This window comes from Vitis riparia, chromosome 3 (genome assembly GCF_004353265.1).
Source record: "Vitis riparia cultivar Riparia Gloire de Montpellier isolate 1030 chromosome 3, EGFV_Vit.rip_1.0, whole genome shotgun sequence".
Lineage (NCBI taxonomy): Eukaryota > Viridiplantae > Streptophyta > Magnoliopsida > Vitales > Vitaceae > Vitis > Vitis riparia.
This window is the reverse complement of record NC_048433.1, coordinates 11186465-11330643: the sequence shown is the minus strand read 5'-3', so window position 1 is coordinate 11330643 and position 144179 is coordinate 11186465. Positions and strand designations below refer to the sequence as shown.

At 32.4% G+C, this 144179-nt stretch overlaps 3 protein-coding genes, 1 long non-coding RNA gene and 3 pseudogenes across 6 annotated transcripts in view; 1 reads left to right on the top strand and 6 right to left on the bottom strand.

Annotated features, from left to right (window-relative positions):
• The window catches only part of LOC117909799 (wall-associated receptor kinase-like 1), a 6840-nt gene extending 5752 nt beyond the window's left edge, over window positions 1-1088 (bottom strand). For both annotated transcript variants that reach the window (XM_034823857.1, XM_034823860.1), the window contains exon 1: window positions 1-1088. This exon is cut by the window's left edge and continues 119 nt beyond it. In XM_034823857.1, coding sequence (XP_034679748.1) covers window positions 1-749 — 749 coding nt within the window. In that variant the 5' untranslated portion in view covers window positions 750-1088.
• Window positions 1089-44262: 43174 nt separating this feature from the next.
• On the bottom strand, window positions 44263-50535 carry LOC117910947 (wall-associated receptor kinase-like 1). Its single transcript, XM_034825124.1, has 2 exons — window positions 49722-50535; window positions 44263-45368 (listed from the first exon to the last, which is right to left on the bottom strand). Exons 1-2 carry the CDS (start codon window positions 50533-50535, stop codon window positions 44263-44265), a joined length of 1920 nt encoding a protein of 639 aa, XP_034681015.1.
• A 1328-nt stretch (window positions 50536-51863) lies between these two features.
• LOC117910945 lies at window positions 51864-69437 on the bottom strand (annotated as a pseudogene).
• Window positions 69438-69470: 33 nt separating this feature from the next.
• LOC117910944 lies at window positions 69471-95161 on the bottom strand (annotated as a pseudogene).
• A 14377-nt stretch (window positions 95162-109538) lies between these two features.
• On the bottom strand, window positions 109539-120411 carry LOC117910943 (wall-associated receptor kinase-like 1). Its single transcript, XM_034825121.1, has 3 exons — window positions 119559-120411; window positions 118627-118734; window positions 109539-110656 (listed from the first exon to the last, which is right to left on the bottom strand). The coding sequence occupies exons 1-3, from the start codon at window positions 120409-120411 to the stop codon at window positions 109539-109541; spliced, it is 2079 nt and encodes a 692-aa protein (XP_034681012.1).
• LOC117911690 lies at window positions 112317-114620 on the top strand. Of its 2 annotated transcripts, XR_004650894.1 has the most exons (4): window positions 112317-112389; window positions 113389-113490; window positions 113607-113660; window positions 114140-114620. It is a non-coding gene; the product is annotated as an uncharacterized LOC117911690 (long non-coding RNA). The 2 variants fall into 2 exon arrangements; XR_004650893.1 differs by lacking the exon at window positions 114140-114620 and having other exon boundaries at window positions 113607-113762.
• Window positions 120412-121716: 1305 nt separating the features above from the next.
• Window positions 121717-124979, bottom strand: LOC117910941 (annotated as a pseudogene).
• Window positions 124980-144179: the final 19200 nt, after the last annotated feature.

Here is a 144179-nt window from a genome sequence, read left to right as displayed (position 1 = left end):
GTGTTTGAGGTGGAGGTATTATTCCATCCGACTGACATGCATGTTGCGTTGTATATCCGCCAGTCCAGCACTGCTGGAGCATGTCCCACATCTTTCACCTTATCTGGATCTTGTTCCATTGAGATGAACCATTCTTGGTCCACCATGAACGCGTATTTGCATTCGTCCTGATCATCACTATTACTAGGAAAGTCGCCTAACATTGTAGTGAAGTACTGGAGGCCCGGAGGGAATTGGGTTTGGCAACACTCCAAGCCATAGCAGCTGCCATTTTTTGCCGCAGTTGTGCCCTGTTTGCAGTAGGACATGCATCCCCCGATTACTGAATCATTCTGCGTGATGTAGGCCAGGGCGCTGCAACCCACAGCAGTGAATCTAGTGTAGGTGTCGGAGAATGAAAAGGGGCCTCCCTCCCACGACTGTGTGCGGTTTGATGGTTTGCCGGGGCAATCCTTATAAAGGAGTACTGGGTTGTTTACCCGGATGGTGCTACGATCTAATGAAACATTCAGCACCTCCAGATTCAGTCTTTTCAGGAAAGGCTTGGGAATGTGAGGGTGGATAGAGTTGTTGCAAGTTACTTCGAACCATTCATCAAAGTAGCAACTAGCAGATCCAATTCCGAAGGGGTATGGAATGTCAACGTCTCCACACGTCTCTTTACAACCAGGCTTCCCTTGAGTTGCTGCTAATCCTCTGCTTAGCCATAGTAATAAGGAGATCTGAAGCAGCCATCGAACAGTACTCATCCTTCTCCAGTATGCTATCTTAGGTTGTTTGTTGAATTGAGATTCATATGCAGCAAAATAAACTATCCTAAAAAATAAATATACTCCAAGTATCTCATACTAGTCAACTGAGGAAGTCAAGCTTGGCTCTTTCCTATGCTTTTCTTCTAGTGCCTCATCACCCTAATTGAGCACCCAACTGGGACCACACGACGAATAGTGAGTTCGATACATGCCCTTGTAACTTTCTGTGTAGGGAGTCCCTTGCAAGGAAGTGGCGATGATATTTCCTTGGTTCATACCGATGATTTTGACGTACGCCTTATCTTTTGATTGACCAACTATTTGGTTGAAGTCTTCAGAAAGTAATTGGAAATTGCGCGCAACAATAGGAGTTAATAACAGATGAGAGCAATGATGCTCACTACTCAAATAATTGAATGAAAATTTGTTTTATATTGACTTTACTCAACCGAATATTACTGAGAATCTCAAATAATCAAATATAAGCGCCTACCAAAGAGAATATTGCATGTGATCCACGAGGAAGAAGCCAATTCAAATTTTGGTTTGGAAGTTCTTCTGGCCCACAAGAAGATGTTTCTTTCTTTGCAACTTCATTATATGGTCGTGAAGTCTTCTCTCATCCTCTACATGTGCATACTAATTTTTTTCTTTTCTTCGAATATAAAATTGAAAAGTACAAAACACGTGGTCAAAGACTCTCGGAACCATGACTTAATGAAAGGAAATGATTCGACGGTTGGTGACTAATTGGCAAAACTAAATCACACTCAACTCTCAAATAATTTTGTTGAAGCTTTATTTAATTTTAAGATAAATTTCATTCATCTATCCTAACATATGAGCTAATTGTACAATTAGTCATCATTAATTTGTAATTTTTTCAAATATTTCTCTCATTTTAAATCAAATGAGAGGTGGATGAAAATAACAAATAGAAAAGGGAAGAAAGTTTTTTATAAGATTTCAAACTAATGATAATTAATTGTATTTAACCTAAAGCTTAAGAGAAATGAATGAAATTAACCCTTTAATTTTATTACTATAAAATAGTAATACTTTATACAATCATAATTATGGCATTTTCTTAATTTTCTCTTGTGAGCTTAAGCTAATTTCATTTTTATTTTTTTTCATGTATAAAGTAACGATCTTTCGTGAATATTAATTTGTTATTTGATGGTGAAAGTAAATCTCAAGTATGGACTACACCTAGAGGGAAGGTGAATAGGTGTTGTTGAACAAGTTTCAAAGGTCTTCCAACACAATTTATTTAAGTTTATAAATTTTTACAATTCTCTACTTTTCTTTCCAAACACTATGCAACATAAAGTAAAGATCACATACAAATATGAATACAACAACACTCCCACAACAAATTTCAAATGCAAGTCACATGAAAATGCAACAACATTACCCAAATAGTTCATAAGTGCAATTTCTCAGTGATTCAAGTTTCCACTTCTACTGAATAACACTGTCCAAAATAAACATAGCCACTATCCATGATATCCAAATGAAATCACACCTATATTATCTCACTGTTCTTCCAATCAACTATATCCATAAGTATCAAATGTAAAGCTAAACTAAAAATTAATCAAGCATTAGAGCAAGACAAAGAGAGACAGGTCACTAGGATTTATATGGAAAACCTTTGAAGAGGTAAAAAACCATGTGCCTACAACCAATAAAAAATTCCACGATGAAGAACAAGCAATATGTACAAGGATTTACCTAGCTCAAGTCCTCTAATCCTTCACGGACTACTTGACCAACACCTTCACACTTCAGCTGCAAACCTTCATCTTTGGGAACATACTTGACATCCTCACTAAGCTTGATCTTGGCATTTTCACCAAGCTTGACCTCAACCTCCTCTTGAAGCTCACTCAAGAAGAAATGAGTTTTCACCCTAACCCAAATATTATAGAAGTTGAGAGATGAATGAAGTAGACAATCAACCCATTTGTTTTACAAAAAAAAATAAAAATAAAACAACTGTTGAAAACAATATGGAAAATAGGAAGAAGGTTGTATTTTCTCAATAACCAAACCACCCAAATTAGGAAAGGAATGAGATAACCCAAGGGGAAACAATTGCAGTGTCTCTTTAAACTTTTGGAAGCAGATTTTGCCTTTTAAAGGTAGGAGAAACCCTTGGTGTTCAATCAACTGGTGTGCTTTGATTTCAGTCCTTAGGCAGGAGTAATCAATAAAATTTATAAACCTATTTCACCATATACTAGGGTAGCATTAGCTAGCATAACATAATGGCTCTAGGATCGTTCATTGGGATGAGTTTTCACTTCACAATTGATATTAGTTAAAGAGCTGAATTGGTGCTTTTTCTTTTCAGGGTTAGCTTTAAAAGAAAACATAAATTTGTATGAAAAAAGGTTGGTTTTAAATGAAACCAAAAATAGAGTAACTGAAATTACTTATAAAGAAAAGTGGTTCTTGGAGTTTTAGGTCACTAGGTTTAGGTGCCTTATACAAAAAGGGAGATTCCGGTCACTTGAATCTTTTCCTTGCATTGGGGATTTAACATATAGTTATTTCCCAAACCGGTGTGGTACAAATGCTTCCCCTTAATGGGTTCAAACACTAATTCCCTATCACTGAATCATCTTGCAATGGTTCATACCTCTCACCTAGTATTGGCCATTCAAGGTGATCCTTAACCCTGGATTACCCGTCAAAAGCTCGCAAGAGATAACTAATGGATGTCTCTTGGGAGTCCAAAAGCTTACTAAGTATTGGCTATTCTATATAATCCTACCTTTAAACCACCTCCTAGAGGCTCGCAAGAGATAAAATAGTGTATCTCAATGGACGGAGACCACTTGCCTTACCAAGTGTTGGCCTAGGTGATTTTAAGGAATTTTAAGTTAACTAAAAAGATAAAAACCATTAACGGATCACACTTTCTCTTCATTAAAAACTGAAACAACAAAACTTCCAATTTTGCATTTGGAACCTTACCTAGCTTCCTTCACTCCAAGAACCAAAAAGCCTATCCACTCATCCTTTGGGAAAATATCCTTAGAGTTTAATTTGCTAGAAATAAAAATAAAAGAGAAAACAAAATGAGTAGGTAAGGCAGAGCAAAGCTCTGTGTATTACTTTCTTCAAACTATACAAAAGTGTTCGTCTCTAAGAAAACTCTTGAGTCATCTTTTAAAAGAAGATTACAATAGATTATATAGAAAGGCTATTCACCCTCCTTCTTACTTCCTAACTAAGGAATCCTATGATTGGTGGATTACAAGTAGAAAATAGGGATTTATACAAAAATATTTGAAGAAAAAATCTAACGGAGTTGGTGCAAATATCTGGGATTACACAGGTGGACTTCGCAAGTTGAAACATGACTTGCGAAAATTTCGCAAGTTGAAATTGTCCATTTCGCAAGTTGAAATTTGATTTCGCAAGTTGAATTTCTGATTTCGCAACTTGTGAACTTGTCTTTCAACTTGGTGCAGTTGTCTTCCAATGGCCATAACTTCTTTATTTCAGCTCCGATTTGCATACAGTTTGAAGCATTGGACTCCTGAATTCCCAAGCTTCGAAACGATATATAGTATGTATAAAATGGACTCCAAGAAGGGCTCGAAATATGTCCTAGAGCTGCTCTCCTCTTGAATTTCTTCATGTTAGATTCCTCTTTCTATTTTTCCTCCTTGCATTCTTGATTGGCTTTGGCAAAGGACTACGAAGCTCCAAAGCTTGGATTCTTCATGTAAATGAGCTTCCATTTGCTTTGCCATGGACTATACAGAGCTCTCCCTCATTCTTGGATTGCTTTGGTGATCAAAAAGCTATCAAAAACACCAAAACTTGCCACAATTTGATTAGAAACACTTGTAAGGGTCCTTAACGTGTCAATTGAGTTAAAAGGTAATAACTACTACTCAAAAGTGTTTAAAAGAGTTAATTACAAGCTATAAAATAACATTTTTTGAGTAGTAATCAACTTGCTTCTTTCTCAATGTCATTACATTAGGGATCGTTTAGCTCGTATATGACTGATTGATGCAAAGCCAATTACTACCCCACTTGCTACTGCTCCAACTCTTGATCTTTACTCTAGCATTGCTCTTTCAGATCCATCTAAATACCGAACCATAGTTGGCAGTTTGCAATACTTGTTGCTCATAGGGCCTGACATTGCATATCTGATAAATAAACTATCTCAGTTTATGCATCGTCCCACCCATGACCACCGGAATGTTGTGAAGTGATTATTGCAGTATCTCTATGGGACCCGTACTGATGGCCTTCTCTTCCATCGATAATCTCCTTATCACTTCATGTTTTTTCTAATACTGATTAGGCAGGTAATAAAGATGACTATACTTCTACCAAGGCTTATGTTGTTTACTTGGGTCACAATCTTATCTCTTGGAGTTCGAAGAAACAATCGACGATTGCCCATTCCTCAATAGAAGCCGAATACAAATCAATTGCTACCAGTACTGCTGAAATCAATTGGATTTGCTCACTTCTCACTAAACTTAGAGTTCTTTTGTTTGTTCCTCTTATAATCAACTGCGATAATGTTGGTGCTACAAATCTTTATGCAAATCCAGTATTCCATTCATGAATGAAACATATTGCTTTGGATTATCTCTTTATTCATGAACAAGTTTAACATGGTGCCCTTCATGCTGCCCATGTCTCCTCAGAGGACCAATTAGTAGATGCTCTAAAAAAGCCTCTTCTGCAAGCTCGATTCCTTTATCTTAAGACCAAGATTAGACTTTTCTCTTGGAGCTCCATCTTGCAGGGCATAATAGAGAAAATAAATAATTTAAATGTTTATCCTTAATTTAACTATTAGTATTTATCTATTTATTACTAATTTGAATTAGAGTAAAATATAAAGTTTGAATTAGAGTGGGAGATAGAGTTTGGTTGCTTTATTTGATTTAAAGTTGGAGCAACTTGATGTCAAAATTTTTTTTCTACATTGTGAGTCAGAAGAACAAATTTATATGCATCAACCCAAGGGATTCATTATTTTGGGAAAGAAAGACCACATTTATTTATTGAAGAAATCTCTTTATGGTTTGAAGAAATCTTATAAAAGGTTTGATACTTTTATGATTGGTAATGGATACCATATGAGTGAGTATGATAATTGTATTTATCACAAGGAATTGTTTGGTGGTTATTTTATTTATTTATTATTATATGTTGATGACATGTTAATTGCCTGTAAGAATATGTTTGAGATCAATAGATTGAAAACTCAACTTCAAGGAGAGTTTGAAATGAAAGATCTTGGAGCTACGAAGAAAATATTGGGTATGGAGATTCATAGAGACAAAAGCAGTGAAATTGTACTTATCACAAAAAAGTACCTTGAGAAAGTATTAGAACACTTTGGAATACAAGGGTCAAAACTAGTGAGTACTCCATTAGCAACTCACTTCAAACTTTCTAGTGCTTTATCACCATAGCTCGAAGAAGAGATGAAGTACATGTCACATGTTCCTTATGCTAGTGCAATTGGGAGCATTATATATGCCATGGTCTGCACTAGGCCAAACATTTCACATAAAGTTAGTGTGGTGAGTAGATATATGGATCGCCTTAGAAAGATCTATTGGTTAGCAATGAAATGGATACTTAATACTTGAGAAGAACATCACATGTTGACTTAATATATGATAAAAGTATTGATATCTTTGGGGAAATTGTTGGTTATGTTGATTCTGATTATGTTGGAGATTTGGACAAAAGAAGATCTTTAATAGGGTATGTATTTACTTTATGTGGTAGTGTTATTAATTGGAAAGCAACTTTGTAATCTACAGTTGCTTTGTCAACCACTGAAGCAGAATATGTGGCAACCACATAAATAGTGAAAGAAGCTATTTGGATTAAGGTTTTGGTTGGCGATTTAGGCTTATAATAGGAGTGGACTGTTGTATATTGTGATAGCCAAAGTGCCTTACATTTGACTAAAAATTGGATGTTCCATGAGATGATCAAACATATTGATATTAGAATGCATTTTATTAGGGATGTGATTGCACATGGTGCTATTTTAGTGAAAAAATCCCTACGTTGGACAATCTTGTAGATATGATGACTAAGTCCATTCTTACGGTTAAGTTCAAGCATTGCTTGGACTTAATTGATGTTAGTAGTATTTGAAGGCCCTTGTAGGGTGTGGAAGCAAAGTAACTTGAAAGACATTCGAGTTTGTTTGAATCTTGGGAATATGAGTCAAGGTGGAGATTGTTGGAAAGTGTCTTAAGTTGTATTATGAGTCAATTTGGAAAGTTATTGATAGTTTCCTAATAGAAAATATTATTAAAAGTGGGTTTCTTATTATTATAGGAAATATCCTATTATGAGATCTTTTTTTTAGGAAAAAGGTATCTTTGATAATTATACATTTAGTTTCCTATATAGAAACTTCCTTTGCAATTAGAAAAAAATATAGGAAGAGATTTTGACCAAAATAGTAATTCATTTTTTGGGTATAAATTGAGGCTTTAGGATTTGAGAACTTTAAGAGTTGTAATATCCTTTAACAATAGTGAATGTTCTTCTTCGTCTTCACCCGTGGATGTAGGCTTAAGGTCGAACCACGTAAATCGTTGTGTATTTTGTTTTCATTTTTCATATTATTTTCTCCTTATTATTATTCTTTATTGTGATTTGCACAACACAAGTTTTGTTGCCATGTATTTTTTTTCCATGTCAAGCCACAGAGATCATTTAACACATCACCTTTTTGACTTACGCACATCCAGTCCTCTATTGTTTTGTCTAGATTTTTCATGTTGAGAAAGACATAAAGATTCAAATTTGGAAACTTTTTTGTAGAATATTAATGTAACACTCTTAGGCTTCCATTTATTCCATCATGTCAAGTGATTGTAATGGATTTCATTTTTTATGTTGCTCTGCTTTCATGCATTAGGACTTCATGCATTATATTACAATGCAGCATCTTTGCATAATGGTTTATCCCATTTGATAGTAGAGTCAACCTAATTATCAATTGCTATGTAGTCAATTTGATTTTAGAATTTTTGATTCACTTGGAGGAAGGTCTCAACTATGAAAAGAATGTTATACTTTTGATTTTTGATTCAGTTGGAAGGACAAGTAGTGATTACTACTCAAAAAGTACTCTTTTATAGTTTGAAACTAACTGTTTTAAACTCTTTTGAGTAGTAGTTAATACCTTTTAACTCAATTGACACATTAAGGAACCTAGCAAGGGTTACTAATCAAATTTTGGCAAGTTTTGGTGTTTTTGGTAGCTTTTTTATCATTAAAACAAGCCAAGAATGAGGGAGAATTGGGTAAAGTCCATGGCAATGCAAGTTAAAGCTCAAATACATGAAGAATCCAAGCTTTGGAGCACTTCATAACCCTTTGCCAAGCCAATCAGAGATGCAAGGAAGAAAGACAAAGGAAGAAATCCAACAACAAGCAATTTTGCATGGCTGTGCGAAATTTTGCACACCATGCGAAACCACTTGAGGCAGACAAGGATTTCTCACACCATGCCAAATTTTGCATGGTATGCAAAATCTTCCTGAGCATCGACTCCGTTAGATTTTTATCTTCGAATATTTTGTGTAATTTCCTAGTTTCTCCTTGTAACCAGCCTAGATATTTTCTTATATATCTTTTAAGTAGCTTATATATAAAGAGAGAGAGAGAGAAGATGATTATTATGTATGCTTTTCATAAAACACTTGCAAAATTTTTGTAGTAAGAAATATACAGAGCTTTTGCTCTACTTTACCTTCTCATTTTGTTTTCACTTTTCTTTCTAGCCAAGCAACCTCTGAGGATGATTTCTCAGGGGATGAGTGGCTAGGTTTTACGTTTCTTGGAGTGATGGAAGTTAGGTGAAGGACCTGAATGCAAAGGTGGGAGTTGTCCTTGCTATAAATGACAGTAGTTGTTAACCATCAATGGTTTGTATTTCAAGGTTTAGCTTTAAATCCCTTAAAATCACCTTGAATGGCCAATACTTGGTAAGCTTTTCGGATTCCATGGATGCTTATTGCTAGATTCGTGGATGTCTATTAGTTATCATTTATGAGCCATTAGAAGGTGGTTCAAGGTGAAATCACCTTGAATGGCCAATACTTGGTATGCTTTTCGGATTCCATAGATGCTTATTGCTATATCCATGGATCTCTATTAGTTATCATTTACGAGCCATTGGAAGGTGGTTTAAGGTGAAAGTCTTTAGTGTTTGAAGCCATTAATGGGAAGCAATTACCATTTCTCATGAAACCTTTGGATCAAATCTTAATTGCTAAATATAAAACTGGTTCGGGAGATAACCATCCTTTATGTTATTATCCCTAATGCGAGGAGAAGATCCGAAATCTCCCCCTTTGCCTAAGGAACTCGATCCTAGTGACCTAAAGCTCTAAGAGACCTTTTCTTTATAGTTAATTTCACTTATTGTTTTTGCTTAACTTAAAATCAATCTTTGCAACCACAATTCCATTTTCTTTAAAAGCTAATTTTCATAAGGAAAAACACCTTTGATTTCCTTCACTAATATCAACTGTATGATGAAAACCCATCCCTGTGGATGATCCTAGAGCCACTATACTATGTTAGCTATGCTATCCTAGTGTGAGGTGATTTAGGTTATAAATTTTGTTGATAACACCCGTCTGAGCCAGAATCAAATGGCATGACTGAAGTAGGAACTGAGATTTTGGATTCCAAATTCTTTAGCAACATGCATATTATATTCCACTAGTCAAAAGAAAAGACATCATTGGAAATACCAAATACCAATATTTTTATTTTTCACATGCAATGGATTAAATGGAACTCTAGGCAAGTCAGGACCCTTCTTTATTCAAAAGAGAGTATAAATGACTTATCTTCCACATCATTGTACCCCAAAAGTAATTGCAAAGTGGAGTGAGATGAAATTTTTTTGTGATAAAAGTAAATAAAAGCATAAAAATTCTCCTCCACTCTTTGTCAGTGTATTTAATCTACATTGGTTTCAATTTTATTAAAAAAAAAAACTATCAATTTTGTTCATGAAAGTGGAAAGTGAAGAGATGATATTCATGTTTTAAGATTAAGTATTTGCTTGTTAATGGAGATGATGCTTGTCATTCAGGTGTCTTAATAGTCGTAAACTTCTGGTTGATGTTTAGTTGGTTCCAAAATTAACACTTTACTTAATACTTGATTTAGATTTTACTATTATTGATTTTTCTATTTTTGAGTTTTCCAATCAATACAAATTTGAATGCACTTGCATTTTGCTATTCTAAATGCTTGGGATCAAGGCTTATGCCTCTTCTACTCATATCTAATACCAAAAATAATGTGGCCTTATAGTTGTTTACAACAATGCTTGAATAACACTTCAAGTAGGCTCTTATACATTGTCGTTCTAACTACTTGCATTTTCAAAAATGAACTTAATCCCAATGTTTTACATTGTTCATGATGGTTAACATTATACTAGTTGTGTTTCTAAATAGTTTGCACTTGTGAACTCTTTTGTAAATTTACCTTTGCCACTTGTCCAATATCAACTAATTGGATGGAGAAAATTTACATTTATACTTTCTTATTTTTAAGAAAAAAAATTCTTAATTTTCTACATTTTATTTGGATATTAAAAAATAATAATTTTCTTAATCAAGATGAAAGAAATATAACTAGGCTTAACCAAAGAAAAAAAAAATCCTACTTGACAACATTTATAAAAGTTATGAACACTTGCTTGTAATATGAATTGTGAAAAAGAAAAGCCAAACCACAATTTTATTGAAGTCAAAAGGCAAGATGAAGTGGTATTATTTCTTCTAATTAAATAAGAAGCATCATACAACAACATTATGTTCAACTAAAAATCATTCCCATATAATAAGAAAAAGTATGCTTACCATCTTAAAATGACCTTTGAAACAATAGACATTAAACATTTAATGAAGAAGATGCATTAGTATTCAAGCAAGACCCCGTTGAAGCGGAGGCAACATCCCAAGGCCCAATCAATTCAGTGGATCCGTATTCAATCTCCTCAGAATTCTCTTGATCTCTAAAATCTCCTTGACACTTTCTAATTCTTTCCAACTCCATTGCAACTTCCATCATTGTAGGTTTTTTCTTCCCATTCAAGTTTATGCATCGTCTTGAAAGAAAAGCTACCGCATTGATCTCTTATTTCCTACCCTCTTTTACAACTCAAGCATCAAGAAAATCTGATAAACGATCTTCTTTCATGGATAATATGAAATATGAGGCTAAACTTTTCCATTCTTTTGATCTAGTTGACAAGATTGGCTTTTCCTAGTTAAAAGCTCAATAAGAACTATTTCAAAACGATAGACATCACTCTTTTTAGTGAATTGACTTGATTGGAAGTACTCTGGGTCTAAGTTTTGATCAATGAAAACAAATTTTGAAGTTCTAAAGTCCGCCACTTTTGCTCAATATTTATCATCTAAAAGTATGTTAGTTGATTTGATATCTTGGTGATAGATTGGTACAGAAGCTATTGAATGCAAGTAAGAAAGAGCTCCCACAACTTCAGTAGCAATTCGAAGATGCATTTTCCAAGTAATTGGGAACTTTTCATTTTGGCCATGGATATATTTAGAAAGGGTTCCATTAGGAATGAACTCATAGACTAACAAAGGTACTTCTATCTCCAAAAAAATCCTAATAGCTTAACCACATTTCTATGATTAATTTGGGATAGAATGACAAACTCCTTAATGAATTGTTCAAGTTTTCTATCACCCACTATCTTCAACTTTTTAACTATAACAATTCTTCCATCCATCAACATTCCTTTGTAAACAATACATCTATGAACCCTAGATTTGCAAGTTGAGAAATGTGGTCTTACTATAGGTTAATTAAAATTTATAGAATAAATTCTTCTTTCCATAGAATATAGTAAACCAATATTCTTATATAAATAGGTTAAGTTTGACTAAACTATGCAAAGTTGGGTCAGTTTTCTTTTCTCTTAATTATTTCCTTTTCTTTTGCTTTTGCCAATATTAATCCAAAATTGCAAAAACATTTTATCTTAGTTGTATTGGTATTTCACTTGTTCATTTTGTAAAAGAAACATCAATGTTGAAACTGCAATTGTCATTTTTGCTTCTATATTCTTATGGGAATATCTATAATTCTATTTAGGCTCTCTTTCAAACTGGGTTATTGGATTCTATGTGCAATCATTTATAGAACATAGGGTTAGTGCAAACTGGTTAGTCTGAGTTCAAACTTGACTTGAAAATCATAGGTTGATCTAGCCTTTTGACCCAGCTCAAGCTCACATACCCAAGGAATATTGAAAATATTTGGTTTGTCAAAATTAGAAACTTGCCAAAAGGATAATAAAAGGTTATGGTTTAGATTTTTCCAACCTTGGGGTTAAGGTTTAAACTTTGGTTGTGCCGAATTGAACTTGTGAGCCAAAAGATTGCATGGCATGGTGAATTTGTTAGACATGACTAAAGTTTCAAATCTTTGACTCAACTTATATAAGGAATTTTAAAATAGAGCTTTTGTATCGAGAAACTACAAAAATTTTGTCCAGAGCTTTAAGTTGTGTCTCTTTCCTAGAAATTTTGAGGAAAAGAAAATATATATTTTTTTTCTTCTTGTATAAAAAATGCTGAGACAAAAAATTTAATTGTAGAGGATTGCAATTTGTTTGAACTTTTCTCATTTTTATAAAAATAAGAAGGAAATCATTTTTAGTACTTTTTCTCTATCAATCATTTTTATTTATTTATTTATTTTTTGCATAAGATATGAAAAAAAAATTTTCCTTTCTTTACTACTTCATGAATGAAATATGTCCTTACCAAAAAAAAAATCTTCTTAATAATTTTTTAATAAAATTTATGAAAATAATAATTTTATTTATGTTGAGAAGTGTTTTTGAAAGCGTTCAGAAAAGATAGTTTTGAAAAACTATCTTTGAAAATTGTTTTTTTTAGAATAAAAGTTTTTGAAATGTTTTTAACCTATTTTCTATATTTTTAAGTAGTTTTTAAAATAACTTTCCTCCGTAGTACTTATTTTTAATCATTCTTCATATTTTATATAATTATTTGTTTAAACAACCTTAAAAAAAAGTAAGAATAATTGAAAGTAATTAAAATATATTTTAAAAAATATTCTGTTTTATTTTCAGTTTTATGGTTCTCGAAAACGTTTTTCTATTTTTTTATTATTAAAAGTAGCAAACTATTTTTAAAATAGCTTCCAAACCTACCCTTTATTTAAAAATAATAATAATGAGAAAGCATCCTATTTTGTATATATTAAATAGCTCATTAAATAATAATACTTGTCTTTTAATTTTCACTTAGATAGTCAAAGTATTTTAATTTTTTTTCCCTTTAAAACTTGTAGACCCATTGTTAAGTTAATCTTAATTTAATTCTCTTTTCGATACATTTCCTAAAACAAAATAAATGATAACTTCTATATAAAATACATAGAAACTCTAATAAAAAAAAGTATGAAATTTAGTTTATGTTTTTAAATAATTATTTAAAATTTTGAATTAATGCATAGCGTCCTATTATGAAATAGCTTAAAATTTGTACCTTCATGTTCAAATAAGAAATGATTCGAGAATCTTAGCTCTTACTCTATCAAGTGATTTAAAAAAAAAGTAAATACAAAGAATTAATTAATAAAAATAGGAAAATTATGTTTAAGAGAGCATGGGAGGACTATTTGAAAAGAAAAAACTTACTTTTACAAATTTATCAAAATAATATTCTCTAAGCCTTAATAGAAGAAAGTAGACTCTCTCCCATCTTTTATTAAATGTCATAATTACCCTTGATGAAAATATCTTCCTTTTTTTTTGTTTTTTATTTTTCAAAAATAAAATTTTATATTTTGAAAACTTCTCGGAAGCTCTTTCGGTGAAGAGTAGAGGATGCAAGTCTCAACCTCAATAATAACATGAGAAGAAACACTTTTTATAACTTCTATTATAAAGAATATTATAAAGTTTAAATATTTCTTATTGATGTCATAAACTTTGAATATTCTTTATTATTACAATTTTAGAATACATTGTTGGGAGATTTATTTAGTTGACTGTCTCCACTAGGAAAACGGGTACAAAAAAATTATGAAAATTTGATTATTTTTTTTTTAAAATTTTTTTTATAGAAAAGAATAATGTCAATTAGGGGAAAGATGAATGAAGATTGGGTCTTTGACCAACTCATTTATCCCCCATTTTTTATTTTATTTCTAAATTAGTGTAAGGATAATTTTACCGACTTTTTTATTATTATTATTATTATTATTTTTTTTTAAATTTACTATTTTTAATTTTATATTTTTTAAAAAAAATAATTTAACTGTGAAAGTTTTCAAAGTATGAAATTTTATTTAGAAAAGAAATAAAAAATATTTTCATTGAGGGTAATTTTAGTTTTTTTTTTTAAATTTATTTATAAAGAATCATATTTTTTAAAGTTTGTAAAACTGAGGCTTCAAAAAAAAAAAAATAAATAAAATAAAACTCTCTTGTTCTCCTAATTTTCCCAAAAAGAAAAATTTTCCTCCTCTCAATAATAGAATAGATATAGCATCTTGTTAAGTATCTCCATATACATAAAATCAAATAAATTAGCAGTAGTAAGTAGATTGTGTACCTTGACATCCTTGGGGAAGATAAGGGTTGCCTTCACATCCCCGGGGACAACGGCAGGTGAGACGTGAGGTTTGGTAGATAGTTGAACAGAGGGCATTCGGGCCACAAAAACTTGTGGATATGTTGAGGTTTGAGGTGGAGGCATTGCATGTTGCGTTGTATATCCGCCAGTCCAGCACTGCTGGAACATATCCCATATCTTTCAACGCATGTGGAACTTGATGTATGCCTAGTCTTTTGATTGACCAACTATTTGGTTGAATCTTCAGAGAGTGATTGGAAGAAGCCAGTGCAAATTTTGGTTTGCAAGTTCTTCTGGCCCAGAAGAAGACATGTCTTTCTCTGCAGCTTCATTGTATGGTTGAGAAGTCCTTATCTCATCCCCCACTTGTGATTTGCTAATTTTTTCTTTTCGTTGGAATATAAAACTGAAAAGTCAAAAGGTCTTTGTCAGAAACTCTGGAAACCATGACTTAATGAAAGGAAATGATTTGATCGTTTGTGACTAATTGGGTAAACTGAACAACACTCGGAATCACAAATAATTTAGTTTAAGATTTATTTAATATTAGCGTAGATTTCATTCACATTCCTGAGTTTGAGCTAACATATTTAGTTGTCGTAAGTTTGAAAATAAAAATTTCATCAAATACTTTTCGAATTTCAAATCAAATGAAAGGTGAATACATAAAAATAACAAATGAGAATATGATAGAAAATATTTAATAAAATTTCAAATTAATGATAACTAAGTGTATTTAGCTTCAATTTTAAGGAAAGTGAATGAAATTAACCCTTCAATTTTATTATTATAAAATAATGATACTAGTTACCGGAAGACTAGGAGCCTTGTGGTATGTATTCTTCTAGAAGAATGTCTTTTGGGTTATGTAAATACTCCAACCACTTTCTAAGGTGTATGATGGGTATCTTTTCAGAATTAGTGGAAATTAAAAGGAATTGGAGATTTTCATGGATGATATTCTGTAAATGGAGCTAATTATGAGGAATATTTGAAAATTTTAGAAGCAGTTTTGTTGAGATGTATAGAGAAAGGACTTGTTCTTGATTGGTAAAAGTGTCGACACTAATTTATGGTGAGCAAAGAAATTGTCCTTGGGTACATTATCTTTGCAAGAGGAGATAAGGTCAATCAAGCTAAAGTTGATATCTCAAAGTGGAGCTTCCTAAGCCATCTACACTAAAGGAGGTTCTCCCATTTTATGGGGCAATGTTGGTTTTTATAGAAGATTTATCAAAGAATTTTTAAAAATTGCTCATCCACATGCACTTTGTTTCTTGTTAAGGAATTGAGAGATTTGTTGAAATGATGATTGGCAAAAAGTTTTCCACGTTTTGAAGGAGAGGCTTTCTTCAACACCAAGTGTTAGGCCAGTACCTAATCAAAGACTTTTCAAAAATTGCTCAACCACCACTACAAGAAATAAGAGAAACAATGACGTTTTTTAAGTGTCAAGGAAGAGAAAAGATGACACTTCTATAAAGCATCATCTTTTCATTGTATATATTAATGAACAATGACGCTTTTGGGAAGCATCATCTTTGATTAATACTTTCAACAACACCTAAAATGTGCCATCTCTGAATAATATTAACAATGACACCCATAGAAGTGTCATAGTTGAATATTTTTTATTGAAATATTTTTTACAAAATTATCAATCTTGATAGTTTTAAAGCATCATCTTTGATTAGTATTATCAATGACACTTTTAGTAGCTTCATCTTTGAACATTTGATATAAAAAATAATATTTATATCCTCTTACTAAAATAATAAATTTCATGTGTAATTAAATAAAAAACAATTTACAAGTCATAAATTGAATTCAAATTTTACTAATTAAAGTATCTTCAAATATTGGTGTGAAATAACTTAGTTCGAACAATTCAATTAAAGTAACTACTTACATACAATAGTTACATCCAAAGTTATTAATTATATCAAAATATTTCAACAACAATTTCTAAGTCTTTCAATAAAAGAACAAACATGAATGCAAAGACCATTAAGATAAACCATAATCTATAAAAACCTAATTTAACCTCCTAATGAGTTCAATGATCAATGTAATCTTCATGGTTTTTGGCACGCACCTCCATCAATATAATGATTTTTCTTCTTTTAGCAAAATAGTTTGCTTTGCAACCTGTAAAAAAGATAGAAAGGATAGAAAATATCTAAATTATACATGCAATAACCAATAAGTATAATTGAAATGATAACCTTTTACAAATGTTTGAGAAAAAAATTATAACAATTAGAATTAATATAAAATGAAATATAGAAAACAATTGAGACTACCATCTTGACATTGAATTTTAGTTGAAAGCCAAGAACCCATCTTCAATAATGCAGTCAAGGGAAGAGCAACAATTGAACCTAGGGAATCAATCATGATATATGCATCAATACAAATCTAATTAACAATCAATCAAATAGCCCAAAATTGAGAACCTAAGGAAATAGATAAGATAAAACATCCCATACTATCCAAGTCAACATACCTTTCAGCCCATTGTATACATTGAAAACAATAGAAGGATCTAAATACATTTATAATATACCTTAGGATAAGCAATAGAAGGATTTAAATACATTTATAATATACCTTAGTATGAACAATAAAAGTAGACCCAAGAATTTGACACCATATAAAGCTATCTATTACCATCAACACTATTGTTTGAACATCTACAGAGCAAAAGCATCTTAACTTCAATTTGTTTAAGATACATGGAAGAATTCTTTCAAACATTCAGTAACTAGTCAATTCAATAATCAATTATTTTGGACTTACAAATTGATAATTAGCTTGAAATTTATGTATCTACTAATTCCAACCTGCACAATTTCATATCGGACATAGATACAAATCAATGATAGGCTAGATGCTTAATGGTCTTATAAACAGATGCTAATAATATCAGAAAATTCATCTCCAAGCTAATCAAATTACTTCAAGTTAAAATGAGAGGCACAAGTTTCAATTTTTTTTTTTTTTTTTTTTTTAAATTTCCAAACAATGAAACATAAAGGAGAACTTAAAGTTTCATAGAAAACCATAGATTCTACAACTAGATATATATATAAACTCATGAAACTGATGAAGAATTGAACAATAGTGTCATAGTGTATAGTGATTTTAATCATTTTACGTGTCTCGTGATCTGAAATATATTTCAGATCTCAATTGTTGGATGGTTTGATGAGAAGGGATTTTTCATTACTATTAACTAAATGTTTATATCCTATTAAAAATAAAAAATATATAAAAAAAAAAGCAAGTGAGGCTTTAGGTGGAAAAATCCAACTTTTTTGCATCTTCTTTTCTAGTGACCCAAAATGACAAGCACAAACATCCCACTCACCATATGTACAGATTGAAACCTCAACCCACCCAAACCACATCCTACCTAGTCACTAATTGATCTTTGGATCCAAGGTCCATTTGTTATATTTGTTATTGTATAAATCCATTAGCTAAACAAATCAAATCATGGTTGTTATACAAGATTAAAATGAGACAAATTAAAAAAGGACTCACATTGATCAAATAGACCCTAAATAGTAAATTTCAAATGAATGGATTTCATTCAAATCTTAAAAATCCAAATCCATCTGTCTAAACACATATATAAAAAAGAAAAAAAGAAAATGAAATGAAAAACAAATATCTTAATACACAAAATATTGATGTGAAAATGAAGAGATGATTAGAGCATAAAAAAAAAGTTCATTAAATATACAAAATGCTCAGAACAAATAGATGATGAAAAAGAAATGATCTAGATCTAACAATCAAATTATACAAATGATTTAGATCTAAATCATTTGTACAATTTGATTTTTAGATCTTACAACAACAACAAAACAAAGAAATGATACCTTGAAATTATAGTGACTTATGTCTATAAACCCTTAGAAAAACTACCTTGACAACTCCACCTAGTAGCAACATAGTTTCAAACTTTTGAAACAAAGGAGTGAATCAGATATTGAACTTGAAACAGATGAATACTTTGATCTAGATAAGAAGGTATCTTCTTGAAATAGAAAAGTACTTTGAAACAGAAAAGATGACCAATAAAGCTTTGGGAAGTACTGGGAGTTGTATTTTCACCAGACAAGCAATTTTTTCTATTCCTCAGACTCTTAAGGTGGATGCAAATAGTTCAAAGGTGGAGCCAAATTTTAATCAAAATGGTAATACAATTGTTAAGGGCAAATGGAATTTAGAGCTAATAGAACCTGATTCTAGAAGTCCTTATGCTACTATAAGGAGATAAGTGACACATTCTCTAACAAGAAAGAAAGCTCCAACCAAAGTGAAAGCAAACAAAGTTAAAAGTGGGCCATCATCTAGTTGTAAATGAAAACTTAAAGAAAAGAGCATCTTCTTTTTTGAAGTAGGACTATTTGGGGAATTACACAATGTTGTCGATGGTGTTGCAAAGGTCCATAATTAAATAAGGGTGGAAAAAAGAGTCACTACAACAAATATTGCTTTTTGCCACAATTTTTTTTCCATAAAAAAATTTTTGTGGCAAAATGTCACTTTTAGCGATAAATTTCCTTTTTGTCATTTAAAATAAGACTAGAATAATTCTTATGGAATATTTGATATTTTACCATGAACTCATCTTTTTGCCACAAAATTATTTGTGGTAAAATATTACTTGTTGCTACGAGGCTACTTTTGTTGCTAAAAATATAATGGGAAAATTCAAATTTTTGCCTCAAAATTATTTGTGGCAAAATATCACTTTTAGTCACAATTTTACATTTTGTCTATAAATCTATGGTAAAAATAATTCTCATATAGAATGTGATATTCTGCTACGAACTTTACTTTTTAGTATGAATGACTTACAAATTTCAATTTTTGTTCAAATTTTTTTCCATAATCTAATTTGTAGTAGAAAAATATCTTTTATTTTAATTATGTATGCATCACTTTTTATATAATAAATTAAATATTAAATAAAACTATTAAATAATTAATATTTTATATTCAATAATTTCTAAAAATGTTATACAAAATAGTCATTGATTATATAAAAAAAAAGTTTTTATTTTATTAAAGCATCAAAGGATTTAATGTTGATAAAAAGTTGGAAAAAATGGTCATTTGATATTTTTATGTGAGTTTAACAATAATAATTTTGAATATATAAATGAAATTTCTAAAAATTTAATAAAAGTATATAAATTTTGAAATCTAAATTTTATTTTAAAATTTTCATGGAAAAAATATTAATTAAAAATATAACGAATCAAAGAAAATAAGATTAAGAAGAAAAAAAAAATTCTTAGCCTTAATATAAACAATTTTTATTTTATTTTTTTATTTACATAATTATCATATATATATATATATATATATATATTTTAAGAATAATTATGCAAATAAATATTGATAATTTATAAAGTTTGTTTTGAAATCTTTAATTTTCGTTTTCAAATTTTTACTCGTTCATTGATAAAAGTACAAAAAATAATCATAATTTGAGATTACTATAAAGATAGAAATAATGTTGAACCCAATTAAAAGTTTATTATTTCCCTTTAAACATTAATTGATTTATAGAAGATACGGTCAAAGTCTTTTCAAAGAATAGTGATAAAGCGAAGGGTCATGAGTTCAAGTCCCAATTATATTACAATGTAATATAGTAATTATTAAGGGACTAAAATGTCCTTTGCTAGGCTTGAGATAGGTGTATGGGTTTCATCATGTTTCTAGAAATAAATAATCATGCTCAAAATCCCCACAAAAAATGTAACTTTTTGCTAGAAACATAAATTTGTCGCAAAAGATATTATATTGCCACAAAATAACATTTTTCGTTAAAAGAGACCTTTTGCCACAAAATTTTCCTTAAGATATAGATTTTTATTTTTATTTTTTTGGCCATGAATAGTTTATTTTTTTGCCATAAATATTATTTATCGCTAAAAGTTACTTTTAGCGACACAAATTTTTATTTGTTGGTAAAAAAATTTAGTGATAGACTTGTTGCGACAATCCTCCGACAAACATTTTTTTGTGGCAAAAACATATTTATCACAAAAATCTAACTTTTTACCACAAAAACATTTGTTGTAGTGAGTTTTCAAATTTACTTCGAATAAATTTTATAGTTGAAACTCTGGAATTGCTTAAATTCTTGAATTACATACAAACTATAATTTGGTAATCCTTTACCTCCCTATAGTGATGGATATAGTTACATAGTTGATTGAATAGACTTTTTTGCATTCTTATTCAGGATCATTGTTCATTGAGCTTCGGAAAGAGAATATAGGTTGTTTTGGTTGTGGACGATCTATTTCACTGCTTAGTATGAGAACTACAACAGACATGGTAGGCCTGTCTACAACATGATCTTGAACACACAACAGGCTGACATGTATGATTCTCATTACTTTCAATGAGAAAATGAATTAGCCTAACACTTGATCAATTAAATCTAATCCCCTACCTTTGGTCCATAATTGTCATGCCTAAGGTTGTATTTCATTATCAATTATGTACTTTGAAGGACCAAACCAAATAGTTAATAAAAACTACTAAAGTCTACTAAAGAGAATTTTTCTAACTTTTATTGTTATATTTGCATGTTTAACATACTTGCAGACCTAAGTTTTTTAATATGAAACTTAGCTTTAGAGTGGAAGTAGAGGACAAAACACAAAAACTAGCAATCTCATGCGCTATAGTCAAACATTATCCCAAAATTTCCATCAACTTCTCGTCAACAACTTCATGGTCCTCTAATGTATCTTGATGCATGGTAGCCATATCAGGTGACCTATTTCAAACAACAAATTAGAACTTGTAAATCGATCGATATACTTATTTTTATATATAATACACACTTTCTTCCTTTGGTATCAATGCACTAAACCTACCATATAATTCTATTATACTTTCTTTTCTAAGATCATAAAGGAACAAAATATAATCCAATAGATTACAAAGCATTCTTCAAAGTTAAAAATTGTTTTTAGACCTTAGTAAGTATGAAGTTCTGAGTTTTAAAAGCACATCCTCCCCAAATAGAGTTGTTTCCTTGGCCATCTTCAATGACTCTTCACACAATTTCTCCTAAATACATTCCTAAAATAAGCTTTTAAAAATTTTAAGATAAAGGAAGATTCAAAGATAAAATGTAACAAATGCAAATGTGTCAAATGAGAAACACTTGAGAAAATAAAGTTCCCATACTTGACTACCAGGATTTGAGATTTCAACATCTAAACAAGTGTCAAACTCGATAATTGGAAGATGGTAAGAATTGAAGTTTCCCCAGTCCATGTTAATAACCTACAAAAATAAGCATACATAAACTATTCTTTAATTGACTAGGCAAACCAACACCTAATGGTTAACTACCATATAATAGAATGTTGTTGACCTTCAAATCTTGATGAATAGTCCTTAAACAAGAATCACGATAGAGATAAAGAAGTCCTTTAGTAATACCTTGAATAATGTTGAAGTGTTTAACCCAATGAAGTTGCAATCTTTTTGTTGGATTTAGACAATGCAACCATAGGAAAAGAAATATTATAATCAATACAAAATGTTAATTCTAGGTCTGACATTTTCTTTTCAAAATATGCCTTTCAATTAGTTTGAAATTTAGAAAGAGTATTACATGTTCAGAAATATGTCCTTCCTTTCTATATTCAAGTTTAAATATAGGTAGATTGTTGAATTGTTGTAATGTGTCTTGGTTGTTGAGAGTTCTTATCAATAGCCTAAGTGCATCCCCATGGCAGAGAACATGCAGCTCCAAATCATATTGCTAGAGCCTCATTAGTATTGGTATATGTCACAATACTTAGATAAATGAATTTCTAAATGTGATCCAAATTTAGTAAGACATAGTAGCTCTTAATGAGAGTTATCGATCAAGACAATATAGGTTACTAAGTAGAAAATACAATGTAGAAGTGTGGGGTAAACCAACCAAACAAAAATGTATCCAAGCTCTTGTTGGGCATGTATTCATAAATCAACTTCTCTTCTCCTTCAATACAACAACCCAAGAGCCTAACAAGATTCCTATGTTGGAGCTTGGAAATTCATACATTTTCATTCTTGAACTTTTCTATTCCTCACTCTTAACTACTAGAAAGTCTTTTCACTACTATTTCATGTCCATCTTGTAGCTTTTCCTATACATGGCCAGTAAATTTAGTAATAAATACATGCGTACTCAAGTCATTTGCTCAAACAAGAATAAATTCACCTTAAAAATAGGACTAAATGCTCATTTTCTAAGTTTGTTTGTTAGGCTTAAGTTGTTGGTTGCAACTAGTTTCATCAAAGTAATATAAAGAATTGATTTATTTTAAATAAAAAGAAAAGTTATTGGATTTCATCAAAGTAGTATCAAAAGAAAGCAAATTTATCTATGAGCATTGTACTAAGCAAAGTGAAGCTTCTAATTTCAAGAATCAATCAGATATATGAAATTCCATTGTTGATGGGTCTTGATGTTACTGCTAATGATGATGTGAGCTAATAGAAAACCTAAACATTGGTCAATAATTGACAATGAGTAGTGAAGGCTTTAGGGTTTTCGATGCCCACCATTGGTGTGAGTGTAAACATATGTTTTTGTGGATGTGAAATCATTTGGAAGGAGTGGAAATTTAGGCATATATATTGTTATAGTTATTTATTTAGTAATATCTAGTGCCTTTATTTAGTTACTATTTAATTTTATTTAGTTACTATTTTTCTTTTTTATTTAGTTACTATATTAGGATTATTATATTTAGAATTATTCTCTTTCTTTTTTAGGTTTTACTAGGTCTATTTAAATCATAATAGTGTTCTATCTTTTTTTCAAAAGAATTCAAAAGGAGAAATCCTAGATTTTCTTTTCTCTATTTTTTTCTTTGATTTTTTTTTTCATTTTTATTTCAACATGGTATCAAAGTAAGATTGATCTTTTAATGAGACCTTTTTATTTGTATGTTTTTTTTTTCATGAAATTTGTTTTTATCATGTTTGATTGTGGGATATCATAGTAGGTGGTTATTGCATCGTTCAATTTGCATCTACTTTATTTTGTTTGTTGGTTATTTGTTATTCATTCACCATGGCTAGTGAACGAGATGAATCCTCTCCATCTATTAGTGTGAGATTGGATAGAAAAAAAATTATCTTATTGAAGTTATGTGATGAAAAGTTTTCTAAAAGGCAAAAAGATGTGGGGTTATATTATTGACACTCTACACAAACCTATGAATGAAAACAATGAAAAATATGCAGAACAGTTAGATGTTTGGGAAGTAAGAAATTCTAAAATTACTACTTAGATTAACAACTCTATTGAAACTTCGATAGGTATGCAGTTGACAAAATATGAAATTGTTAAGGAAATTTGGAACATTTGGAAAGATTGTATAAACAATCCAATTTTGCAAAAAAATATTAGTTAAAGATTGATATTTAAGCCCTTGAACAAAAAGAAAAGAGTATTTAGGAGTTTTATTTCATGATGACTAATTTCTAGGACCAATTGGATCTCACAAAATCAATAGAGCTTCGAGCCTTTGCACCTTATATTTCCCGTAGTGAGGAACAATGTCTCATTCAAATTTTTATGGCCTTTCGTAGTAATTTTGAAGCATTGTGTGGGACAATTGTGTATCGCAACCCATTTCTCTCTCTTGAATAAGTGGTTGGTGAATTTTTGGTTGAGAAGATATGTCTTAAGTTTCAAGCAAGAAAATGTATTCTCTCTACATCTCATACATTTGTTTTGACAATCCCTTCTAGGCCACCTTCTAACAATCAGAACAAGCCTTATTCAAGGGTTGCTATAGATGAATGTAGCTACTGTAAGCAAAAGAGTTACTGGAAGGCTTAATGTCCGATGATGCTTCTAAGAATAGTGCAACACCTGCCTTCTCAATAGTGTCATTAAAGTTAGTTCAATACTAGCTAATAACGTTTTTATAGGCCTTCACAGTCTAATACCATAGCAGTTGTTCCTTTATTTGACTTGTTTGGATCTAGACCCACATTATCCTCTAATCCCACAATAGCTTTCCTTGTTGAACAATTCCAAAAGCTCCTCGCCACATAACTACAGCTATATCCGCCTCTTTAGGTTTGCTAGCCACTAATTCTTCAAGTATGTCTTCCTCTACATGGGTCTTAAACTTTGAAGCTTCTCACCATGTCTCTTAATTCCTTATCTTTTGCTTCTTTATATCTTACATCTTTTATGTCTGTCATGACTGCTGATGACACTTCTTTACCCTTAACTAGTATTAGTTCTGTTATTACAACTTATTTGTCTCTTTCTCATGTCTATCATATTCCTAATCTTACATTGAATCTTGTCTCTGTTGCTAAATTATTTGACTTTGGTTACTTAGTTTCTTTTTCTACTTCTTGTTTTATGTAGGATCCTTAATCTCAAAAGCTAATTGGGAGAGGTTGTAGGAGAGAGGGGGTTATATATTTTAGATGAGCTAAAATTCCCAATAGTTATCGTTCCTAGTCTTGATTTGTTTTTATTTTTATTTTTATTTTTAGTCCTTCTTCATCTAGTTTTTATTTGTGACATTCTCATTTAGGTCATGTTTCAACTTCTGATTTAAAGTATTTAGTTTCCATAAGAGCTTTAGGAAATTTGTAAATACAAGATATTGTTGATTCCAGTGGTTGTAAATTGGCAAAATTTTATGCCTTACCTTTTAATAAAAGTGTTTCCTCTTCTCTTGCCCTATTTGATTTAGTTCATTCTAATGTGTGGAGACCTTATCTAATTTCTACAAAAGAAGGGCCTTAATATTATGTTTCCTTCATTGATGATTATACTCATTATTGTTGGGTTTATCTTATGAAATATCATTTTGATTTTTTGAATATTTATAAAGTATTTCAAGCTTATGTCAAAACTCAACATTCTAAAACTTAACATTCTATTGTTATTAAGTGCTTTAGGTGTGATTTTGGTGTGAAATATACTTCCAATGCATTTTGTGAATTACTTGCTTCGCATGGTCCCCTCTCCTAGTGTTTCTCATAACCTTGGAGAAGTTTATAGGCTCAATAAAACTTTATATGGTCTCAAACAAGCACCTTATGCTTGGTTTACGAAGTTCTCTGATGTGATTACTTCTCTTAGCTTTCACTCTAGTCATCACAATCCTATGCTTTTTCTAAAGTGCGCCTCTTTTGGTTGTATTCTTCTTTCTCTATATGTTAATGACATGTTTATTATGGGTGATGATATTGATAAGATTGTAGTGTTGAAATTTGATTTGGCTTCCCATTTTGAAATGAAGGGTTTAGGTGCTCTATGGTCATTTGTTAGTATTGAGGTAGCCTCTTCTTTGAAAGGTTATCTTCTCTTACGGTCTAAGTACATAGTTGATATACTCAATTGAGCTCACCTTATTAATACTAAGACTATCAATACTCCTCTTGAGGTTAATATTTGGTATTCTTCTTTTGATGGTAACCCCTTACCAAACCCTACTTTATATCATACTATTGTTGGTAGCTTGGTCTATCTCACTATTATATATTCAGATATTGCTTATGTTGTTCACATTGTTATTCAATTTGTTGTTTTTCCTACTTTAGTTCATTGGGTTGTTGTTCTTCGTATTCTACAATATCTCTAAGGTACTACATTTCAAAGTTTTTTATTTCCATCCACTTTCTATTTAGAGTTAGGTGCCTATTTTGATGTTGATTGGACCAATGATCCTAAAGATCGCAAGTCTACCACCGGATTTTGTTTATTTTTGGGAGATTATCTTATTTCTTAGAAAGTAAGAAAAAAACCATTGTTTTTTTATCTTCCATAAAAGCTAAGTATCGTGTTATGACGTCTACCACTAGTACGATAGTTTGGTTACATTAGTTACTTGTTGATATGGGTGTTTTCCTTTCTTGTCCCATTCTGATGTATTGTGACAACAAGAATGCTATTTAGATTTCTCACAACTCCCATTTTCATGTAAAGACCAATCATATTGAGATTGATTCTCACTTCACTTGTCATCACCTTCATCATAACACTCTTACTTTGTTCTTTGTCCCTTCTTCTCTATTTGTTTACCAAGTCACACTCGCTTCCTTGTTTTCGGTTTTTAGTTAGCAAACTCTCAATGCTTCGTGTAGCCGCATCATGAGTTTGTGGAGGGGGAAGGGTGTTAGAATTTTTTATTTAGTAATATCTAGTAACTTTATTAGTTACTATTTAGTTTTATTTAGTTACTATTTTTCTTTCTTATTTAATTACTATATTAGAATTATTGTATTTAGAGTTATTTTTATTTTTATTTTTGGTTTTATTAGGTCTATTTAAATCCTATAGTGTTGTATCTTTTTTTCAAGAGAATTCAATGAGAAATCCTAGATTTTTTTTTTAAATCTTTATTATTTTTTTATTATTTTATTTTATGGATTTTAACATATATAACATGTAAGAAGTGACACTTTTCAAAAGCATCAAGGATGCTTAAAAATACATGTAACAATGATGCTTAAAAAGAAGTGCTAATGTTTCCAAACCCATGTCGTTCAATGATGATTTTAAAAGTTCCATAGTAAATAAGCACCTATGTTTGATCAGATTAAACTAAATCATGACACTCTTTTGAAAGCACCAAGGAAGTGAGATGATTGGAGCCAAAATATGTGCTCTAATGACACATATTTGATATGATTTGTGCACCAAAGGACAGTCAAATCACCCAACTTGACCTAAATCGATGGTAAGGTCCTATCCATGAGTTTAACTTGTATTTTAGAGATTTATCTCAGGTTCAAGGGAAGAAAAGGGTGCAAGTTGAATCACTTTAGATTTTGAAAGATCAAGAAATGGTTAAATGAGGAAATAAGCAAATCAAGACTCATGGACTATGAAGAAAGGCAAGACAAGGATATCATGAGTTTGAAAGATGAGAAATGACCATTATGAAGTAAGAAAGAAGGTGAAAAGACTTGGAAAATGAGGCATGAAGCAAGATTCAACTACATGGAAATTTATAACTCAAAATCTGGTGGCAACATATACTCTGATTTTGAGGACAAATTTGGAGCATTTTACATAGTCCATTTTAGATATAATACATATTTTTTTGCAGCTTGGGAAGTTAAAAGTCCAATGCTTCAAATGATATGCAAATCAGAGTTGAAATGAAGAAGTTATGGTCATTTGCAGACAACTGTGTAAAGTTGAAGGACCATTTCTAAATTCAACTTATGAATTCAAAATCCAACTTATGAATTCAAAATCCAATTAGAAATTACCCCAATTTCGAATTCACCCATTGCCACTTTGATGTTTTGCCTCCTCTACCTAGGGAATTGCATAAAAGGCACTCAATCCGCCCTAAGTGGACTCCACACAACTAGAAATCACCATTTATTATTTTTAAATCATTTTTAGGTAATTATTTTGTAATAAGTAGCCAATGAGAGTGTGCTACATGTTAGGTAATTGATGATAATATATAAACTCAATTAGTTCTAGGGTTTAGATATCTTGGATCTTTTTTCGGAGAGTTTGACATTGGAGATGGAAGAAGACGAGAACTTTGATTTGTTTTCTTTTCTTCTTTATTAAATATATTGTTTTTAGTTTCTTTTGATTTAAATTATGGATTTTTAGCCTATTAAGGATTGTGAATATGACATCACCTCCATGAGAGGCTAAGAAGCCAACTTGGAGCTTGAAGCATGAAAACCTAAGGGCTAGGAAACATATAGGGACAATGGGTAAATTATTATAACGATGAGATTAATTATTGCTTGGGTGACAATTTATCAAAAAAAAATTTCCTATCCTTGTGAGTTAGTTTAGGGAATGATATGGTAGGTTATTACCCGATACTAGTGATTCTTGGTAACTCTTGATCATCGGTTATCCTTGCCTACCTTATCGTTATTTGCCCCAAAATAAAGCTATAAGGAGTAGGAAGTGTTAAAAAGCCAAATCTTAAACTGGTAATCAATTTCATTCATTTGATGGTTTTAGGAATCTGTTTTAAAAAGAAAAAATTAGGCTTTCAATGCAATTTTGAGTTACAAAATTCAAGTTGATCGCGAGCGGCCAAGGATCCCAAAACCTGAAGATCATATTACTTAAAAGACCCTTGTTTTCTATAATTTCTATACCTTAAGTTGGATTGTGGAAAGCCCCAAACTTCAATCAATCGAATTTAAAATCAATATTTATTCTGTTATTAATTTAATTTCTTTTACTTAGTTTCACATTATTCACATATCGTTTTCCACTTTAGGATTCAAACAAAAACAATTCATTTATCCTAGTATTGACAAATCCCATAAGCCAGTCTTTGAGGATGATACCCAAAATACTACAAAAGCCATAGTAGTTTTTTTTTTTTTTTTAATCTTTCTTGGTCAAGGATACTGTATATTAGGATTAAGTATTTTGGTACAATAGAGAAGTTCGGTCATAAGCGTCATTATTTTCATTTTTTGTAGTAGTGCATATTGTTCCTTGTTGTAAAAGAATGCAAAGATTTGTTGCAATGATGATTGCCAAAAGGCTTTCCATATTTGTTGCGAAAATATGACATCCGACATCATAGATCTTCTGCATACATGCCACAAACTAATGGGGTAGTAGAGGCCGCAAATTAGAACATTAAGAAGATTTTTGAGGAAGATGGTTGAAACCTCTCGAGATTGGTCAGAGAAACTCCTTTTTGCATTGTGGGCATATCGTACCTCTTTTCACACCTCTACAGGAGCTACATCTTACTCTCTGGTATATGATATGGAGGCTGTTTTGCCAATCGAGATAGAGATGGGTTCATTGAGAGTAGCTTTCAACCAACAGATTTCTAATACAGAGTGGGCTCAGGCTTGATTTGATCAGCTTAACCTTTTAGATGAGAGGAGATTGAGAGCAGCGGATCATATCCAGGCTTATTAGAGAAAGATGGCTCATGCTTTCAGGAAACAGGTTAAGCTTAGACCATTCCAGAAAGAGGATTTGGTTTTGAGGATTCTTAGAGGTTTGGTTGGAGACCCTAGAGGAAAGTTCAGACCTAGTTGGAGTGGAGTTGTTCGAGAGTTGACTCCAGAAGGGGCTACATGGTTGACTGACTTAGATGCAAACCAGTTTTCAAAGCCTACCAATGTGGGTCAGCTAAAGAAGTATTATGTTTGAGATTATGGTCGCAAGATGGGTGGCCATCATTTCGGTTAGCCTTACACCTTATCACCTTTATTGATGTATTAGACCATTGCTAGCCCATTGAGCCTCACGTGGTATTGATTCCTGCCCAGCTGGTGTATGTCCTGTTGATTGGTGTTGAATCAACTAGTGTACCTTGATTTCGGTCCTCAGACAAGAGTAATCAACAAAATTTATAAACCTGTTTCACCATGTACTAGGATAGCCTCAGCTAGCATAGCATAGTGGCTCTAGGATCGTTCACTAGGATGGGTTTTCAAATTACAACTGATATCAATTCAAAGCTGAATTGGTGCTTTTTCATTTCAAGGTTAGCTTTAAAAGAAAACATAAAGATGTTTGAAAAGGTTGGTTTTTAAGTGAAACCAATAATAAAGTAACATAAATTACTTACAAAGAAAAGTGTTTCTTGGAGTTTTTAGATCACTGGGCTTAGGTTCCTAATACAAAAAGAGAGTTCCAGTCACTTGAATCTTTTCCTCGCATTGGGGATTTAACATATAGTTATTTTTCGAACCGGTGTGGTACAAATGCTTCCCTTTTATGGATTCAAACACTAATTCTCTGTCACTAAATCATCTTGTAATGGTTCATACCTCTTACCTAGTATTGGCCATTCAAGGTGATTCTTAACCTTGGATTACCCGTCAAAAGCTTGGAAGAGATAACTAATGGATGTCTTCTTGGAGTTCAAAAGCTTACCAAGTGTTGGCTATTTGAGAAAATCCTACCTTTAAACCACCTCCCAAAGGCTCGCAAGAGATAAACTAGTGTATCTCAATGGACGGAGACCACTTGCCTTACCAAGTGTTGGCCCAGGTGATTTTAAGGCGTTTTAAGTTAACTAAAAACATAAAAACCATTAACGGGTCACACTTTCTCTTCATTAAAAGCTGAAACAACAAAACTTCCAATTTTTTGCATTTGGAGCCTTACCCAGCTTTCTTCACTCCAAGAAACAAAAAGCCTAGCCACTCATTCTTTGAGGAAACATTCTCAGACCTTGTTTGGCTAGTGAGAAAAATACAATCAAAATGAGTAGGTAAGGCAGAGCCAAGCTCTGTGTAATACTTTCTTCAAAACTATACAAAAAGTTGGTCTCTGAGAACAAACTCCTGAGATATCCTTTAAGAAAAATTACAATTGATATATATATAGGTTATTCACCCTTCCTTCTTACTTTCTAACTAAGAAATCCTATGATTGGTGGATTACAAGGAGCAAATAGGGATTTAAACAACAAATATCTGAAGAAAAAATCTAAAAGAGTCGGTTGCAAATATCTGGGAGCACATAGATGGATTTCGCAAGTTGGAACATGAATTGAGAAAATTTCGCAAGTTGAAAGTGTCCATTTCACAAGAAAAGGTTGATTTCGCAAGTTGAATTTCGTGATTTCACAGCTTGCGAAATTGTCTTTCAACTTGGTGCGGTTGTCTTCCAATGGCCATAACTTCTTCATTTCAGCTCTGATTTGCACACCGTTTAAAGTGTTGGACTCCTAACTTACCGAGCTTCAAAACGACATATAGTATACATAAAATGGACTCTAGGAAGTGATCTAAATGTGCCCTACAGCTGCTGTCCTCTTGGATTTCTTCATGTTAGATTCCTCTCTCTGTTTTTCCTCCTTGCATTCTTGATTTGCTTTTGGAAAAGGACTACAAAGCTCCAAAGCTTGGATTATTCATGTAAATGAGCTTCTATTTTCTTTGCCATGGATTATACAGAACTCTCCCTCAACTTAGGTTGCTTTAGTGATCAAAAAGCTATCAAAAACACCAAAACTTAACACAATTTGATTAGAAACGATTGTAAGGGTCCTTAACATGCCAATTGAGTTAAAAGGTAATAACTACTACTCAAAAGTGTTTAAAAGAGTTAATTACAAGCTATAAAATAACACTTTTTGAGTAGTAATCAGGTATGCTATAGCCTTTTCTTTTCTATTGCCCTACTTATCATTTCTACACCCATGTTGGGGCCCTTTGATGTATAGTTTTGCTTTGCTAGAAAAGTCTCATGAGCTTTGGACTTATAGGCTTATCTTTCTCATCCTTGCTATTATCGCCTCATCACTCTGTCTACTACATTATATTATTTTCACATTTTTCATCTCTATCTTGGCTTTCATTATTGGTCGCTACACTTCATATTTTCTTCACTTGGATTCTTCACATATTGATGCATAGAGTGTAGTCATATCACCCCTTTCATTCCATCATTTGACATTGATTCAAAGATTTTAGTTTAAGAGGTTGTTTCATGAGATGGGGTTCATGTATTCATTAGTGATTTGAGAGAGTTTATTTGTTCCTTGTAGTTTCTCATTGGAGTATAATTCATTGATGACGAGGGCATACGTATACGAAAAAAAAAAAAAACGCAGTGATATGTTTGTACTTGATATCCCACTCAATTGAGCATGTGTTTCTATTTGAGCGTTGTTTATTCGGTTTATCATTGAGGATTTGTGCGAGTTTTCCATGAGGACGTTTTTGCTCCTTGAGCCACTTTCATTATGCAGTTAGAGGGATGGAGTTTTTTCTTGAGAGTCTTGAGTTTTGTGAGATCCTTGTCCCTTGGATCAAAGTTATACTTCATAGGTATGATAGTTGAGTAACTTTTTCACTAAGATCTCTGAATCAGTGTTTTCTTTACTACTCCATTATAGGTGATATGACTTATCTTTTATTGTATTGACATGTATTACTCATCATTCCTTTTTTACTTTCTCACTACCTTCATTTGATTTTCCATCATTTCTTTCTTACTATTTATCCCATTTTTGTCCCATTCCGACACCTATGCACCTTCCCGATTCGAACCTTTCTTCATGATCCACTGATGGCTTGATCACTTCTCTCCCTTTCTCATTTCACCATCGACATTCCCATGGACGCCTCTTAAGTTCCATGGCTCATGAGATTTTTTCTATGCATTACGCTATACATGAGGGTATGGATTTGATCATTGGGTATTTGAGCCTAGTTTCCCTTCATTTCTTTCTCCCTATCACCCTGGCCTATGTTACGTTCTGCGTCTTAAAACCACCCTAAGGCAATGATATCAGACGTTATCTTTAATAGTTTTCATTTGGATGGGCTTTTGTAGATTGGTTGAAGTATAGTCGTTATTATGCTTTCTCTTATGGGAAATACTTTTGGAAACATTTAGTTTCTCTCTCTTGCTTAGCATATTGATGTTTGATGGATTTTTGAGTTTGGAAAGAATCCATTGATGATATCAGAGTCATCATTTTGTTGTGCATCTGATTCGCGGAAAACCCAGTCGGGTCATTTAATAAAAAACATTTATAAAACCTATGACCTCATACTAGTGTAGCAAAGCTACTATAGTGTAGTGGCTCTAGGGTCGAACTCTGGGATGGGTTTTCATTCTACCAGTGATATACTCATGATTAGAAATTAAATTTAATGATTTCCTTTATCAAAAACTTAAAGCTTAAAAAGAAAATAAAATTTGTTTTGAAAGTATTTGAACCTAAATTAACATAAACTAATTAAAAATGGAAGAAAGAAAGTTTCTCGGAGCTAAGGATTGCTAGGATCAAGTTTAGAATACAAAGTGGAAAATTCCGGATTTTTCTCCTCGCATTGGGGATTTAACCTATAGTTATTTCCCGAACCGGTGTAGGTTTAACAATGAAGATTTAATCCATAAAAATCAATAGAAATGGTAGTCAAGGTCCATTAATGGCTTTAGACACTATATAGGTCTTCACCTTGAACCACTTTCCAATGGCTCGTACATGATAACTAATGGACTAATATGGATCTAGCAATAAGCATCCATAAAGACCTGAAGCTTACCATGTATTGGCCATTCAAAGTGATTCTAAGGGATTTAAAGCAAAACTTTGGATTAAAAAGCCATTTATGAACTTCAACTACCTGAATTTAATGCACGAGCATTTTCCAACTTTTCATCTGGACTTTTCACCTAGCTTCCTTCACTCCAAGAAACCAAGAGTTTAGCCTCTCATCCTCTGAGAAAACATCCTCAGAGGTTGTTTGGCTTCCAAGAAAGAGAAAATAGTAACGAGAAAATAGAAAATAAGAGTGCTCTGTATATTGCTAAGTATTAAGCTTAACACTCGGGTTACATGTCTTCAAGAGGTGATTTCCACCCCTTATATAGTTTTTACAAAAGCAAAGTTTTTCATTGGCTTGCTACAAGGAGAAGAAAGGAAATTACATCAAAAGAAACTTAAGAAAATATCTAAAGTGGAGTCGGCAAAAACAGAGGAGATTTCGCACAGGTGTGCGAAATTCGCACACCATTCAGGAGGTGTGCGAAATTTTCGCACACCTGAAGCAGTTTTCTTCCGAAGGCCATAACTTCCTCGTTTCAGCTCCAAATCGTACACGGTTTGAAGCGTTGGATTCTTGACTTCCTGAGCTTTGAAACGGTATATAGCATGTAAAAAATTGACTTCGGTAAGTGCTCCAAAAGTGCCAAAGAACACTGCAGCTGCTGTCCTCAGATTTCCTCCTTGCTTCTCTTTTGATTTTCTTTGCTTCTCTTTGCTTTTCTTCTTTGGTTGGCTTGTCTTAATGATCCAAAAAGATGTCAAAACACTAAAACTAGCCACAAATATGATTAGAAGTCATTGCTAGGTCCTTAACATGCCAATTGGAATAAAGGTGAAGAATTACTACACAAAAGTGCTTAAAACATAATGACTTAAAGGTGTAAAATGGCACTTTTGGGTAGTAATCAGCATCAGATATCTATACTAAGGCATATTTCCCCTTTACTCTGACATCCTTAGTCGTGGTTATCTTTGATCTTGATTATTAAGATGTTTGATTGATGTTAACGGATGATTGATTGACGTTAACAAATGTTTAGTTGGCCATGTCATATTCTTCATTTTGTACCAGATATCCATACTGGGGCATATTCGCCCTCTCATCGATGATGTTTGATTAGGCAGTAGTAGGAGGATGGATGATAGGAGTTGGCTATTTACCTCATGACTTTGACATAAGATCTTGTACTGGGGCATATTTCCCCATTTTCTTTAAGTAGTTTTAGGATTGAGGCAGCTGCCAACTTGATTTTAATTGAGCATCAGTCTGGGACTTCCGATGATTTATGATATCAGGACCTTCCTACATGGTCTGGTTGTAATAGAGATGGACCGCATCAAGTTTCACTTGAGGAGCATTGATAGGTTCTTTAGTCGGGTGTTTATGTGATAGTTTGTCTCCATCATATTTACATTGCATATCAGGTTATCCAGATGAGGAGTATCTTGTGCACTTTTAGATTTGTTTTTAGATGGGTTGCGATGTACACACTTCGAGATTCAGTTTATGAAATTTTTTGACATATCATCTCTCACGACCTAGAGTCGTTTTTTCTCATTTATGACCTAGAGTAATTTTTTTCCATTTAAGGCCCAAAGCTCACGACCAAGAGTTGGTTTTTCTCATTTATGACCTAAAGTCATTTCTTTTCCATTTAGAACCCAAAGCTCACGACCCTGAGTCATTTTTCTCATTTATGACCTAGAGTCATTTCTTTTCGATTTAGAGCCCAAAGCTTGTGACCCAAAGTGGTTTTTCTCATTTATGACCCACAATCATTTTTTCCATTTAAAGCTCGAAGCTCAAGACCCAAAGTCGTTTTTCTCATTTATGACCCAAAGTCATTTCTTTTCCATTTAGAGCCCAAAGCTCGCGACCTAGAGTTGTTTTTCTCATTTATGACCTAGAGTAATTTCTTTTCCATTTATAGCCAAGAAGGCACGACCCAAAGTCGTTTTTCTCATTTATGACCCAAAGTCATTTTTTCCATTTAGAGCCTAGATTTCACGACCTAGAGTCGTTTTGTTCTCATTTATGACCTAGAGACATTTCTTTTCCATTTAGAGCCTAGAGCTCACGACCTAAAGTCGTTTTTCTCATTTATGACCCAAAGTCATTTCTTTTCCATTTAGAGCCCAGAGCTCACGACCCAGAGTCACTTTCTCTCATTTTTGACCCAAAGTCATTTATTTTCCATTTAGAGCCTAGAGCTCACGACCCAAAGTCATTTTTCTCATTTATGACCTAGAGTCATTTCTTTTCCATTTAGAGCCTAGAGTTCACAACCTAGAGTCGTTTTTCTCATTTGTGACCCAAAGTCATTGTTTTTCTATTTAAAGCCCAAAGCTCACGACCCAAAGTCTTTTTTCTCATTTATGAACTAGAGTCATTTCTTTTCCATTTATAGCTCGAAGGTCACGACCCAGAGTCGTTTTTTCTCATTTTTGACCTAGAGTCATTACTTTTCCATTTAGAGCCCAGAGCTCACAACCTAGAGTCGTTTTTCTCATTTATGACCCAGAGTCATTTCTTTTTCATTTAGACCCCAGAGCTCACAACTGAGAGCCGTTTTTCTCATTTATGACCCAAACTCATTTCTTTGCCATTTAGAGCCCAAAGCTCATGACCTAGAGTCATTTTTCTCATTTATGACCCAAACTCATTTCTTTTCCATTTAGAGGCCAAAGCTCACGACCTAGAGTCATTTTTCTCATTTATGACCCAGAGTCATTTTTTTTCCATTTAGAGCCCAGAGCTCACGACCTAAAGTCATTTTTGCTCATTTATAATGCAGAGTAATTTCTTTTCCATTTAGAGCCCAGAGCTCGCGACCTTGAGTCGTTTTTTCTCATTTATGACCTAGAGTCATTTCTTTTCAATTTAGAGCCCAGAGGGCACGACCCAGATTCGTTTTTCTCATTTATGACCCAAAGTCATTTTTGTTCCATTTAGAGCCCAGAGCTCACGGCCTAAGGTCATGTTTCTCATTTATGACCCAAAGTCTTTTTTTCCATTTAGAGCTCACAATCTAGAGTCATTTTTTCTCATTTATGATCCCAGAGACATTTCTTTTGCATTTAGAGCCAAAGCTCACGACCCAAAATTGTTTTTCTCATTTATGACCTAGAGTCATTTCTTTTCCATTTAGAGCCCAAAGCTCACAACCCAGAGTCATTTATTTTCCATTTAGAGCCCAAACCTCATGACCTAGAGTCGTTTTTCTCATTTATTACCTAGAGATATTTCTTTTCCATTTAGAGCCCAAAGCTCATGACCCAGAGTTGTTTTTCCCTTTTATGACCCATAGTCATTTCTTTTCCATTTAGAGCCCAAAGCTAATGACCTAGAGTCGTTTTTCTCATTTATGACACAAAGTCATTGCGCTTCCATTTAGAGCCCAGACCTTATGACCCATAGTTTTTTCTCTCATTTATGACCTAAAGTCATTTCTTTGCCATTTAGAGCCCGGAGCTCACAATCCAAAGTCGTTTTTCTCATTTATGACCCTGAGTCATTTCTTTTCCATTTTGAACCCGAAGCTCACAACCTAGATTTGTTTTTCTCATTTTTGACACAGTCATTTCTTTTCCATTTAGAGCCTTAAGCTCACGACCTAGAGTCGTTTTTCTCATTTATAACTCAAAATCATTTTTTTCCATTTGGAGCTTAAAGCTCACGACCTAGAGTCGTTTTTCTCATTTATGACCCAAAGTCCTTTTTTTTCCATTTGGAACCCAAAGCTCACGACTTGGAGTCGTTTTTCTCATTTATGACCTAGAGTTATTTTTTTTTCCATTTAGAGCCCTGAGCTCACGACCCAGAGTCGTTTTTCTCATTTATGACCTAGAGTCATTGTTTCCATTTATAGCCCAGAGCTGATGACCTAGAGTTGTTTTTTCTCATTTATGACCTAGAGTCGTTTTTTCCATTTGGAGCCGAGAGCTCATGACCTAGAGTCGTTTTTCTCATTTATGACTCAGAGTCATTTCTTTTCCATTTAGAGCCTAGAGCTCATGACCTAGAGTCGTTTTTCTCATTTATGATCCGGAGTCTTTTCTTTTCCATTTAGAGCCTAGACCTCACGACCCAAAGTCGTTTTTCTCATTTATGACCCAGAGTCATTTCTTTTCCATTTCAAAGCTCACGACCTAGAGTCGTTTTTCTCACATATGACCTGGAGTCGTTCTTTCCATGTAGAGCCTTAAGCTCATGACATAGAGTTGTTCTATTCTTGTAATTGTGACCCTGTGTTACGAACTTACTCTTGTCATGTGCTAAGACAAAATCTCTGGTCCTTTTCTTTTAGTTCTTCAGTATAGTTCACTTCATTCCACTCATTATTTGTATTTTTACTCACATTCCCTATACTTGTGATCTCTACCAAAGAGGGGCATATTTGTAGACCTTCTATTTTGTCCTACTAGCACACATCCTATTATGTGTTCATTTGGTACTTTATAGCAATTCTCTGGTGGCTTATTACTACTCGTGTAGCCTATATTTTCTAAGCCACATTGGGAACTTTAGTTAAGGGATTTATTTAACTCCATTGTGACTCTTGGCAACCCTAATTTAGACCTAGGCCCATTTAGGCACCCTCGGTCCATTTAGGTACACTTGGCCCATTAGGCACCACCTCAGACCCACTTAGGCCCTCTAGGCTCATTTAGATACACTTCGCCCATTAGGCACCACCTTAAGCCCACTTAGGCACCCTAGACCCATCTAGGTACACTTGGTCCACTAGGCACCACCTTAAGTCCACTTAGGCACCTTAGGCCCATTTAGGTACACTTAGCCCATTAGGCACCACCTTAGGCCCACTTAGGCACCCTAGGCCCATTTAGGTACACTTGGCCCATTAGGCACCACCTTAGGCCCACTTAGCACTTTAGACCCATTTAGACACACTTGGTCCATTAGGTACCACCTTAGGCCCATTTAGGTACACTTGGCCCATTAGGCACCACCTTAGGCCCACTTAGGCACTCTAGGCCCATTTAGATACATTTGACCCATTTTGGCTCGCCTTGGCCCACTTAGGTTTACCTAGTCTTACTTAGGTCACCTCTCAAGTAGGGTTTGCATGGCTTGTATGACTAGCACGTGCTTGATTTTTGTTTTATTTTATTTATTTATATTTATTTTTTTTGTTTTTATTATTTTATTATTATTTTTATTATTATTGCATGCATTTAATAATTATATTTATTTTGTTTACTTTTCTTTTATTTATTTAATTATTTAATAGAAAATTGTTTAAATTGCTTTGACTTTAAATATGTATTGGTTGCCTTATTAAATCATCGAATTATGTAATTTAGTTTTTCTTTTTTTTCTTTTTCTTTTCTTTTTAATCTTCTTTTATTTTATTTATCAATCTCATGATTTTCATTAGTTTTTATTTATTTATTTTGTTTTGCATGAGGAAACGATTACATATTTGGGAATGGGGAATCAAGGTCAGATTTTTTTAAGGAAAAAAAAGGTCAATGGGCTATATATATTTTTTTTGGAATGAAAAATCAGGATGGGAAGAAGAGTGTCTTTTAAAGGCATCTACTGATTTGGGAAAGCTGGAGGAAATCTACAAGGAAGGTCCACATGCAACCACCATTGGAAAGTGATGCGGGAGGACTTAAAAATGGATAGCACATATTCACCATGAGGGTAGAGGGTGATTCAGTTGCACATGGAAGAGGGATCTCCAGCGTTCTGGTGAATGAATCAAGCCAGTTTTTGGGAAAAGTATAAGGGACATTTGGGAGAACATCATGCACATGAATGAAGGGAATAGTGAGCGTTACATGAAAAAGAAGACTTACCATTCCAAAGAGGGGATCAACGGATGGAGGGATAAAACAGGAAGATGAAGCAAATAATAAGAGAAGAAATTTTTTTTTGGAGCAGGTGAAGTGGGTTCGAGTTCGGCCGCACCATTAGAAGAGGGAAAGGTAGCAGGTTAGCGAGTTTTCTTTGGGGAGGGGAGCACTTTCAGAGAGGACGTTGCGTTCTCAAATAGTGAACTCTTGAAGCCGATTTTTATCTTTGGGCTTCGGCTATGGGTCGTGATAGGAACCTTCGTCGGAGCCGTCATTGTGATTATTTTATTCTCGCTGTCCCTCTATATCACTTCTCGTCGTCGGCAATCTCCTAGTTCGGGCAAGCTTGGTGCAGGCGAGTTTACACTAGTGGTGTCAAAGGAGATTCAAGGGACCATTCACGAAGCTGCTCCTGACCACCAACTGGTGCTGTCTCCCATCCCGGAGATCCAGATCGACATTGGAAAATCAAAGCACCGCATGGTGTTCTTTGATGGGCTATCATTGCGGGCGAGCGCAGAGAGTCGGGCGACGAGCGTGACTGAAACAGCATCATTGGAAGTAAGCCATCGGAGGTGTCACGCCTCGGGAGAGTACGGTAGTACACGTTGAGAGAGCTTGAAGCGGCGACGAACAGTTTGGTTGATGAAAATGTGATAAGGGAAGGAGGTTATGGTATTATGTATAGAGGTGTGCTGGCTGATAACACGAGAGTGGTTGTGAAGAACTCGTCGAATAACAGAGACAACACGCTATCAAAAGGGGATTTTTCTCCACTAACGTGTATTGCTTTGGGGATTGTGCAAGCATCTGTAGCCATCATACCATACATCTTGGACCCATTATTGAAAAGCCTACTAGCACTTTTGGTGGAAAGTGACTCACGTGTTTTTGAAAAAGGTAAATTAATTCTTTCTATTTCAGTTTTGATTCATGAATATCCAGTCCAATTCATAATTGTTTTAGAATTTTAGTTATTTAATTTAATTATTTCCAATATCAAATATTGATGTTGTCAATTTGTTAAATTTAATTTTAAATTATTCTCATTTAGCCTATATATCTTAAAATTTTATTTTATTTATTTTTCTAGTTTAATTAATCTTATGTGGTTATATGCATGTTTGCAGTCACTAAATTTAGTTTTGATTGATTCTGTTTAGCTTAAAAGTTTTGAGGTTTTTTAGTTGTTAATTTTGAATACCTAGGTCAGTGTGTGCATTTCATAAAATCATTTACTATTAACTTTGAGTATCCATATTAATTTATATTGCTCCTTAAATTATTAGTTTTTAGTTTTGGCTGATTCATAAATTTGTGTTGTCCTTAAAATTATTAATTTTTATTTTGATCAATCCATGTTGATTTTCATTTTTCTCAGAATTCTTAATCGTTAATTTCAAAGATCCATGTTAATTTATATTCGTCTCTAAGTAGTAATTGATTCTTGAATATCTATGCCTTTATTATTGTCCTTTAAATTATTATATGTTGTTTTGGCAATCTAGATTTCGGTATCCATCTAATAGTGTAACGACATGATATACTTGAGAATTCTTGATTGATTAATTTGTTGGTTTCGAGTTTTGATTTTTATTGAGAACTTTAACTAAATAAATTAATTATTATCTACTCGATTCTAAGTTTCTATTTTTAATGGATTGAGTTTAAATTTCTGAATTATTTAATTGTACGGATTACCATTGTATGGATTCCAAGTTTTGATTTTTCTAGGTTACGTTTTTTAGGATTATAGGTTACTATTCTTATTAGACCATTTGATTAAATCCATGTTTTAATTTTTTTTTTAACTTCAATCTTGATTGATCCGTAACTTTAAGTGGTCTTTAAAATTGTTAATTTTTATTGATCCATGTTGATTTTTATTTTTCCTAGAATCCTTAGTCGTTAATTTTAAAATTCCATGTTAATTAATATTCATCTCTAAGTAATAAGTTATTGATTTTTTGATGATCCATGCCATTATATGTTGTTTTTGTGATCTCGACGATGTTTATTATTTATTTGAAACTAAGTTGACAATTTGTGATAATCCCGTATAATTAGTTTCATTTTAAAACTCATTTATAAGCTATTGATTGATTTATCTTAAGTTTAAATGCATTTAAAGTTCCAACGGTTAGGTCTTGATCGATATCTAATGATCTTGTTTAAGGCCATTGGAAAATCATGAAAATTAGCCTCTACCCTCACCTTTATCATTTCGTTGATTACTAAAAAAATTTTATTTTGTGATTTCGTTTTATTTTTGTTTTGTTTAGTATTTTGTTTCTTATGTTCTATTGTTTTTCAAATTAATTTATTTTATTTTTAAAACAAAATACTTTTCTCAAAAGATCCCTTTGAAAATTCTATTTTAAAAAATAATTCATTTAGAGTCTTTAGAATCAAAATCTCATTTTTTTAAATAACATGCAACCATGTCTTGATCGTTTCACATCTTTCTCGGTTTTCAATGAAAATTTTGGTTTTGATTAAGACATAAATCCAAGCTTATGATCCTAAATACATGGGATAATTCTAGGCTAGATTCGTGTATATCAATTAGGGGAATTGGTGAAACCCCTACATAAAAGAATCTTTTTAAAACTCATTTTTGCTACAACCTTTGATACTTGTTGTAATCATATCTATATATTTTTGGGAATTCTATACAAGATGTGTGTGATAATCGATGATTTCTTATACTTTGATCATTTTTGCTATGCTAATTAGATAACAAGCATGCTAGGATTTCTGTATTTTATTATACATTATTTGATCCTTGGTCTTGTGGAAGCGCATTACAAAGTTATCTATGCTATCCAGGTACGCCCCTCAACACCCACCTTTTAAATTCTGTGAATATGCTTGTCATTGTGAACTGCACCCATGTTTGATAGTGCTTAGGTGTCTTGACATAAATGTTTCATTTTTCGATTATTTTTTATAAAGTGCATGTTGGTTGATATACCATTTGAACTAACTTTAATGTCTTGTGATAGTGCTTCAGAAGCAGTCCGGGTATGCACCCTAAATCTTCTTTATGATTGTGATTGGTTTTATTATTAGTCATGCTATATTTTTTTGAAATCACCTAGCCTACCTAGGTATCAATAATCAATTGAATTAATTGCCACATTTCCTTCAACTTAGTTAGTAGAGACCTTTGTAGGGCTTAGAGGGGTGCTACCTTTTAGAGGTACCTTCCCAATAGGTAACCTGATCCCCGGACCTAGACTCGGATTTTTCAAAGACATGCTTTTCCAAAAATGATGGAGTCACTTCTTTAGGGTTTTCTTTCTTGTTTTATTTTCCCTTTTAAAATAAAATAAGTGGCAATTCCGACTTTTCCAAAACTAAATTTTCACCAAATAAAAGCGAGTCTTGCTGATCAAGTGGGGGCGCACGTGAAAAATGCGGGTCCAAAATGTGGTCGATTGGATTTTAGAATTATTGATTCACTTGGAGAAAGGTCTCAACTATATATGAAAAAAAAAATGTTCTACTTTTGATCTTTGATTCAATTTGAAGGACAAATAGGAATTGAGATTTTGGCTTCCAAGTTCTTTAACATTAACAGACATGTTATGCTCCAGTAGTAAAAAGGAAGGATGTCTATGGAAACGCTAGATACCAGTACTTTTATTTTTCACAGACAATGGATCAAATGGAACTCAAGGCAAGGTAAGACCCTTCTTTATTTGAGAGTGTAATCCACAACGTTGTACCCCAAAAGTAATTGCAAAGTGGAGTGAGATGAAAAAAATTATGTGATAAAAATAAATAAATGCAAAACAATTCTCCTCCACACTCTGCCAGTGTATTTAATATACAATGGTTTCAATTCTATATATAATAAAAATGACCTCTCAATTTTGTTTGTGAAAGTGGAAAGTGAAAATGTGGTATTCATGTTTTAAGATTAAGTATTTTCTTGTTAATGGAGATGATGCTTGTCATCTGGGTGTCTTGATAGTTGTCAACTTCTGGTTGATGTTTAGTTGCTCCTAAAATTAATACTTTACTTAATCTTTGATTTAGATTTAACTATTATTGATTTTTCTATTCTCGAGTTTTCCAATCAGTACAAATTTGAATGCACTTGCATTTTGCTATTCTAAATGCTTGGGATCAAGGTTTGGGCCTCTTCTACACATATCTAATACCAAAAATTATGTGGCCTTATAGTTGTTTACAACGATGCTTGCACTTCAAGTAGGCTCTTATACTTTGTCGTTCTAACTAGTTGCATTTTCAAAAAATGAACTTAATCCCAATGTTTTACGTTGTTCATGTTGGTTAACATTATACTAGTTGTATTTCTAAATAGTTTGTACTTATGAACTCTTTCATAAATTTACCTTTGTTGCTTATCCAATATCAACCAATTGGATGGAGAAAATTCACATTTATACTTTCTTATTTAGAAAAATTGCTTAATTTTTTGCATTTTAGTTGGATATTACAATAAAGAATTTTTTTTATCAAGGTGAAAGAAATATAACTAGGCTTGAACAAAGAAAAAGAAAAAAACAAAAGTCGCACTTGACAACATTTATAAAGGTTATAAACACTTGCCTACAAAATGAATTGCATGTGAAAAAGAAATGCCAAACCACAATTTTATTGAAGTTAGAAAGCAAGATGAAGTTGTACTATTTCTTCTAATTAAATAAGAAGCATCATACAACAACATTATGTTCAACTAAAAATCATTCCCATATAAAAAGTATCATCGTACAATACTGCATTAATGAAAAATGACACAAAGTAATCTCTTATTTCTACATGAATGCATATATAATATGGATAAGAAAAAGTATGCTTATAAACTTAAAATGACCTTTGAAACAATAAACGTTAAACATCCGATGAAGAAGATGCATTGGTATTCAAAGCAAGAATCTGTTGAAATGGAGGTAACATCCCAAGGTCCAATCAATTCAGTGGTGTGTATTCAATCTCCTCAGAATTCTCTTGAGCTCTGAAATCTCCTTGACACTTTCTAATTCTTTCCAACTCCATTGCAACTTCCATCATTGTAGGCCTTTTCTTCCCATTCAAGTTTATGCACCGTCTTGCAAGAAAAGCAATTGCATTAATCTCTTCTTTTTTACTTTCTTTTACAACTTGAGCGTCAAGAAGATCTAATAAACGATCTTCGTTCATGGATAATATGAAATATGAGGCTAAACTTTTCCCTTCTTCTGATGCAGTTGACAAGATTGGTTTTTTCCCAGTTAAAAGCTCAATAAGAACTATTCCAAAGCTGTAGACATCACTTTTTTCAGTAAATTGGCTTGATTGGAAGTACTCTGGATCCAAGTATCCAAAAGTACCTTGTACTTGAGTGGTCAAATGTGTTTGATCAATGGTAACAAATTTTGAAATTCCAAAGTCTGCCACTTTTGCTCGATATTTATCATCTAAAAGTATGTTAGTTGATTTGATATCTCGATGATAGATTGGTATAGAAGCTGCTGAATGCAAGTAAGAAAGAGCTCCAGCAACTTCAGTAGCAATTCGAAGACGCATTTCCCATGTAATTGGGAACTCTTCATTTTGGCCATGGATATGTTCAGAAAGGGTTCCATTAGGAATGAACTCATAGACCAACAAAGGCACTTCTGTCTCCAAACAACATCCTAATAGCTTAACCACATTTCTGTGATTAATTTGGCATAGAATGACAACCTCATTAATGAATAGTTCAAGTTTGCTATCACTCATTATCTTCAACTTTTTAACTGCAACAATTCTTCCATCCATCAACATTCCTTTGTAAACAGTACCTTGGCCTCCTTGTCCAATAACCCGATTTTCATTATAACGATCAGTGGCTTTCTCCAACTCTTTGGAAGTAAATAATTTGGTTTTATCAATATTTCCTTCACTTGAAGATAATTGTTGTTCCAAGAGTAAACCACCATTTCTATTGAAGCATTTCTCTTTGTACTTAATTTTCTTTCTCCTTTTTAGTACTATGTACAACCACCATGCACAGAGTACCAGAAGTAATGTTCCAAAAGCTCCTATTGCTATGACTGCACAACTCACAAAAAAGGAAAATTGTTACTGTCTAGCAAGCTAAAAATATACTAGTTGAATTCAAAATATGCTACTAATTAAACTTTATATCACCCCCTTACCACATCTATGAACCCTAGATTTCCAAGTTGAGAAATGTGGTCTTATTGTAGGTTAATTAAAATTTATAGAACAAATTCCTTTTTCCATAGAATATAGTAAACCTATATTCTTATAGAAATAGGTTAAGTTTGACTAAACTATCTAAAGTTGGGTAAGTTTTCTTTTCTCTTAATTATTTTCTCTTTTTTTTGCTTTTGCCAATATTAATCCTGTTATGAAGTGTCCAAAATTCCTAATTAGTATAGATTCCTTTTTTTTTTTTGTAAAGAATATTATATAGAATATTTCTAGGTTGATATATTATTATAATATTAGATTTTCTTCTAGAATAAAGAAGGTTGTTGGAAATATCTCCATAAATATTCTAGGTCATGAAGGAAAAAAGTTATGAGATAGATATGGGCTTTTGAAGACTATATGAGGTGGATAGAGATGTGAGGAAGAACGGGAGGTACTCGGTGGAGTGAGAGAGCTTGTAGTAGGGTAGGGATACGAAGAGTGGGGAAACATGGGATGTTTCGAGAACCCAACAATTGTATCTGGTTATGTCCTTTGTAATGTTTTGGTTCTATCCTTTATAATGTTCTCTATTGTACAGTGGAATGATCCTCTCTCATCCGTGGGCGTAGGCATGGTTGGTCGAACCATGTTAAAACCTCGTGTGCCATATGTGTTACTGTTTATCTTTGTGTTCTTGATTAACAATGTTTGCATGAAAGCTTCCGCCGTCGTAAAAAATCCAAAATTGATAAAATAGTTGATCTTAGGGTACTGGTATTTCACTTGTTCCTTTTGTAAAAGAAACACCACTATTGATACTACAATTGTCATTTTTGCTTCTATATCCTTATGGGAATACTACATCTATAATTCTGTGTAGGTTCTCTTTCAAACTTGGTTATTGGATTCTATGTGCTATCATTTATAGAACATAAGGTGAGTGCGAAATGGTTGGTCTAAGTTCAAACTTGACTTGAAAATCATAGGTTGATCCAGTCTTTTGGCCCAGCTCAAGCTAACCACTCAAGGATTGAAAATATTTGATTTGTCAAAATTAGAAACTTGCCAAAAGGAGGATAAAAGGTTATGGTTTAGATTTTGCCAACCTTGGGGTTAAGGTTTAAACTTTGGTTGTACTGAATTGAGCTTGTGAGCCAAAAGATTGCGGTTAACATGGTGAATTTGCACACATGACTAAAGTTTCAAATCTTTGACTCAACTTATATAAGGAATTTTACAATAGAGCTTTTGTATTGAGAAACTAAAAAACATTTGTCATAAGCTTTAAGCTATGTCTCATTCCTAGAAATTTTAAGGAAAAGAAAATATAACATTTTTTCTTTTATTCACGTTTCTTGTATAAAAAAAAGGCCCAAACAAAAAATTTAATTGTAGAGGATTGCACTTTGTTTGAACTTTTCTCATTTTTATAAAAATAAGAAGGCAATATTTTTTAGTACTTTTTCTCTATCAATCATTTCCTTTTTTCCTCACTTCTTTTGGGGTAGCATTAGATATGAAGAAAAAAAATTATTTTCCTTCCTTTACTACTTTCCATGAATGAAATATATCCTTATATCAAAAAAAATATTTTTAATATAATTTTTAACAAAATTTGTGAAAGTATAAAGTAATAATTTCATCTATGTTGGGAAGTATTTTTGAAAGCATTCATAAAAATTAGTTTTGAAAAACTATCCTTGAAAACTGCTTTTTGTAGAATAAAAGTTCTTGAAATGGTCTTCACCTATTTTTTTTTTTTAATGTTTTTAAGTACTCTTTTAAAATAACTTTTATACGTAGTACTTTATTTTCAATCATTCTCCATATTTTGTATAATTATTTGTTTAAACGGCCTTCAAAAAACAAGTAGGAATAATTAAAAGTAATTAAAATATATTTTTAAAAAACACTATGTTTTATGGTTGTCCAAAATGATTTCCTATTTTTTTTGTTATTAAAAGTAGCAAACTATTTTTTTAAATAGCTTCCAAACATAACCTTTAATTATTATTATTTTTTAAAAATAGAAAGCTTGCTATTTTGTGTATGTTAAATAACTCATTAAATAATAATACTTGTCTTCTTTTAATTTTCAATCAGTTAGTCAAAGTATTTTTATTTTTTTTCCCTTTCAATCTTGTAGACCCATGGTTAAGTTAATCTTAATTTAATTCTCTTTTTGATACATTTCCCCCTTTTTTTTTAACATAAAAAATAATGATATCTTCTATATAAGTTATATAGAAACTCTTATATAAAAAAAAGTATGAATTTGTTTTGCTACTTAATTTTAAATAGAACTTAAAACTAAATAGTATTTAATAGTGTTAAGTAGTAGGTTATTTATTTTTATAACATTTTATTTATATTAAGCATTAAAATATAAAGAAAAACTAATATGTTACTTTTTTCATTAAAAAAAAAAGTCAAATATTTTGACTTTTTTATTCAGTAAAAATTTTATAATAAGTCATCAAAAAGTAAATAAATCAAACAACTTAAAATCTAAAAGCAAATTTACTTTCAACAAAAAGCTAAAAAAATAAACACCCTCTTACTTTATGTTTTCAAATAATTATTTTAAATTTTAAAATTTTGAATCATTAATTTTTTTAATAAAATACTTCAATAACACCTTAATAATAAATAATGAAAAATATGGTTTAAAATTTAATTAATGATTCTAGTCGTACTTATGGCAAAATTTCAAAACTATGGCTCATAGATATCCTATGATATATTGTATGGACTCTAAAATTGGAAAAAAAATTTCTCTAATTTCTACTTGTAAGAATAGAGGAAAGAGAGAAAAAGATAGAAGATGGGAACATACCTGGTAACACCTTAGCTCTTACTAATATATATCTTGTATAAGTTGCATTCCGGGTTATGCCTTCATGTTCAAATTAAGAAATGATTCAACAACCTTAGCTCTTAATCTATCAAGTGATTAAAAAACAATTAAATAGAAAGAACTACTCAGATAAAAAAATAGGAAAGTTATGTTTAAGAGAGCATGGGAGGACTATTTGAAAACAAAAAGCTTACTTTTACAAATTTATCAAAATAATATTCTCTTCACTTCAATGGAAGAAAGTAGACTCTTTCCCATCTTTTATTAAATCTCATAATTACCCTTACTAAAAATATCTTATTTCTTTTAGAAATGAAATTTTATATTTCCAAGACCCCTCTTAGGCTCTTTCACTAAAGAATAAGAAGTAAGGTGGCGTTTGTTTTTTTACTTAATTTTAAATAGAAAATTAATGCTTAATAGTGTTAAATATTAAGTTGTTTGTTTTTATAGTATTTTATTTCTATTAAGTATTAAAAAGTAAAGAAAAACCAATATATTATTTTTTCTATTTAAAAAAAGCTACATATATTGACTTTTTCTATTTAGTAAAAAGTTTATAATAAGTTATGAAAAAGTAGAAAAACAAACAACCTAAATTCTGAAAACAAATTACTTTCAGTAAAAAGCCAAAAAAACAAACACCACCTAAGTCTCGACCTCGGTAATAACACGTACGAGAAGAAACACTTTTTATAAGATGTAATAAAAAAAAAAATGTTATACCCTTTAAATATTCCTTATTGATGTCATAACACTTTTAAAAATGTTACGATTTTGGAATACATTGGAAAAATGGGTATGAAAAAAATTATAAAAATTTGATTTTTATTTGTATAGAAATGAAGAACATTGTTTAAAATGAATGAGAATGTAAGTGAAAAAGAAATTAGATTTGAAGGGAGAAGAAAGAACATGAAGGAAAGATTGGCCTTTGACCAATTCCTTTATCCCTCATTTTTTTTTTCATAATATTTTAAATTATTTTTACAAATATTAATAATTTAAAAGGGTATTTGATGTATATATATATATATATATTTAGGATTTTTATTTTTATAATTTTTTTTAAAAAATAATTTAACTTTCAAAAATTTCAAAGTATGAAATTTTATTTATAAAAGAAATATAAAATATTTTCATTGAGGGAAATTTTGGTGTTTTATTTTTTAATTTATTTGTAAAGAATCTTATTTTAATAAGATTGCAAAAGTGAGACTTTAAAAAATAAAATAAAATAAAATAAAACTCTCTTGTTCTCCTAAACATAATTTTTCCAAAAAAATTACGGATTTCCTCCTCTCAATAATAGAATATACATAGCATCGTTCATAAATATATCCATATACATAAAATCAAATAAATTGGCACTCCTCTGTAGATTGTGTACCTTGACATCCTTGGGGAAGATAAGGGTTGCCTTCATATCCCTGGAAACAACCGCAGATGAGACTTGAGCCTTGATTGGTAGATGAACAGACAGTATTATGGCCACAATTGCATGTTGCGTTGTATATCCGCCAGTCCAGCACTGCTGGAACGTATTCCATATCTTTCACCGTATGTGGATCTGGTACATTTGAGATAAACCATTCTTGGTCCACCATGAACGCGTATTTGCATTGTTCTTGCTCATCAGCACTACCATCAGAAGAGGTTCCTAAATTTGCAGTGAAGGACAGGAGGCCTGGAGGGACCTGGGTTTGGCAACACTCCAAGCCATAGCAGCTGGCTTTCTTTGCCGCAGTTGCGTCCTTTTTGCAGAAGGTCTTGCATCCCCCGATTACTGTATCATCCTGCATAATGTAGACCAGGGCGCTGCAACCCACAGCAGTGAATCTAGTGTAGGTGTTGGAGAATGAAAAGGGGCCTCCCTCCCACCACTGCGTGTCATTTGATGGTTTGCCGGAACAATTCTGAGAAAGGAGTACTGGGTTGTTGACCCGGATGGTGCCATCTAATGAAACATTCAGCACCTCCAGATTTACTCCTTTCAGGAAAGGCTTAGGAGGGTCGGTAGAGTTGTTGCAAGTTACTTCGAACCATTCATCGAAGTAGCAACCAGCAGATCCAATTCCGAAGGGGTATGGAATGTCAACGTCTCCACACCTCTCTTGACAACCAGGCTTCGCTTGAGTTGCTGCTAATCCTTTGCTTAGCCATAGTAATAAGGAGATCTGAAGCAGCCATTGAGCGGTACTCATCATTCTTAGGTTGTTTGTTGAATTGAGATTCATACGCAGCAAAGTAAAATATATATCCTCCAAAAAATTTACTCCAAGTATCTCTTACTAGTCAACTGAGGAAATCAAATCTGGTCGTTCTTTCCTATGCTTTTTATTCTTGTACCACATCGCCCAAATAGAGCACCACATAGAATTTGCCGGAGAAAAATGATGAATTCGTCCCGGGACTACACGACGAACAGTGAGTTCGAACAATGTCCTTGTAATTGATGGATGCTTGGTAGCAACTTTCTATGTAGGGAGTCCTTTGCAAGGAAGTGGCGAAGATATTTCCTAGGTTAATACTATCATTAAGAATGCTGATAATTTGGATGCATGCCTAGTCTTTTGATTGACCGACTATTCGGTTGAGATCTTAGAAAGTGATTGGAAATTACGCCCTACAATAGGAATTAATAATAGATATTGGTGTTCATATTTGAATTTACTAATTAAAAAAAATATTAATAAAAATAAATAAAGGAAATAAATAATAAATTTATTAAATTATTATAAGGCTTGATTACAATTTTAAAATTTGCTAATTTGATACATTGTTATGATCGATCCCTTTACATTGTTTATAATGTATTTATATTGTCATTTTATAATTAGTTGAATAGAATGCATTCTATTTTATTTTCTTTTTATGATAGAAAATTTGAAGTATATAATTAAAACGTATATCATTCAATTACAATTATAAGTATTGGTCTTTTTCAAAGCAATGAAAGAAATTTGTATCTATATTTATCAAATATATATGATTGAGATATAAACTTTTTCTAATATAAAATTTTCTATATTTATGATAGAAAATTTGTACACACATTTACCCTTTCCTCCTTTTCTTGTTTCTTTTCTTTTTCCTTCTAAACAATATCACTATTCATATAAAATTTATATTGTTGAAATGATTGTATGAATTCCATTTTTTTATTTTTCTTTTAAATTTAAGACTTAATTATTTTGTAGTTATGACACATATCATAAAATTGGAGCCTACCCTTTTTTTTTCGGGTTTCTAAATGCCCCACTTGCATACTTAGCTTTAATACATTTTTATTAAAGATTGTGATCACATATAATTTCTTTTTATTTAAAATTTAAAAGAGTTAGAAATTTACAAGAGCTAGAAACCTCATTTGAATATGATTATTATTTTAGTTCCCTAAAATTTTAGAAATTTTAAAATTAATTTGGTAAGTTTATATTATATGGAAGATACTACTAGTTTCAGAAAACAGAAATCCATCCATACATGGTGACGAGCACTATACATTGCTTTCAGAAGTAAATTAAACACTTCAATGCATAGCAAATTGAAACCAGACAAACTTATGAAGAACTGAGCGATTGTGCAACAGAGATGCGGATGGAGAAGAAGTTGATGAAGATGTGAAGTTTAGATGAGTTTGTGCCAGCAGAAAAGCTTGGATACTGTGACTAACCTCTTTCAGAAATGGTAGCAGTGTAGCATGCTTGGAGTGAAAAGGCATATGTATTTGCTCGAGGAGCATAATACATTGGCACAGGCATGTTTGAAGGGAGAACAGGCAATGAAGCTTCATAATTAAGGACATTAACTGCTTGCCTTATTGTAGGGCGAAGATTGCAGTCTGGGTAAGCACACCAAAGCCCCACAATCATCAGGCATTCCATTTGTTTCTCATCAAAGTCTGCAAACAGTCTCGGGCCAGCTACTTCAAGAAGCTTTCCTACTCCATAAAGGGTCCAAACCCACTCCACCAATTTGATCTAATTTTCCTTGGCTTTTGGTTCCTGTTATGCCTAAAGATGTAATTAGTTAGGATATTCTTTTCCCTCTAGTCTTGTAGCTCCACATGTACAGTTGGTTAGGACCTGATTGTATATAATGCCTGCCTTGTTATTGTAGAAGACAACTGAGACAAATAATATTAACATTTCTTCTCTCATCTCTCTCTCTATTTCCCTCTGTTTTCATCTCCTTTCTCATCTTGGTATCAGAGCCTCCATGGCTTATTTCAAAGAAACCTCCGAATCACCTTCTGCTAGCACTCTTAATGTGCAAAACCCATTATCTCAGTCAAACAACCTTTCTTTACCAGTAGACACACCCTCTTTTTCTTTCCAGTCTATGAATCAACCTCTCACAATGAAGTTGGATAATGAGAACTACCTCATCTGGAAGAATCAGCTTCTGAATGCCATCATTGCTAACAGACTCGATGATTTCATTGACGGATCTTGACCCTGCCCTCCTCGATTTCTCGATTTGCAACAACAAACCCTCAATCCAGAGTACTCAGTCTGGCAGAGATACAATCGACTTCTGATGAGTTGGTTGTACACATCCTTGTCCGAAGATATAATGGCTCAGATTGTTGGGTATTCAACAGCTGTGGAGATTTGGAATGCCCTTAATCATATTTACTCTGCCTCTTCTATGGCATGGGTTACCGAGCTTCACACCAAGCTTCAAAAGCTCAAGAAAGATGGACTTTCAGCTGGTGAATATATTCAAAGGCTTAAATCCATTTGCAACAGTCTTGCAGCAATAGGAGAACCAAATTCTGAGAAAGACCATCTTATCTATTTGTTTAATGGATTAGATCGTGAGTATAATTCTTTTGTTACCTCCATTCAAAATTGATCTGACCAACCAACTATTGAGCAAATCCATAGCCTATTGCTTAGCTACAACTTCCGACTTGAACAACAGAACTCTGTTTCTCTCCATTCTGCCCAAGTCCATATGGCTCATCTGAATAAGAAACCTTATAAATCAACTCCTCAACCTACATTTAATCATATTCACATTCAACCTAGATACTCTTCTCCACCTTTTAAGCCAACCACTAGTCAATATCAACCTAGCATTTTGGGCAAACCACAACCACAACCACGACAGCCTCAATCTCAATGGAAACCACATTTTTCAATCCAGAATCGAAAGCCTCAGTGCCAAACTTGTGGTAAATTTGGACACATTGCTCTTATTTGCTTCCATCGCACAAATTTTAACTATTCACCTCAACCTTCTCCTAAATCTTTCAATACTATTCTCACCACAAATTCCCAGCTCCCTAATCCTCCAGAATTTTCTTACCCTGCAATGGCTCATCCTGCTGGTACGCATAACACGGTTCCTGATACAAATTGGTACATGGAATCAGGTGCTACACATCACTTTACTCCGAACATCAACATGCTTGACACTATGGCACCATTTAGTGGTTCAGATCGGGTGATAGTTGGGAATGGTAAGCAACTCTGTATCTCACATCTTGGTACTGAAAAACTACCATCCTCATATTCTCCTCTTGTTCTTACATCAGGTCTATCACACTTCAAAAATTTCAAATAATCTTATTAGTGTTAGAAAATTGTGTTATGATAATAAAGTTTTCGTTGAATTTTATGCCACTCATTTTCTTGTCAAGGATCAGGTTTCGAAGAGAGTTCTCCTTCAAGGTCAATTTGATAATGGCTTATACAAAGTTCAGTCATCATGCTCTCCTTCTGTTGTTTCTTTTCCTCCTCAAGTTTTCATAGCCAACACCAAGGATCCAAATCTATGGCACAAGAGAATAGGCCACCCAGCTTTATCTGTTGTTAATCAAATCTTGGATTCTTGTAACATTGCTCAAACACAGAAAATTCGTTTTAATTTTTGTAATTCTTGTCAATTAGCAAAGAGCCACAGGCTTCCTTTTTCTCTGTCTCCATCCATTACAGTAAAACCTTTTGAGTTAATTCATACAGACCTATGGGGTCCTTATCCCATTCGCTCTATTTCTGGTGCTCATTATTTTTTACTTTTCATTGATGATCATACTCGTTTTACTTGGTTTTATTTGCTCAAAACAAAAGATGAAGTATATCCTACTTTTCTCAAGTTTCAAGCTCTCATTGAAAATCAATTTAATACCAAGATTAAGGTTGTCCAATCTGATTGAGGAGGTGAGTTTCGATCTCTCTCCATACTATTTTCAAATTTGGGCATTGTCCATCGTTTATCGTGTCCATACACCTCACAACAAAATGGGCGGGTTGAGCGAAAAAATCGCCATGTGGTTGAAATGGGATTGTCCCTTCTTGCTCACTCAGGTATGCCCTTATCTTATTGGCCTTATGCCTTTCAAACTGCCACTTAACTTATTAATCGTCTCCCTACTCCTGTGCTGCATCGTCAATCCCTTACTTCGCACTCTATCACAAACTCCTAGCTTATACTTATCTTAAGGTCTTTGGTTCCTCTTGTTTTCCATATTTGCGCCCTTATAATACCCATAAACTCCAATACAGGTCACTGGAGTGTGCTTTTCTTGGTTACAGTTCATACCACAAAGGTTATCTATGTCTTGACATTCATTCCAGCAGGGTGTATATTTCTCGCCATGTGATTTTTAATAAAGGTTCTTTTCCATTCAAGAATTTGAAATCTTCTCTCTCTTAGTCTATTTCGTCTTCCTCTTCTTTATCAGTTCCTCTATCCATTCCCTTGCCTCCCCTCTCCCCATCTCCTCCTATGTCTCCATCTATTCCACCTCCTTCTCCACCTTCTCCAAGTGTGGACCTACATGTACCTTATGTGAATACAGATTTACTTACTTCTTCTCGCACTCACGATATTCATCCTATGGTGACCAGGTCTAAGGCTAGTATCTATAAACCTAAGTTGTTGTTGAGTGTCTCCACTGGTTCTCTCACTGAGCTTACTTCATTTCGTCAAGCTATTAAAGATCCTTCATGGAAGCAGGCCATGGAATTGGAATTTGCTGCCCTTCAACACAACAAGACCTGGCATCTGGTTCCTTCACCTTCCTTAGGCAAGGTAATCAGTTGTAAATGGGTCTATAAGCTAAAGCTTCAACCTGATGGCCAAATTGAGAGATACAAGGCCCGCTTAGTAGCTAAGGGTTATCATCAAACTGAAGGTATTGACTACTTCGAAACATTCAGCCCGGTTGTCAAGCCTCCTACTATTTGTATTGTGCTCGGTCTTGCTCTTTCCCAGAATTGGTGTATTAGACATCTGGATGTTCATAATGCCTTCTTACATGGCGACTTAGCTAAAGACTTTTTCAGGGAACAACCGCCTGGATTTTTTGATCCTCTCTATCCTACTCATGTCTGCAAGTTGGATAAGTCTCTCTACGGCCTTAAACAGTCACCTTGGGCTTAGTATACTAAGCTAAGTACTTCTCTGCTACACTTGGGATTTGTTACTTCTAAGAATGACACTTCCTTATTTATTTGTCATTCGTCTCATGGGTTACTTCTTGTTCTTGTCTATGTGGATGATATAATCGTCATTGGGAGCCACTCTCCACAGGTTACTCACCTTATCCAACAGTTGTATCATCAGTTTTCTTTAAAGGATCTTGGTCATTTACACCATTTTCTGGGCTTGGAGGTTCATCACACCCCTATTGGTATTCACCTCAACCAAGCAAAGTATATCACTAATCTCCTTACCCGGGCGGCTATGTTGGATGCCAAGCCATGTCCTACTCCTATGTCCTCCAACACAAATCTCTCTCTTCATGATGGAGTGGCTCTTGAAAATGGTTCAGATTATCGAAGTTTTGTTGGTGCCCTTTAGTATTGTGCTATGACACACCTAGATATAGCTTTTGTAGTAAATAAAGTGTGTCAATTCATGCATCATCCCTTTGATGTTCACTGGTAGGCTGTTAAGCGTATTCTCCGGTACTTAAAGGGCACATCTCATTTTGATCTCTTCCTACAGCCTTCCTATGACTTCAACATCACTTGCTATACATATGCCGACTGGGCTTCCTGCCCTAATGATAGGCGTAGCACCAGTGGCTACTGCCTCTTCCTTGGCTCTAATTTGGTTTCTTAGTCATCTTCCAAACAAAAAGTGGTCTCCCGCACCAGCGCCGAATCAGAGTACCGAGGGGTAGCAAATGGGGCTGCTGAAATTGCTTGGACTAAATCTCTTCTTCGTGAACTTTCCATTACTCCCACTCGACCTCCCCTCATTCTCTGTGACAATATCAGTGCCACATACTTAGCTACCAATCCTATTTTGCATGCTGGCACCAAACATGTGGAAATCGACTATCACTTTGTTCGGGAACGTGTTCTTCAACGCTCTCTCTCTGTGAAATTTACACCTTCTAATAATCAACTTGCTGATTGTATGACTAGGCCTCTTTCCACCCAACGTTTCCTCACTTTACACTCCAAGCTCACTGTTCTTACTAGACCAATGAGCTTGAGGGGGGATGTTAAGCCTAAAGATGTAATTAGTTAGGATATTCTTTTCCCTCTAGTCTTGTAGTTCCACGTGTATAGTTGGTTAGGACCTGATTGTATATAATGTCTGCTCTGTTATTGTAGAAGACAACTGAGACAAATAATATTAACATTTCTCCTCTAATCTCTCTCTCTGTTTCCCTCTGTTTTCATCTCCTTTCTCATCTGTTCCATAGAAAATTTCCAAAGCAACAACTCCAAAACTGTAGACATCAGATTCCTTGCTAGCATTGCCTTTCATAAGATATTCAGGAGCCATGTACCCTATAGTCCTTACCAAAACTGTAGTTTGTGACACTTTCCCATGATCAACAAGCTTAGATAGCCCAAAATCACCAAGCTTCGCGTTGAAATCTGCATCCAGCATCATGTTACTTGATTTTACATCTCTGTGCACACTATATTGTTCTCATTCTTCATGTAGGTAAAGCATCGTTGAGGCCAACCCCGTAGCAATTTTGTACCTCATTGCCCATGTCAATAAGGTTTTTCCTTCAAACAAACAAGAAGCCAAACTATCGTTTGGCATGAAGTCGTATACCAATAGAAGCTCTTTTTTTTTATGGCACCAGCCCATGAGCCGCATCAGGTTTTGAGGCCTCAATCTACTGATGATCTTTACTTTAGATGCATACTCTTTTATCCTTTATTCAAACCCTCTTGAGACCCTCTTATCAACAATGTAGGAGCTCGGATTCCGCAAAAAACCTTTATAAACCCCACCAAACCCTCCTTCTCCAAGCTTCTCTGCCTCTGCAAAGTACCTTTTCCAAAATCGTCAACCTTGGACAGGTCAAAATCATGATCTTCTACCCCTTTCTCATTTATCTTTTTATTCCACAAGCAAAAGTAGACCAATCCCAAACCGGCCAGCAAAGCACAAACACTAATACTCAATCCCACCACTACTAGTCCTGTCTTCTTTCCTTGGTTTTCCTCTGCACTATCAGAGATTTGTAAATCTAATGAACTGAAATTCCACGAGTAAATGATGTTTATCTCGTACAAATCTCCTATTGCACTTGAGAAGCTACTAGTAATGAATTCGGGCAAGTAATTGCTCAGATTAACTTTGTAATAGAGGCTTTGTGGAGTGGTGTTAACATACAACTCATTAGTACAAAAGATAACACTCAGATTTTTGGAACTAGAAGCATAATTGAGGAACATGATTTATTTTTCCTTCCAGAATATGACTCAACCATGTCATGTTTTCCACAGATTTCATGAAGTTAATATTGAAAGTGTAAATCTGAAAAAGTGTTTTAGCGAATTCGGCTAATTTTTTACAAAATTCAAAATAATTTTTATTTTTATTTTATTTTATTCTATTAGTCTTATATTTTTTGGGAAGAGTCTTATTGGGATTGTGCTAGTGGAGTCCCATTCCACTTATAAGTAGAATTTCGTTCCACTTTCAGTCCTATTCCACTTGCAAGTAGAGTCCTATTGGGACTGTGTTAGTGGCTTATAAAAGCAAGTCACCCCACACTCTCTATATACAAATACCAATTTCTCTGCAATTGATGTAGTAAACTTGGGACAAATTTTGTCTGACCCAAAACCAAAAGATGGTTCTCATTTGTTACCAACCTGGGAAATTAGAAATAAACAAGTTAGGCATACTATTCTGAGTACCCTTTCTAAAGAACTTTTTGATATTTATTGTCAATTTAAATTTTCAAAAGAAATTTGGGATGCAATGAATAAAAAATATATTTTGGAATAATGCAGTAACTTAGTAATACACCATTGGGAATTTTAGAAATTTTTAAAGGGGCTAGTTATTTAGTAGAGACTCTTCTAGAGTCTTGGAAAAACTACAAAAATAACATGAAATAGAAACGGATGTCCCTAGAGGATGTCATAATCCATATTAGGATTAAGGAACAAAACCGATATAGGGACAATGTTGAAAAAGCTAAGGAATTGTCTTCTAAGGCTAATGTAGTAGAAGAAAAACCTAAACCCAAAAACAATAGGTCCAGAAATAAAAAATCTAGGACCAAGCCCAATGCATCAAATAAGGTCCAGATCCCAACTATTAAATAACGGGGTAACTGCTTTGTTTGTGGCAAGTCTAGACACTATGCAGCTCAATGTCGCCATAGGAAAAGAACTAAAAAGTCCAATTCAAAGGAAAGTCTGGCAGAGACAGAGGTGATCATAGTAGTAATCTCCTCTGAAGTGAGCATGGTCACCAATATGAAGGACTAGGTGGTAGACTCTGAGGCTACCAAGCACATCTGTGGAAACATAAGTGCATTTACTTCCTATACCACTCTAAAGGAATGAGAAGAACAAGTATTCATGGGTGATTCTAGATTTACTCTGGTGATTCTAGATCTACTCTAGTGATTAGCAAAGGGAAAGTTTTCCTCAAGCTAACCTCTAGAAAAGTGCTTGCCCTCAGTGATGTTCTTCATGTGCCAAATATTCGTTGAAACTTGATGTCAGCATCTCTACTTGGAAAAGCAGGAGTGAGGATCTTGTTTGACTCTGATAAAATAGTTTTAACCAAGAAGGATGTGTTTGTGGGGAAGAGTTATTGTAATTAAGGTTTATTTATGTTGAATGTTTATGATATTATCAATAATATTGCATATTTCTTCTGCTTACATAGTTGATTCTTGTGATATTTGGCATGGTAAACTAAGATATGTGAATTTTTCATATATGAAGAAAATAGTTTAATTGAGTTTAATCCCTAAACTATCCTTAAAAAAAAACTATGGAAAATGTGAATCCTATGTAGAATCTAAAACCACAATGAATCTTGTAAATCAGTTGAAAGAGAATCAGATCTAGTAAGTTTAATACACAATGACTTAGGAGACCTAAAAAATACAATGATTAGAGGTGGTAAACTATTCTACATAACTTTCATAGATGACTACTCAAGGTATACAAGGGTATATCTTTTGAGAAAAAAAAGATGAAGTAAGAGATGTTTTCATCAAGTACAAAAATGAAGTGGAAAATCGTCTAAGTAAGAAAATTAAAAGTCTTAGAACTGATAGGAAAGGAGAGTATGAGTCCAACCCCTTTAATTCTTTTATTGAAGATCATGAGATCATTCACGAAACTCCCCCTTCTTATTCCCTTGAGTCTAATGGAGTAGCAGAAAGGAAAAATAGGACCCTAAAAGAAATGATGAATGCAATGTTGGTAAGTTCAAGAGCACCCTTAAACTTGTGGGGGAAGCTATCCTATCTGCATGTCATATTCAAAATAAAATACCTTATAAGAAAACTGGTAAAACTCTTTATGAGTTGTGGAAGGGTTATGCACCTAATATAGCATACCTGGAAGTGTGGGGGTGTTTAACTAAAGTTCTTCTCCCTGAACCTAAAAAACAAAAACTAGGTCCTAAAACCTTTAATGCAATGTTCATTAGCTATGTTGAGAATAGTACAACATATAGGTTTCTTATTACTAAGTCAGAAAATAGTCTTGTAGATGTCAATACTATAATAGAAACAAAAAATGCAAAGTTTTTTAAAAACAACTTTCCTATGAAACTAAATGGTGAACAATAAGTTCAGAAAACAAGTATAGACAAGTCTATTGAGCCTTCTGAATTTGAACCTAGAATGAGTAAAAGAGATAGGAAAGAAACAAACCTTGGAGATGGTTTCTACACCTTCCTAATAGATGAGGACCCTAGATCCTACAAAGAAGCTACAACTTCTCCTAATGCACCATTCTGAAATGAGGCCATTAACAGTGAAATAGAATCAATCATGAATAACCATACATGGGAGTTAGTAGATTTACCTCCTGGTGCAAAGACTATTGATTGTAAGTGGATCTTTAAAAGAAAGTTAAAACAAGATGGGTCCATAGAGAAGTATAAAGCTTGTTTAGTTGCCAAAGGCTTTAAACAAAATAAGGATGTAGATTACTTTGACACCTTTGCCCCTGTGACTAGAATAGCATCAATTAGAGTATTGATCGCTCTAGCTTCCATTCATAATTTGGTGATACACCAAATGGATGTCAAGACTGCATTCTTGAATGGGGATTTGGAAGAAGACATTTATATGGATCAACCTGAGGGTTGTGTAGTTTCAGGGAAGGAGAAAAAGGTGTGTAAGTTAATTAAATCACTGTATGGGTTAAAACAAGCTCCCAAATAGTGGCACAACAAGTTTGATCATGTGTTAGTAATTAATGGATATTCCATTAATGATGTTGATAAGTGTATCTACAGCAAGTATGAGGATAACACATGTGTAGTCATCTGCCTTTATGTTAATGACATGCTGATCTTTGGAACTAGCCTAGAGGTTGTGTGTGAGGCCAAGAAATTCCTAGGTTCTAAGTTTGATATGAAATACCTAGGAGAGGCAGAGGTGATTCTAGTAATTAAAATAACTAGAACACCTAATGGTCTTAAACTTTCTCAAGAGCACTATGTTGAAAAGATCCTAAGGAAGTTTGAACACTTTGATTGTAAACTAATGTCAACTCCTTATGGTCCCAGCTCACAGTTGAAGAAAAATGAGGAACATAGTGTTTCCTAAATGGAGTATGCTCAGATCATAGAGAGCCTAATGTATTTAATGAACTGTACTAGACCTGACATTGCTTATGCAGTAGGTAGATTGAGTCAGTACACCTAAAGTCCTAATCAGGACCATTGGACTATTGTTCGTAGAGTCCTTAAATATTTGAGAGGCACCATTAACTATGGTTTGTGCTTTAGTGGATTTCCAAGTGTCCTAAAAGGATTTAGTGATGCAAATTGGATCTCGGATTTAGATGAAATGAAATCTACTAGTGGATATGTTTTCATCCTTAGTGGAAGTGCAGTTTCTGGGAAGTCTGCTAAGCAAACTTGCATTACTCGGTCTACTATGGAGGCTAAGTTTATTGCCTTAGAAAATGCAAGTTCTAAGGCTGAGTGGTTTAGAAACCTCTTAGCAGATATCCTTTTATAGACGAGACCAGTCTCGTTTATGTCTATGTGTTATGATAGCCAAGCTACAATTGCCAAGGCTAAGAGTAAAATATGTAATGGGAAGAACAGACATATACGCTTAAAGCACAATATTGCGCGGCAGCTGCTTGAAACAGGGGTTATATCCTATAATTTGTGAGGTCAAAGATGAATTTGGACAATCCTTTGACTAAACCACTAAATAAGAAACTAGTGGAAGAAACATCGAGGGGGATAGGGCTTATGCCTACTACAGAAGTTAAGAGTGGTGGTAATCTAACCTATTAAAATGGAAATTCCATAAAGTAGGTTCATATGGGTAATAACAAATCACTTGTTGACTTGAGGTGCTCTATCAACTTTAATTGTATGAGAGTCTATCCCTATAGTGTAGATAGAGTGTATTCTGCATTGACTAAGGTTGAGTGTTTACTCTTAATGAATACCATATTCCTTATGGATGGTATGTTTAATGCAGAAGAAACTTGATGGACTCACCTATATGAGAGTGGAGGTGGGGCCGCTTCCTATGAGAACCTAGGCAAATTCTCTAGATCTCTCATGAATATCCAAGCAGGGTGCATGGCCTATTTGTGCCAACCCATTTTGTACAACTCGTAGTGAAGTTGAGAAAACCAATGTGGATAAAAGTCTCTTGAGTTACATCAAGAAACACTAGTTCATAGAAATTTATTTTCACCGTGTTTTGTGATTCAATACTTATTTGTCCTAAGACTGGTTCATAGCCTTTGGGCACCAATATTGATGCATTAGATTCTTTTTTCCTCTTTTTTTTCTTTTATTTTCTTTTCACATCTACACTCTATGGGGGATTGTAGGAAGAGTGTAAGTCTGAAAAAGTGTTTTAGCGAATTTGACTAATTTTAAAAAATTCAAAATAATTTTTATTTTTATTTTTATTTTTATTTTATTTTATTTTATTCTATTAGTTTTATATTTTTTGGGAAGAGTCCTATTAGGATTGTGCTAGTGGAGTCCCATTCCACTTGTAAGTAGAATTCCATTCCACTTTTAGTCCTATTCTGTTTACAAGAAGAGTCCTATTGGGACTATATTATTGGCCTATAAAAGCAGGTCACCCCTCACTCTTTATATACGAATACCAATTTTTCAGAGAGTCTTTCATACAAATTTTTGGAGGAATTTTTTCAAAATCAAGTTGTACACGTCTCACTTACAGAGTGCACTCAAGGCAAGATCTGGTTGTTGAATCCTGGAGGTAGAACACTGGTACCCTAGTGCACCGAGTTTGCCTTTGAGGAAGGTGGATCTATTTCAAGTACAACGCTTGTCACGCCTCAATCGATAAGCTTTTCTTTCTATCCATTCTATTCTTTGTTTGTGTATTTGGACTAGTCTTTTGTTTCCATACCCTTAAACCAACAAGATTTGTAAATCTGATGAACTGAAATTCCACGAGTAAATGATGTTTATCTTGTACAAATCTCATGTTGCACTTGAGAAGCCACTAGTAACGAATTTGGGCAAGTAATTACTCATATTAACTTTGTAATAGAGGCTTTGTGGAGTGGTGTTAACATACAAATCATCAGTGCAAAAGATAACACTTAGATTTTTGGAACTAGAAGCGTAATTGAGGAACATGATTTATTTTTCCTTCCAGAATATGACTCAACCATGTCATGTTTTCCACAAATTTCATGGAGTTAATATTGATACCAACATGATCATGTTTTGGATCCCAAGCATTTGGAAAAGTATCAAACTCCATTGCAAAAAAAAATGATTCCCTGTTGAGTTTAGTGTCTGCTGGTTGTTAGACAGAAGACCCAGGTCGCTGCCTCCTGTCACATCTTAGGGCAGTTGGGTACCGTTTGGAGCAAGAAAGAATGCGAGTCCATCACCATAAGAAAATTTTCTTTGGGAATCAATTCCAAAAGAGAGATTGGTAGAGAAATCAACCAATCTTTTCAAGGCCTTATTCCAAAGGTGAAACGGCTCATGATATGTAGCTCGACACCAACTATCATTCATCATTTTGTCCCACTGGTTTCTAGTGAGGTGGATGGCTTTATCACCAGAATGAGAAGTCTGCCCCTCAAAGTGAATTTAATGACCATTCAGATCAATTGTTAAAACTGAAAGATAATGATGAATTTGCAAAAGGGATCTTTAGAGACAAGAAAAAGGAGACCATGAAGATATGGAGTAAAAGAAGTGTATTTGAATGGAGTTGGGCAATACTAGTGTTGCAGACAGCCATGGTTGGAAGGATGGTTGAGTTTGAGAGTTACAAATTGCTAAATAATTTACAGTAGCAACAGGCTTCCAAAATTGTCTCAAGCCCTTAACAACTTATTTTTTCTAAAAGGGATAATTATATATGGTGTATTGCTTCAGATAATACTAGTAAGTGGCCATGTGCGTGTAAGCCAAGCATGATAGACAAATAATAATTATGAGAAATAAAATTACTAAAATCTATCATTGTGTTCAAAAAATCTGCTTGTACCTTCCCAAAAGTCAATCCAAATAGCAACCAAGTAAAAGTTTTAAAAAAATTCCTTTTAGTCTTCAAAAAGTTTAATAAATATTTTTAGTTTCCAAAAAGTGGATTCATTTTTTAAGATAAATAAAGACACGATTATTATTATTATTATTTTTAAAAAAAAAATCTAACAACAAAGGAGGATGCAAACAAACATCAGAAGGCCAAACTTTTAATCCTTCAATATCAAACAAAACTAGTGTTACAAGAGCCACTTATTATAAGAGAAACCAACTTTAGTTTTGGTTAATCTTGAGCCTTTTTTTATGGATTGCTTGAATTGACAATGCATATATCCTCTTCATAATAGACTACTTCTACAGTGAATTTTACTAACATTATAGAAGAAATCTAAAAAATCAACCCTCTATGGAGCATACCATTATTGCCTTCTTGAAATACAAAATCAATCAAGGTAAGAGAGTGTTTTTTTTCTTTTTCTGTGATCTTTTAGAAGTTTGAAACATTGCACCTATTATGGGACATGGCCTTTTAATTGATATCAATTAAGGTTAAAGTAGCATTGTGAGTTTTATTGACACTGGTAAGTCTTAACATATACATGTATTCATATGATATAATTATTAATACAATTGTGCCTTTGCCATCAATCGTGCCTTTTGCTTTAGTATACTGCCATCTGTTTTTTTTTTTTTTCACTTTAAACTCCCATTTTTCAAATAATTGCTTTTATGTTAGGTGGTAGAGGTACTAGTGACCAAGTCTTGTTCCTAACAAGTGCTGAATACTCCTCGACCATAGCAGCTTTCCAATGATATTTTTATAAAGCTTCTTGAATGGAAGTTGGTTCTTTAGAAGCCATAAAGACTTTAGGTTTGAATATTTCAACCTTGGACTTGGTTCTCATGGAATAAACATTTCTAGATGCATCTGAAATAGGGTAATTAAAGGATGTCATATGTGAAATAGTATTAGTCGAATCAGAAATGGATTGATTAGAACTGGATTGGTCAATAAATGTGTTTGTAATAGAAGAAGTGGAAGGTGATGGTATAAACAAAATGAGGAATGAATGGGAATAAGAGTAGAATAAGAAGTAGGTGTTGGATTAGGAATAAAGGAAGGAGAAGTAATTGACTTGGTTTTGGTGAAGGAAAATGAGTTCTCATTAAATTGAACATCTTTGGATATGTAGGTACAATCTTGAGGATCTAAACACTTGAAACCTTTATGTTTGATATCGTAGCTCAAGAAAGTACATTCTACAGACCGAAATTGGAACTTAAGATTGTTATAGGGTCAAAGGTTTGGAAAACGAGCAACCAAACACTTTTAACATGGAATAACATGGTTGTTGTTTGAATAGAACTTGGAGAGGAATTTGACCACAAAGTACTTATGAAAGCAACCTATTGATAAGAAAAATTGATGTCCTAATAGCTTCATCCCGATATCTTAAAGGTAAAAAGACATGAACTAATAGTGTTAAGGCTATTTCAATGATGTGCCTATGTTTGCATTCAGAAATACCATTTTGTTTATGGGTTCTAGGATAAGCAAATCGATGAATAATGCATTAGGCTCTAGATAATTTGTAAAATATTGGTACTCACCACCCCAATTAGTTTGGATTTTCTTGATAGAAATACCTAGTTGTAACTCTACCTAAGTTTTAAAGTTAATAAATGTTTGGAGGGCATCAGATTTATTTTTGAGTAGGTAAACCCAAATGAAATGAGAGAAGGAATCAATAAAGTGAACATAGTATTTATAGTCATTAGAAGTAAAAAATAGGGAAGATCCCCACAGGTCTGAATGTATGAGTTCTAAAGGTTTAGTGTATCCAATAGAAGAATTAGGAAAATTAAGGATGTTTATGATGCTTTCCTAGACAACAAGCATTATAAAAATTAGGTAAGTCTTTATTGATAGTTGGAATATTACAAAGAGACAAGACTTTTGAATCACTTTAGCATTAGGATGACCTAACCTATTGTGCCAAAGTTGAAAAATATGATCATTTAAAACAGGGAACATGATAAGCAGACGAGGACTTGAGTGACTGAAACTTGAGTTGTCAAAAACATACAGCCCATCAGCTACTTTACCCTGTAGTAAGATAGTTCTTGTGATTTGGTCCTTAACAAAACATTGATTAGAATGGAACTCAAAGAACACATTATTATCATGAGGAAATTTAGAGACACTCAAAAGATTTTTTGAAATGGTGGGACATGAAGAAGCTGTTTTAGAACTAGAAGTTTAGATGACAATTGAGAAGGAAAAGTTGATTGACCAATGTGTTGAATAGCAAGACTATGGAAGCATCTCCCATATGAATTTGGTCATTTCCTACATATGTGTCTCAAATAATGAGATTATTAGGATATGGTGTGCAATGGTTGGTTTCACTACAGTCAGGATACCAACTATTATTTATCACAACATTAGGAGTAGCTACCATAGCAGCCATTTGAGTAGACCTTTGTGGAACTACATTATGCTAAAATTGAACTAGAATAAAGGTTGGACCAAACCTATGGTAGCATTTTCTAGCTATGTGCCTCATTTTACCACACAATTGACATTGTGGCTTCCAATATTGCCTACCACTTCTTCCATCATTGAATACATTTGAACTTCTTCCATTTCCTCAATTTTATTTACTCAAAGGAGGATTGAAATTTGAGATTTATAATTACCCTATCCAATAAAATTGCCTTGAAAACCACATTGTCCTCCATTAAAATTTTTATGTGACTGCTGATTGTTAGAAATCTTCACCATATTCACTTGATTTATTGAATCAAGCCCCTTAGCATGTTTTCCAATCCTGCTTTCTTATACTAACAACAATGGTTCTATCTCTACGACTTTATATGGATCATTTCTTAAATTCATCAAAACAATAAATGTATCATAATCATAAAACAATCCATCAAAGATTGTACCTATATGATATTTGATTGTAAGAACATGTCCAACAGAAGCTAATTGATCAACTAGGGATTTAATCTTTAACAAATAATCATTCATCGATAGATCACTCTTTTTTTGTGTTTTAGAGCTTAGTCTTGAACTGAGATATCTTAGCTTTGGTTTGTGAGGCAAAGAACTCCTCAAGAGCTTTCTAGATTTGATGTGAAGTTTCGCACCTAATCATTCACATGAGCATCACTTTTGTCATTGAAGAGAGTGGCCATGAAAATAGAAGCTAATCTTATTGCTCCCAGTCAAGATACTCCAACTTGATATTTCCTTGAATAGGATCTCCAACCATAAGAAACCTCTCTGGTGGATCTTTATTTTCCATAATGAATTTTTGTAGTTTGTGACCTCGTATTGCAACTCTAACTTGTTGTTTCTAGAGAAGAAAATTGCTATCATCCAATTTGATTGACAACGAGTATGCGAAGACCATTGGAACAAATTTTTCCATGGAAGGAGGGCTTTCTAATGATGAAGAAAACAAATTCGCTCCAACCAATAGAAAGGCTTTAATACCATATCAAAATTGATAAAACAAGTATTTCTTATTAATGATGAAAATAAAGTTTACAACTTAAATAACCTTCTCTATATCTAACTACTCCTTATAGTGTGTAACCATTTGCATAATAGTCACTAAGTAGATAACAAAATTTGTTATCTCTTGACAAAGTCAAGACCCTTCTTTATTTAAAAGAGATTATAAATGAGTCATCTTCTACATCATTATACCCTAAAAGTAATTGCAAAGTGGAGTGTGATGAAAAAATTATGTGACAAAAATAAATAAAAGCAAAAAAATTCTCCTCCACTTTCTGTCAGTGTATTTAATATACAATGGTTTCAATTTTATAAAAAAAAAAAATAAAACTCTCAATTTGTTTATAAAAGTGAAAAGTGAAAAGTGAAAAGTGAAAAGATGATATTCATGATTTAGGATTAGATATTTTCTTGTTAATGGAGATGGATGCTTTTTCATCCAGGTGTCTCAATAGTTGTCAACTTCTGGTTGATGTTTAGTTGCTCCCAAAATTAATACTTTACTTAATACTTGATTTAGATTTAACTATTATTGATTTTGTTATTTTCAAGTTTTCCAATCAATACAAATTTGAATGCACTTGCATTTTGCCATTCTAAATGCTTGGGATCAAGGTTTATGCCTCTTCTACTCATATCTAACCCCAAAAATTATGTGGCCTTATAGTTGTTTATAATGATGCTTCAATAGCACTTTAAGTAGGCTCTTATACTTTGTCGTTCTAACTAGTTGCATTTAAAAAAATGAACTTAATCCCAATGTTTTACCTTTTTCATGACGGTTAACATTATACTAGTTGTATTTCTATATAGTTTGTACTCATGAACTCTTTTGTAAATTTACCTTTGTCACTTGTCCAATATCAATTAATTGGATGGAGAAAATTCACATTTATACTTCTTATTTAGCAAAAATGCTTAATTTTATACATTTTATTTGGATATTTAAAGAAAGAATTTACTTAATCAAGGTGAAAGAAATGTAACTAGGCTTGACCAAAGAAAAAAAAAATCCTACTTGACAACATTTATAAAATTTATGAACACTTGCTCGTAACATGAATTATGAAAAAGAAATGCCAAAGCACAATTTTGTTGAAGTCAGAAGACAAGATGAAATGATATTATTTCTTCTAATTAAATAAGAAGCATCATACAACAACATTATATTCAACTAAAAATCATTACCATTTAAAAAGTATCATTGTACAACACTGCTTTAACAAAAAAATTACACAAAGTAGTAGCTAGAGTAGTCTCATATTTCTACACGAATGCATATATAATATGATAAGAAAAAGTATGCTTATCAACTTAAAATGACCTTTAAAACAATATACGTTAAACATCTGATGAATAAGATGCATTAGTATTAAAGAAAGACCCTGTTGAAGCAAAGATAACATCCCAGGACCCAATCAATTCAATGGTGTCGTATTCAAACTCCTCAAAATTCTCTTGAGCTTTGAAATCTCCTTGAGACTTTCTAATTCTTTCCAACTCCATTGCAATTTCCATCATTGTAGGCCTTTTCTTCCCACTCAAGTTCATGCATCGTCTTGCAAGAAAAGCTATCTCATTGATCTCTTCTTTCCTACCCTCTTTTACAACTCGAGCATCAAGAAGATCAAATAAACGATCTTCTTTCATGGACAATATGAAATATGAGGCTAAACTTTTCCATTAGTCCAATCTAGTTGACAAGATTGGTTTTTTCCCAATTAAAAGCTCAATAAGAACTATTCCAAAATTGTAAACATCACTCTTTTCAGTAAATTGGCTTGATTGTAAGTACTCTGGGTTTAAGTATCCAAAAGTAGCTTGTACTTGGATGGTCAAATGTGTTTGATCAATGGCAACAAATTTTGAAGTTCCAAAGTTTGCCAATTTTGCTTGATATTTATCATCTAAAAGTATGTTAGTTGATTTGATATCTCGATGATAGATTGGTATGGAAGTGGCTGAATGCAAGTAAGAAAGAGCTCCCACAACTTCAGTAGCAATTCGAAGATGTATTTCCTATGTAATCGGGAACTCTTCATTTTGGCCATGGATATGCTCAAAAAGGGTCCATTAGAAATAAACTCATAGATCAACAAAGGTACTTCTATCTCCAAAGAACATCCTAAAAGCTTAACCACATTTCTATGATTAATTGGGATAGAATAACAACCCCATTAATGAATTGTTCAAGTTTCCCATCTACCACTATCTTTAGCTTTTTAACTGCAACAATTCTCCCATTCATCAACATTTCTTTATAAACAGTACCTTGGCCTCCTTGACCAATAACCCGATTTGCATTATAACGATCAATGTCTTTCTCCAACTCTTTGGAAGTGGACAATGTGGTTTTATCAACATTTCCTTCAGTTGAAGATAACTGTTATTCCAAGATTAAACAACCATTTCTTTTAAACATTTCTCTTTGTACTTAATTTTCTTTCTCATTTTCAGTACTTTGTACAACCACCATGCACAAATTACCAGAAGAAATGGTCCAACTCCTACTATTATGCCTACAAAAGTCACAACAACTTAAAATATTACTTTGTCTAGCAAGCTAAAAATATATTACTTGAACTCAAAATATGCTACTAATTGAACTTTATATTAACCCCTCACCACTTCTATGAACTCTATATTTCTAAGTTAAGAAATGTGGTCTTGCTATCGGTAAATTAAAATTTATAGAATAGAATCCTCTTTTCATATAATATAGTAAACATATATTCTTGTAGTAATACGTTAAATTTGATTAAACTATGCAAAGTTGGGTCATTTTTTTTCTTAATTAATTCCTTTTTCTTTTGCTTTTGTCAATATTAATCCATAATTGCAAAAACATTTGATCTTAGGAGTATTGGTATTTCACTTGTTCCTTTTGTAAAAGAAACATCAATGTTGATACTATAACTATCATTTTTTGCTTCTAATTCTATGAAGGTTCTCTTTCAAACTTGGTTATTGGATTCTATGTGCTATCATGAATGGGACATAGGTCAGTGCAAATGATTTGGTTTGAGTTCAAACTTGACGTGAAAATCATCAGTTGATCTGGCCTTTTGACCCAGCTCAAGCCAACCTAGGCAAGGATTGAAAGTATTTGATTTGTCAAAATTAGAAACTTGCCTAAAGGAGGATAAAAGGTTATGGTTTAGATTTTCCCAACCTTGGGGTTAAGGTTTAAACTTTGGTTGTGCTGAATTGAGCTTGTGAGCCAAAAGATTGCGGTTGACATGGTGAATTTGTTAGACATGGCTAAAGTTTCAAATCTTATACTCAACTTTTATAAGGAATTTTAAAATAGAGATTTTGTATTGAGAAACTACAAAATTTTTGTCTAGAGCTTTAACTCTATGTCTCTTCATGATATCTTAAGTTCTATGATATCATAATGTTCTTTGGATTTAAGAAAACCACTATGATTTAGTGAATATATCCAAAGATCAATGGGAGAAAACTTATTTTTATATTGATAATGTCTTGCTAGTTATTACTAGATTTCTATTTACTGCATTAAGTTATGAAATAAAATCTCAAAATTTTATGATAAAATATATAAAAGAGACAATATTATGTGATGGAATAACATATCATATGTGAAGTTATATGAATTGTTACATTGTCTCATAAAGTATATATTTAAAGTTTTTTAGATATTTGATGGATTGAAAGTGTTATGAAAGAGGAACCTTAATGTTGCATGCTTTCCATTTACTTTCAAATTCAATTATGTTGAATGATAGTTAAAAGTCCACTTTTGTTATTTGTTCCTATTAATTGAAGATTATGCAAAGGAACAATATTATGTACATGTATGACAATCTTCTATCAAAGTATGTATTGTGGCATAATATGTCACAAATTATGAATTATGGTTGCGGAATATTATTTTAGAACTTGTGTTTGTCAACTTTATTGCCAGGTTGCTAAAAATAATATATTATGTTGTCACCTCTCTTTCAACAATAAATATTTTATGATCATCAAGGACATAAGGTTAATTTTATTTTTATTTTTTTGGTATATGAGATAATTTAGAAACAAAAGTGTTAAATCAATTGATTATGTGTACAACTTATGATTGAAGACCTAATGATAAAAAAAAAAAGTGCTACAAAGACATTGAATACCACATAGAAATTACGAGTCTTAGGCACATTACGGTATTGGTCTCATGATGATGATTATTTATCAAACACTCTAGAGTTCGATTATATGTTTTTGAAATTTCCTTATATCTGTTTTGTATACATAATTGCATATGGATTAACATTGAAAGGAAAGTCTTTGGCAAAGACATTATAGTGGACTATTATTGTACTTCTCATTTACAGGTCATGTTAGGTGGGAGCTAATTGTGTAGTACATGGAAGTTATTGGAAACACCAGATACCAATGCTAGATCCTCATTTTCTAAGTTTGTTTGTTAGTACCAAGTTGTTGGTTGCAACTACTATTTCATCAAAGTAATATCAAGAATTGATTTACTTTGAATAAAAATCCAAGTAGTATCAAAAGAAAGAAAATTTATCTATGAGTGTTGTACTAAGCAAAGTGAAGCTTCATGAGTCCAAAATAGTTTTGCATGAAATAAGAACAACCAGAATCTAGAACCATGATGCCACCCAAAGTTTCCCAAAATTTCATCATGCATTCACACAAGTTAACAAACTCATACAACTCAAAACCTAAAACACATTAAGGGAAAAAAATATATAAAATTGAGACCTCCAGGTCATCCACAATTGGTTCAATTTCCTTTTCAATGTTAGTCAAGCAAAAAAAAAAAAAAATATGTCATGAATTAGATTTAAACCTTAATACCAAAACAAAAATCACCCTTAACACTTTGAAATAAATATTAGAATTAGTATTAACACCCAAAATCCCACAATTCTTACCTTAACTCTACTTCAAATTCACCAAACTTAAACAGATAATCAAAAAATTAGAAGAAGGAGAAATAAATGAAGAATTAAAATTTGAGAAGCGCTTACCGTCTTTCCAAACTTTGAATGAGATTCAAAGATCTGAAAACTTCAAAAAGAGGATAAGAGGTTTTGAGTTGGTTTGAGACCCTAACCAAGGATATGATGGGTGGGAGTGAGGGGTATCAAGAGAGAAAAGTAAGAGCTCATGTTACATTCCGACTACATTCCCAAAAAACCACACCAACTAGTTAAGCACCGATATAAATGAATACCACATCAAACCTTCCAAAAAACCACATATATCAGTGCATTCTTTGCTACTTCATGAAAATGAAGGCCAAACCGCTCATCAATGGTCTCTTATTTCACTTCTAATTTCAAGAACCACTCAAATATGTGAAATTCCATTATTGATGGGTCTTGATGTTGTTGCTAATGATGATGTGATCTCGTAGAAGACTTAAACATTGGTTGATAATTGATAAAGAGTAGTGAAGGCTTAGGGTTTTCAATGCTCACCATCAGTGTGAGTGTGGAAGCATATGTTCTTGTGGATGTGAAATCATTTGGAGGGAGTGGAAATTTAGGCATATATATTGTTAGAGTTATTTATTTAGTAATATCTAGTAGCTTTATTTAGTTACTATTTAGTTTTATTTGGTTATTATTTTTCTTTCTTATTTAGTTACTATATTAGAATTATTGTATTTAGAATTATTCTATTTCTTTTTTAGGTTTTACTAGGTTTATTTAAAGTCTAATACTATTGTATCTTTTTTTCAAGAGAATTTATAAGGAGAAATCCTAGATTTTCTTTTCTTTTTTTTCTTTCTTTGATTTTTTTTTTTTAATTTCAACATGGTATTAGAGTAAGATTGATCTTTTAATAGGACCTTTCTATTTGTATTCATTTGTTTGTGAAATTCCTTTTTGTCATGTTTGATCGTAAGATATCGTAGTGGGTGATTATTGCACTATTTTTTTTCCTATTTGATCTTGGTATTTGATTTTATATTTGCTTTCTTCAGTTCGTATCTACTATTTTTTTGTTTTTTGGTTATTTGTTGTTCATTCATCATGGCAAGTGAATGAGATGATTCCCTTCAATCTATTCGTGTGATATTGGATGGAAAAAATTATTCGTATTGGAGTTATGTGATGAAAATTTTTCTAAAAGGTAAAAAGATGTGAGGTTATATTATTAGCACTCTACACAAACTTATAAATGAAAACGATGAAAAATATGCAAAATAGTTAGATGTTTAGGTAGTACGCAATTCTAAAATTATTACTTGGATTAATAACTTCATTGAAACTTCAATAAGTACACAGTTGGCAAAATATGAAATTGCCAAGGAAATATGGGAATAGTTGGAAAGATTGTATACACAATCTAATTTTTCAAAACAATATTAGTTAGATATTGATATTTGAGCCCTTGACCAAAAAGACATGAGTATTCAAGAGTTTTATTTCATGATGATTAATTTTTGGGACTAGTTGGCTCTCATGGAATTAATAGAGCTCTGAGCTTTTGCACCTTATATTGCCTGTAGAGAGGAACAATGTCTCATTCAATTTTTTATGGCACTTCATAGTGATTTTGAAGCATTATATGGGATAATTTTGCATCGCAACCCACTTCCCTTTGTTGAATCAATGGTTAGTGAATTGTTGGCTGAGGAGATATGCCTTAAGTTTCAAGTAAGAAAAGGTATTCTTTCTACATCTCATACATTGCTATGGATGAATGTAGCTATTGTAGGCAAAAGGGTTACTAGAAGGCTCAATGTTCAATGATTCCCCTAAGAATAGTGCAACACCAATCTTCTCAACAATCTTAGTAGTGTTAGTTCAATACTAGCCAACAACGTTTTTATAGGCCTCAAAAATCTAATACCACAATAGTTGTTCCTCCATCTAACTTGTTTAGATTTGGACCCACATTATCCTCTAATCCCACAGTAGCTTTCCTTGTTGAACATTTCCAAAAGTTCCTCGATGCACAACCACATGCTATGTCTGCCTCTTTAGGTTTTCTAGCCACTAGTTCTTCAAGTATATCTTCTTTGTTATGGGTCTTAGACTTTGATGCTTCTTACCATATGTCCCCCTATTCCTTATCTTTTGCTTCTTTATCTTCTATGTTTGTCATGACTGCTAATGACACTCTTTTACCCTTAGCTAGTATTAGTTCTGTTATTACACCTTATTTGTCTCTTCCTCATGTCTATCATATTCCTAATCTTACATTGAATCTTGTTTATGTTGTTCAATTATGTGACTCTAGTTACTTAGTTTCTTTTCCTACTACTTTTTGTTTTGTGCAGGATCCTCAATCCCAAAAGTTGATTTGAACAGGCCATAGGAGAGGGGGGTTTATATTCTAAATGAGGTAAAAGTCTCAATAGCTGCAACTTTTAGTCTTGATTTGTCTTTTTTTTTTAGAGTCTTTCTTCATCTAGTTTTTATTTATGACATTCTCAATTAGGACATATTTCAGCTTCTCGTTTAAAGTATTTAGTTTCCCTAGGAGCATTAGGAAATTTGCAAATACAAGATATTTCTGAATGCAATGGTTGTAAACTAGCAAAATTTTCTACCTTACCTTTTAATAGAAGTGTTTCTTCTTCTCCTATCCCATTTGATTTAGTTCATTCTAATGTGTGGGGACCTTCTCCAATTTCCACAAAAGGAGGGTCTTGATATTATGTTTCCTTCATTGATGATTATACTCGTTATTGTTGGGTTTATCTTATGAAACTTCATTATGATTTTTTAAATATTTATGAAGCATTTCAAGTTTATGTCAAAACTTAACATTCTATTGTTATCAAGTGCTTTAGCTGTGATTTGGGTGGGGTATATACTTCCAATGTATTTTGTGAATTACTTACTTCACATGGTCCTTCTTCTTGGTATTTCTCATAACCTTGGAGAAATTCGCAGGCTTAAGAAAGCTTTATACGGTCTCAAACAAGCACCTCGTGCTTGGTGTGTAAATGAAATTTATTGGCTATTTTTCTTTTTCAAAAAAAAAAATGAAGAAGTAAAAGTCAATGGGGATTCATAGTGGTCGTATGCGGAAAATTATGCATTATGAGAATATATGGTGTTTGAATTAAAGAAAAAAGTGGAATTCGATGAAAGTGAGTGGCAGCCATGAGGATTTGGTGCCGTGGAGATCATGTATATATACTTGGTTGAATTAAAAATGATGGGGAAAGATGATTGACGCATGCATTGAGAGGAGAATTGAGGAACCGATGATGTTAAGGAGTTTTTTTGGGAGTGTATATGCAAGCTGCCACCTTGGGAAGAAGACATTCAAATTTTGGGGGAGCGTTCTGGGGTTTTTGGGAGGAATAATGAGATTTTTTTAGTGGAGGTTTTGACAACCACGCACAGCTTGGGGGATGGGGACGGACACAAGAATAGAACCGATATTTTGAATAAAAATGAAGAGACAATACATACTGGAGGAAGGAGGAGAGGTTGCGACTTTAAAAACCTTCTCTGTGCAGATTTTTAAGGCAGGACGATTGGACTGGTAGGAAGTGAAAAAGATTAAGAAAAAAAAAAAACCCATTGGAGAATTGAGTGCACCACCAGCTGCATAGAGATCTCCAGGAATGCATTATTAACCGATTGGAAAAGGCCACTCACGTAAGGGTTCTTTTTAAGAAATAGTGCAGCCGGGTTGAAAGGTGGTAATTGACATTCGGAGCAAAGATGAGAGGGTGGACGGAGATATTTTAGAGGTATTTTATGGATAGCAGCAACCATGAGTTTTGTGCGTGGATCATGAAGGCAAGCATTGGCATGAAGAAGCAATGGGAACTGAATTTGGTGCATGAATAAAAAAAAAGATTTGAAACTTTTAATGGTGGAAAACAGCCCATGCGTTATTAAAAAAAAAAGGTAAGTTAGTTCCTTTATTTAAGTTTTGATTCATAAATATTATTTTCTTAGTTGTTTCAAAATTCTAGTCATTTAATTTATTAAATTTCATGTTGATAAACTCGTGTTGTCAAGTTGTTATGTTTAATTTTCAATTGATTTCATTTGGTTAAGGTGTTTTAGAATTTTAGTTTTTTAATATAATTAGTTCCATGTTGATAAATTTGTGTTTACAAGTTATTAATTTTTTTTTAAATTAATCTTGTTTAGTCTATGTGCTTTAAAATTTCAGTTTTTAATTAATTTCATGTCAATATGTTCATGTTTTCAAGTGGTTAAGTTTAATTATTATTATTATTATTATTATTATTATTATTATTATTATTGATCCCATTTAATTTCAAAGGTTTTAGTTTCTTTTCTTCTTCTTTCTTTTTTTTTTTTTTAAGTTTATTGGGTTGTTTGTTCTCATGTGAATAAGTTGATGAATTCCCGTGTGAACTTTAAGAATTCAACTTTGTGAAATGTGGCAGATTACAATATATGTTAGTGATTTGAATTTAAAAATAATAAAAAAAAGATAATACGTGAACATGAATTGTTGTGAGATGTTAACTTAATGGTTTGAATAAAAAAAATAAAAAGAATCCTTAAGTTGAAACAGTGTCATGGATTGCTTTTTGTTTGTGGCCTTAGTTTGATTGAATAAAACAAATAAAAAAAAAAAAGAGTTTTGGAATCGACTTTATGTGAATTTTTTTGTTTTGTTTTTATGGAACTTTGGAATCAAGTTTTGAGATAATGAATATTATTTTGAATGTATGATAATTTAAATATTTAATCCCATTGTTTTAGTCGCATGTATAGATTATCTCCATATTACTAAAAGTCTCATCTTGAAAATTTTGGCAAGATTTTAAAATTTTTGGTACTATTCATGTTATTAGAATTTTATAAAATAATTTTTAAAAAAATCTCATCTTTTAAAAATTTGGTAGTTCTTAAGTTTTAGTTTTTCTTGTTTTTAATTCTTGAAAGTCAAATAAGTCTTAGGGTTTAGCCTTATCATTGTTTTAGATTCATGTCATTTGTTTATATCCATGCATTTAAAAATCTTGTTATTAATTTTTGAAAGTTTGATGATTCTTAGTATTTAGTATTATTGTTATTTTAGATTCATGTTATTCGTTCATTTTTATGAAATTGTGTTATTCTTTTTTATGAGATTGTTAATTTTCTTAAGATATCAATCTAGACTCATCATTAAAATACATGAAGCTTGCTGTTTATTTTATAATTTAATATCCTTGTTTACAATTCATTGTTTGATAATCTTTGAGCATTTGTTTTCTTTAGAAAATGCTTTTTCTTTAATATGACTTCCTGAGTTGAATAAAAATTTCTTTGACCAAAAAGAAAGAAAAATCATTTTTCTTTTCATCGTGAATTTGGCTACTTGAACCCAAATGAAAGGTAGCCAGAAAAAAAAAAAAAACATCCAAGTTGATCTTTCTCTTGTTTTCAAACCCCTTTTGAGTTATAAATCAAAATTTTCCATTTTGTGTCCAATGTTTTGGGATTTATCGAATCATATGGTTCCTTTTGCTTTCCTAAAATCATTTTCAAAGGAATTTAAATCATCTAAAAACTTATAAAAAAGAAAAACCCATTTTAGTTTTTTAAGGCAAAGATCTCACTTTATGCAAAAAAAAATATGCAACTCGGTTTTATCCAAGTTGCATTCCTCTTTCCCTGATTTTCCAAATTATGTTTTTATTCACAAGGGCTTGAACTTGTGCTCCCATTCTAATGGGAATACATAGGTGAAACTTATGAATAGTGAACGGGGTTTTGATCGAACCCCTACATGAAAGGTTTTTATTTATTTTTGTTTTTTATTTTATTTTTTATTTTTTATTTAAAAAAAAAAAAAACACATTGTGGACCCTGCATTTTGCATGATGCGTCCCCACTCGATGACATGACTCGCTTTTAATTTATTTGGTGAAAATATGATTTTTAGAAAAGACTTGGAGTCACCACTTATTTTTGTTTTATTTTTAAGGGAAAACAAAATAAGAAAGAAAACCCTAAGTGCGACTCCTTATTTGGAAAATATAGTTTGTTGAAAACCAAACTCGGGTTTGAGGGTCAGGTTACTTATCAAGAAGGTATGGTGAAAAAGGCCGAAGCATCTCTCTAAGTCCCTAAAAACAAGTCTCTACTAAATAAGGTGAGGTAAGTGTGATAATTGATAAGGAAATCAATGGATACCAAATAATAAAATGAATCATGCATGAGAATAAGTAAAGTGGAAGTGAGATCGTACCTTAGCAGCAAGTAAAGATATGCTATCAATGAAACGGGGTTCGTGCATAATGATAACTGTAAAACATCTCACACAAAACGAATCAAAATTGAACAACATCAATCATGCAATTCACTTGAATTATTTTCAAAAGAAATGTTATGAATATTAGACCCCCACCAAAGCCCAATTTATTTTGCATGAATTAATCCCACAAATTTCATTATTTTGAAATTATGAAGATTGCCTTTATGCCTGTTAAAAATCAAGGAAAGCGGAAAATTATTTTAAAATCAAAGAAAATTTGTGAAAGTGCTTACTTGAAAGGAAAAGTGTCAAGTTTATTTAAAAATGGGATTTTCAGTGACTTAAAACCCTAATGAAGGTTGAAAAGTGGTAGAAAAAAAAAATGGAGTGAAATTAAAATTATTTGAAAGAAAACTAGAGTTTGGAAAATTATTTGAAAATTGAAATCTTAAGAATTAAATTTAAAAAGTGGAATTAAAAAAAAAAAACATATATTTGAATATGAGAGTTTTGAAAATTGGAATTTTGAAAAATTATTTGAAAATGAGAGTTTTAAAAATTAAAATTGGAAAAGTATTTGAAAATTAAATTTGAAAATGGGAATTTTGGAAAATTCTTAAAAAATAGAAGTTTTGAAAATTGGAATTTTGAAGAATTGTTTGAGAATGGAATTTTTAAAAATTAAAATTGAAATTTAGAATTTTAGAAAATTATTTAAAAATGGAAGTTTTGACATTTAAATTTGAAAATTGGAATTTTGGAAAATTATTTGAAAATGGAAATTTTGAAAATTAGAATTTTGGAGAATTATTTGAGAATGAGATTTCTTAAGAATTAAATTTGAAAATTGGAATTTTGGAAAATTATTTGAAAATAAAAGTTTTGACAATTAAATTTAAAAATTGGAATTTTGGAAAATTATTTGAAAACGAAAGTTTTGAAAATTAAATTTGGAAATTGAAGTTTTGAAATTTGGAATTTTGAAAATTAAATTTAGAATTTGAAGTTTTGAAATTTTAAAATTGAAATCTTGAAAATTAAATTTAAAAATTGGAATTTTGAAAAATTATTTGAAAATGGGAGTTTTGAAAATTAAATTAGAACATTAGAATTTTGGAGAATTATTTGAAAATGGAAGTTTTGAAAATTAGAATTTTGAAGAATTATATGAAAATTGAATTTTTAAAAATTGGAATTTTGAAGAATTATTTGAGAATTGAATTTTTAAAATTAAATTTGAAAATTGAAATTTTGGAAAATTATTTGAAAATGAGAGTTTTCACAATTAAATTTGAAAATTGAAAATTTGGAAAATTATTTGAAAATAGAAGTTTTGAAAATTAAATTTGAAAATTAGAATTTTGAAAACTTAAACTTTGACATCAAAAGATGAAGAATTAAAAAAAGGATGAGATGTGGTAGTTGGGATTGCATGCCAAAGGTGGCCATGCATGAGTAAGGCCCGGGATTCTGGAAATCATTCATTATTGCAGCTAGTACATGCACTGTGAAGAAGTTACTGTCAGCTCGAGGAGAAACACTGGGATATTTTCATGCATTGCTCTAGCTTCTAATATCTTGGAACTAACAAAAAAAAAAAAAAAAAATACTCCATCCAATTGTGAGTAGATGACGTCTAGGTTAGCCTAAAAAAAGGTTGAAAATGACATGCATTTCCATGTAAATCTTTAGCAACCCAATTCTTGCCATGGTGGGTTCTAGGACGTATCCAATGGTGGCAACATTCATTTACAACTCTGTGTCCACGGTGTACCTATCATTCCACCCAAAATCAAAGCTTGGAATCAGTTCGAGTGCTCTTTCCAACTGACGAGACTTTTCTAAGTAAGCAAAAATTCTCCATGTGGCCTCTTAGCAATTGGCCACTTTGGCATCATTCTTAGTCATAAGGTCCCTCGTTTTAAGTATCTTTGAGATGAAAGGGCTTTTTGTTACAGTACATCATATCTCGATAGCTATTACACATATAGAAGAGCAATCTTTTTTGAGATGAATGAAATTCTACGCCATTAGATTCTTTTTGGCTTTCCAACCAATGCTTGTACAATTTTAGCTTGAGGTCATAGCCAGTACTGCTATTAACATCTTTTAGAAAAAAAAGAACTCCCCTATACCCATCCACTTACAACTTGAGATGTCAAAAGTAGGCATCTCCCATAGCAAATTAACCATCGACAATGAGGTCATGCATTTAATCTATGCCAGAAGCCTCATTGTCATTCTTATCTTGGACAGTATCCGTACTTCACGCCCACATGGTAGAAGACAAGTTTGAAATGTCCTTGTTATATACAGGAGTAAAGTTGTTCTCCCATTTCATTCATCTAGTTTGTTTCTTGAACAACTCATACAAATACCATCTTGTCACTAGAGGACCTTCTTTCCATCAAACCCAGAAGTTTAGCTCCCACTGAAGTCATAAAACTGTGCCCCTAGAATTTTTTTTGAAGAAATAGTTGTAGAGACCAAACTACAAGCATTCACTCAAGTGGCACACCAACAGGAATACGAGGAAGAACAGGAAGCAGATTCACTCTAGCATGTAGAACAAAGGAATAAAGTCTAGACCAAGGGTGCATGCCAAATGCACAGACACAAACTAATACCATGAACGGAGAAAGAAATAACCCAAAATAGAGCATGCCCAAAGAGACAAACAATCCATTAAATAAGGCTTCATTTCATGTTGAAATCAATGAGCTTAAAGCAAAGAAGAAGCCAAAATAAATCTTAAACAAAAACTAGATATAACTTCCAAGCATCGAGCATCAAATGTAAGTCCAGATTCAAATTCATCATCAGATTTAAACTGAAAGAAATAGGAGAACAAATAGTTCATGAGACACGTAAAATGATTAAAATCACTACACACTATGACACTAATGTTCAATTCTTCATCAATTTCATGAGTTTGTATGAAAAATTAGAGATCTTAATTGTTGGATGGTTTGATGAGAAGGGGTTTTTCATTACTGTTAACTACATGTTTGTATCCTATTAAAAAAATAAAAAAAATAAAAAAGAAAGTGAGGCTTTAGGTGGAAAAATCCAATTTTTTTGCATCTTATTTTCTAGTGACCCAAAATGAGTCACAAACATCCCACTCACCATGTGTACAGATTGAAACCTCAACCCACCCAAACCATATCCTACCTAGTCAACAACTAATCTTAGGATCCAAGGACCATTTGTTATATTTATTATTGTATTAATCCATTAGCTAAACAAATCAAATCATGGTTGTTATACAAGATTAAAATGAGACAAATTAAAAAGGAACTCACATTGATCAAATAGACCTTAAATAGTAAATTTCAAATTAATGGATTTCATTCAAATCTTAAAAAATCCAAACCCATTAGTCTAAACACATAAAAGAAAAAAGAAAAAAATTGGCTTAATACATAAAATATTGATGTGAAAATAAAGAGATGATCAGAGCATCAAAAAAAAAAAGCTCATTAAATATACAAAATGAACAAATATATAATGAAAAAGAAATGATCTAAATCTAACAATCAAATTGTATAAATGATTTAGATCTAAATCACTTATACAATTTGATTATTAGATCTTACAACAACAACAAAACAAAGAAATTATACCTTGAAATTATAATGACCTATGTCTATAAACCCTTCGAAAAATTACCTTGACAACTCCACCTAGCAGCAACATAGTTTCAAACTTGAAACGAGAGAGTGAATAAGATATTGAACTTGAAATAGAGGAGCACTTTGATCTAGAGAAGAAGGTATCTTCTTGAAACATAAGAGTACTTTGAAACAGAAAAGATAACCCATGAAGCTTTGGGAGGTACTAGGAGTTGTATCTTCACCAGACAAACAATTTTTTCTATTCCTCAAACTCTTAAGGTGGATGCAAATAGTTCAAAGGTGGGGCCAAATTTTAATCAAAAGGGTAATACAATTGTTAAGGCCAGATGTAATTTAGAGTCAATTAAACCTGATTCTAGAAGTCTTGATGCTACTATCAAGAGACAAGTGACACATTCTCTGAAAAGAAAGAAAACTCCAACCAATGTGAAAGCAAACAAAGTTAAAAATGGGCCATCATCTAGTTGTAAATGAAAACTTAAAAGAGAAGAGCATCTTCTCTTTTGAAGTAGGACTATTTGGTGAATTACACGATGTTGTCGATGGTGCTTTGCAAAGGTCCATAATTAAAGAAAGGTGGAAAAAAGAGTCACTATAACAAATATCGCTTTTTGCCACAATTTTTTTTTCCATAAACTAAATTTTGTGGCAAAATGTCACTTTTAGCTATAAATTTCCTTTTTTTCATTAAAAATAGAACTTGAATAATTCTTATGGAATATATGACATTTTACAATGAACTCATCTTTTTCCATAAAATTATTTGTGGTAAAATATTACTTGTTGTTACAAAGCTACTTTTGTTACTAAAAATATAGTGGGAATAATTCAAATTTTTGCCTCAAAATTATTTGTGGCAAAATATCACTTCTAGCCACAAATTTAAGTTTCATCTTTAAAACTATGGTAAAAATAATTCTCATATAGTATGTGATATTCTACTACGAACTTTACTTTTTAGTATGAATGACTTACAAATTTCAATTTTTGTTTAAATTTTTTTCCACATTCCAATTTGTAGTAGAAAGTTATATTTTATTTTAATTATATATGCGTCATTTTTTATATAATAAATTAAATATTAAATAAAACTATTAAATAATTAAAATTTTATATTTAATAATTTCTAAAAATGTTATACAAAATAGTCATTTATTATAAAATATTTATATTTATTCATTAAAGCATCAAAGGATTTGATGTTGATAAAAAGTTGGAAAAAAAAAAGTCATTTGATATTTTTATGTGAGTTTAACAATAATAATTTTGAATATATAAATGGAATTTCTAAATATTTAATAAAAGTATATAAATTTTGAAGTCTAAAGTTTATTTTAAAATTTTCATGGAAAAAATATTAATTAAAAATATAATGAATCAAATAAAATAAGATTAAGAAAAAAAATTTCAACCTTAACATAAACAATTTTATTTCTTTTAATTTTTTTATTTTCATAGTTATTTTATATATATTCAAAGATTCATTTATGAAGAGTTTTGGTTTCTATTATATATCAGTTTAAATAACTATGTAATTTTTTAAGAAGTTTTTTATTTTTATTTTAAAATATCATTTTTCTTTTAATTTGTTTTTTTTTAAAAAAAAAAAAAAGAAATCTATCTTTGAATATTTTTTAAGAATAATTATTCAAATAAATATTGATAATTTATAAAGTTTGTTTTGAAATCTTTAATTTTAATTTTCAAATTTTTACTTGTTCATTGATAAAAGTATAAAAAATAATCATAATTTGAGATTAGTATAAAGATAGAAATAATGTTGAACCAATTAAAAGTTTATTACTTACCTTTAAGCATCAATTGATTTATAGAAGATATGGTCAAAGTCTCTTCAATGAATGGTGATAAAGTGAAGGGTCATGAGTTCAAGTCCCAATGATTACAATGTAATATAATAATTATTAAGGGATTAAAATGTCCTTTTCTAGGCTTGAGATAGGTGTATGGGTTTCATCATGTCATCTTGTTTCTAGAAATAAATAATCATGCTCAAAATCTCCACTAAAAATGAAATAATGAAATAAAATAAAGTATTATTGTAACTTTTTGCATATTATATTACCACAAAATAACAATTGTCGTTAAAAGAGACCTTTTGCCACAAAATTTTCCTTAAAATAGAGTTTTTTTTTCCATGAATAGTTTTTTTTTGCCATAAATATTATTTATCGCTAAAATTTAATTTTAGCAACACAATTTTTTATTTTTTGGTAAAAAAAAAAATTTAGTGACGGACTTATTGCAACAATCCTACGACAAACATTTTTTTGTGGCAAAAACATATTTATCCCAAAAACCCAACTTTTTATCACAAAACCATTTGTTATGAAACATCATATTTGTTGTAGTGAGTTTTCAAATTTAGTTTGAATAAATTTCATAGTTGAAGCTCTAGAATTGCTTAAATTGTTGAATTATAAACTATAATTTGGTAATCCTTTACCTCCCTATAGTGGTGGATATAGTTACCTAGTTGATTGAACATACTTTTTTGCATTCTTATTCAAGATCATTGTTTGAGCTTTGGAAAGAGAATACAGGTTGTTTTGGTTGTGGACAATCTATTTCATTGCTTAGTATGAGAACTACAACAGACATGGTGGGCTTGTCTACAACATGATCTTGGACACACAGCAAGCTAACATGTATGCATCTCATTGCTTTCAATAGGAAAATAAATTAGTCTAACACTTGATCAATTAAATCTAATCCCTTACCTTTGGTCCATAATTGTCATGCCTAAAGTTGTATTTCATTATCAATTATGTACTTTGAAGGACCAAATAGCTAATAAAAACTACTAAAGTCTACAAACGATAATTTTTCTTACTTTTTTATTATTATATTTGCATGTCTGACATACTTGCATACCTAAGTTTTTTAATATGAAACTTAGCTTTAGAGTGGAAGTAGAGGACAAAACACAAAAACTAGCAATCTCGTGTGCTAGAGTCAAGTATTACCCCAAAATTTCCATCAACTTCTAATCAACAACTTCATGGTCCTCTAATGTATCTTGATGCATGGCAGCCATATCAGGTGAACTATTTCAAAAACAAATTAGAACTTATAAATTGATCGATATACTTATTTTTATATATAATACACACTTTTTTCCTTTGGTATCAATGCGTTGAACCTACCATATAATTCTAATATACTTTATTTTCTAAGATCATAAAGGAACAAAATATGATCCAATAGATTAGAAAGCATTCTTCAAAGTTAAAAATTGTTTTTAGACCTTACAAAGTATGAAGTTCTAGGTTGTAAAAGCACATCCTCCCCAAATAAAGTTGTTTCCTCGACCATCTTTAATGACTCTTCGCACAATTTCTTCTAAATACATTCCTAAAATAATATTTTAAAAATTTTGAGATAAAGGAAGATTTAGAGATAAAATGTAACAAATGCAAATGTGTTAGAGGAGAGCACTTGAAAAACTAAAGTTCCCATACTTGACTACCAAGATTTGAGATTTCAACATCTAAACAAGTTTCAAACTCGGTAATTGGAAGATGATAAGAATTGATGTTTCCCTAGTCCATATGAATAACCTAAAAAAATAAGCATACATAAACCATTCTTTAATTGGCTAGGCAAACCAACACCCAATAGTTGCTTACCATCTAACAGAATGTTGTTGGCCTTCAAATCTTGATGAATAATCCTTAAACAAGAATCACGATAGAGATAAAGAAGTCCTTTAGTAATACCTTGAATAATGTTGAAGTGTTTAACCCAATGAAGTTGTAATTCTTTTATTGGATCTAGACAATGCAACCATAGGAAAAGAAATATTATAATCAATACAAAATGTTAATTCTAGTTCTGACATTTTCTTTTCAAAATATACCTTTCAATTAGTTTTAAATTTAGAAAGAGTATTACAGGTTCAGAAATATGTCCTTTCCTTTTATATTCAAGTTTAAATATATGGAGATTGTTGAATTGTTGTAATGTTTCTTGGTTGTTAGGAGTTCTTATCAATAGCCTAAGTGCATCTCCATAGCAAAGAAAATATAGCTCCAAATCATATTGCTAGAGCCTCAGAGAAAGTTGGTATTGGTATATGTAACAATACTTAGATAAATGAATTTCTAAATATGATCCAAATTTAGTTAGACATAGTAGTTCTCAATGAGAGTTATCGATCAAGACAATATAGGTTACTAAGTAGAAAATACAATGTAGAAGTGTGAGGCAAACCAACCAAACAAAAATGTATCCAAGCTCTTGTTAGGTATGTATTCATAAATCAACTTTTCTTTTCCTTCAATACAACAACCTAAGAGCCTAACAAGATTCTTATGTTAGAGCTTGGAAATTCATACATTTTCATTCTTAAACTTTTCTATTCCTCACTCTTAGTTACTAGAAAGTCTTTTCACTACTATTTCATGTCCATCTTATAGCTTTCCCTATACATGTTCCATAAATTTAGTAATAAATACATGCGTACTCAGTCATCTGCTCAAACAAGAATAAATTCACCTTAAAAACAGGACTAAATGCTCATTTTCTAAGTTTGTTTGTTAGGCTCAAGTTGTTGGTTGCAACTAGTTTCATCAAAGTAATATCAAGAATTGATTTTTTTTTTAAAATAAAAAGAAAAGTTATTGGATTTCATCAAAGTAGTATCAAAAGAAAGCAAATTTATCTACGAGCATTGTACTAAACAAAGTGAAGCTTCATGAATCTTAAATAGTTTTGAATTAAATAAGAACAACCAGAATCTAGAACCATGATGCCACCCAAAGTTTCTCAAAATTTCATCATGCATTCACACAAGTTAAAAAACTCATATAACTCAAAACCTAAAATATATTAAGGGGAAAAAGAATATAAAATTGAGACATCCAAGTCATCCACTATTAGCTCAATTTCCTTTTCAATGTTAGTCAAGTAAATAATTTTTTTTAACATAACATATATAATATAGATAAGAAAACAGAAAACCTCAATAATGAAGAACAAGAAAATAGAGTAGAAACTACCAAGACCATCAGTCGATGAACACTTGGTGAGCAAGTAGAAAATATGTCATGATTTAGATTTAACCTTAATACCAAAACAAAAATCAACCTCAACACTTTGAAATAAATATTAAAATTAGTACTAACACCCTAAACCCCAAAATTCTTACCTTAACTCCATTTTAAATTCACTAAACACAAACAGATAATCAACAAGTTAGAAGAAGTAGAAAAAAAAATGAAGGATTAAAATTTGAGAAGTGGTTATAGTCTTTTCAAACTTTAAATGAGATTCAAAGATCTGAAAACTTTAGAAAAAAGAAAAAAAGATAAGAGGTTTGGAGTCAGTCTGATACTCTAAGCAAGGAGATGATGGGTGGGAGTGAGGGGTATCAAGAGAGAAAAGTAAGAGTTCATGTTACATTCTCGACTAGATTATCCTAAACCACACCAACTAGTGAAGCATCGATATAAATAAACACCACATCAAACCTTCCAAAAAAACCATAGATATCATTAGTTCACTCCTTGCTACTTCATGAAGGAGAAAGTCAAACCACTCTTCAATGGTCTCTCATTTCACTTCTAATTTCAAGAACCGATTAGATCTATGAAATTCCATTGTTGATGGGTCTTGATGTTGCTGCTAATGATGATGTGAGCTCGTAGAAAACCTAAACATTGGTCGATAATTAACAATGAGTAGTGAAGACTTTATGGTTTTTGATGCTCACCATTGGTGTGAGTGTAAGCATATGTTTTTGTGGATGTGAAATCATTTGGAAGGAGTGGAAATTTAGGCACATATATTGCTATAGTTACTTATTCATTAATATCTAGTAGCTTTATTTAGTCACTATTTTTCTTTCTTATTTAGTCACTATATTAGGATTATTGTAATTACAATTATTTTCTTTCTTTTTTAGGTTTTACTAAGCATATTTAAATCCTAATAGTGTTGTATTTTTTTTTCAAAAGAATTCATAAGGAGAAATCCTAGATTTTCTTTTCTCTATTTTTTTTCTTTGACTTGTTTTTTTATTTTTTATTTCAACATAGTATCAAAGTAAGATTGATCATTTAATGAGACATTTTTATTTGTATTCTATTTTACGTGAAATTCGTTTTTGTCGTGTTTAATTGTGGGATATCGTAGTAGATGGTTATTGCATCGTTCTTTTCCTATTTAATCCTGGTATTTGATTTTGTATTTGCTTGCTTTTTTTTGTTGGTTATTTGTATTCATTCATCATGGCTAGTGATAGAGATGATTCCCTTCAATCTATTAGTGTGAGATTGGATAGAAAAAATTATCCATATTGGAGTTATGTAATGAAAAGTTTTCTAAAAGATAAAAAGATGTGGGGTTATATTATTGACACTCTACACAAACTTATGAATGAAAATGATGAAAAATATGCAAAACTGTTAGATGTTTGGGAAGTAAGAAATTCTAAAATTATTACTTAGATTAACAACTCTACTAAAACTTCGATAGGTACGCAGTCGGCAAAATATGAAATTGCCAAGGAAATCTGGAACATTTGGAAAGATTGTATACATAATCCAATTTTGCAAAACAACATTAGTTAAAGATTGATATTCAAGCCCTTGAACAAAAAGAAAAGGGTATTTAAGAGTTTTATTCCATGATGCCTAATTTCTAGGACTAGTTGACTCTCATGAAATCAATAGAGCTTTGAGCCTTTGCACTTTATATTGCCCGTAGAGAGGAACAATGTCTTGTTCAATTTTTATGGCCTTTTGTAGTAATTTTGAAGCATTGCGTGGGACAACCCATTTTCCTCTCGTGAATAAGTGGTTGGTGAATTGTTTGCTAAGAAGATATGTCTTAAGTTTCAAGCAAGAAAAGGTATTCTCTCTACATCTCATACATTTATTTTGACAATCCCTTCTGGGCCACTTTCCAACAATTAAAACAAGCCTTACTCAATGGTTGCTATATATCAATGTAGCTACTGTAAGCAAAAAGGTTACTGGAAGGCTTAATATCTGATGATCCCCCCAAGAATAGTGCAACACCTACCTTCTCAATAGTGTCATTAAAGTTAGTTTAATACTAACCAATAACATTTTTATAGGCCTCCACAGTCTAATACCGTAGTAGTTGTTCCTTTATTTGACTTGTTTGGATCTGGACCCACATTATCCTCTAATCCCACAGTAGCTTCCCTTGTTGAATAGTTCCAAAAGTTCCTCACCGCAAAACTACAACTATATCTACCTCTTCAGGTTTGCTAGCCACTTGTTTTTCAAGTATGTCTTCCTCCATATGGGTTTTAAACATTGAAGCTTCTCACCATGTCCCTTGATTCCTTATCTTTTGCTTCTTTATCTCCTACATCTTTTATATCTATCCTAACTGCTGATGACACTCTTTTACCCTTAGCTAGTATTAGTTATGTTATTACACCATATTTGTCTCTTTCTCATGCCTATCATATATTGAATCTTGTCTCTATTGCTAAATTATGCAACTTTGGTTACTTAGTTTTTTTTTTCTTCTATTTCATGTTTTATGCAGGATCTACTTAGTTTTTTTTTTCTTTTATTTCATGTTTTATGCAGGATCCTAAATCACAGAAGCTAATTGGGATAGGTTATAGGAGAGGGGGGTTATATATTTTAGATGAGCTAAAAGTCCCAATAGTTGCAGTTCCTAGTCTTGATTTGTTTGTTTTTTTTTCTTTAAGTTCTTCTTTATCTAGTTTTTATTTATGACATTCTCATTTATGCCATGTTTCGATTTCTCATTTAAAGTATTTAGTTTCCATAAGAGCATTAAGAAATTTGCAAATACAAGATATTTCTTATTGTAGTGGTTGTAAATTGCAAAATTTTCTGCCTTACTTTTTAATAAAAGTGTTTCCTCTTCTCTTGCCCTATGTGATTTAGTTCATTCTAATGTGTGGGTACCTTCAAAAGAATGGTCTCAATGTTATGTTTCCTTTATTGATGATTATACTCATCATTGTTAGGTTTATCTTATGAAACATCGTTTTGATTTTTTGAATATTTATAAAGCATTTCAAGCTTATGTCAAAACTTAACATTCTATTGTTATCAAGTGCTTTAGATGTGATTTGGGTGAGAAATATACTTCCAATGCGTTTTGTGAATTACTTGTTTTACATGGTCCCCTCTTCTAATGTTTCTTATAACCTTGGAGAAGTTTACAGGCTCAAGAAAACTTTATATGGTCTCAAACAAGCACCTCATGCTTGGTTTGTGAAGTTCTCTAATGTGCTTACTTCTCTTAGCTTTAACCCTAGTCATCACAATCCTATACTTTTTCTAAAGTGCACCTCTACTAGTCGTATTCTTCTTTCTTTATGTGTTAATGATATGATTATTATAGGTGATGATGTTGATAGGATTGTAGTGTTGAAATTTGATTTGGCTTCTCATTTTGAAATGAAGGATTTAGGTGCTCTATGGTACTTTTTGGGTATTGAGGTAGCCTCTTCTTCGAAAGGTTATCTTCTCTCATGGTCTAAGTACATAGTTGATATTCTCAATCAAGCTTGCCTTACTAATACTAATACTATTGATACTCCTGTTAAGGTTAATGTTTGATATTCTTCTTTTGATGGTAACCCCTTACAAGACCCTACTTTATATTATACTATTATTGGTAGCTTGATCAATCTCACTATTGCATGTTCAAATATTAGTTATGTTGTTCACATTATTAGTTAATTTGTTGCTTCTCCTACTATAGTTCATTAGGTTGTTGTTCTTTGTATTCTACGATATCTTTAAGGCACTATATTTCAAAGTCTTTTTTTTCCATTCACTTTTTCTTTAGAGTTGGGTGCCTATTCTGATGTTGATTGGACCAATGATCCTAAAGATCACAAGTCTACCACTGGATTTTGTTTATTTTTAGGAGATTCTCTTATTTCTTAGAAAAAGAAAAAGAAACAAACTATTGATTTTTGATCTTCCATAGAAGCTAAGTATCGTGTTATGGCGTCTACCACTAGTAAGATAGATTGGTTACGTTGGTCACATGAAAGCACTAAGCATATTGAGATTGATTGTCACCTCACTCATCATCACCTTCATCATAACACTCTTACTTTGTCCTTTGTCCCTTTATTCTCCACAGATTGTAAATTTGTTTACCAAGTCACACATTTCCTTGTTTTCAGTTTTTAGTTGGCAAACTCTCAATGCTTCGTGTAGCCGCATCATGAGTTTCTGGGGGAGGGGGAGGTGTTAGAGTTTTTTTATTTAGTAATATCTAGTAGCTTTATTTAGTTGATATTTAGTTTTATTTAGTTACTATTTTTCTTTCTTATTTAGTTACTATATTATAATTATTGTGTTTAGAATTATTTTATTTTTTTATTAGGTCTATTTAAATCCCATAGTGTTGTATATTTTTTTCAAGAGAATTCATAAGGAGAAATCCCAGATTTTTTTTTTCTTTTTCTGTGGATTTTAACATATATATCATGTAAGCATATAACACTTTTCAGAAGCATTAAGGATGCCTAAAAATACATGTAACAATGATGCTTAAGAATAAGCGCTAATGTTTCCAAACCCATGTTGTTCAATGACGATTTTAAAAGCGCCTATGTTTGTTCACATTAAACTAAATCATGATGCTCTTTTGAAAGCGCCAAGAAAGTGAGATGATTGGAGCCAAAATATGTGCTCAGTGGCACATATTCGATATAATTTGTGCACCAAAGAACACTCAAATCACCCAACTTGACCTAAATTGATGATAAGGCCCTATCCATGAGTTTAACTTGTATTTTGGAGATTTATCTCAGGTTCAAGGGAATAAAAGGGTGCAAGTTTAATTACTTTAGATTTTGAAAGATCAAGAAAGGGTTAAATGAGGAAATAAGTGTGTCAAGATTCATGGACCATGAGGAAAGACAAGATGAGGATATCATGAGTTTGGAAGATGATAAATGACCATTATGGAGTAAGAAAGAAGGCAAGAAAACATGAGAAATGAGGCATGAAGCAAGATTCAATTGCATGGAAATTTAAAACTCAAAATCTGGTGACAACATATAATTTGACTTTAAGGATAAATTTGGAGCACTTATTGGAGTCCATTTTAGATATTCTATATATTTTTTCGAAACTTGGGAAGTTGGAAGTCCAATAATTAAAATGGTGTGCAAATCAGAGTTGAAATGAAGAAGTTATGGCCATTTGAAGACAATTGTGCAAAGTTGGAGGACCATTTCGAAATTCAACTTATGAATTTGAAATCCAATTTGAAATGATCCCAATTTTGAATTCACCGACTGCCACTTTGATGTTTTGCTTCCTCGACCTTGGGAATTGTATATAGGGCACTCCATTTGCCCTAAGTGGACTCCACATGACTAGAAATCACCATTTTATTATTTTTTTTAATCATTTTTAGGTAATTATTTTGTAAGAAGTGGCCAATAAGAGTGTACCACATGTTAGATAATTGATGATATTATATAAACTCTCTTAGTTCTAGGGTTTAGATATCTTGGATATTTTTTCGGAGAGTTTGACATTAGAGGTGGAAGAAGATGAGAACTTTGGTTTGTTTTCTTTTCTTCTTTATTAAATATATTGTTTTTAGTTTCTGATAAAACAAAGGCTATGAATAATTAAGGAAAATACCCAAAAGGGGGGGTGAATTGGGTTTTTCAAAATCTTTTTTCACACAATAATATATGCACAAAATAAATAAAGGAAAGAGATAAAGTTAGAGAATTCAAACTCGGGTTTATAGTGGTTCGGCACTCCCTTGCCTACGTCCACTCTCCTCAATCTCCTAATCGAGTGAGGGTTCCACTAACTTGAAGCTTCAATCAAGCTTTCGATCTTCTTACACTTGGATTCCGGCTCCAATGGGCTCTTACACAATCTCTTCAAGATTTGAACCACTTGAAGGCTTTCACACTCAGTTTACACAAAGATGAAACTCTCAACCTAGCTTAAGGATGGCTCAAGTACAAGAGAAAGCTAGGATGAATTACAAGAGTGCACTAAGAATATGCAAGTGATGGTTTGATGCACTAAGAAAGAAATGAGAGCTTTTTGATCAAGAATAGGTAGGTAGGCTTTGAATGCAATTGTTCTCTCGTCAATAAATGAAGTGGAACTCTCAATTTATAGGTTTCTAAGCTCGAGAGTCAAAAACAACAAAAGGCAACCTCGTCCGGTCGAGCTAGGGGTCGACCGGTTCACTAGTCGTTGGAGCATTTAATGCATGACAGGTTACCGTTGCCTCAACCGGACCTTGACCGGTAAAGGAATCACCTCGACCGGGAAGAGAAGGCTACTGGGAGAGAGAGAGAAGGTTTTTAACCTTCCTCGACCGGTCCTTGACCGGACGACCTCAGCTGGTCGACCGATTCCTCAACCGGTTGACCGATTGGCCTTAGCCTTGATCGGTTGAGCCTTTTTGGCCCCAAAAAACCTATTTTTGATTTCTTTCTTTTCTAACACTTAGGCAAGGTCTATAGGTGAGTTAATATGCCAATTTTGAATCAATTTGCCTAAGTTATATTTGATAAAACTTGGGTTTTAAAGAAAATCAAGTTTTAAAGAATAAACTGAGTTTTCTAAGATGCATGAAAAGGTATGAACATCCTAAGTGCACTCATGCTATCATCTTACATTCATTTCCTATGATCTCAAGTCTTCCAAGCATCTCGATCTTGTATCCATTTGGTCCTTTGATGAATTTTCGAGTTTATAACTGAGATTCTTAAACATTAAACCAATTAGTTACTTAACCATGGTTTGTTATCATCAAAACCCGATTAGGAGAACCATTGGGCTAACAATCTCCCTCTTTTTGATGATGACAAACCTTGGTTATCTAGGAGAGAAAGAAATCTCCCCCTCAAACCAATCATGGATCAATCAAACGATAAGCAATGTAAAACACGAAGAATCAATGGATAAAAATATCATATCATATATATATGGAAATCTCACATGTGCAATAAGATAGATATGACAATGATAACAATGACATGCATCAGAGACTCCTAGATCCTATAGATCCTAGATCCTATAAATATCTCCCCCTTTGGCAACATAAAAAAGAAACGAAGGGGGATCCCAAACAAACTCAAGGCTGAGGAGGTGGTGGTGGAAACACAGAACGTAGGTAAGCCATCATCTCCTCATGCTGACTCTCCTAGCGGCTCTCAAGACGCTCAATCCTCTGTACGAAATGCTCAAACTGAGAGATGAAGCCGGCCTGATACTGATCGATGTGATCCTCCATGGAAGAAAAACGAGTATCATGCACTACGGCTAACTCCTCCATACAAGTCCAGAGAGAGCTGATCTGTGCCGACAAATCCATCCAAGGTGGATAATCAGGAGTATGAGGAGCCTGAGATGGTAGCTCGGTAAATGAAGGCTGAGATGAAGGGCCTACTGTGAAGGACGGCTTAGTCATCATAGGCTCGGAGAAGGTAGCCTCAACATGAATGCCCTCTGACTGATGTGGAAGCGGAATGTCAACCTCGGGCCCTCTCTGCTCAAAGTCCCTCTGAGGGTCCAACCCATCCTCCATCTCTCTGATCTTGGCCTCCTCCTCTACTCCGGGGTGTATCTGATCATGTCCCCGGGCCTGTCACTCGGCTTTCCTAACCCAAGAGCCATCGGGTGCCTTCTTGAACTTCATTCGCCCCAGAGATTGCTCATCATACGTGTCATAAGTGGTGGGGGCCTCAAAATTTGTCTCTCTACTCAAGTCGACCCCTGCATCCTTGAAAGCACGGGTAAGGAAGCGGTCGTAGGGGAGTACACGTGTCAAGCTCTCAACATAAGAGATCATGTGCATCATCATAAGGTAGCCAACATGAATCCGTCCCTCGGTGAGGATCAAGTCAACAATGAAAGCCTCGAGGTAGGAGACCTAGTCTCGATGTCCTCCACATGGCAAGAGAATCGAACAAATCATATGGTGAAGGACTCGGCTAGTCACTGTCAAGCTGTGAGCCGATGGTTTGCCCATCCCCTGAGGATCGGCAAGTCCGCACAACCTCTTAACAGCCTCTCTAGGCTCAAATCCCGGTACAGTGGGCCACGCCTTGGCCTCATAAACACGGAGTCCAACCGAAGGAATGTCGAGAATGCGGCAGATGCTCTCGGGACTCAAACGGATCTCAACGCCTCTCACAGTGGATAATACGGGTCCTCCAAGCCCGTAGGTCGCCCGAGAATAGAAAGCCCACACCAGAGTCGGGAAGACCGGCTCAGAGATCGTCACTACTGGCAGCCATCCCATCCGTCCGAACAACCCCTCAAAGCCAAAGTGCTGAAGTTGGGAGAAATTGACACTTCTCCCTGGGACGACTTTCCTCTAAGCAAATTTTTGCTTGTAGCGCCAATAGTCCTCATTTGAACTGAAGAGTGCGGTGTCGTACCTCGCTTTTCGACGAGGCTTAGTCTGCTCGGGCTGAGATGGCTCAACAGGGTGCTTGCCCTGAGCCCTGGAAGTACCCGTCTCCTTTCGAGGAGCCATCCAAAATCCCAAAAAAATGGAGATAAGCTCGGAGAATTGAAGCGAGCAGGCAAAGAGAGAAGACCAACCCGAATAAGCCTTAGGCGCGCGGGAAAGGAACCAAACCAGAAGATGGCGCGCAATCAGAGAGGAACCCGTCCAGATCCGAAGTCCAAATCCGTCCAGAGATGAAACCCTAGCCTCAAAATTGTGTAAAAAATCACTCAAAAGCCTGAAATCGGTCCAAGGAATAGTCCAAACTGGTCTTTGAAGGCGGGAAGATGAAGAGGCTTCAAGGAACGGTGGAGAACAGTGGAAGAAACTGACGCGCGGGGGCCTTTTAAATTCCCAGCCCGACGAACCGGTCGACCGCCTGGTCAACGGCCATGGTCAACGGTCAGATTTTCCAAATTTTCTTGCATTTTCTTGTTTCGTGATCCTCCCCCTGCCTTTTTCAGTTGAAATCCCCAATTTTTGATGTTCAATGCCAATGGAATTTTGAATTTTGGTCAAAAATTGACCTATTTCCTAAGGAATTGCTATATGATGCGTATGAGATGAAATTTATGCAATCATAATGCATTTCCAACAAGAATTCATTCTACAAACATCAGATCAAAGAGAAATAACCCCTAGTTGTCTTCTAATATCGGAAAATTGTTCTTCACTTAGAGGTTTTGTAAAAATATCGGCAAGTTGATCTTTTGTGCTTACAAATTCAAGTGTAATGTCACCCTTTTGTGCATGATCTCTAAGAAAATGATGTCTAATTTCTATATGCTTGGTCCTAGAGTGTTGCACAGGATTTTTTGAAATATTTATGGCACTAGTGTTATCACATTTGATAGGAACATGCTCAAAAGACAAGTTAAAATCACTAAGTGTTTGTTTCATCCAAAGGATTTGTGCACAACACAAACCGGCTGCTATGTATTCGGCTTCCGCCATTGACAAAGCTACCAAATTTTGCTTCTTACTATGCCATGAGACAAGTGAGTGTCCTAGGAAATGACAAGTGCCACTAGTGCTCTTTCTTTCAACTCTACAACCGGCAAAATCGGCATCCGAGAAACCAATCAATTCAAAGTTATCACCCTTAGGATACCACAAACCAATATTCATTGTCCCTTTCAAATATCTAAGAATTCTTTTAATGGCACTTAAGTGAGATTCTTTAGGACAAGATTGAAATCTAGCACACAAGCATACACTATACATGATATCGGGTCAACTAGCGGTCAAATAAAGCAAGGATCCTATCATGCCTCTATACATAGTTGAGTCAATAGATTTACCTTTTTCATCCATGTCAAGCTTGATGGATGAGCTCATTGGAGTTTTCATCACCTTGGCTTCTTCCATGTTGAACCTCTTGAGAAGATCCTTTATATACTTTGCTTGATTGATGAAGGTTCCTTCCTTTAGTTGCTTGATTTGAAGTCCAAGGAAGAAATTGAGTTCTCCCATCATGCTCATTTCAAACTCACTATGCATACACTTAGAGAAATCTTCACAAAGAGAGTCATTAGTAGCTCCAAAAATAATATCATCAACATATATTTGAACTAGGAGCATGTCCTTTTCTTTGGTTTTTATGAAAAGAGTTGTGTCAATTTTTCCCATTTTAAAACCCTTTTTCAAAAGAAATTTACTTAGTCTTTCATACCAAGCTCTAGGTGCTTGTTTCAAACCATAAAGTGCCTTTTTAAGTTTAAAAACATGGTTTGGAAAGTTAAAGCTTTGAAAACCGGGTGGTTGTTCAACATATACTTCCTCATTTATGAAGCCATTTAGAAAAGCACTTTTCACATCCATTTGATATAGAATAAAGTCTTTGAAGCATGCAAAAGCAAGCAACATTCTAATTGCTTCCAATCTAGCTACGGGGGCAAAAGTCTCTTCATAGTCTATTCCTTCTTCTTGATTATATCCTTGGGCTACCAATCTTGCCTTATTTCTTACTATGATGCCATTTTCATCCATTTTGTTTCTAAAAACCCATTTGGTTCCAATAACACTTTGATTTGAAGGTCTTGGTACTAGTTCCCATACTTCACTTCTTTCAAATTGATTTAATTCTTCTTGCATAGCAATCATCCAATTTTCATCAATTATAGCATCTTTTATGTTTTTAGGTTCAATTTGAGAGATGAATGCAAGATTATTACAAATATTTCTAAGGGATGATTTAGTTCTTACCCCACTTGATGGATAACCAATGATTTGATCTTGTGGATGGTTGATAACAAACTTCCAATCTTTTGGAAAGTCTTGGCTTGATTCACCTTGCACTTGTTGAGGAGGTAGTGCCAAAGGTGATTCTTCTTTCTTGGGATCCTCTCCACTTTCTTCTTGTTGTCTTTTGTCTTCAATTTGCAATTTTCCCATGGAGGTCTCCAATCCTAAATCATCATCAAAACTTTCTCTTTCTTGAAGAGAATTGTTAGATTCATAAAAAATGTCATGGATGGACTCTTCTACAACCGTGGTTCTTTTGTTGAAAACTCTAAAAGCTTTACTTGAAGTTGAGTAGCCAAGAAAAATTCCAACATCAGATTTTGCATCAAATTTTCCAAGATTATCTTTGGTGTTTAATATAAAACATTTGCATCCAAAGACTTTGAAATAGCTAATGTTGGGTTTCTTGTTTTACCAAAGCTCATAGGGAGTTTTCTTAAGAATGGGCCTCAATAATATTCTATTTAAAACATAGCAAGAAGTGTTTACCGCTTCGGCCCAAAAATACTTTGGCAAATTATTTTCATTTAGCATAGTTCTAGCCATTTCTTGAAGAGTTCTATTTTTCCTTTCAACTACCCCATTTTGTTGAGGAGTTCTAGGAGCCGAAAAATTGTGATTGATACCATGCTTATTGCAATATTCCTCAAAGTCAAAATTCTCAAATTCTCTCCCATGATCACTTCTAATGCAAGTGATTGTAAAACCTTTTTCATTTTGAACCTTGTTACAAAATTTTGAAAACTCATAAAAAGCTTCACTCTTTTGACTTAAAAACAAGACCCATGTGTATCTAGAGAAATCATCCACAATGACATGAGCATAAGATTTTCCTCCTAGACTAGGTGTCCTAGAAGGACCAAATAAATCCATGTGTAGCAATTCAAGAGGTCTAGATGTTGAAATGAAATTTTTGTTTTTAAAAGAGTTTTTGATTTGCTTTCCCATTTGACAAGCTTCACAAACTTTGTCTTTTTGAAAATTAATTTTGGGAAGGCCTCTAACGAGTTCATCTTTGTTGAGTTGGGAAATGAGGTCCATGTTAGCATGTCCCAACCTCCTATGCCACAACCAACTTTGATCATGCATGCTTGAAAAACATCTATCATGGCCATCATATTTTGAAATATTTATAGCATATACATTTTCACATCTATGGCCCATGAAGATGGTTTTGTCATTTTGAATATCCTTGATGATACAATGAGATGCTTCAAAAATTACTTTAAAACCTTTGTCACAAAGTTGACTAATGCTCAAAAGATTGTGTTTTAAACCATCTACTAATAAAACACTTTCAATAAGGGAGGATGTACCATTACCTATGTTACCTTGACCAATGATTCTTCCTTTTGCATTGTCTCCAAAGGTGACATATCCTCCTTTTCTCTTTGTAAGGAAGGCAAACTTGGATTCATCCCCGATCATGTGTCTTGAGCACCCACTATCCAAGAACCACTTATCCTCCTTTGAGCCCTACAAAATAGAATTCAAGTTGGTTTAAGTACCCATGTCTTTTTGGGTCCTTGAGGGTTAGTGACTTTGGATTTTTCAATCCAAACCTTTTTAACCTTAGCATTTGAATTCTTTTGAGCACCATTTCTTAAGGGACATGTACTACTAATGTGCCCTCCTCTTCCACAAAAGTTACAAATAGTGGAAGGACATTCACTTGAGGATTCTTTTACAAAATAGTTTTTAAAATAATTTTGGTTCTTTAAAGATTTGAATCCTAGTCCTTGTTTGTCAAAAACACATTTTTGGCTTGCTAAGATCATTTCAAAGGACTTTTGTCCACAAGAGAAAATTGAAAGAGAGGAGGTCAACCATTCATTTTTCTTTTTCAAAATTTCATTTTCATTTCTTAAAATCTCATTCTCTTTTTCAAGATGAGTTTTAGAGATTTCATCAATTGAAAACTTTTCTTTCACTTCCTCAAGTTCTTTTTCAAGTTCTTGAATTCTCTTTTTAAGAGAATTATTTTTCAAACTAAGTTTTTCAAAATCCTCATATAGTTCTTCAAAAATAACATGCATATCTTCATCACTAGAGTTAGAGTTTACCTCATCAAGATCATCTATTGCCATGAAGCACATGTTTGCCACTTCTTTTTCCTTTTCTTCCTCGGAAGATTCTTCACTCTCACTCCAAGTGGCCATCATTGCCTTCTTCATTCTTCTCTTGGCTTCAATTTTGTAGAGAGGACAATCATATTTAATGTGTCCCGGATTTTTGCATTTGAAGCATATCAAATCTCCTTTCTCTTTCCATTTTTCCTTGCCACCATGTGATGAGGATTCCCTTCTTGAGGGATTTCTTCTAGAGGTAAACTTTTTCCCTCTAAACCTTTCACCTCTCATATACTTGTTGAGCTTTCTTGTGATGAGAGCTAAATCATCATCTTCTTCACTTGGTTTTTCTTCTTCAACATCTTCTTCTTCCTTGGTTGTATCTTTGAGAGCTATGCTTTTCTTCTTTTTGTCTTCACTCTCTTGTAGTTGCATTGTCAAACTGATTTCATAAGTCATTAATGACCCTAAGAGTTCTTCCATAGGTAGCTTGGTCAAATCTTTAGCTTCTTGAATAGCGGTGACCTTTGTATGCCACTTTGAGGGGAGAGACCTCAATATCTTCATCACCTTTTTGGATTCATTTATGACCCTTCCCAATGCTTCAAGGCCATTGACAATTTCAGTGAACCTAGTGATCATCTCAACAATAGATTCAGATTCTTTCATTGAAAACAATTCATAGTTATGGACAAGTATATTAATTTTTTACTATTTCACTTGATTAGTTCTTTCATGAGTTATTTCAAGCAATCTCTAAATTTCCTTAGCAGATTTACATTGGCATATTCTATTATATTCATTCCTATCCATAGCACATTGCAAAGTAAAAACGACTTTAGCATTTAATTGAAAATTTCTTCTATCAAGTTCATTCCATTCTTTCTTAGGTTTTGGAACCAAAACTCCATCAACTAATTTAGTGGGAAAAGTTGGGCCATCTTCAATGACATCCCATACATCTAAATCAGTTGATTGTAAGAACCAAGTCATTCTAGCTTTCCAATAGGGATAGTCGGTTCCAGTAAAAAATGGAGCTCTATGTTTTGAACAATTTTCAGTTTGAGATGAGCTTGATGGAATAGTCATTTTCCTCTTAAACGATTAAGTCTTAAGCAAGAGGTCTAGCTCTGATACCAATTGATAAAACAAAGGCTATGAATAATTAAGGAAAATACCCAAAAGGGGGGGTGAATTAGGTTTTTCAAAATCTTTTTCCACACAATAATATATGCACAAAATAAATAAAGGAAAGAGATAAAGTTAGAGAATTCAAACTCGGGTTTATAGTGGTTCGGCACTCCCTTGCCTACGTCCACTCTCCTCAATCTCCTAACCGAGTGAGGGTTCCACTAACTTGAAGCTTCAATCAAGCTTTCGATCTTCTTACACTTGGATTCCGGCTCCAATGGGCTCTTACACAATCTCTTCAAGATTTGAACCACTTGAAGGCTTTCATCAGTTTACACAAAGATGAAACTCTCAACCTAGCTTAAGGATGGCTCAAGTACAAGAGAAAGCTAGGATGAATTACAAGAGTGCACTAAGAATATGCAAGTGATGGTTTGATGCACTAAGAAAGAAATGAGAGCTTTTTTATCAAGAACAGGTAGGTAGGCTTTGAATGCAATTGTTCTCTCATCAATAAATGAAGTGGAGCTCTCAATTTATAGGTTTCTAAGCTCGAGAGTCAAAAATAGCAAAAGGCAACCTCGTCCGATCGAGCTAGGGGTCGACCAGTTCACTAGCCGTTGGAGCATTTAATGCATGACAGGTTACCGTTGCCTCAACCGGACCTCGACCGGTAAAGGAATCACCTTGACCGGGAAGAGAAGGCTACTGGGAGAGAGAGAGAAGGTTTTTAACCTTCCTCGACCGGTCCTCGACCGGACGACCTCAGCCGGTCGACCGGTTCCTCAACCGGTTGACCGGTTGGCCTTAGCCTTGATCGGTTGAGCCTTTTTGGCCCCGAAAAACCTATTTTTTGATTTCTTTCTTTTCTAACACTTAGGCAAGGTCTATAGGTGAGTTAATATGCCAATTTTGAATCAATTTGCCTAAGGTATATTTGATAAAACTCGGGTTTTAAAGAAAATCAAGTTTTAAAGAATAAACCGAGTTTTCTAAGATGCATGAAAAGGTATGAACATCCCAAGTGCACTCATGTTATCATCTTACATTCATTTCCTATGATTTCATGTCTTCCAAGCATCTCGATCTTGTATCCATTTGGTCCTTTGATGAATTCGAGTTTATACCTGAGATTCTTAAACATTAAACCAATTAGTTACTTAACCATGGTTTGTTATCATCAAAACCCAATTAGGAGAACCCTTGGGCTAACAGTTTCTTTTGATTCAAATTATGAATTTTTACCCTATATGGATTGTGAATGTGACATCACCTCCATGAGAGGCTAAGAAGCCAACATGGGGCTTGAAGCATGAAAACCTAAGGGCTAGGAAACCTACGGGGACAATGGGTAATTATTATAACAATGAGATTAATTATTGGTTGGGTGACAATTTATCAAATTTTTTTTTTACTATCCTTGTGAGTGTTTAGGGAATGATATATTAGATTATTACTCGATACTAGTGATTCTTGGTAACTCTTGATCATTAGTTATCCTTGTCTTCCCTATTATTGTTTGCCCCAAAATCAAGCTATAAGAAGTAGGGAAGGTTAAAAAGTCAACTCTTAAACTAGTATTCAATCTCATTCATTTGATGGTTTTAGGAATCTATTTTAAAAAGGAAAAATTAGGCTTTGGATGGAATTTTGAGTTATAGAATTCAAGTTGATCACGAGCAGCTAAGGATCTCAAAACCCGAAGATCATATTACTTAAAAGACCCTTGTTTTCTCTAATTTCTATACCCTAAGTTGGATGGTGGAAGGCCCCAAACTTGAATCAATCGAATTTAAAATCAATATTCATTTTGTTATTAATTTAATTTCTTTTACTTAGTTTCACATTAGTCACATATTGTTTTCCACTTTAGGATTCAAATAAAAGCAATTCATTTACCCTATTATTGACAAATCCCATAAGCTACTCCCTGAAGACGATACCTGGAATCCTACAAAAGTCGTAGTAGCTTTTTCTCTAATCTTTCTTGGCCAAAGCTACTACATATTAGGGTTAAGTATTTTGGTACAACAGAGAAGTTCGGTCATGAGTGTCATTATTTTCACTTTTTGTAGTAGTGCATATTGTTCCTTGTTGTAAAAGAATGCAAAGATTTGTTGCCATGATGATTGCCAAAAAGCTTTCCACATTTTAAAGAAGCTTTCTTCAACACTAACTATAAGACTAGTACCTAATCAATGACTTTTCAAAAATTGCTCAACCAATTTGTACCTTGTTAAAAATGCAAAGAAGATTTATCAAAGACTTTCCAAAAATTGCTCAACCACTTTGTTCTTTATTTTTAAAGAACGCAGAGATTTGTTTAAATGATAATTGCCAAAAAGTTTTCCACATTTTGAAGGAGAAGCTTTCTTAAACACCAACTGTAAGGTCAATACCTAATTGGAGCTTTTCATTTGAATTAATGTGCGATGCAAATGACAATGCATAACATGTTGTTCTACCTAGCTTACTTGTTGGGGTTTTCCATAGTAGTTTTCCCTTATCACTTAAATTAAATATCTACCTAGCAAAAAGGATGCTAAGGATAGGTTGATAAAGTGGATTTTACTTCTTTAAAATTTTATAATTGGCAACTTTGTTATTCATAAACAAAAATACTCCTAAGAAAATGATAGTAGTGGGTTTGAGTTTGGCTTTGGTGAACTATTTTAAAGTCGATGACTAGTATTCTCCCAAAAAGAAACTATTGATATAGTGACTCGATTGCATAAAGATTGCAAAAGTGGTTTCTAATGATGCAAAGATTTAAGATAACGAATTTAATTTCCATGCAATTTAACTTATTGAATTAAAAAAAAATAAAAATTGGTGATTCTAAACATTAGATAAATTAATTATAACTAGACATTGATTGACTAATGGTGAAAATCATCCTCAAATGGATTTAATCCAAAGTTCAAATCTCAGGGAAATTAGGATCCACTCTTTCATATTCACTTCTCAACCTATTAAGCACTATACCCATTGCAAATACTAACTAGAAGGTGCTGCCTATAAGAGATCACCAAATAAATCAATCCTTATAAGAAAGCACCCTTATAAGAAAGCATTTATGGTATCTAGTAAGAATCAATAAAACTTGACTCTAGTTTAAAGAGAGTTATCTACCTTTTAAAAATTACGAGAAATCGAATCTTAGACTAAGGACAAAGATGCTTATCACTTTGAAATAAAACCTTAGGAGATCCACCTTTCTAGATGAAAGAGGTTCTTAGCTACACCTTGTTATTCTAACACAACACATTGAATCAAGGAAAAAGAAAAAAGATTGTACTGCATTAATAATCAATTGTAGAATATATATTTGGTTTTCATTCACTCCTACTATAAAAATCTGTAAGGTAGGTATTTATATCTTAAACCTAACCCTAAAAACATTAATAAAATATCTAAAATTTCTATAAAAAAAATATAACCAATAAAATGAGAAAGTCTTAAAAATAAAATAAGAAATCTACAGGTGTCAAGACTCTTGGCACATCAACATTGTGGTACCAAAATTCCAACAGAGACTATCATATCATATTGTTATTAAAACCTAGGGTTGTTTATTGAACTTAGTGTCGAAATCCTTTACTCCCTGTGTCAAACTTTGTTACTTAAAAAACTTCCTCTCTTTTGGCCTTCTCTAATTGTTTTATGCTTGAACGCACCCAAATAATAAAAATGCTCCCCACAAATACCCTCTACATGGATTGAAGCTCAAAAAGCAAAAATGTGGGTGTTTATGAAAATCTTAAGGCTTCTGTTGAACTAGTGTTAAAGTGATTTGATAAAGAATCTTCAAAAACTAATGCTTCGTATCTTCCTTAATTCGGTATCAAACTTAGGCAAATTAAACCCTTGAGCCAAAAATGGTATTGAATTAAGCTACCTTTCATTTATATCTTGTATTAAGTTTTGCAAGAGGTGTCAAAGTTGTATCGACTATGTTCAACAAATGTTATCAAGACATTATTATATTTCAATACCATGCTTTGCTTATATCAAACTAACTTTGACAATGGGTATCGAGGTGAGAATTTACATTGTTCATTTGCCTAGAAATGTATTGAAATTTCAAACTAGAATTTCGATATCTCCAACTTCTTATATCAAAATACTCTAATCTTCTTTCCTTTATCAAAATGGCTATTCAAATCTTCAACTTTTTGTATTGAAATTGCTCTGGCATTTTGACAATGCCTCATTTTCTTACCTTTTCCATATATATATATATATATGGAAAAGGTAAGAAAATGAGGCATTGTCAAAATGCCAGAGCAATTTCAATACAAAAAGTTGAATATATATATATATATATATATATATATATATATATATATATATATATATATATATATATTTTCATCTCCAATCTTTCTTTTCCCTTTTGATCTTTGATTTGCCTTAATACTCTCATAATTTATGCCTTTTACCCTTATTTTACTATATTCTACAGTAGATTAACACATTAGTATGCAAATAAGGACCTACCATATACTTAAAGTTAAAAGATAATGATTCATTCAAAATATATGAAAAAACTATCTTTTAAGCATATGAAATTAGTAATTTTGAGAGCTAATCAATAGCCAAAAAAGTAAAGGAAAAAAAATCATAAAAATTATATTAATGTAACTTTATTACCAAATTGAAGAAGAGTCTGTACCAATTGCCAATGCTGCAAATTCAACCTTAGATGATGTTTGTAGGCAATATTAGAGATCAAATTTCAAAGAAATATTTGGTTAAAATGGATAAAATAATCCCAAAATTTTAAATCTAACCTTCCCCATGTTTTTTTTTTGTGAAAAGTAACCCATTTTTGACATAAATGCCCTTTGCCATTTCTAGTATTTACATGTAGGTTTTAAAAGAAAATGTTATTTTTACAAGAAAATAATGAAGACATTTTTGTCCAAATGAGGACAAAAAATGGTAGGAGGTTAGATTTCAAAAATTGAGTTTTCAAAGACCCTTTTGATCAAATAACCCAATTTCAAAAGTTGTTATCACATGGACACTAATACTAAAAGTAAATAACTCACAAAATGAAACTTCTTTTCATATAAACTAGGGTAAAATCAATGAATTAAGAGGCCACAAATTCTATTAGTAGAAGTTTCCTATAATATATATATATATATATATATATATATGAATTTATTAATATAGTCATGTTAGAAAGAACCTAAACATAAACTATATATATGACTATATTAATATAATTCAGAATCATAACATACAAGAGCTACCTATTGAAAATATATAACATATGAGAACAATACCTTTGTTCTTTGAAATCAGTAGACATGAAAATATTTCAGAAGTCTTCCTCATACAACCAGATGAAAGAATCATTTTTAGTCCAAGCACTAATCTCTAAGGAAAATCAATTCTACAAACATTTGCACTCACTTGTATCAAATACAAAGCAAAGTAGGACAACATATTACTCTAGACCAATAATGAAATGGATTTGTGCAAAATTATAATCCATTGTAGAAAAATTTAAAATACATACTAGTGTAATTGAATGCAAATTCTTATATATTTAAGTGTGTTTGATAAGCATGTTAGTTCATCTTCTTGTATATTGAAGATTTAAAAGCTACAATTTCAGTACCCAATATATTCAAAACCAAATTTATATTAATAAGAACTTTAATAAAGTTGAAAACCATTTAAACTTAGCATATTAGGAATGAAATAACAAGTTAGAACAAACTTAATTACTAATCTTGAGAAGAAAAAAAAAGATTAAAATGAATTACTAGTTAAGAAAAATTAGGATAGGAGGTGCTATATAACCTCTCATGTAAAAATATAGGAACTTATATGTATACAAGACAAGAAATAACTTTACGATTAATTCATTAGAAGAAAAAAGAATCATGAAACAATGTTGTCTTTGTAAGAAGAAGTATATGGTACCCATGTAGTTAGTACTGAAGTTTGATTTCTCATTGTTGGATTTATAGATATAATCATGATTTTCTATTTGAACTTTAAAAATAAATAAATAACTTTTTAATTGTTTCTTCTTGGAGGCTTTTCTTTCATCAACAAAAAGGGGTTTCAAATGAGGGATTCTCAACTATGACTTTGATGGGTTATCCTTCTTTTGACTTTATTGAGGGAATCATCACCCATTAGAAGTTGAAGTTTGCAGGTTTTATGTTGCCATGTATTTTTCCCCATGTCAAGCCAATGAGATCATTTAGCACATCACTTTTTTGTCTTACAGGCATCTAGTGCTCTAGTGTTTTGTCTAGATTTATCCTATTGAGAATGGCATATGAAGATTCAAATCTGGAAACTTTTTGTAGAATGCTAATGTAATTACATTGTTAGGCTTTTGTTTACATTATGCTAGGTGATTGTAATGCACTTTATTTTTTATGTTGACTTTTCTACATGCATCAGGCCTCTCTGCATTATATCCCATTTGATAGCATCCTTTCATAATGGTTTATCCCATTTGATAGCAATGTAAACCTACTTATCAATTGCTATGTGGTTGATTGGATTTTAGAATTATTGATTCACTTGGAGAAAGGTTTTAGCTATATATGAAAAAGAATGTTCTGCTTTTGATATTTGATTCACTTGGAAGGACAAATAGGAACTGGGATTTTGTCTTCCAAGTTCTTTGTTGTACTCCACTAGTAAAAAGAAAGGACATAATTGGAAACACCAGATACCAGTACTCTTATTTTTCACAAGCAATGGATCAAATGGAACTTAAGGCAAGACAAGACCCTTCTTTATTCAAGAGTGTAATCCATATCATTGTACCCCAAAAGTAATTGCAAAGTGGAGTGAGATGAAAAAAAAATTATGATAAAAATATATGAAAGCAAAAAAATTCTCCTCGACTCTCTATTAGTGTATTTAATATACAATGGTTTCAATTATATATATATAACCTCTCAATTTCGTTTGTGAAAGTGGAAAGTGAAAAGATGGTATTCATGTTTAAGATTAGGTATTTGCATGTTAATGGAGATGATGTTTGTCATCCGGGTGTCTCGATAGTTGTCAACTTCTTGTTGATGTTTAGTTGCCCCAAAATTAATACTTTTCTTAATCCTTGATTTAGATTTAACTATTACCGATTTTGCTATTTTTTGAGTTTTCCAATCAGTACAAATTTGAATGCACTTGCATTTTTCTATTTTAAATGCTTGGGATCAAGGTTTGTGCCTCTTCTATCCATATCTAATACCAAAATTTATGTGGCCTTATAGTTGTTTACAACAATGCTTGCACTTCAAGTAAGCTCTTATACTTTGTCGTTCTAACTAGTTGCATTTTCAAAAACTGAACTTAATCCCAGTGTTTTACGTTGTTCATGATGGTAAACATTATACTAGTTGTATTTCTAAATCGTTTGTACTTCTGAACTCTTTTGTAAATTTACCTTTGTCGCTCATCCAATATCAACTAATTGGATGGAGAAAATTCACATTTATACTTTCTTATTTAGAAAAAATGCTTAATTTTTTTGGTTTTTATTTGGATATTACAATAAAGAATTTTTTTAATCAAGGTGAAAGAAATATACCTAGGCTTGAACAAAGAAAAATAAAAAAACAAAAATCGTACTTGACAATATTTATAAAAGTTATAAACCCTTGCCCACAAAAGGAATTGCATGTGAAAAAGAAATGCCAAACCACAATTTTCTTGAAGTCAAAAAGCAAGATGAAGTGCTACTATTTATTCTAATTAAATGAGAAGCATCATACAACAACATTAGGTTCAACTAAAAATAATTCCCATATAAAAAGTATCATCGTACAATACTGCTTTAAAGAAAAATTACACAAAGTAGTAGCTAAAGTAGTCTCATATTTCTACATGAATGCATATATAATATGATAAGAAAAATTATGCTTATAAACTTAAAATGACCTTTGAAACAATAGACGTTAAACATCCGATGAAGAAGATGCATTGGTATTCAAGCAAGAATCTATTGAAGTGGAGGTAACATCTCAAGGCCCAATCAATTCAGTGGTGTTGTATTCAATCTCCTTAGAATTCTCTTGAGCTCTAAAATCTCCTTGACGCTTTCTAATTCTTTCCAACTCCATTGCAACTTCCATCATTGTAGGCCTTTTCTTCCCATTCAAGTTTATGCATCGTCTTGCAAGAAAAGCTATCTCATTGATATCTTCTTTCATACCCTCTTTTACAACTTGAGCATCAAGAAGATCTGATAAATGATCTTCTTTCATTGATATTTTGAAATATAAGGCTAAACTTTTCCTTTCTTCCGATCTAGTTGACAAGATTGGCTTTTTCCCAGTTAAAAGCTCAATAAGAACTACTCCAAAACTGTAGACATCACTTTTTTCGGTAAATTGGCTTGATTGGAAGTACTCTGGATCCAAGTATCCAAATGTACCTTGTACTTGGGTGGTCAAATGCGTTTGATCAATGGAAAAAAATTTTGAAGTTCCAAAGTCTGCCACTTTTGCTCGATATTTATCATCTAAAAGTATGTTAGTTGATTTAATATCTCGATGATAGATTGGTATAGAAGCTGCTGAATGCAAGTAAGAAAGAGCTCTAGCAACTTCAGTAGCAATTCGAAGACGCATTTCCCATGTAATTGGGAATTCTTCATTTTGGCCATGGATATGTTCAGAAAGGGTTCCATTAGGAATGAACTCATAGACCAACAAAGGTACTTCTGTCTCCAAACAACAACCTAATAGCTTAACCACATTTCTATGATTAATTTGGCATAGAATGACAACCTCATTAATGAATTGTTCAAGTTTGCTATCACTCATTATCTTCAACTTTTTAACTGCAACAATTCTTCCATCCATCAACATTCCTTTGTAAACAGTACCTTGGCCTCCTTGTCCAATGACTCGGTTTTCATTATAACGATCAGTGGCTTTCTCCAACTCTTTGGAAGTGAACAATTTGGTTTTATCAACATTTCCTTTACTTGAAGATAATTGTTGTTCCAAGAGTAAACCACCATTTCTATTAAAGCATTTCTTCTTGTACTTAATTTTCTTTCTCCTTTTTAGTACTTTGTACAACCACCATGCACAAATTACTAGAAGTAATGTTCCAAGCGCTCCTATTGCTATGACTGCACAACTCACAACAAAAGAAAATTGTTACTGTCTAGCAAGCTAAAAATATACTAGTTGAATTCAAAATATGCTACTAATTAAACTTTATATCGCCCCCTTACCACATTTATGAACCTTAGATTTCCAAGTTGAGAAATGTGGTCTTACTATAGGTTAATTAAAATTTATAGAATAAATTCCTCTTTCCATAGAATATAGTAAACCTATATTCTTATAGAAATAGGTTAAGTTTGACTAAACTATGCAAAGTTGGGTCAATTTTCTTTTCTCTTAATTATTTTCTTTTCTTTTGCTTTTGCCACTACAACAAAAAAGGTCATTGTTGACATATATTATCTTGACTTAAGGTGATATGTGTCAATATTGCCTATTTAAATGAACAACTATGACATATACAACTTGTTTAAGCCAATAATGACATATATAAAATTTTGTTGAATTCTTTCATGACTTATATAATAAAATCTTGACAGATAATTTATAAGTCAATGTATAGTTAGTATGTTCATATGTCAAGGTACTTATATAATGTGGCTAGCTTGACATAAAATCAAAAGTCAAGGTATGATTTTAAAAATATATGCCATTTTAATTCTAGTAAAATGATCTTAAATGACCTGTGGATTATAAGTCAAGATATCATGTTATAATTACCTGTCAAGGTTCCCTGTGGTATTTACAAAGAACACTCCTCATTTTCTCAAAACCCGACATTCATTTTGAGAGCTTAGGGTTTGAAACTTTTTGCTCTAAACCAAGAATGAAAATATCGGTAATTACAAATATATTAGTACTTCGATTTTATGGATATATCAGAAATATCGAAAAAATATCGGTGGATATTTTTTCACAAATATTGGTGGAGCGAAAATTATTTAAAATTTATAGGAATGCTTGGAAAAACTCTAAAAAAAATGATAAAATAAGTAAGAATTCATATTTTAAAGTTATTTTGTAAATATAATTGATATAAATATGATAATAATAATAAATAAAAAAAACATCGGTAGACAGAGATATATCAATAAATTCGATATTTGAATTTTAAGAATAATAAATATGAATTTTGGAAGTGTATAAAGTTAGAATTGAGTTAAGAAATATTTGATTTTATTGAATAAAAATAATTTATACATAAATATAATACATATGACATTGCAATAGTCTTAGCATCAAAATGAAGATTGATGTAGTTTCGCCATATTGTTAGATGAAGGGAGACCATCTTGTTGAAGACAATATTTATTTTAAAAATTTTAAAATATTTTTATTAAAACACGTTTTATTATATTTTAAATGAAAAATTAAATTAATTTATATAAAATATTTTATTTGAGATTTAATTTCTAAAATTTTATTAAAAATATGTGGTAACAGCTTTTTCTATTAATATTAATTTATTTAAATAATTAAGATTATTAATAATTTATTTTATCAAATTAATTTTAATTCATAAAATATCGTCCATAAAAACGGAAATTTCAATGTGATTTAATCAAAATAAAGATGGGTAATTAATAATTATTTATATAGAGGGAGGAAAATTGTTCTCATGATTTGTTTCGTTTTTTATTATTTTTTTTATTTTTTATCTTATCTCTACTAACTATAAAAATCAAAAGGGCCACCGTTTCTCTCCCTTGGGGAATCGGGCATCAAGAAGGCCTTTTTTGAAGATGCTCTCCAAACGAGAGAATTCGCCCTTCTCTGCGACTCTCAATCCTAGCAAGTACTAATCTAATCATGTTATTATTGTTTTGTTTTTTTTTTTTTTTGCAACCCCCGTTTGATTCCCAAGAAAATCCACCCCCCATTCGATTTTTGGGAAAATTTATCCTTGTTTGATTTCTGAGAAAATCCATGCAAAACCCCCAAGGAAAAAAAAAAAAATTGCTTTTTTTTTTTTCGCTCCTTGTGTTTTCTGTTTGCTAAACCCCTGTTTGATTCCCAAGAAAATCCATCCCCCATTTGATTTTCTAGAAAATTCATCCTCGTTTGATTTTCGAGAAAATCCGTGTAAAAGCCCCAAGGAAAACAAAAAAAAAATGCTTTTTTTTTTTTGCTCCTTGTATTTTCTCTTTGCAAAACCCTTGTTTATTCCCAAGAAAATCCATCCCCCATTCGATTTTCGAGAAAATTCATCCTCGTTTGATTTCTAGAAAATCCATGCAAAACCCCCAAGGAAAACCAAAAAAATTGCTTTTTTTTTTTTTGCTCCCAGTGTTTTCTGGATCTATTCTAGGGGTCTCTTTGCTTTTATTCCATTGGATTTAAATTTCATGAACCCTAAATCCATGATTTTTGAGCCAGGCTAAAAAACACAACCTTTGCCTGCAAATCATGATCAGATTATGAAATAGCATCATATTTTTACCGCGGGTTGGACTGGTAGGAAATGTCAAGAAATTTCCAGAAAAAACGATAAAAATACCGATAAATATTGAAATATTAGAGATATTTTTGATAAATTATCGAAATTTCCATAGACCGATAATTGATGACGAATATTGTGTCGAAGCTAGCCGATAAGCGATATTTCTCTGAAATATCGCTGAAATTTTTTGACATTTCAATCCTTGATCCCATTATGAGGTGTATTTGTATATCTATCATGATTGTGCATGGTTTGGAGTCAAACATTTGTTTCTCTATTAATTTTAGAATGACTATGTTAATTAGGCCTTTAATTTACTCCATTTCAGTAATGTGTATGTCTGTTTTTTTAAAGGATATTGAGGCAAGTATAGATCACGCATGGCTGAAGTAAGCCTTGGTGTGCTTATGGATATTATGGATGAGGAATGGATGAGAGACACTCTGCCTGTTGATGGTAAATTTTGTTCCTCTTCCAAATTTCACATGGTACACACAGACACAGGAAATAAATTTTCCTATATTCTTTTCACAGTCCACTTGTTTTAAGTTGTCATTCCTTTAGCTTCACAGATCTTCCATTGCCACCTGTACTGGTTGCTCGAACTAAAGATACGGAAGACTCAAGTATGTCTTTACATATAACACTTTATTAAATTGATGATATTTGGAAAATAGTTGGTTTTTGTTTTTGGATGCATATGTTAATACTCTTTTAATGCTTCATTTGCTATAGGTGTCTTTATCCATCAATAATTGTGATGATCAAATTACCAAATCATGATCAGATTAGATTACCAAATAGCATTTTATGTTTTTTTAAAAAAAAAAAAATTGGACATATTTTGTATCCTGTGCGCGAGCTAGACTGGTAGGAAATATTGGGAAATTTCTTGAAAAATCGGTAAAAATACCGATAAATGCATGTTGTTGGGTTTCAAATCAAATGGGTTCTTCTTCCCTAGGCACTTAATTTTGTGGCTTTGAATGGGTCTTTGCCTCTTTCAATCGATTAAATGAAGGTGTGGAAATGGTAATATTTCATCTTTTTATTTGTTCTTGTTAGTTAAATTCTAATAATCTATTTTCCTCTTTTGGTCATGTAGAACATCATTGAATCAAGATTATGTTGATTTTGGTTTCACCTACATCAAACTTGAGATCAAAAACCTCAAAATTTCTACATATTAGATCTTTAATTATTTGGTACGTTCTGGTTTGCTTTGTGATTTACTGAAGAAAAAGTGTGGATTGTGTGATGGTTGAAATATTTAGTTATTGGGTTTTTTGGTTCTGAGTCTCAAATGGACTTGTCAAGTTGTAAGCATTTGAGATTCTTTGGCTGCCATTTGAATTCTAGACATGTAAATGTGTTGCTCTAGTTTTTAGAGTTGTTTTGCTCCCCACATTCTTTGGCTTTGGTGAGGTTGTTTAGAACAACTTTTTGGTGATCAACAACAGTTCATTGTCCTCAAATTCCAAGCTCCAAATGTGGAAAGACAAGTTCCTCAAATTTTATAAGGATAAGTTCTTTTTGTATGGAAAAATAATTATAAAAAAAACCTTAAATGTGCAGTTTTTGATGAAACCAGGTATAGTTTGCATTTACATAAATTTGGAGTTGTTTTAGTTCTTGCTAAATTTATTCATTTATTTTTCCTATCCTCATTCAATATGATGTCATATTTATTTTTTTCATGTACCTTTCTGTAGAGCTTGGTAAACTATAGCTGGTTGTGTTGTTATTTTTTTCTTGGTCTTTCTAAGCAATCAAATGAAGCATTTGTGCATGATTTGTAGGCTATCTTTGACTTGTATAATTGGACATTTCAGGGAAAGTGTTAGGTTAAAAAAATCATAATAATGATCTAAATAGTTAAATATCTTGGTTGAGGTTGGATCAAAACAATAACTTCATTAGGTTAAAATGATTTCTGTTTTAGGTTTTGTTCCTAGGTTTAGCCTCCATATGTTTTTTCTATATCAATATTTTAATATTTGAGAGTTGGTTTGTTTATCTGTGTTATTAAGAAATAATCTATTATTGTCTAATAAAGGTGTAGTGGCTAGCTTGCTATTAAAATTCTTCATAAAGCTTGATATTTGATTGCTCCTCATTATACATTTTTCTTTTTAATTTGTTAATATGCTCTATATTTTTTGCTACAGATTCGAAGTTTGGGTGTTAGAAATTTAAGGCTTTCCCATAAAGTAATGCTTCAAGATGGAGGCAAGAGACTTGGTTGTAGATATATACATGAGCAACTTAATTTAAATTTATGTATATTATCTTATAGTGTGTTTTTAATTTCGTTGTATATTATGAGTTTCTTCTATATAGAGAAATTGGGGATAACTTTAAACAAGTTCATTGATTTGTGCTTTAATTAATAATTAAATGTATATTAAATATGTTTTGATTATATATAAAATCAGGATAATTTGATTGTCATTATCATTCTTAAATAATATCAAATTGATTATACATGGCAACAGGTTCAATTTTTCATATTAAAAAATAATTTTAAAATTTTTCGAGGGGAACCTTGACAGTTGTACTTATTCCCTACATTGACATATATAAGCCAATTATGATATATATAAAATCTAACCTTGACATATGTATCTAAAAGCCTTGATATATGATACCTAACCTTGACATTCGTTGGACTAATCTTAACAAAAGAATGAGTTAACATTGACATAAGATTAAGTAATCTTGATATAAGTTGAATCCAACCTTAACACATATAAAATAAACATTGACATATCATATACTAATAAGATTTCATCATTTGTAAAAATAGAAATCTTAACATATGTATATGTTAAGTTACCTTTAAACTTTTCTTGTCACTGGCATAGATAACATATATGAACAATAACCTACCTTCACAGATATACCTTACATTAATATTGAAAAAATGTCAACGAAGGCCTCTTTTTGTAGTGTGCCAACATTAATCCTATTATGAAGTGTCCAAATTTCCTAATTAGTATAGATTTTTTTTTTTTTTTTGTATAGAATATTTCTAGGTTGATATATTATTATAATATTAGATTTTCTTATAGAATAAGGAAGGTTGTTGGAAATATCTCCATAAATATTCTAAGTCATGAAGGGAAAAAGTTATGAGATAAATATGGGCATGTAAAGACTATACGAAGTGGATAGAGATGTGAGGAAGAACGGAAGGTACCCAATGGAGTGAGAGGGTTTGTGGTAGGATAGGGATACGAAGAGTGGGGAAACATGGGATGTTTCGGAAACCCAACAGTTGTATCTGGTTATGTCCTCTATAATGTTTTGGTTCTATCCTCTATAATGTTCTCTATTGTATAATGGAATGATCCTTTCTCATTCGTAGACATAAGCATGGTTGGTCAAAGCATATTAAAACCTTGTGTACCATATGTGTTATTGTTTTATCTTTGTGTTCTTGATTAACGATGTTTGCATGAAAGCTTCCATCGTCGTAACAAATCCAAAATTGCTAAAATAGTTGATCTTAGGAGTACTGGCATTTCACTTGTTCCTTTTGTAAAAGAAACACCAATGTTGATACTACAACTATCATTTTTGCTTCTATATTCTTATGGGAATACTACATCTATAGTTCTATGTAGGTTCTCTTTCAAACTTGGTTATTGGATTCTATGTGCTATCATTTATAGAACATAGGGTGAGTGCGAACTGGTTGGTCTGAGTTCAAACTTGACTTGAAAATCATAGGTTGATCTAGCCTTTTGACCCAACTCAAGCTAACCTACCCAAGGATTGAAAATATTTGATTTGTCAAAATTAGAAACTTGCCAAAAGGAGAATAAAAGGTTATGGTTTAGATTTTGCCAACCTTGGGGTTAAGGTTTAAACTTTGGTTGTGCTTAATTGAGCTTGTGAGCTAAAAGATTGTGGTTGAGATGGTCAATTTGTTAGACATGACTAAAGTTTCAAATCTTTGACTCAACTTATATAAGGAATTTTACAATAGAGCTTTTGTATTGAGAAACTACAAAACATTTGCCACGAGCTTTAAGCTATGTCTCATTCCTAGAAATTTTAAGGAAAAGAAAATATAATTTTTTTTTATTTTATTCATGTTTCTTGTATAAAAAGGACCTAGATAGAAAATTTAATTGTAGAGGATTGCAATTTGTTTGAACTTTTCTCATTTTTATAAAAATAAGAAGGCAATATTTTTTAGTACTTTTTCTCTATCAATCATTTCCTTTTTTTACTCACTTTTTTTGGGGTAACATTAGATATGAAGAAAAAAAAAATATTTTCCTTCCTTTACTACTTTCCATGAATGAAATATATCCTTATAAAAAAAATATTCTTAATATAATTTTTAACAAATTTATGAAAGTATAAAGTAATTATTTTACCTATGTTAAGGAGTGTTTTTGAAAGCCCTCATAAAAAATAGTTTTGAAAAACTATCATTGAAAACTGTTTTTTTAGAATAAAAGTTCTTGAAATGGTCTTAACTTATTTTCTATGTTTTTAAGTACTTTTTAAAAATAACTTTTATATGTAGTACTTTACTTTCAATCATTCTCCATATTTTGTATAATTATTTGTTTAAATAGCCTTCAAAAAACAATTAGGAGTAATTGAAAGTAATTAAAATATATTTTCAAAAAACATTTTGTTTTATGGTTGTCAAAAATATTTTCCTTTTTTTTTTTTTTGTTATTCAAAGTAGCAAACTATTTTTTTAAATAGCTTCCAAACATACCCTTTAATTATTATTATTTTTAAAAAATAGAAAGCTTACTATTTTGTGTATGTTAAATAACTCATTAAATAATAATACTCGTCTTCTTTTAATTTTCAATAAGATAGTCAGAGTATTTTAATTTTTATTCCCTTTCAAACTTGTAGACGTATGGTTAAGTTAATTTTAATTTAATTCTCTTTCTGATACATTTCCTTTTTTTTTTTTTTTAACATAAAAAATAATGATATCTTCTATATAAAATATATAAAAACTCTTATAAAAAAAAGTATGAAATTTAGGTGAAGTTTGTTTTGTTACTTAATTTTAAATAGAACTTAAAATTAAATAGTGTTTGATAGTGTTAAGTATTATGTTATTTGTTTTTATAATATTTTATTTCTATTAAACATTAAAATATAAAGAAAAATCAACATGTTATTTTTTCCATTTAAAAAAAAAATCAAATATTTTAATATTTTTTATTCAGTAAAAAATTTATAATAAGTCATGAAAAAGTAAAAAATCAAACAACTTAAAATCTGAAACCATATTTGCTTTTAGAAAAAAACTAAAAAAATAAGCATCCTCTTAATTTATGTTTTCAAATAATTATTTAAAATTTTAAAATTTTGAATCATTAATTTTTTAATAAAATACTCAATAACACCTTAATAATAAATAATGAAAAATATGGTTTAAAATTTAATTAATGATTCTAGTCGTACTTATGGCAAAATTTCAAAACTATGGTTCATAGGTATCCTATGATAATAGTATGGATTCTAAAATTTGATTTTTATTTTTATTTTTTCTAATGTGTAGTTTTAAGAGTAGAGGAAAGAGAGAAAAAGATAGAAGATGGAACATACCTGGTAACACCATTATGTGACGTTGTTCGCTTTCATCTAAATAGATAGGATGAGTTGCATTCATTATGGCCCTCGTCCTATTAGCAAGTAGCTTATCAAGAGTTTCACCTTCATGTTCAAATTAAGAAATGATTCAACAACCTTGGCTCTTACTCTATCAAGTGATTAAAAAACAATTAAATAGAAAGAACTACTCTGATAGAAACAAATAAATAAAAAAGAAGGAAAATTATGTTTAAGAGAGCATGGGTAATAACACACGTACGAGAAGAAACACTTTTTATAACATCTAATAAAAAAATGTTATACCCCTTAAATATTCCTTATTGATGTCCTAAATTTTGAATATTCCTTATTGTTACGATTTTTGAATACATTGGAAAAATGGGTATGAAAAAAACTATAAAAATTTGATTTTTATTTTGTATAGAAATGAAGAACATTGTTTAAAATTAATGAGAATGTAAGTGAAAAAGTATTTAGATTTGAAGGAAGAAGAAAGAACATGAAGGAAAGATTGGCCCTTGACCAACTCCTTTATCCCTCATTTTTTATTTTATTTCATAATATTTAAATTATTTTTATAAATATTAATAATTTTAAAGAGTCTTTGATACATATTTTTTTATTTTTAGGATTTTTATTATTATAATTTTTTTTTTTAAAATAATTTAACTTTGAAAGTCTTCAAAGTATGAAATTTTATTTATAAAAGAAATATAAAATATTTTCATTGAGGGTAATTTTGGAGTTTTTTTTAAAAAATTTTTTGTAAAGAATCTTATTTTAATAAGATTGTAAAAGTGAGATTTTAAAAAATAAAATAAAATTAGACTCCCTTGTTCTCCTAAACATAATTTTTCTGGAAAAATTACCGATTTCCAAAAAAATAATAAATAAAATAAATTAGCACTCCTCTGTAGATTGTGTACCTTCACATCCTTGGGGAAGATAAGGGTTGCCTACATATACCGGGGGACAGCTGCAGGTGAGACTTGAGGTTTGAGTGTCAGTTGAACAAATGGTATTCTCGCCACAAAAACTTGTGGATGTGTTGAGGTTTGAGGTGGAGGCATCGCACGTTGCGTTGTATATCCGCCAGTCCAGCACTGCTGGAACGTATTCCATATCTTTCATCGTATGTGGATCTGGTACATTTGAGATGAACCATTGTTGGTCCACCATGAACGCGTATTTGCATGGTTCTTGCTCATCAGCACTACCTTCAGGAAAGGTGTCTAAATTTGCAGTGAAGGACAGGAGGCCTGGAGGGACTTGGGTTTGGCAACACTCCAAGCCATAGCAGCTAGCATTCTTTGCCGCAGTTGCGACGTCCTTTTTGCAGAGGGTCATGCATCCCCCGATTACTGTATCATCCTGCATAAAGTAGGCCATGGCGCTGCAACCCACAGCAGTGAATCTAGTGTAGGTGTTGGAGAATGAAAAGGGGCCTCCCTCCCACCACTGCGTGTCATTTGATGGTTTGCCGGAACAATTCTGAGAAAGGAGTACTGGGTTGTTGACCCGGACGGTGCCATGTAATGAAACATTGAGCACCTCCAGATTTACTCCTTTCAGGAAAGGCTTAGGAGGGTCGGTAGAGTTGTTGCAAGTTACTTCGAACCATTCATCGAAGTAGCAACCAGCAGATCCAATTCCGAAGGGGTATGGAATGTCAACGTCTCCACACCACTCTTGACAACCAGGCTTCGCATGAGTTGCTGCTAATCCTTTGCTTAGCCATAGTAATAAGGAGATCTGAAGCAGCCACTGAACGGTTCTCATCATTCTTAGGTTGTTTGTTGAATTGCGATTCATACACTGCAAAGTAAAATATCCTCAAAAAAATTTATTCCAAGTATCTCTTACTAGTCAACTGAGGAAATCAAACCTGGTTGTCCTTTCCTATGCTTTTTATTCTTGTACCACATAGAAATTCCCGGAGAAAAAGGATGAATTGGTTAGATAAAATACTTTGCATCACCCAACTGGGACTACACGACGAATAGTGAGTTCGAACAATGTCCTTGTAATTGATGGATGCTTGGTAGCAACTTACTATGTAGGGAGCCCTTTGCAAGGAAGTGGCGAAGATATTTCCTAGGTTAATATTGCTGATAATTTGGATGCAGGCCCAGTCTTTTGATGGAACGACTCTTTGGTTGAGATCTTCAGAAAGTGATTGGAAATTGAGCGCAACAATAGGAATTAATAATAGATATTTATGTTCATATTTGAATTTAGTAATTAAAAATAATACATATTAATAAAAATAAATAATAAATTTATTAAATTATTATAAGGCTTGATTACAATTTAAAATTTTGCTAATTGGATATATTGTTATGGTCAATCCTTTTACATTATTTATAATGTATTTATACTGTCCTATTATAATTAGTTCAATACAATGAACTCTATTTTATTTTATTTTCTTTTTATGATAAAAAATTTGAAGTATATAATTAAGTATGTCATTCAATTACAATTTTAAGCATTGTTCTTTTTTAAAACCATGAATGAAATTTGTATCAAATATATAAGATTGAGATATAAACTTTTCTAATTTAAAGTATGATATTTATTTTAAAATAATATAGATATGTAACGTAATAAAATTTGTACACACGAATTTTAATTAATAAAATTCAAAAATAAGGAATTATCAACAAATTTACACTTTTCTCCTTCTGTTGTTTTTTTTTTCCTTATAGAAAAGGATAGATTAAATTTAAAATTCAAATAATTATATGAATTTTTTTTTTTAAAATAAATTTAAGACTTAATTATTTTGTAGTTATGACATATATCATAAAATTGGAGCCTCCCCTTCTTTGGTGTTTATAAATGCCCCACTTCCATACTTAGCTTTAATACATCTTTATACAGGATTGTGATTGATTTAAGAACCCCATTTGAATATGATTATTATTTAAAAAAAAATTATGAAATCAAATTTTAGAAAATTTAAATTAATTTTGTAAGTTTATATTGTTTATATCAGATTTACTATAAATTATATGGAAGATACTACTAGTTTCAGAAAACAGAAATCCATCCATACACGGTGACGAGCACTACACATTGCTTTCAGAAGTAAACTAAACACTTCAAATGCATAGCAAACTGAAACCAGACAAACTTATGAAGAACTGAGTGATTGTGCAGCAGAGATGCAGATGGAGAAGAAGTTGAAGAAGATGTGAAGTTAGATGAGTTTGTGCCAGCAGAAAAGCTTGGAAGCCGGGATAGCCTCTCTCAGAAATGGTAACAGTGTAGGATGCTTGAAGTGAAAAGGCATATGTATTTTCTGGAGGAGCATAATACATTGGCACAGGCATGTTTGAAGGGAGAACAGGCAATGAAGCTTCATAATTAAGGACATTAACTGCTTGCCTTATTGCAGGCCGAATATTGCAGTCTGGGTGAGCACACCAAAGCCCCACAATCATCAGGCGTTCAATTTGTTTCTCGTCAAAGTCTGCACATAATCTTGGGTCAGCTGCTTCAAGAAGCTTTCCTACTCCATAAAGGGTCCAAACCCACTCCACCAATTTGATCTGATTTTCCATGGCTTTTGGCTCCACAGATTTTCTTCCACAGCAAATTTCCAAAGCAACAACTCCAAAACTGTAGACATCGGATTCCTTGCTAGCATTGCCTTTCATAAGACATTCAGGAGCCATGTACCCCATAGTCCCTGCCAAAACTGTGGTTTGTGACCTTTTCCCATGATCAACAAGTCTGGCTAGCCCAAAATCACTAAGCTTCGCGTTGAAATCTGTATCCAGCATCACGTTACTCGATTTTACATCTCTGTGCATAACACATTGTTCCCATTCTTCATGCAGGTAAAGCAACGCTGAGGCCAATCCTGTAGCAATTTTGTACCTCATTGCCCATGTCAACAAGGTTTTTCCTTCAAATAAACAAGAGGCCAAACTACCATTTGGCATGAAGTCGTATACCAATAGAAGCTCTCTTTTTTTATGGCACCAGCCCATTAGCTGCACCAGGTTCCAATGCCTCAATCTACTGATGATCTTTACTTCAGATGCATACTTGAAAAATGTGAATCTCAATAATGAACTACACCTAGAGGGGGGTGAATAGGTGTTGTAGAACAATTTAAAATTCTCCCAACAAAGGTTACCTAACCTTAGACTATCTTTATGTCAAGAATTTTTTTTTTTCTTCCAATAACTTTTCAACAAAGCAAAACATCCACAAGCAATAATGTATGCATCAACAATCTCCCAACAATTTATAAATGCAAAACACATGCAAATGTTTCAACACTCCTAAAAAATAAACCAAAATATAGAGTGAGAGAAAGAGACAATGAACACCAGATTTTTAACGTGGAAAACCTCTGAAGAGATCAAAAACCACGGGCCTATCACCGATTAAAAACTCCACTATGAAGAATAAAAACTGAGTACAAGGTTTTACCTAGCTCAAGCCAACCAATCCTTCCCAGAATACTTGACTAGTACCTTCATTTTCAGTTTCTCTTTTTGGAGCACACTTGGAGTCCGCACCAAGCTCAATCTCGGCCTCTTCTTGAATCCATACAAGAAGAAAATGGGTTTTTACACAAACCCAAATAGAATGAGAGATTGAGATGTAAATGAAAGAATGAATCAACCCATTTATTGCTCAAGAAAATTCATTGAAAACTAGTTTGGAAAACATTAAGAGAAGTGGATTTTCTTTGCAATCAAAAACCCCCAAATTAGGAAAGCAAAAATGAGAAAATAAAGAACACTTGGAGTGTGGCTGCTCTCCCCACATTTTCAGCAGTCTCTCCTATCAGAAAATGAGATAAGATTGGTTTTTAAAGTGTAAAAAAAAACCCTTAATCTAATGGCTGAGATTTGATCAAAAAACATTAGTTGGATAGATCCACCCCTACACTTGGATCGATCCAGAAACAGAGGAATGAAAGTCTTGCACCAAAAACCATTTTTCCCAACTTTCTAACACATTTAAAGATTAAAAACCGGATTGATTCACACCCAATTACTCCACACTCGACTACATACCTCGGCCTCTTAGCAAAGTCTTAGTCTTTAAAGTCAAGTAGTCCGAATAGGAATAGGAAAGCCGAGTTAGGGGACACTTAGGAATTTTGTCCGGAATTGCCAACCTAGCTAAACACTCACAATACTCTTTTACCCCTTGTTCAGACCCTCTTGAGACCCTCTTAACAGCAATGTAGGAGCTTGGATTCCGCAAGAAACCTTTATAAACCCCACCAAACCCTCCCTCTCCAAGCTTCTCTGCCTCTGCAAAGTTATTTGTGGCAAGAACCAACTCTTGACGCGTAAACTTCCGAGGCCCAGTACCCTTTGCAAAATCGTCAACCATGGACAGGTCAAAATCAGGATCTTCTACCCCTTTCTCACTTATCCTTTTCCTCCACAAGCAAAAGCAGACCAATCCCAACCAGGCCACCAGGGCACAAACGCCAACACTCAATCCCACCACTAGTCCTGTCTTCTTTTCTTCACTATCAAAGAGATTTGTAAATTCGATGAACTGAAACTCCATGAGTAAATGACGTGTATCTCGCAGAAATATCCTGTTGAACTTGAGAAGCCAATAGTAACGAAGTCGGGCAAGTAATTGCTCAGATTAACTTTGTAATAGAGGCTTTGTGGAGTGGTGTTATCATCATACAAATCATGAGTGCCAAAGATAACGCTCAGATTTTTGGAACTAGAAGCGTAACTGATGGAAACTTGATTTATTTTTCCTCCCGGACTATGACTCCACCATGTCATGTTTTCCACAGATTTCATGGAGTTAATATTGATACCAACATGATCATGTTCTGGATCCCAATCATTTCGATAAGTATCAAACTCCACTGCAAAAAAGTGATTTGCTTTTGAGTTCAGTGCCTGATTGCTAGACACAAGACCCAGGCCGCCGCCTCCTCTCACATCTGAAGGCAGTTGGGTATCGTATGGAGCAAGAAAGAATGCGAGTCCATCACCATGAGAAAAATTTCCTTGGGCATCAATTCCAAATGAGAAATTGGTAGAGAAATCAGCCATCCTTTTCGAGGCCTTATCCCAAAGGTGAAACGGCTCACGATATGTAGCTCGACCCCAACTATCATTCACCTGCTGGTTTCTAGTGAGGTAGATGGCTTTATCACCAGAATAAGAAGCCTGCCCCTCAAAATGAATTTGATTACCATTCGGATCAAAATCATTAAAACTGAAAGATAATGATGAATTCGCAGAAGGGATCATTAGAGACAATAAAAAGGAGACCATGAAGATATGGAGTAAAGGAAGTGTATTTGAATGGAGTTGGGCAATACCAGCGTTGCAGACAGCCATGGTTGGAAGGATGGTTGAGTTTGAGAGTTGCAGATTGCTAAATAACTTATAGTCGCAAGAGGCTTCCAAAATTGTCTAAAGCCCTTAACAACTTATTTTTACTAAAATCTATCATTGCATTCAAAAAATCTGCTTGTACCTTCCCAAAAGTCAATCCAAATAGCAACCAAGTAAAAGTTTTCAAAAAATTCTTTTTAGTCTTCAAAAAGTTAAAGAAATAATTTTAGTTTCCAAAAAGTGAATTCATTTTTGAAGACAAATAAAGGCAAGAATATTAATTAAAAAAAGAAAAGAAAAGAAAAGGATCCAACAACAAAGGAGGATGCAAACAAACATAAGAAGGCCAAACTTTTAACCCTTCGATATCAAGCAAAACTAGTGTTACAAGAACCCCTTATTATAAGAGAAACCAGCTTTACTTTTTGTTAATCTTTAGCTTTTTTATGGAGATAATTTGTCGTCATTACTTGAATTGACAACGCATGTCTTCTTCAAAACATTGCACACCATTATTGCCTTATTTGATTGCTTCTATGATGAATTTTGCTAACATTATAGAAGAAATCTAAAAAATCAACCCTCTATAAAGCACACCATTATTGCCTTCTTGAAATACAAAATCGATCAAATTAGATAGGAGAAGTTTTTTTTTTTTTTTTTTTGTAATTTTTTAGGTGGTCAAAACATTGCACCTATTATAGGACACCAAGTGACTTTTTAATCGGTATAAATAAGGTTAAAGTAGCATTGTGAGTTTTATCCACACTTGTAAGTCTTGACATATGCATGTATTAATATGATGAACGTACTGTTAAAGTGTATAAAAAGGATGAATTATTTATTAAAATACAAAATGTAAGAATATGGTTATACACACAGAATTCATTTTTGTTTTAAATATAGCTAGCTCATGGATATTTTCTTCCATGATTAATAAACAAAAACTCTCTTATTGCCTCTATATCTCTCTCTCTTAATTCAAAGAAAATAAATTAAAGGAATATTTTGAAATGGACCAAAAAAATCGATTTCTTGACAACGTTTAACTATGAGATTACGAGAATGAAATTATGAATTTTAAGATTTTCCTTAGCATTGTATTTTTTTAACTTTGTTTTTTTTTAGAAGTTATCTCTTATGCATTAAGGATATTCCAGGTAATTAAGAATATTCAATAAGTCAAATATCCTTTAAATGAACTTCTAATATTTAGGGAGAAAAACGATAAATTGGTCCGATAAGATACTTTACAGCACCGAACTGGGACTACACGACGAATAGTGAGTTCGAAAAATGTCTTTGTAATTGATGGACGCTTGGTAGCAACTTTCTATGTAGGGAGTCCTTTACAAGGAAGTGGCGAAGATACTTCCTAGGTTATGTTATTAAGAATTCTGATAATTTGGATGCATGCCTAGTCTTTTGATTGACCAACTAGTTCCACGAGATCTTCAGAAAGTGATGGGAAATTGCACGCAATAACAGGAATTAATAATAGATGAGATGATTTAATAATCAAACAGTTGAATGACAATTTGTTTTATAGACTTAAAAAGAAAACTTTTATCTGATTCTGGTAACACAATTATGCAATGAATAGAAACCGAGTGGAAGAGTTCTACACACAACAGCCAAAACAGAACTTAACATACAAATAAAAAAGGAGACTTTTGCAAGGGCAAAGTTGAAACTGAGATTCAGTCTCTCCTCATATGTTCAAATTTCACATATCCAGGAAGAGAAATGTTATTAGTTATTGATTCAGTAACACAGTCAAAATTCTAGGAGAATGTCTTTTGGGTTACTTAACTAATGCTCCGACCACTTTCTGAAGCTCAATGATGAGTATATTTTCAGAACTGGTGGAAAAGGTTATGAAGGCTTTCATGGATGTGTGTATGGAGCTAATTTTTAAGAATATTTGAAAATTTTAGAAGCAGTTTTGTTGAGATGTACAGAAAAAGGACTGTTTCTAAGTTGGTAAAAGTATCAGTTTATGGTGAACAAAGAAATTGTCCTTGGGTACATTGTTTTTGCAGAAGGAAATAAGGTGAATCAAGCTAAAGCTGATCGCACCAATCATAAGGCCACCTAATTAGAGTTTGCCATTTTAATCAATGTGTGATGCAAATGACAATGCCGTACATGTTGTTTTTGGACAAACGGAAGAAGGAAGACCTTATGCAGTTTATCATGCAAGTAAAATGTTGAATGATGATATAAAAAATACACAACTATTGAGGAGTTACTTGCAATTGTGTTTGCATTTGATAAATTCAAAGCTTACTTGTTGGGGATTTCTAGAGTGGTTTTCGCTTATCACTCAACTTTAAAATATCTGCCTAGCAAGGAGGATGCTAGGGCAAGGTTGATAAGGTGGATATTAATGGCAAATTTGTTAATCATAGGCAAATATACTCCTAGGAAAGTGGTGGTAGTTGGTTTGACTTTGGCTTTGGTGAACTATTTTACACTTGGTTTTAGTAAACCAAGGTTGAAGACTGGTGTTCTCCCAAAAACAAAGTAAACCAAGGCCGAAGATCGGTATTCTCCCAAAAAAAAAATAAAAAAAAGAGAGAAAAAAAAAATAGAACAAGCAAACTATTGGTATAGGGACTTGATCGATCCCACAAGGATTGCCAAGGTGGTACCGAATAATGCAAGATCTAAGATTGATAATTTAATTTCCATGTAATTTAACTTAACCTATTGAATTAAAAAAGATAATGAAATTTTGGTGATTTTAAACAATAGAAAATTTAATTATAACTGGACAATGTCGAGATTCTTGATACATCAACACTGTGGTACCAAAATTTTGACAGAGCCTCTATTATATCATACCATTATCGAAATCTAGGGTTGTTTATTGAACTTAGTGTTGAAATCCTCTACTCCTTGTGCCAAACTTTGCAACTTTAAAAACTTCATCTCTCTTGGCCTCCTTCAATTGCTTTTAGACTGAACATACCCAAATAATAAAAATGCATCCTACAAATAGCTTTTACATGGATTGAAGCACAAAAAAAAAAAAAAAAAAATGTAGGTGTTTGTCAAAATTTAGAGGCTTGTATTGAACTAGTGTCAAAGTTCTTTGATAGGGAATCCTTAAAAACTAAAGCTCTTTGTCTTCCTTAATTTGGTATCAAACTTATGCAAACTAAACCCTTGTGTCAAAATTAACTAGTATTAAACCGAGCTAAGTTCCATTTTATTCCTTGTATTAAGATCTGGAAGAGGTGTTAAATAAGTATTGACTATGTTCGACAAAGGTGACTAAGACTTAACATTCTCAGATTTCAATTCCATGTTGTGCTTCTGTCAAACTGACTTCAAAAATAGGTATCAAGTGAGAATTCATTTTCCTAGCAATGTATCAAAATTTCAAACTAAAATGTTGATACCTCTAAGTCTTTGAATCAAAATACTTTGGCCTTCTTCCCCTAATCGAAATGACCATTGAAATCTTCCACCTTTTGTATTGAAATTGCTCTAGCACTTCGATATTGCCTCTTTTCCTTACCTTTTTCACACTTTCTTTCATATCCAATTGTTCTTTGGGCTTATGATCTTTGGGTTAACTTGATACTCTTATAATTTATGCTTTTAACCCTCATTTTATTGTATTCTTCACTAGATTAACACATTAGTAACAAATAAGGACTTAACATATATTAAAGTTAAAAGAAAATGAATCATTCAAAGAATATGAAAAATCCATCTTTTAAGCATGCAAAATAGCGATTTTGAGAGTTGACCAATATCCAAAAAAGAATAGAAAAGAAAAATAATAAAAACTATATTAATTATTGTTGGGAAATTATTAAAGTGGGCCCACATGTGTTGATTAATTGTAGATTATTAGCTATCTTTTCCGATTAGCTCATTAAGGTGATTAGATAAGTTTTTGTTTATTTATTGGGCTTAGGCATCTTATCAAGTGTGGGCTTTAATATGTAGAGGCCACTTGATATTATTTTATTTTTTATTATGGGTCAAAAATAAAATAAAATAAAATAAATAGGTTGAGGTCCCCAGTCTAAATAGATAAGAGATTCTACTTATATCCCATAGTTGAGTGAAATAAGATTTTTCTCTCTAGAAAAGAAAGGTTTAGATGTGGAAGACTAAAACCTCATTCCACTATATCATAATGGATCCAGGTATACTTTTGATTTATTTTTCTTGATGATTTAACATGATCTTGTTTTTGGAATGAAACACATGATCTTGATTTTAGGTTATAACTTGATTCTATTCTAGTTGGGCTATTAGTATGAGATCTAGAATAGGTCATAACATGAGATCTAATGTTTAGGTATTCTTATAAGTAGTTTGGATAATCCCTACAAGTAGTATCAAAGCCACATCATGCAAGTAGTATCGGAGCCACATCTTGTTGAATCGTTGAGAAATAAATTTCCCAATTCTTTTCATAGATTTTTCTATTCATTAAGACATATGTTTGTGTTTTTTGGATCTAATTAATAGTTTATGAATGTATTTATATATATATATTCATTTTGCATTCAAGAAATTTTTTGTTTTTTTAATATATATATACACATATTTGTTTGTTAGATTCTAGAAAGTTTTTTTTTTCTTGGGTCCAGACTATTATTTGTTTTGGATATGTATGATTGTGGGCATGGCTCACATTGGAATTTTTTAGGGTTTTTTGAGGTCCATGTTGCCTTTTTTGAAGGAACTTAATTTCTTGCTTGCCCTAAAAGTTTCTTCAAGCATAAAGACTTTGGGCCCAACAAATAAGACCATTTGATAGGTATAATGACAAGTTGGACTTGAGCCTTTTATAAGGATCCAATGGGTTGAATAAGGAACTAGGTTGAGTTGAACCAAACCGGTCCATCCTGACCGTTGATCTATGACCATTAACTATTGACCATTGACCCATAAAAAAATAAAAAATAAAAAATAAAAATTGGAGTTCTTGTTTTGAATGTTATCCATCTCTTATGTATTTTAATATATAGTGTTTCAAAATAAATTGAATTGAATTGAATGCCATCGAAGTGACCTCTTTATGTAGATTTGTTTATTTTGAAATATGTGGATATTATTAATAATCACTACAAGAAAAAAGGTCCTTATTGACATATATCATCTTGACTTAAGATAACATATGTGAAGATTGTCTATTTAAATGAACAATTATGACATATACAATTTAGTTTAAATCAACAATGACATATATAATAGTTATTGCATTTTTCCATGACTTATGATGATGCAACCTTGACAAATAATTTATAAGTCAATCTATAATTAATATGTTCATATGTCAAGGTACCAAAATGAAAGCAATAATGACATATATATTATTTGCTAAATTTTTCTTGGTTTAATGATATGCAATCTTGACTAAAAATTCATTAGTCAAAGTATAGTTAATCTTTTCTATCTAAATAAAAGTAATAATGACATACATGCATTTGCTAAATTTTTATATGGTTTATAATGACACAACCTTAATAGAAATTTATAAGTTAATAAATATTTAATAAATTAATGTTTTAAGATTAGAATATTTGGTACCATCACTTTAACATATATTTTGTAAGTGAAAATAAGCCTATTTTATTTTAATTTATTAAGGTTGAGTTATTGAAAAACAAAATCCTAATTTAAGGCAATTTTATCATATTTTGGTAGTTTTTACAAGCATATTCATTATTATTTTGAATAGAAATTTATGATTAAAAAGGATAAGATAATGTTTCCATTTAAAAAAGAATATCAATATATTGAAAACTATACCTATAATCTTATTTTAATATTTTGGATAAGACACTAAGTTATGTCTCTATATTTCTAATTGTTGGAATTAAAATATATTGCCACTAACTTGGGTCAAGGTCTCACAAGTATTAGGTAATTAAAATTATATTTGTGTTAATTAGACATTAAATCTACTAAGAATAACTTAATTAGTATTTAGGTATTATAACTAATTGTAGACCACAAAATCAATCCATAGACCCATTTCTTTTAAAACATTTTAAGCCCATTTTATTTAGTTTGGGCCCATTACATTTATGCTTTTGCCTGAGCCATAAAAAAAGCTTAATAAATAAGTTTTTTGTTTTTCCTTCTATTCCATTTCCTTCCACTTACACCGCCCCATCTTCCCCATCTTCCTTTTTCTCTTCTTTTCCTATTTTTTTCTTCTTTCTTCTTCTTCTTCTTTCTTTTTCATCCTCTCATCCTCATATTCATGGCAGCCTCTACGCCACCACCTCCATCTCCTGTGTTGTTACCATCCATGAGTCCCACACCCACCATGCCACCATCTTTATATTCCCCCATGGCTATTGTTCCCATGTTCACTATGACTCAAACGTGCTTCCCGATGTTTCGCCATAACCCCGATGTGATTCTTGATGTTCCATCTCCATCATAGCCACCATTGTTGCAGCCCACAGCCTTGGTACCTCCTGCACTACCCATTGAATTTTGTTGGACTGACATCAACACCACCATCTCCATGGTTGCCACTTCGTTCTTCATCTTTGGGCTTCAAGAGACGTAGGTAAGTTTCCTTGGATCTCTACAATACTTGTTGAGGTAGTTTTAATTTAATTTTTATATGGGCTTGGGTCTCATTTGCTTTATGATTGGGCTTCAAATATTTGGTGCATGGGTTTGATGTTATAATATTTTATTACTTGGGCCTTGTGGTTCATTTGGTTGAGCCCAATAATAAGAGTATTAGGCACACATAAGCAGGTTGGTCTTGATAGCCATGGAGTTTTGTTGAACCTTAGGATTGTTGAGGTCATGCTTCACCATTGATTGGGCTTCAAGCAAGAGATAAGTATGGATGAGGCTTCATCCTGGAGGATATGTGAGTTTGAATATCCACCGTGTTTTACATTGAGTCTAGAATCACAAAATCAATTCAATTACAATTGATGATATTAAAGGTCAATAGGTGTATTTATTTTATTTTTGTGATATTGAAGGTTAGTATATTTACTGTCCTATGAAAATATCTTTTAATTTTTTGGTATTTGTTACTTAATTTTATATTAATTTTTTGTTATTCTACTAGGTATCTAAGAAATACATCAAGAAGAAGACAATGATGCAGAAACAAATATCACCTCTTATGAAGATAATGTTGTACTTTTCAATTTAAGTTTGTATATTATTTTAATTGAATGTTTTAGCTAGGTTTTGTTTGTATATAGAAAATAGAGAGGTACTTGAAAAACATTTATGGAATTGTGTTCTTAATATTTAATGTATATGTAATGATTTTTTTTCTTAAATAGTAATTTATTTAAATTATTTTCGGGACTTGATTGTGATTAGCATAATTAAAAATATACCAAATTTAATTTTGAGATAGGTTTCATATGGTATATAACATGTTCATTTTCCATTAAAAAATAAAAATTATAATAAAATAATATTAAATTTTTCATAAGTTATATTGACATATGGCTCATGCCCAATATTGACAGGTGTAGTGGCAACTATGACATATGTGATACCAAACATTGACATATATAAAACAATTATGATATATATAAAATCTAACCTTGACATATATATTTAGAAATCTTTTCATATGTGGGATTAATCATGACATATATGACGTCTGACCTTGACACTTGTTGGAGTAACCTTAACAAAAGAGTAAGTTAACCTTGACATAAGATCAAGTAATCTTGTCATATGTTAAATTCAACATTGACAGAAGGAAAAGAAACATCGATAGATATCATACTATTAAGATTTCATCATTAGTAGAAATAGAGAAATCTTGACATATGTATATGTCAAGCTAGCTTTAAACTTTTCTTGACATTGGCATAGATGACATATACAAATAGTAACCTATCTTAACAGATATATCTTATCTTAACGGCAAAAAACTGTCAACAATGGCCTTTTTTCTTGTAGTGAATGCAATGATTGTGTTTAAATCTATGTGGAAAATATTTGACCCAAAGAAAGATCATCTTTTTACTAGATTATAGACATTTGTGGTAGTAATATGTGATAAATTTTGGTGTTTTCCATGCATGCAACATGTCTGTGCAAAGAAAGACTTGTTGGTAGGATTTGTTATCAATATGTACAAACCTTTCATTTAAGAGTATTGTTTACAAATTATTATTTTTGTCCAAATACTAAATTTCAATGTTGTGCTTGGTATCTTATATTGGCGCAATTTATTTTATATTAGGCCATGTTTATTTATTGTAAGCTTGTTATTTTGTTCTAGATATAGTAAATGCTACTTTTATATATGCCAGCTTCAATAATATTCCAGTGCTTAATGGCACTAACTTTGGGAAATGGAAAGAGCACATTCCCATTGTGCTTAGGTGTATGGACCTAGACTATGCAATCCTATCAGAGAAACCTCTTGTTCCTACTAATAGCAGTAGTATAGAACAAAAGTCACTTTATGAGAAATGAAGCATTCTAACCACATGAGTCTGATGATCATGAAACATTCCATTCTAGATACCATTAGATTGTGCCTTAGGAAGAAATTGCTAAGAGTTTCTTGAGCCAAATAGCAGACTGATTCGTTGGTAATGAAAAGGTCGAAATGAGCACCATTTTGTCTAAGCTCATTTCAATGTGATATAAAGGCAAAGGAAACATAAGGGAGTATATCATAGAAATGTCTAATCTTGTTACAAGATTAAGAGCACTAAAGTTAGAATTCTCTGATGACATTCTCGTGCACCTGGTCTTGATCTCTCTTCTTGCACAATTCAATCCTTTTAAGATAAGTTACAATACTCAAAAGGAGAAATGGACTCTTAATGAGCTCATTGTCTAATATGTGCAAGAGAAAGAGAGATTGAAACAAGAGCAAATAGAAAGTGCTCACTTAGAAACTTCTTCCAATGACAATACTACCAACAAGAAGAGAAAAAGAAACAATAAAGAAAAAGAAGCTGAAAATAATGGGACTTCATAGCCTGAGGTGCAATAGAAACAAGATAAGGTCATCACTTGTTTATTTTACAAGAAAGGTGGACATGTGAAGAAGGATTGTCCTAAGTATGCAAAATGGCTCATTAAAAAGGGTAAACTTCTCAACTTTGTTTGTTCTGAAGTTAATTTGGCCTTAGTACCAAATCATACTTAGTGGATAGATACAAGTGCAATAACTCACATAAGTGTGACTATGTAGGGTTGTCTAAGGAGTCAATTGCCAATTGATGCTAAAAGATTGATCTATGTGAATAATGAAAACAAGACTTCTGTTGAGATAGTTGGATTATTAAGATTGCAATTAGAATCTGGTTATTATTTGGATTTGCATGAGACATTTTATGTCCGTGTTTTTTTATGGAATTTGATTTCTAGTCCTTGTTTGGACAATTTCTACTATTCTTGTTCGTTTGGAAATGGAAAATTTAGTCTCTTTCAACATTCAAACATTATTGGTGTTGGTTCTTTAATTGATAATCTATATAAATTGGATGTTCATGCCTCACAAATCATTGAAACCTTGCATGCTGCTGATTATGGTATAAAATGCAAATTAATTGATGAGAATTCTTCCATGTTGTGGTATAATTGTTTAGGACACATTTCTAAACAAAGAATTCAAAGGCTTATGTCAGAAGGAATTCTTAATTCCCTTGATTTTTCAAATTTTGAAACATGTATTAAATGCATTAAGGGAAAACAAACAAATGTCAGAAAAGTTAGTGTTGATAGGGGTTCAAATGTCTTGGAAGTAATTCTTACTGATATTTGTGGTCCATTCCTATGGCTTCTTGAAATGGTCAACAATATTTTATTACTTTCATAGAAGATTGTTCTCATTATGCGTACCTATACTTGATTCATAAGAAGCTTCAATCATTCGATGTTTTCAAATCCTATAAAGATGAAGTTGAAAATCAATTTGGAAGGAAAATTAAAGCCATTAAATCTAACCATGGTGTTGAGTACTATGGTAGATATGATGGATCAGGTGAATAGCATCCAAGCCCTTTTGCAAGATATTAGTAGGAATGTGGCATTGTTCCTTAGCACACCATGTTAGGGACTCCAAGTCAAAATGGTGTATATAAGAGACGAAATAGAACCTTAAAGAATATGGTTGGAAGTATGATAAGTCATTCTTCTCTGCCATAATCGCTTTGGGAAGAAGTCTTAAAGATTATAGTATATATCCTTAACTGAGTTCTAAGTAAAGTAGTAGCTAAAATCTCATATGAGCAATGAATTGGAAAGAAGCCTAGCATTAGGCATCTTCAAATTGTTGTCCAACTAAGGCTAGGCCATACAGGCCTAATGAAAGAAAATTGGACCTAAGAATAGTAAGTTGCTATTTTGTTGGATACTCAAAGAGATCGAGGGGTTTCAAGTTTTATGATCTCTCAAGCAGATCCTTGTTTTTTAATAGGGAATGCAAAATTTATTAAGGATGTTGAATATAGTGGGAGTGCTAAACTTAGGAACATTATGTTTGAGGAGGAACATGTCATTATTCCTGCTATTGCAACTAATAATGAGCAAGTAGCTTCACTTGTCATTATGTAAGATGTAAATACAAATAATCAAGATGCTCCTAAGATATCCCCTACTCATATTGAAGCACCCACTCTTACTCATGTAGAGAAGCAGCAACAACCTCAATTGGAGGTGCCATAAAGGATATCCACTAGGAAGAGGAGATCGGGGATTTCAAATGATTATATCGTGTATCTCCAAGAATGTGAGTTTGATATAGGACTGGAAGATGATCCAGTATCATTTACTTAGGTCAAACAATGTGTGAACTCCTACAAATGGATAAATTCCAAGAAATATGAGATGAAAATAATGGAAGACAATGACATTTAGGATCTTATCGAATTACCTAAGGGAGCGAAACCAATAGGTTGTGAATGGATTTTCAAAACCAAACAAGATTCAAAAGACAATATCAGAAGATATAAAGTGTGTCTTGTCGCTGAAGGTTTCACACAAAAGGAAGATATTGATTATAAAGAGACTTTTTCTCCAATTTCTTTAAAAGAATCTTTTAGAATCATTATGGCACTTGTAGCTCATTTCTCAATGGTGACATTAAAGAAATAATATACATGATGCAACCAGAGAACTTTGAATCTAATGATTCAAAACATCTAGTGTACAAATTAAAGAAGTTCATCTATGATTTAAAAAAAGCATCCTATCAATGGTATCGGAAGTTTGATCAAGTGATTACCTTATTTGGTTTTAAGGAAAACACTGTTGATCAATGTATTTATCACAAGATAAGTGGGAGCAAATTTATTCTTTTGGTATTATATATTGATGATATTCTACTAGCAAGCAGCGATATAGGCCTATTACATGAAACTAAGAGATTTCTTTCAAACAATTTTGAAATGAAAGATCTTGGTAATGCATATTTTGTGTTGGTCATACAGATTCATTAAGATTGTTCTCGTGGTATTCTTGGCTTATCACAAAAGGCATATATTGATAAAGTGCTTAGTAGATTTGGCGTGAAGGATTGTGCACCAGGAGATATGCTCATTGCTAAGGGTGATAAATTCAGTTCGCTTCAATGCTCGAGGAATGAAATTGAGAAAAGAGAAATGCAAAAGATTCCTTATGTTTCAGTAGTAAGGAGTCCTATGTATGCTCAAGTTTGTACGTGTTCGGATATTGCGTACATGGTTGATATGCTAGGCAGATATTTAAGTAACCCCAGAATGGATCATTGGAAAGCAGTTAAAAGGGTTATGTGATATCTATAGAAAACAAAAGATTTCATTCATGCTTAGCGAAGATTTGATGATTTGGAGATCATGGGGTATTCCGATTTTGACTTTACTGCTTGTAGGGATTACCCAAACTACTTATATGAATACCTAAACATTAGATCTCATGTTATAACCTATTGAAGATCTCATATTAATAGCCCAACTACAACAAGATCAAGTTATAACCCAAAATCAAGATCATGTTAAATCATCAAGAAAAATAAATTGGAAATGTACCTAGATCCATTGTGATGCAATGGAATGGGGTTTTAGTCTTTCACATTTAAACCTTTATTCTCCAAAGAGAAAAACACTATTTCACTCAACAATGGGATATGAGTAGAATCTCTTATCTGTTTATACTAAGGACCTCAACCTATTTATATTATTTTATTTTATTGTTGGCCCATTATAAAAAATAAAATAAAATCAAGTGATCTCTACACATTAAAGCCCACACTTAATGATATGCCCAAGCCCAATAAAATAAATAAAAACTTATTTGATCACTTTAATGGGCTAATAGAAAAAAAATAGCTAACAATTTACAATTAATCAACACATGTGGGCCCATTTTAATAATTCTCAACAATTATAACTGTATTAATCATTTTTAGTCCAAGCATTTAATCTCTAAGGAAAATCAATTCTAAAAGTATTTGAATTCACCTGTATCAAATATAGAACAAAGTGAGTAAGAAAACATATTACTTTAGACAAATAATGAAATAGATTTTTTTCAAAATTATAATCCATTGTAGAAAATTTTAAAATACATACTACCGTGATTGAATGCAAATTCCTATTTAAGTGTGTTTCATAAGCATGTTAGTTCATTTTCTAGCATATTGATGAATTAAATGCTATAATATCAATACTCAATATATTCAAAGCCAAATTTATATTGATAAGAACTTCAGTAGAGATGAAAACCATTTAAACTTATCATATTAAGAATGAAATAACTAGTTACAAAGAACTTATTAATCCAAAGAAAAGGAGAAAAAGAAATTAAAATGAATTACAAGTTAAGAAAAAATAGGACATGAGGTGCTATGTATACATATACATACATACATATATATGTGTATACACATATATAGACACATATATATATGTATATATATATGTCTATACACATATATATGTATGTATGTATGTATGTGTATACACATATATATGTATGTATGTATGTATGTATGTGTATACACATATATATGTATATATGTATATATATATATATATATATATATATGTTTATATATGTATATGTACATGTATATATCCTTTAGTATAACAATATAGGAACTCATATGTATACAAGACAAGAAATAACTTTTGTAATTGAATCATTAGAAGCCAAAAAGAATCATGGAATGATGTTGTCTTTATAAGGAGAATTCTATGGTACCAATGAAGTAGCTCAAATTGTGCTTTAATGGCAAAATTAAAGAGTGAATTATGCAATGTAAAGGCTCATGTCTCTTCCTTTAATTGAAATTGTTGCTAAGACCATGACTATTTGTTTACTCGATATGTATCAAAGGAACTCCAAGAGTCGTGAAGTGTGATAAGAGTTTAGTAAATACAGATAGAGCAATGTTAGGGAAAGAGATGAGTAATGAATGCTATGGAGAGATATAGAAGGTAAGCAAACATGAGAATGAAAGATTGGAAGCCATGACATGAAGTTCAACATGTAAATAGAAGTTTAAGACCTAGTAGCTACACATATTTTCACTTTAAGGTTAATTTTGAAGGAATTACCAATTGGATAAAGCCATAAATCAAGTCAAAGCTTATGAAGTTAGGAACCCAACACTTCAAATGGTGTACAAATCAAATTTAAAATGAAGAGGCTACAACCATTTGAAGCAAACAATACTGAGCCATAACTTAATGTCGAATTTGCTTAACAAATCTTGACTGTTTTTTTTTTTTTTTTTTTTTTTGTCAAAATTTGACATGAAAATTTTGTCAAAATGCAATTCAATATTCCCTAGGATCTAAAGATCATGCACCCTTGTGATATTGTTTCCAACTTTTTCAAATGAGTTGTTTTTCAATTAAAAAATCAAAATTGATCTCTATCTAATCTACTTGTTTGTAAAATATATGGCTTAATTTTGTAATGTAATTTGAACTTTAGCTGCTGAACCTTGGTTTTTTCATGCATAGAAGTATTTTTGTTGGAATGTTGATATATAACTAGTGGAATACTTGGAGTATCTACATTTCATTTATTTTAAAAAACATATAGACGTGAATAGGGTCTTAGAGGACAACAATAGTTTTTATGATTTGTAGATGGGTCGTCAATAAAAGAGAATGATTGATAAGATAGTTAAGTTGATCAGGATTGAGATGAAAGAATTTCTTTCCAGTAAAGCAAAGGCAATAGAATCTCAATTCAAGTTTAAGTTAAATTCCACAACTTCATGTTGATTGGCTTTTTAGCTTCCTAAAGTGAATGTCTAATCTTATCTTACCTAGTTGGTGGTAATTGATAGAATGATGTATAAAATAAAAGAACATGCAAGTCTATCTGAACTTGATTCCATGAACACCATATATGGAACAACAAATCTTGCAAAAGAAATGAGATCTCTATTTAGATAATTATATATTTTTCAAAAATATATTTTAATTGTATTTGGTTAATTACACTTGTTTTTGTAAAGCTATTTTGAAAAAAAATTGTATAATTAAATGATTCATGCCTAATTGGTGTCTCAGCTGATTCGTGTCCAGCTGGTGCTCCTTGATTGAGGGAGTAATCAACAAAATTTATAACCTATTACACCATATACTAGGGTAGCAAAGACAAAGCTACTATAGCATAGTGGCTCTAGGATCGTTCACTGGGATGGGTTTTCACTTCACAAATGATATTAATTCAAAGTTGAATTAGTGCCTTTTCATTTCAAGGTTAGCTTTAAAAGAAAACATAAAGATGTTTGAATGAAAAAGGTTCGGTTTTAAACTAACCAAAAATAGTAACTGATTTTACTTACAATGAAAAGTGTTTCTTGGAGTTTCAGATCACTAGGTTCAGATTCCTTGTACAAAAAGGGAGTTCCGGTCACTTGTTTCTTTTCCTCGCATTAGAGAATTAACATATAGTTCCTTCTTTAACCGGTGTTGTACAGATGCTTCCCATTAATGGGTTCAAACACTAAATCCCTCTCACTGATGCATCTTGCAATGGCTCATACCTCTCACCTAGCACTTGCCATTCAAGGTGATCTTTAACCTTGGATTACCCGTCAAAAGCTCGCAAGAGATAACTAATGGATGTCTCCTTGGAGTCCAAAAGCTTACCAAGTGTTGGCAATTCTAGAAAATCCTACCTTCAAGTCACCTCCCAGAGGCTCGCAAGGGGTAAACTAGTGCATCTCCATGGACGGAAATCACTTGCCTTACCAAGTGTTGGCCCAAGTGATTTAAAAGCGTTTTAAGTTAACTAAAAAGATAAAAACCATTAACGGGTCACACTTTCTCTTCATTAAAAACTAAAACAACAAAACTTCCAATTTATGCATGAGGGAACTTACCCGGCTTTCTTCACTCCAAGAGACAAAGAGCCTAGCCTCTCACCCTCTGAGGAAAAATCCTCAAAGTTTGATTGGCTAGAAAGAAAAAGAACAAGAAAACAAAAATATATAGAAGAAACAGAGCAAGTGCTCTGTATTTTACTTCCTTGCAAATTTGTACAAAGGATGCGTCACCCCCGAGAACAAGCTCCCGAGAGCTATATATAAAGAAAATTACAAAACAAAATATCTGAGGTTATTCACCCATTTTCCAAACTTAATAACTAAGGAATCCTATAATTGGTGGGTTACAAGGAGAAAATGGAAATTTAGACAAAAATATCTGAAGAAAAATATCTCCAAGTGTCGGTTACAAATATCGGGAAGCACTAAGGATCATTTCGTAGGTGAAAACGAGGTCTGCGAGATTTCGCAGATGCACAAAAAGGGCTGCGAAATCACTTCGCAGTAAAAGGCTGTATCCACAGCGCTGCGAAGTTGGCTTTCATCTTGCGGTGTTTGGCTTCCATCGCGTCGTGAAACTTCAAGGGAAAATCCACAGCACTGTGCAAAAAGGCTGCGAAATAATTCCGCAACAAAAGGGTGATTTCGCAATGCTGTGCAAAATTCTTCCTTTAGCTTGGAGTGATCGGCTTCCAATGGCTTTAACTCCTTCATTTCAACTCCGAATTGTGCACCGTTTGAAGCATTGGATTCTTGACTTCCTAAGCTTTGAAATGGTATATAGCATGTAGAAAATGGACTTCGGGAAGTGCTCCAAAAGTGCGAAGGAAGACTACAGTTGTTGTCATTTATTTTCCTCTTTGCTTTTCTCCTCTTTGCTTCTCTCCTTTGCTTGGCTTGTCTTAATGATCTAAAAAGCTGTCAAAACACTAAAAATAGCCAAAAATATGATTAGAAGTCATTGCTAGGTCCTTAACATGCCAATTGGAATAAAAATGGAGAACTACTATACAAAAGTGCTTAAAACATAATGAATTAAAGGCACAAAATAGCACTTTTTGGGTAGTAATCATTAAATGTGGAGGATGATTGAAAATTAGAAAATTCACTTCTTTAAGTCTTAATGATGTAGAAATCTTCTATTAAATTTTAATTTTCTATTATTACAAGAGACTTATAATCAAAAGAGACTTGTATAAAAATGGTTTATTTATATATTTTTTTAGATAATTTACACAATAATATTTAAAAATAATAAAATAATTAATATTTTATCATAAAAAATCCTTTTATTTGACTAGATTTTTTGCAAGCACAAAACAACCAAATTGTTTTCAAAATTATTTTCCTTTTTTGAGAATAAAAACTACTTTTGTAAATCGACACAAAAGTACAACTATATATTTTTTTTCAAAAAAAAAATAAAATATGTTTGTACCATATACACATCCTTGAAAAGATGGCTTTGTTAGAAAGCATTGTTAGCATCAAGTTGACGAAGTGACCACCCACAACTAACTGCAAAATTAAGAACAAGACACATAGTTCTGGTTTAACCACTGAACTAAATGTTACATGATAATCTACTCTTGGTTGTTGGTGAAAGTTCTTCCCTATTAGACAAGCTTGAAACCTGTCAATAGAATCATCAAAGTAACGCTTAGTTCGAAAAACCCATTTGCAACCAACAAGGTTTTGTGTAAGGGTAGGTGGAACTAATGATAAGTTGATTTAGAGCGACTTATTATCTATGATTTAACTTGATATTTCATTAGTTTAAGAGTAATTTTATCTCAACAATCATTATTTTTATTGTTTTAGGTCTCAAATAGCCAAGAGTACGAAAAGGGAGCAACACGAGGCAAAATTGAAAGAAAAATATGAAGTTCAGTGAAAATGTGAGAACCGCCATGGTGGGAGCTCTCAAGCGTCTGATTACTACTCAAAAAGTGCTATTTCATAGCTTGTAATTAACTCTTTTAAACACTTTTGAGTAGTAGTTATTACCTTTTAACTCAATTGGCATGTTAAGGACCCTTGCAATCAATTCTAATCAAATTGTGTTAAGTTTTGGTGTTTTGATAGCTTTTTGATCACCAAAGCAATCTGAGATTGAGGAGAGTTATTTGGAATCCATGGCAAAGCAATGGAAAGCTCAGAAACATGAAGAACTGCAGCTTTGAAGTCCTTTGCCATAAGCAAATCAGGAATGCATGGAGAGAAGCAAAGAGGAGAAAAGCAAAGAAGAAAACAGAGGACAGCAGCTGCAGTCTTCCTTCGCACTTTTGGAGCACTTTCCGAAGTCCATTTTCTACATGCTATATACCATTTCAAAGCTCAGGAAGTCAAGAATCCAACACTTCAAACCGTGTATGATTTGGAGCTGAAATGAGGAAGGTACAGCCATTGGAAGCCAATCACTCCAAGCTGAAGGAAGAATTTTGCAAAGTGTTGCGAAATCACCCTTTTGTTGCAAAATGATTTCGCAGCCTTTTTGCACAGTGCTGAGGAATTCCTCCTGAAGTTTCACGACGCGATGGAAGCCAAACTCCGCAAGATGAAAGACCACTTCGCAGCGGTGCGAAATTAACCGGTTGCTGCGAAGTAATTTCGCAAGCCCTTTTTGTACATCTGCGAAATCTCGCAGACCTCATTTTGCACAGTGCAACGGTCCTGAAGCTTCCCGATAGTTGTGCACCGACTCTTTTAGATCTTTTCTTCTGATATTTTTGTGTCTAAATTTCCATTTTCTCCTTGTATTCGGCCACTCATGTAATTCCTTAGCTAGGAAGTATCCAAGGAAGGGTAAATTACCTTCCTATATAAACTCTCAGGGGGACTCTGAGAGGAGCTTGTTCTAGAGGAGACTCTCGGGGAGCTTTTTCCAGGAGATCCATTATATAGATATATAATTATATAGAATATACAGAACCTTGCTCTATTTTTCCTTCTCTTTCATTTTCATTTTCTTGCTAGCCAAACATTCTCTGAGATGTTTTCTGAGAGGATGAGAGGCTAGGCTCTTCGTCTCTTGGAGCTAAGGTAACCGGGTAAGTTTCCACATGCATAAATTGGAAGTTTTGTTGTTTTAGTTTTTAATGAAGAGAAAGTGTGACCCGTTAATGGTTTTTATCTTTTTAGTTAACTTAAAACGCCTTTAAATCACCTGGGCCAACACTTGGTAAGGCAAGTGATTTCTGTCCATGGAGATTCACTAGTTTACCCCTTGCGAGCCTCTGGGAGGTGGTTTGAAGGTAGGATTTTCTAGAATTGCCAACACTTGGTAAGCTTTTGGACTCCAAGGAGACATCCATTAGTTATCTCTTGCGAGCTTTTGACGGGAAATCCAAGGTTAAAGATCACCTTGAATGACAAGTGCTAGGTGAGAGGTATGAGTCATTGCAAGTTGCATCAGTGAGAGGGATTTATTGTTTGAATCCATTAATGGGAAGCATCTGTACCACACCGGTTGGAGAAGGAACTATATGTTAATTCTTTAATGCGAGGAAAAGAAACAAGTGACCGGAACTCCCTTTTTGTAGGAGGAATCTGAGCCTAGTGATCTGAAACTCCAAGAAACACTTTTCTTTGTAATTAAAATTAGTTACTACTATTTTTGGTTAGCTTAAAACCAATCTTTATACAAATATCTTTATGTTTTCTTTTAAAGCTAACCTTGAATTGAAAAAGCACCAATTCAGCTTTAAATTAATATCATTTGTGAAGTGAAAACCCATCCCAGTGAATGATCCTAGAGCCACTATGCTATAGTAGCTTTGTCTTTGCTACCCTAGTATATGGTGTAATAGGTTATAAATTTTGTTGATTACTTCCTCAATTAAGGAGCACCAGCTGGACACGAATCAGCTGAGACACCAATTAGGCATGAATCAGCGTTGTGACGGCCTCTTATGTGACAATTTACGTAACTTATTCGAGAGGAA

Coding starts and splice junctions, on each gene's coding strand:
- LOC117910947 (XM_034825124.1), bottom strand. CDS start 50,535: ATGAGTACCGCTCAATGGCTGCTTCAGATCTCCTTATTACTATGGCTA. Junction 45,369..49,721: donor TCTTCCCCAAGGATGTCAAG/GTACACAATCTA, acceptor TGAGTTGTGCAG/TCATAGCAATAGGAGCTTTT.
- LOC117910943 (XM_034825121.1), bottom strand. CDS start 120,411: ATGAGAACCGTTCAGTGGCTGCTTCAGATCTCCTTATTACTATGGCTA. Junction 118,735..119,558: donor TCTTCCCCAAGGATGTGAAG/GTACACAATCTA, acceptor TTGAACATGAAG/GTGAAACTCTTGATAAGCTA. Junction 110,657..118,626: donor TCACATAATGGTGTTACCAG/GTATGTTCCATC, acceptor TGAGTTGTGCAG/TCATAGCAATAGGAGCGCTT.